The 144,179-nt window shown below is 38.6% G+C and overlaps 1 protein-coding gene and 1 pseudogene across 3 annotated transcripts; both read right to left on the minus strand.

The window, feature by feature from the left end:
- Positions 1-18,437: 18,437 nt before the first annotated feature.
- Positions 18,438-81,756, minus strand: ANO5 (anoctamin 5). Of its 2 annotated transcripts, XM_079787414.1 has the most exons (21): positions 81,589-81,756; positions 74,821-74,867; positions 68,332-68,379; positions 62,754-62,867; positions 59,293-59,361; positions 56,765-57,049; positions 52,339-52,452; positions 49,260-49,375; positions 46,919-47,053; positions 46,456-46,561; positions 46,308-46,368; positions 42,250-42,401; positions 39,412-39,486; positions 36,959-37,181; positions 34,580-34,749; positions 33,819-33,916; positions 30,785-30,915; positions 27,248-27,453; positions 24,931-25,109; positions 22,503-22,608; positions 18,438-20,599 (listed from the first exon to the last, which is right to left on the minus strand). In XM_079787414.1, the coding sequence occupies exons 1-21, from the start codon at positions 81,626-81,628 to the stop codon at positions 20,378-20,380; spliced, it is 2,697 nt and encodes an 898-aa protein (XP_079643540.1). In that variant the 5' UTR covers positions 81,629-81,756; the 3' UTR covers positions 18,438-20,377. The 2 variants fall into 2 exon arrangements, with proteins under 2 accessions (XP_079643540.1, XP_079643541.1); XM_079787415.1 differs by lacking the exon at positions 68,332-68,379.
- Positions 81,757-86,226: 4,470 nt separating this feature from the next.
- On the minus strand, positions 86,227-93,410 carry LOC307109386 (ferritin light chain-like; annotated as a pseudogene). The gene is made up of 2 exons: positions 93,174-93,410; positions 86,227-86,729 (listed from the first exon to the last, which is right to left on the minus strand). The product of its transcript is annotated as a ferritin light chain-like (transcript).
- Positions 93,411-144,179: the final 50,769 nt, after the last annotated feature.

Consider the following 144,179-nt stretch of genomic DNA (forward strand, 5'->3'; position numbering starts at 1 on the left):
ATATATTCCTTGGAATTTTATGATTCTTCACTTAATTCACAGCACACTACTGAGATATCAATATACTGATGAAATTTGTGGCCATACATTGTGCTTGTCAATAAATAATTACTGATATTATTTTCAAGATTTATTTAAAATTACATATATTCCTTTAAAATATGATTTTTGTCTCATTTTCTCCTAAAGCAGAATTATAGAAATTCATGTAAGACTTGATTTCACATATATAGGTAGAGCATCAATGAATCTATTTCATTAAGTATAACAAGAAAACTATGCTAACTTGATGTTAATTATTAATGCATTTGACATGAATCACAATCCTCTTAGATGCAATTCAGGCAAACGATTACAAAACAGTTTGTCCTTAAACCACATTCTCAAGGTTGAAATCTTTGGATTTTATTTAAATCAACAGGGGGAGTAAATTTTTCTTAGGAATCCTGAGACCAAATCTCAGAAGTATGAATCTAAACACAGAATCATGGAAGAATGTTCCCTGAATAGGCCAAATAATGCAATGGATATGAATATACAGAATGGATAGTGAAAAACATTGTCAAAATAGCTAATACTATCTACCATTAATAAATTTGATAGTTATCATATAAGTATGTATTAAATATATATCTTCTATAAAATAAGAAATCATATTTCTAAACCCCTAGAATGCCTGAATATAGTATCTATCCCCAAAGGTGATCAAGAATGAGGAGAGAAAAAAACCAAGCCAACCCAATATTAAACTACCTCCTTCCAAACAAAAGATTCAAACTAGTCAGGACATGACTCATCATCTAGGTGCTTTACAAATGATCTGTTTTCCAAATCATTAGTGACCAAATTCATTACATGTCCCTAATTGATTTTAGGGACACCCAGGATTTTGAAATTCTGGAAAGTTATGCAAAAAAATAGAGGTTAAATATATGTGAAGTTTAGATGGTGATAAAAAATGGTTCTCCTAACTGCACCCCAAATGTCTAGAGATCTAAACCACCCAATTGCTAAGTCTGCACTATATATAGCTCACAGGGCACCAAACAATACAAATCCAGCATGAAAGCATTGTTTCTAGAGTAAAATAATTACATTCACCTTTATTGAAGTAAATGTCATCTGGATCTTTCCTCCATTCTCTGAATAACTGGGTGGGTACTTGAATAAAAATAACTGCTGATATTGATGTATTCTTTCTGAAAATATTCATTTAGTGCCTAGAATTGCACTAGATTCTGAGAATGTCCCCTGAAAGATTTCATAAGATACATGGGAAACAGACAAATTACAAATAGTTAAGGATAAAATTGGACAAGAAACCCAGCCTTGGAGTGAAAGTACACAGAAAAGATTTTAGGAGGTGATATTTCCTTGTCTGTCTTAAGAGAAACCTAGCCCTAGGAAGATGGTGGCAGCCTTGTAGAACTGAGTGGGGATAGGTGGTGGTATTTGGAAAGCATCCCCACCAGAGGGGACATCTTGAGCAAAGTCACAAACAAATGGAAAATGCTGTATGTGGAAAATTACAAGAATTGCTACGAGGCCACCTGAGACCAAAGAATGCCATTTAGGCTATTCTTAAAGTAATAGCTACTCTCAATATGAGACATATATTCAGACATTGCTTACCAACCCAACACATTTTCTTCAACTGTGGTTCCAAAATCCAAACACTGAACACATACTTTTGTGATTTTAAGTTCATCAGATTTATCTTTATGAAAGGAAATATTAGTAGTTATACATATGGTGTTAATATAGTGATACTGAAAAAGCCTTTTCTTCTCTGGACACTCTCCCTTATCCGTAATATCTTCCATTCAATTTTATCAGTGCTTTCATTTGAATTAGTAGACACCTCTTCCTATAGGAGAATTATCCCCTCTTCCCAAACACTCTTTTTGTTGTTGTTGTTAATCTTCACTCGAGGATATTTTTCCATTGATTTTAGAAAGAGTGGAAGGGAGAGGGAGAGACAGAGAGAAACATAAATATGAGAGTGACACATCGATTGATTGCCTCTTGCAGATGCCTAGACCAGGGCCGGGGATCATGCTTGAAACCAAGATATGTGCCCTTGACCGGAATCGAACCCAGGACGCTTCAGTCTGCAGGCCGACACTCTATCCACTGAGCCAAGCCAGCTAAGGCTCTTGCCAAGCACTCTTAAAAATAAAAGGAGAGGTTTCACTGACTACAACTAATATGTATAGCATATTAACATTTGCAAGTGACTTTCACTTACATGATTTCATTTATTCCTTGCAATTATTCTTCAAAATAAACTAGTTTTATTCTAATTTTATAGAGGAGGAAAATGAATTTTAATGAATTGCCTGAAGTCATGAAACCAGCAATGAAGAAGCAAGTGTTAAGAGTAGTTTCTCACCATTTAAGATCTTGTTAAAATACAGATTCTGATTCATCAGATCCACAGTGGAGCCCAAGATTCAGCAATTCTAATAAGTTTCCAGGGCCGCTTGCCCATGGATCACGCTTTGAATATCAGCAGCAGAGAGTATGAAATGTGAAATCAGCTGACCTGGATTTGGGTCCTGACTTTGCTGATTATCATCCCTGTGACTTTGAATCAATCACTTAACTTTAATAAATGTCAGTTTCCTAATTTGTACAAATTAATGCTTGTAGTAAGTGATCTCTATCATCGCTTCCTCTTGTAAAATTCTATGACTTTTTCATTAATTTCTTCATTGATGTAATACCATGTTTTCTTTGTTCCTTTTACCCCAATATTTTCTTATTGTATATGGTAATAACCATTTTCTAAATGGTTAATAATGAACTGAGAAAATTGCCAATAATATAGAGAAATGTGCTCCTTTCTCAAAGTTCAATCTTCTTATATGTTAAAAGAAGAGTAAATTTATTGTTTGTTTTACTATGAGTAGATGTTAAATTTTATATGCAATTGTTTAAATAATTGCTTCATAGTATTCTTTGAAATTCACATATTACCTAATAGCACTGTAATGGGCCTTCATTTGTTTATGACCTTGTGTGAAGAAATACTTTGGCGAGACCATTTAAATATCTTGCAAATGTTGCCCTCTGGTGGAAGGCTACATTATTATTTTAGGAGCAATTGTAGTACTTCATTATGTAATTAAAACTACTATTTTCTTTCTTCTCATCCTCCCCCTCGTCCCCTTTTTTCTTTTTCTATAATCCCCTCCTCCTTCTTTCTGAGACTTGAATAATTAAAATATATAGCTAAAATATAAAATATATTTGTGAGCTATATATTTGCTATTGCCTGACCAAGTACTAAATGTCTTTTAGAAATAACTTCTTTTTATGAGAATTCCTCAGTTAACCAAAGAGTTATTATATGAAACTTCACTCCATTAAGAAGATTTACAAATGGCATAGTAATAATGTGGAAAAATGGGTTAAGGTTTCTAATTACAGTAGAATAAATTGTGATAATTGTATGATTATTTCAAAATTGTAATATGTTTGATAAGTTCCCTTTTCACTGAGTATGTGTATGTATATGCACGTATACATATATAAAGCATCATACTTAATGCTATTTATAAATATTTCTAAGGTATTTTTAAGGAAAATTTATTTCAAAAAATATTTCAAGGTTTCTAATTCTGAGGTTACATTTTCCATTTATGATTTCAACAAATATTCACTCAAGAGATATTTGCATCTATTATAGATTTGGTCCTTTGTGGTATAGAAAACCAATTAATTCAGCAGAGTTTTATAGCTTTTTATAATAATTGTAGAGAGTGCACATTCCTATACAGAAAAACTGCTTTGAAAAGTTTTACAATATGGTTTTATTTGACTTTGAATTTCTAAATAATGTGCATGCTACCAATCCTACACATCTTTCAGGCTGAGGCTATACAAATAAGTTCTAGGATTCATCTATTAATTTTTTCTTATCAGGTATTTTTAAGGAGACAGTTTTTAGGTCAGCTTTATTTCACTTTACTTTTAAGTGTTAGCCTCAGAGATATTTCCAAGAAATTATCATTATAAAATTTTTGAGGGCTAGAGATAAAACAATAATTGTTTGTCTTACACACGTCTGTGCACATAATGCCTAGTACTCTGCACTGCTATATTTAGTGACCTAGTATAAAATAACTTCTGATTTCTCTGTGATCTGTCTGGTTAAAAATCTTGAAGCAGAAAGTTTTAAATAAATGTACATTGTAATCTTAAACATATATTTAACTACCAAAAATGTATGTTTATAGTTACATATGCAATGTGTTGTGTCTGTGTGTATCTTACGCTGTATTTTACCATTAGAAAAATTTATACATTTAATTCCAGTTCTTTATTTCTGTATTCAAGGAAATAAAAACCCTATTCACAGCACGCCAATGAGCCTTGTGAAAACCCACCTTTCAAATGAACGGAGACCAAATACTGTTTTTTTATTGTCAGAAAAGTCTTTCGTTTTTATTTTTGTATCTCACACTATATACATAGAGTAATATAATAAAATCAGAGAAGGATTTTGAAAGCATTAGTGTCTTTAAGGTCTCAAAAATATTTTCCTAAAGTAAAAGGTTTGATTGTATAAGAGAATGTTGGGAAAATTACAAATAGAAAAGAGATACAACTTATAAAGAGAACAAAAGAAATACTATATACATCAATATGAAAAAGACCAAGGTAGAGATCACCATGACTAAAGGTATTTTACAGACAAAGAAATAGATTAAATAATAAATAAGAAATAATATTTGGGGGAGGGTCTGATGAAGTCATGTCTGATTAAAATGTCTCTCTCTTCCCAGGTTCTATAAAATCCTAGTTTACTTTCATCATCTTGGGTTACTGATTCCCTCCCTTGGGTACCATATGCTTGTCATGCCAGGTTGTGCAATACTGTCTTCCTTGAAGAAAAGCAACTAATATTATTGAAATCTCCCTCTTGGATGCAAGCACCTAGGGATTTTCTGTTTAACTTCTTCACACTATTTTCCAAGTTACTTAAACTGTCAGAGACAAAAGGTGGGGGGATTTTACTTCTAGAATATTTAGAGTGGCATTTTCCAAAGTAAAGATGTGAGTACATAGTTGGGTAATAGGACAGAATAATTAAAATACCCAACACTTTCCTGCTATACACATACTTTAATCATAATTTTGGAGAAGTAAAAACAATAACAACAAAAATATAATGAAATACAGTGACCATTAGAAATATTTTCTCACTGCTGCTCTCTAGTGGTCATAAAAAGGAAAGATTTATTTGCCTTGAAAAGGCTGACCTAAAGTAGGTTGATTTACATTATTGAAAAGTAAACAGTTAAGCATGTTTCAAATGATATTCATATTATATGTGTAGCTTCTTTACTAACATAAAAAATAAAATGGCAGATAAATTTGTGTTTAAAGCTTGTGCCACAACTTGCATACTTTTTTTTTGTGCTTGCCTGTGGGACTATTACACTGTGGTAAGAATCATAGTGGGTAGTTCTTATTCTGTAAAATTGAGAGGTTGTGGTCATGCACTGAGACTGGGTATTCAGTGCCAATCCCTTCAATGATTTATTGTAGAGAAACAAAGTCAGAGACTTATCAAATCATACCTGAAACCTGCTCAGTAACTAGCCTATCCAAACCTTTGAGTCAATTAACCCCTTTTAATTAATAGTTAAGCCAAATTTGAGCTGGGATTGATATGTCACCTTAAATGCACTTGGATAGATGAATGAATGAATGAAATGAAAATGGATAAAGAGAGTCAAGTTTTAGACTATAAATTTAGAAACACTTGAAGGAGGGTAGGGTCATATGGGAGTAATCATAGAACATAATATTAGAAAGATTGAAATCATGAGCCTCAAGCCTCCAAAATATTTTCCTATAATGCTTAATATTATAAAGAATTTTCCCAGATTTTCCTGATACCTGCTCATTGGTCAACAACTGTTCTGAAGCTATCATTCCAGGTTGATTGCCCACTTTTCCTGTTTAGTGTTCTACACACTCTGATGAATCAGAGCACTGTGTTACTCACCAAAACTCCATCCTCTGCTCTTCTGCCCTATGCTCACCTTCACTCTTCTGATAGTGCCATTCCCCTTTCCCTCCACTCATCAGTGTCCACATTACTCATCATTCAAGACCCAGGTCACATGCATTCTCTTTAAGGAAGTTCTTTCTTTTATTCACTCACTGGAAATTGAGATCCAGCCCTGTCATTGGAAGAAATGTACAACCTCAGATAATGTAATTGCAATTAATGATGCCATAGTTTCTATTTTTAAAAATATATCGTTATTGATTTCAGAGATGAAGGGAGAAGGAGAGAGAGATAGAAACATCAATGATGAGAGAGAATCATGGATGGATTGGCTGCCTCTTGTACGCTCCACATTGCGGACCAAGCCCTCAACCCAGGCATGTGCCCTGACCCGGAATGGAACCATGACCTTCTGATTCATAGGTCAACACTCAACCACTGAGCCATAACAGCAGGGCTGCCTTAGTTTTTTATCTGTTAGATGGAATAAGGTATACCTACCTTTAACAGAATCCATTAAATAATGCATGCAATCCATCTTTCACAGTGTCTGGCACATAATTATGTAATAGATGAGAGAAATTGTTATATTGGGGTTATTAGTTTTTATCTAAACCTCTTATATGACATTTGTCACTTCCTACTGTTTGGTCTTTGAAAATGGAGTCCATATGTGCATTATGTGCATTTTTCATAATTCTTGCCATAATATCTGACAACATTATAAACTCTGAACAGGGATGAATAAATCAATCCTCTAATCTTTATTACCAGGCCCCCCTTGTAGCAAAAGGAATTGTATTAGTTTCCTAGGGCTGCCATAACCAATTACCACGTTAAAATAATGGAAATTTATCCTTTTACAGTTTAAGAAGCTAGGTGTCCAAGCTCAAGAAGTCAGAAGAATTGGTGCCTTCTGGGAGGGAGACATCATCCCATACTTTTCTTAGGTTCTCGAGGTTGGGGACAATCCCTATAGCTCCTTAATTTACATATGTGTCACTCAGATCTCTGCCTTTGTCTTCACATTGCTTTCTTCTCTGTGTCTCTCTGTCCTCTCTTCTTATAAGACCAGCAGACCCAGGATTTGGGGTCCACTCTAAATCTGAATTGATTTTATCTCAAGGCCCAAATTTCACCTCATGACCCATATAAGGTCACATTCTGGGGAAGTAGGTTCACAGGAATATTGGGGAGACACTATTCAACCCACTACAAATATGTATAAGGCTCCTTCTCACTTATAAAAAATTTTAATGAAGAATATAAATTTTACAGCTAGACTGCATAGGTCCAGACCCTGCCCTACTCTTATTGGATGTGTGGCTTTTGTTACGTTACTAATTATACCCAGTTTCAGTTTCTGCATAAGTGAAATGGGGATTATAATATTTACCTTAAAGGGCTTCTGTGTGGGTTAAAAGAGACAATCTTGCTGAAACCAGTTTGGCTCAATGGATAGAGCATCAGCCTGTGGACTGAAAGGTCCCAGGTTCGATTCGGGTCAAGGGCATGTACCTTGGTTGCGGGCACAATCCCAGTGGGGGGTGTGCAGGAGGCAGCTGATCAATGTTTCTCTCTCATCGATGCTTCTAACTATCTCTCTCCCTTCCTCTCTGTAAAAAAATCAATAAAATATATTTTTTTAAAAAGAGACGATCTTTACAAAGGTCTTAGTGTAGCCTGATTGTTATTAATCAGTCAATCAATGTTGGCTTCTTCTTTTCTTTTTATAGGCAGGTCTCTGCCTGGAGAGCTCAGGATCCTCCCACTTTTTACCTAACTCCTCAACATTTGCATCTCAGGTTAGGTATCACTTCTTCAGGGAGGTATTCTCTGACATCCTCAAGAAAATCTAAAAGTCCTCAATCCTTCATTTCAGCCCTTGTCACAATTGTATACTGATTAATTATTGCCATCAAATAATAATTGAATGCATTTTAGGTAATTGTCATTTAGTATCTGGCTTCCCGTGGAGCTACACACTCCATAGGTACAGGAACTGTTAGTATGATAAGAACTCAGGTTGCCTGGGATTGAATCCTCCTTGGGTAAGTTTCTAAATCTGCTCAAGTCTCAGTTTTCTCATATGAGGTGGCTAAAATAACATTACTTACCTCAAGCAAATGTTGTGAGGATTAAATGAGATCCTTTATGTAAAACACACAGCGCACAGTGCCCAGCACATTCAAGTGTTTAACAATTGTTAATTAGTATTAATATATTTTTTTCAGTCTCTGGTTTGTAGTTGGGTAAGTGAATGAATGAACCAGGTTATCTGCCAAATCTAAGATTGCAATCTGGGCCCCAGAACAGTGTTGCAGTTCAGTAGGTACCCGTGGCCTTGTGCTCATCAGAGATTTTCTCTAACCAAAGGAGCTAGACAGCCCAACCAAAGCGCTGCCTAACACCACTGCCCCCAAATAATTTCCTCTATTACAACATTTTTATAAAATATTTTTCTTTCCTTTTCAGTTAGGGTTGGCATATGTTATTATATTAGTTTCAGGTGTACAACATAGTGATTATATTTATATACCTAACGAAGTGTTCACCCCAATAATTTTAGTACCCACCTGCCACCATTCACAGTAGTTACAATATTATTGACTGTATTCCCTATGCTATATTTTACATCCCCCTGACCATTTTAATTACAATTACCAAGGTGCCATTGCTTAATAGGATCACATAGGTTTCAAGTGTACATTTCTATGATAAAAAAATCAACCTTTACAATCCCATTTAGAACCAGAATTTTGTAAATAGAGGGTTCAGAGAATTCAGTCTGTTTCTAGCCCTAGGGGGCCTCTTGGAGATGGAGAAAGGCTTCTGGGAGGGCAGTGAAAATACCAGGCTATGTAAGTCTGGTTCCTATTGGTGAAGCGTGGCTTTGGGCAACAGTGCCTCAGTGTGAGGAGGGCTGGAGACTCCTCAGGACCTTGCAGCTTCTTAAGTGCTTCTCTACAGTCTAGGGGAAAAAATGTGTTGCATGAACATAACAAGTCATCTTTAAAATTATTCACCACGCTAAGAATAAATGGGTGTTCTGGACCAACTATGCCCATTGAAGAGCATGCGATCTTTATTTCTGCATGGCCTTTACAGCATAGTGACAATTCAGTGGCACAGGTTTGCCATCAGACTGACCCAGTTTAAAACTCTGGTGGAAATGTCACTTCCTTTTTAAAGTGAGTCATGAATCACACAAGTTTGGGGGTCACTGACAGATTCCCCTCAGGCCTCAACTCCCAGGGACTGTGACTTATATTTCCAGAGTGAGTCAAGGATTCTAAAGATGCTGGTAAAATAGCAGTGCTGTATGTGTGTGTGTGTGTGTGTGTGTGTGTGTGTGTGTGTGTGTGTGTGTTTAAATCTTAGTCAATTCTGTGCTGATGATCTGCAGACCTTATCTTGAACAGAAAAAAAAAAAATCCACACAAAAACGAATAAAAACCACCAAACAACAGCAAGAGAATGACTGCGGCAGACACAACTTGGCGTCAACATAGAAAAAGACATAGATACATGTGAGTCCTTGTGGCAGACATGGCCAGTGGACGCCTCCACTGACATTGGTGGCAAACTGCCACTGCCCCTCACCCTTTGAAGTAGGCATTTGAGTACTGTGTTCACGACTGCTCATTGCTTTTGAATTGCCTGATGCAGAAGCGAGGATCTTGTAACTGGGCATGCCATCCGAGCCCCACCTCCCCACCGCCCTCATGGAAACCACCTTAGAGGGAGCACGGATGGAAAACAGGGTCCGTGTGGTTTCCATCTGTTGTTGTAGATGGTTGATGGTTGAGGTACCTGGTTTTTGGCATCATCGGTGGCAACGGCGGCTCTTTCCTAGTGGTGGCTTGCCACTAAAGGTCTCGTGTCCTCAGGAACCTGCTCAGGACCAGGCAGACCTGGACTGCGTGCGGGTCATCCAATGGGCTGGGGACACATTGTCAATGCAGGTTTTGTAGGAAATTCAAGTTTCAATAAACCAAGTTTCTGGAATTTCGTGCTAAGCAGTGCCACTGGTAGAAGTTTTTGGTGTGTTTTGCAGTCAGATTTTGAAATTTTCTCCTAGAGGCTAAAGTGGGTGGGGGTCTTTCCCCCCCCATCCTTCCAATAGCTTCACAAGCTGTTGAATACACTGTAAATTACTTTTAAGCTTAAACTAGCGTGAGTGAATGTATTATCTTCAGTTAAGGTTCCTGACTAATACACCCTCTTCCTGCTTCAAATACCACCATGACAATTAGAGATATAGAAGCCATCTCATACACAAAATGATGAAAATGAGAATAAAAGCCAGCAGTGAAGCATGGCAGTGTGGAAGGAAAGAATGAGCTGGTGTTATTGCTGATATAATTAAAACAATGAGAAAGTCCTGGAACTACCTATCTGTAAGATATCTTGTATCTGAGATAATAAATGTCTAGTTTCAGGCCATTATACTCTGGTTAAGTAGCTATCTTAACTGATATGGGTTTAAGTTAATCATGCTATTTATGTAACCTGCTTTTTTTTTCACTAAATCATACTCGACTTCATATTTCTCTGCCAATAATGTAGAATGACAGTGTCTAAGGATGGTAAACCCTAACTTGCCTTGGATGTCCTGTCCTTTTTTCCCATTTACCCTCATTCACCTGTGTTTTGAACTGTTTTCTAATGTGATTTTTGTTCCTCTATGTCATACTATTTGTTTAACATTTGAATAAAATATGAGTAAGGACAATGTCATATTTGAATATAGTATTGATAAAACTATAGATATAAAATAGTTTTACATTGTTAAAAATTGCTATATAAAAGCTGGTGGATAATTTCTGCTACAGCACAGATTTCTGTACAACTAAGGAATTATGTCATGTCTATTTTTGTTCCTTCAAAACTTTATGTCCTGACTCTGCAGATTTTTTCTAGAAGAGATAGGTTAGAACATTTTATATCTCTTCCAAACAAGGAATGAGACAGTTATCAATGGTGAGAAGTTTCACTGGGTTGCTCTGATCAGATGATTAGAAGAGGAAAAAATAATAATGAAGGATTTAAGAAAGAAGAGATTGATGGAAATTGAAGGTCCAGTATGAAAAGCGAGTGATTAAGAACACACATTGACTGACTTGTTTTTAAGTGAAACTCCCTTTGTCCTCTTATTTAAAAACTCTTGCAGCTAACCCTTGTAATTTTCCCTCTTCAATATGTTGGTGATTCCATAAGAAGCAAAGCGACCTCTATAATTCTAGGAAGAACATTTTGCCAAGATAAGAAACTGTGAGCAGTCCACTTCTCCCTTCTCCCTGGAATCTTCCTGCTGCAAGGACACAGCTGATGCAGGCATTTCATTCCCACACCTCAAGCCCTGCTCTCTCAGGATCCATGATCCATCAGAGATGCACCAAAGCTACTTGCTGCTGACACACCGGAGTTGTCTCTCTTAGTATCTGGAACCTGAAGACACCCTCACCATAGCCCCTGTGAGGGTGTCTTGCTTCTCCTTTACTGGCTTTTTCTAGCATCTTGCCTCTTGTTTTCTCACTGGTTATGAGAATAACAATTAATTATATCTGTCCCAGTATGTCAACTTATATCACAAATATTCCAGGGCAGCCTTCACAAATCCTTTGTGTTGGAAATGAAATCTCCAACTACATAAACTACTTTTTAAAAGCAGATAGCTAATTCATCTCATTTTTGAGTAGGTTTAAAAACAAACAAACAAAAAAAAACATTGGCCCCATTGTTACAGACTTGAGAAACTATCCCTCTGAGCCTCAGTTTCTTTACATATGATATAAAGATAGCAATCTCTATTTTACAAAATTGTCTTGACAAATAAAAGAAATAGTACATAATATGTAAAATGCTTGATTTAGCATAGTGCCCAGCACATAATCAAATGCATATTTCTCCCTTCAGATCCCCAATATCCTAGCACTTTGAAGTTTCTAAGAACGGCTAGGTTTTGCCAGAGTACAGGGGTGGGGTTGGAAGTATTCTTAGAAAATTTTGTGACAAATAGAGTAACAATAAAAGACTCAAAAGGTCTCAGCCTGGGGACAAAGAAAGCTTCCAGGGATAGGAGATGCCATCCATTAAAATGACCTGCTCTGTCAGAAGATAATGTTGGACCATTATCACTACATTTTATTTTTCAGAAATTCCTCCTGTACAAATACATGAAAGTGGGCACATAGTGGAAAATATAGCATAGTAATTAAGAACCAGTCTACTTATCCCTGAACCTAAATCCTCTTTCTGATCCAGGAATACTAAGTACCAACTGCACATTTATTGAAACAAAATCCATGTATAAGCAGACCTACACAGTTCAAACCTGTGTTGGTCAAGAGTCAACTGTAGACTTATTTCCACGTATTTGTGTGATATGTTAAGTCAACAATGAAAATATGGTGAATCCATTGTTCATCATTAAAGATACTAAAATAATGCAGATATTGGAGTGAATGGCATGATGATAAGTGGCATGATATGTCACTATCATTGTTATTTTTAAAAATGCATTATAATATTTATAAAAATAATTAAAAAAAACACAATCCTCTTTCTGGCATTTATTAGCAATACCTAGATAGGTTAGTGTACTTCTGTGACTAAATTTTTTCATTAGTTCAATGGGATAATAATACATCAAAAAGAGGATAATATAAGGATGATGTGTGTAATGGTAAGCACACAATAAATAATTATGTTCCATTCATTCGACAAATGTAGATGCCTAAAGGTGTATTGAATACAGTCATGTAATTTTCTCCTGAACCAAGAGTCTTAGAGAAAGACATGTGAAAGAGAAAGCAGACTTTGTTTTTGCAGCATCAATTTTGTGGCATTGTCGTCACCAAATTGCTACTTTATGAGAACTACAGTTTCTACAATGGAGACCAAGACAGATTTAGGTACTGTCTGGCTCTGTAGAATTTTTCATTCATCTACATTATCCTTAATACTGGATATTGTTTGGGTTAGTTAGGAATACCAAGTTAAGAATCAGAAGCACAGATTTAAACCCCAGCTTGGAGAGGAGACCTATGGCTATATATTTAATGCCCCACGATATTGGTGGTATTATTATCTACTTCAGAATTTTAAAAATTTAGTTGATGCCATTGACATATATAGATGTTACCCATCTGAAGTTGAGATGGATGAGTTTTGACAAATGAATACCCATATATAAAAAGTTAAATAGGTACACCATAACCATGGATTTCCTTCATTCCTAAATCTCCTTGTCATGCCTTTTCCCTGTCAGTCCCACCTCTACACCTAGCTTTGTGTCCTTGATCCATTTTTCTGTAACTATTCTTTTGCCTCTTCTAGAATTTCATATTATTGGAATCATACAATATGTACTCTGGTATATGACTTTCACTCAGAATATTTTTAATATGTTTTTATTGATTTCAGAAGAGATAGGAAGAGAGAGGAAGAGATTGGAGAGGAAGAGATAGAAACAATGATGAGAGAATCATCGATAGGCTGCTTCCTGCAACTTGGACATGCACCCTGACTGGGAATCGAAACATGACCTGGTTCATAGGTTGATGCTCAAGTACTGAGCCACACCAGCCAGGCATTGTATGTATATGCCAGTTTGTTTATCTGTTAATTGTTGTTGGACCTTAAAGTTATTTATAGTTTTTGGCCATTATGCATAAGATTGCTATAAATATTTGAGTATGAGTCTTTGAAGAATATATGTTTTTATTTTCTTGGGATTACTAGGTCATATGGCAAGTACCTATTTAATTTTTTAAGCAAACTGCCAATCTGTTTTCCAAACAATGGTAATTGTACCATTTTATATTCCCACCAACCACATATGAGAGTTTCAGTAGCTCCATCCTTGCCACCTTGGTACTGACATTTTTATTTTTACTTTATTTTAGCCATTCTAGAGAGTGGGCAAATGTATCTCATTGTGGTTTTAATTTGTATTTCTCTGATTACTGATTATGAATACATTTTCAAATGTTTAGTGGCTTTTTTACACAGGCTACTCTCTCTGTTTTTCTTTCCTTTCCTAGATATTGGTCCTATCTGGCCACAAGTCTCCTTGTGCCTTATAATTTTCTGATACTTTCAATAATTTTGAAAAAATATTTTAGCTAATCTTTTAGTGGTTTTCAGGATTTCAATGATCTGAATAAAGCTCAAGTATTATTACTGGAAGCTTAATTTCTTGTTTCTGATTAAAAAGGGGATGAATCTAACATGTTCTATTAAAAATAATGTTTTCCATAAATTTCTTTTCCTAAAACTGATTTTTCTTTCATTTTCTATTTACATTGCTGTTCTCTAATTTCTTTTGATGCTTAGCTTGTGTTTTTTGTTCTCTTTAATAGCTTAATTTAAGGCTATACATTTTCCCTAAAAACAACCCACAAGTAATCAGTGCACCCACAAAATTTGAGCTATACAGTAATTAAAATTATTTTTGAAATTGTTTTCATTACTTAGATGTTATTTCAAAATATGTTATGTACTTCTTGTTGTTTTCTAGATTCATTTGATTGTGGTCAGAGAAAATAATCTGATAGATTTTAGTCTTTAGAATGTGCTTGAAAAGAAATCCTATTTTTCAGTTATTTAGTACAACATTCTATAAGGCAAATTAAGTCTTTTTTTAAATGCATTTTTTATTGATTTCAGAGAGGAAGGGAGAGGGAGGAAGAGATAGGAACATCAATGATGAGAGAGAATCATTGTCTGCCTCTGGCATGCCCGCTGACTAGGAATTGAACTTGTGACCTCCTGGTTCATGGGTTGATGCTCAACCACTGAGCCATGCTGGATGGGCAAATTAAGTCTATTTTTTAATCACATTGTTCAGATGACCACTAGTTAGAAGTTTTGTTGGCTTGTCTAGATGGCAGTTTGCATAGTGTCAACCTGGTTAACTGGAGCTGCACTTACCGGTAGTCTTTCTAATATGGTGTCAGGTTAGATTTGCAAGAGGAAGACAGAAGTGAAGCAGCAGCTATTTCTCTCTGAAGGTCTTTGGGACCAGATATGGTGAAGGACACACAGAAAAGGAAGCATCTAGTGGGCTCTAGCTCCTTCTCACTCTTTTCCAGTCCATGTCCAGGTCTTCTGGACCAGCAGTGGCCCCAAGCCGGTAAGTGTGGCTGCAAACTCACAGGAGTAGCTCTATGGAAGCAACAGTTTTCCATAGACTCTTCAATAGCTTCCTTCTCAGACTCACGTCAGCACTTGAGTATCCAGGTCTGCTGCAACTTGTCCACGTATGGCGGAGTTTCAGGAGAGCTGAGGGGTGTCTTTTCTCTGACCCTCCAAGTCTCCCTTCCAGCCATCACTTCCCAGTTCCTCCCACAATTTCAAAAGATCTCTTTCATATAACAAATTCTTTATTCTAAAATTTTCATAGTAGCTTTGCTGTCCTGATTAAATCCTGACTAGGAATCTATTTGTTCTTTCAAATACTTAGAATGTGATGTATTCACCTTAATTTCTGGTTGGTATTCACTTTTTCTTTTCTTGAATATATTAATGAAAGCAAATACATTTTATCTTATTTTCCCTCATTTTTTTTTTAAATATTAAGTAGAGACTACACATCTATGGCTTTTAGGATATAAGATTTCAATTACTTTTGCACAGGATTAAAGGACTTCTATAAGTTTGAAAATCCTGAGTCTACATGACTTGGCATACTTCCCTAATGGTTGGAGTGGTAAATGAATGTTTGATGTTATTAAAAAATGCTTGAGGCTAGAGAATTTGGTATTTTTATGAAATTCTCATCGGTTTTATACCCCTGAAAAGGTAACCCTGAACATGGGGTATATTTTTATGACAAATGGCTCACACACTTACCCTATGTATTAAAGAATATGGTTTCATGAACCAATGTCATCACAATAAATTCAGTTTTTAAAAAAGATACTAGCCCACCTGGCATGGCTCAGTGGTTAAGTGTCGACCTATGAACCAGGAAGTCATGGTTTGATTCCAAGTCAGGGCATGTGCCCAGGTTTCGGACTCCATCCCCATTATGGAGTATGCAGGAGGCAACCAATCAATGATTTTTTCTCATCACTGATGTTTCTATCTCTCCCTTCCGCTCTGAAATTTAAAAAAAATATATTTTAAATGAATGAATGAATGAATGAATGAATACTAGTTCCTCAGGTGGTGTAATTCAGTGGTGAGCATCAACCTGTGTACCAAGAGGTCACTGGTTCAATTCCCAGCCATGGTACATGCCTGGGTTGCAGGCTCAATCCCTGGTGTGGGGCGTGCAGAAGCCAGCCCATCAGTGATTTTCTGTCATTGATATTTCTATCTTTCTCTCACTCTTCCTTCTCTCTCTAAAAATTCAATAAAAACTTTTGTTTTTAAAGATACTAGCAAACTATAACACTATGTCAGCATAACATTCTTCAGATATTCTGTAACACTGAAGACTGTTTTAAGGTTCCTCTCCCAGAGGTTCTTTCTGCTTTTGAAGACCTAAGGTAGGACAAGGGATATGCATTTCTCACAAGTAGCCCAGAGAAGTCCAGTGAAGGTGGTTGTGGATTTCTTCTGGGGAAAGACAGAAATGGAAGGAAATTCAGAAAATATATTAACTTACTATTTATGTCGTTGGACCTTTCTATTCACGTCTGTATCACCTCACAAAACAGAAAAATAAAGAGGCAAAACAAAACTACTACCATCTCCAATTTTTTTGTGCCTTCCGATCTCTATTCCAAGAATTTGCAGTTCTAAATGTAACAAATGTAATTCTGTGAATTAAACAAGTTGCATTTTAATGTTTCTAACAAAAAATGACTTAAAAACCTTAAAACACTCAAGTTCAGGAAAAATTATCTCAACATTTTACTATCAGAACAAATTGAGTTCATGTCAAAATATAGTTTAAAAATAAGGATTACTTTATTCACTGAGTGAATGTGAATCTCTTAGGATTTGTTACTTAGTAGCAACTTTCCCTGCATATCTGCATACCCACTTCCTCCCACAGGTGCGCACACACATACAAATTGGAAGAAAAGAAAAAAACAGAACTTATTTTATTTGTTAACTGCTTGGCATACATTCACTCACAGAAAAGAAATATATTTCAGAGTGATGAAAGCAGGCATCTCACACACATTGAAAGATGCTATCTTTTTAAAAAATATGTTATCATGAATTTTTAATGCTGGAATAATAATGCTGGAATAACTGACATACTTAAATTGTTACACATAAAGGGAAAGAGTAATAATTTGTCTAGAAAAAAACAACAGAATAATTACAGTGAATCATGGTAGCAGACTTGTAAGCCTGGCCAATGGTACTTCTTGCAATGCAATTTTTCTTAAAACATTAATTGATAAAAACTATTACTAATTAAAAACAAGTAGTGGAGAGGTTCTTTCAAAACAATACATTCACCTTTTGAATGAGCAATACAAATTCCTCACCCTCAACTGGAGTCAATCAGTAGAGATCCAGGGCTACACATAACATATGACACCACAGAATCACTTGGAATCAGTTTTACTTTTGACACATAATAGTTTCCAACTTGAAATTTCTTTGGTTTTTCTCTCATCCTTTTTCGATGGCTAAGGAAAGAGACCTTCCTTTTACCCCTCCCCCCCAACAGCTGCACCATGACACCTTACACAAACAACTCTCTCCCATGGAAACATGCAGTTTCATAAGGAGAGAACTCTTTTATCTCCTTCTTCCTAGGTCCCTCTCCTCTTGATCATCTTCTTTCCTTCTTCTCCTTGGTAACTTGCTTAATGGCTTAGATAAAAGAAGAATATTAAATCCAGGAGGAGTCACGAGATACAGCAAAAATAAGAGTATCCATTTAATTAAGATACTCCATTCTTGATGGATTACTCTAAAATAAATGTTTTGAAGTGGATTCTGCTTCTTATGTTCAAAGAAAACCAATGAAGGCAAGGATTAGAGATTACATTTGAAAAGAGTTATGTATTTTTCAGCATTTGCATTTAAAATTATGTCAAATAAAATCTCAAATGTTTCCTGGAACATTTCTAAAAAAGTAACTGTGGGTTTGATTGGATGATAAATACATCTGCAATGCTGATAAAAATCAAATTACATTTGAAAGCCATGTGCTATTAATTCAGCCCTCCCATAATGATTAATAGGTTTAATTAGCTAAGACAAATCGATCTGAATGGAGTTGGCTTTGGACTTGGACTAGAGAGTTTTTATGAAAGTGATGGATATACTTATATTTCATTTTAAAATCTGTGAAACTAGGAGAAACTCTTTGTAGAAGATTGAAACATGAATACAAAGTATTTATCAATATTTTAAAAGAAAAATACCAACCAATCATAAAGACTCAAAATTACTATTTCCTCTCTTGTCTTCCATACATCCTAGAAATCTAAAATTGAGTTGGTTTAGGATGGCAATGTACAGATAACCTTGTGAGAGAAATATGTTTTTATTTTCTTACAATCCAGCTCTATAAATATTGTTAGGCCACAAAAATTAAAAGCCATAAAAAACAGTTTCCACATTCTAATTTTTATTAACACCTAAGAAGGAACAATATGAGCTGTGCACAATGTACAACACCATAGTTTTATTTAACAGGTCAAACATACTGCATCTGTGGCTTACTTCATATTAACACTGACTGGATTTCTCAAGCAAGAAATATATCTCCTCCACATGTGAAATCATGCTTCAACAATGAGATCATTTCAAATTACACAAAAATGTTCATAAAAATCTACCTAGTGGATGACAAATTATTACTGCCAATATTGGGATAACTATCTCATAGTTTTATAAAATTCATAATCCTCAGATATAAATGCTTAATATTGATCATTGGTTAATACTATCTGACATATACTTAATACTGACAATTCCACAAAATATATTAGCATCAAACAATGAAACACCACTTAAAATTTTTTTGCAATAATGTTTCTTCTTTTGTGTGCAATGAAAAAAATACTATTCCTTTGGAACTTAAGTGTAATTTAAAACTAGAGATTCAAGTTGACCTGTATCTCTCACTCTATAAGGTTAAAAAATATATATGCTATATATATATAGCATTTTTAAGGGAAATAAGAATAAGAACTAGTGTATATGTGCCACAGACCTAAGTATGAGAGTAATAATTCAACTTTTTTTTTTTAATTTAGCTATCAAATTCACCACCTCATTCTGATTTAGTTGATCCACTTTTGGTGTTAAACTCTGTGATTGATGTCAAATCACATCAAATCAATAGCCAACAATACCTCTGGGTGTCAAAGGCATAGGGATAAGGCACTGAACATTGTGTAAAGGGATGAATCAATACAAAGGATTGTAAATGCATTAAAAGATTTGAGATTAATTTAAACAAAAAAATCAAATTCCATAAACAACTTGTGCCTAACATACAAATTGCTAATGCTCAAACAAGCTTCATGATGAAAAAAGGCATTGTAGAAGACAAATAATTTTTTAAAATAATTCAACAATTTTTATATTAAGATCAATAAATTAATCAATATGCATTGTCTTGAATTTCTTAACTACAAAGACATTACTGCTTTAAAATATATTTCATTTACTCAAAGACCTGAAGCAATCTAATAACTTCATAATGCTCTTTTCCAGATAAAACAATCCAGTCCTCAAACTATTTTTACCAAAACGTTATCTTTAAACAACTGAATTGTAAGTCTTTTGTTGAAACCCAAATGTTCAGTCTCTTGAAAAAGCAATTTTGCATTTACTTGAAGGACTACCTGGGATTTTTATGGAAGTTTCACTTATTCAGGACAACTTCAGAAACATACCCTCGCCATGATATTTACCCAATATGCTTAATATGTGAGTCTTATGTCATCTGATTTTGGTTTTTCATTTGCATAGTCTGAAATGGCAGGATAAATATGGCTTTTTAAGCCCCTTCACTTCTTTTCTCTTTGTCCCAACATTTTTCTTGATGGGAAAGTGATATGAAACAACCCAGTAGAAGACCATGAAAATGTGCAGATGCACTGGAAGGTGACGGGACAGCCCTAGTCCAGTGTTGGATTATAAACTGCAACATTCCATGATTTTCCATATTCTGATTCCACATGCACTTTTAACAATCATTTATAGAATCCCAGAAAACAATATCTAGGGAGGGCCCAGCCAATGGAGCAGAGAAGGTATTCTTCTGACCTCACAAAGTTGGCCTCTATAAAAGTGTACAAAAACTTTGAGTTAAAAAAGAAGGAGAAGGGATAAAATTGACACATGGCTTCTGGCCCCTGGCCCTAATCTAGGGAAAATGTGAAGCCAGACAGGCTACCAGCTGCTTACTCATTTTGTTGACTAGACTGTTGATTTAGCCAGCTCTACTTTGTTTTCCTGAATCATGAATTCTTTGGCAAATTCACTAGAATCAATTGTCAAGTTCTCTTTTAATTTCTTAAGCTCAAAGTCATGGAGAATCTTGACTGTCATTAGCCTTTCTCGCTTAATTCTCTCCAGAACATCTTTTGGAACATCAGGGATCATCCAAGCCAACAAAAATTTAACTAAAAACACAACGTGCTAGAAAAAAAAAACATAAAATAACACTGTTAGAATTGTCAAATGTTCATCAGGAAGCTCTTACAAATAATTTCATTCATTCAATAAACTGTGCTCAATGCAGGAAGTACCAGGAAAATAAAAAAGATATGGCCCCTGTCCTGGAACTTTCCTACAAAGACCAATAGTAAACAGATAAATACATTCTAAAATATGTAATACAGAAATTGAGGTTGAACACATTATTGAATATACTCTTTTTTTCTATGCTCCTTCCTCAAAACCTAATAAAATACTTGAAAATGAATTTTAAAAGATAATATAACCAACAAAGACTAAAAGAAGGGAGGGAATAGTAATAGACTCCAGAGTAGAGAAAGCTGGCACTTAAACTTGCAATGGTTTCCTGGCCCTGGTAGGGGTGTGGGCAGGAGGCAACCAATCAATGTGTCTCTCCCACATCAATATTTCTCTCTGTCTCTCCCTCTCCCTTCCACTCTCTCTAAAAAAAAAAAAAAAAAAAAAAAAAAATCAATGGAAAAATATCCTCGATTTGATATTTACCAAATATTAACCAAAAAACCTTCACAAAAAACAAAAGAAGTCATAAAGACTAGGAAATCAGAATGGTATTGCATTTGCATTTTATAACAACATTGGCCCTAACCCAGGGAAAAGCTAACAGAAAATAGAGCAATGTCTTTAAAAAAATTCAGGATACCGAAATAAAGATGGTTAAACATTTTTCAGGAAAAAGGACTTTCAATCTTGAATTTCATACCAATTAATCATCGATAATGAAAGAACATACGTTTTTAATATGCAAGTTTTCAAAAAATGTAATTTTCCTCAGCAAATTACTGAAAGATGTACTTCATTAAAAATATGCTATCAATCCAAAAATGGGAGAAACATAGATTGCAGAAAATATAGTAATTAATATAAGAGAAGGTAAAGAGAAATCCCAAAAAGACAATGAGTCAGAGCCTGTGATAATTACAAAAATTAGTAAAAATAATGAATAAACAAAAACAAAAATATCAAAAGATTCCTAGTGCAATTTACCAGACTGAAAGGTGATAAAAAATGTAGGAATGAAAGAGTGATAAAGAGCAGATAGAGAAAGAGAGAAAGAGAGAGGGGGGATGTGGAGGAATACTACATAAGACTGCTCTCTTTTCTTTATGGGGCAAAATTATTTGATTTTTAAAAATCACTTACATATATAAAAAATAAAGAAAAACTGATTAGACTTTGTGTGTGTTTGCATTAGACTTTTCCATTATTGAGATTCACTGTAGAGTAAAAAAGTGCCTTACACTGACTTGTCTCTCCCTTATTGGCTTTCATGTCTTACGATTTGTAGCTCTCAACTTGTGTCTTAGTCAAATACCACCTCTGTATTTGTTCTTTTTTACTGCGTTTCTTATATCTAAACTTATACTGGAAATTCCACAAGGGAGAAACACAATATAGTGAACAGAGCAGAGTCTTGGGAGTGAGACATCTGGCATCAAAACCCAGGTTCAATATCAGCTGATTATCTGTAAACCAAATACCTTATTTTGATAAGTCTCAGATTCATTTTTCAAGAGCAAATAATAAAGTCAAACTTACAAGGTTATTATAGCCTCTGAAACCAATATGTAAAGGTATTCAGTAAAATCAGTGAGTCCCCTGCCTTTTTCCTGTCCCTCAAGGGATGTAGCCATATTTTTTTTCTTTTCTGTCACCTTGATAGTTAGTAAGTGAATAACAGGCACTCACTATACTGAAAATATCCCTAAGTTGCTTTTTATGACAACAAATATATCAAAACAATTTATTGAGATAATGCTACTTCTTTTCTGAACAGATATCTTTAGAAATATATGGCTAAAGGGAGCAGAGAGACTAACTAGAATGAATGCTAAGAAGGGCTTACCTCCATGACTATGATGAAGGTCATTTTGGCAGCAAGGACGTGCCAGAATTGCATATTATGAGAGTATTTATCTAGGTGATTAGGGGGATATCTGTGATCTCTATACCTGAAAAATATTTATAAAAAAAGTTAGCTACAGATTCAAATAGAGAGACCTCTTAAGAGACTCTTTTAGTTGACCTCAAAACTCAAGTCACAGTAAGATAACTGCTACTATGAAACATTTATCTTCCTTGCACAGATAAAAGTCATGGCCAAATATTGCTCACATATAGTATAGATGTCTTAGGTGACCCTGCTAGCGGTTCTCAACCTGTGGGTCACCCACAGGTTGAGAACTGCTGCTGTAGAGCCTAAGACCATCGGAAAACACAGATATTTACATTACGATTCATAACAGTAGCAAAATTACAGTTATGAAGTAGCAACGAAAATAATTTTATGGTTGGGGGTCCCCACAACATGAGGAACTGTATTAAAGGGTCACGGCATTAGAAAGGTTGAGAACCACTGCTCTAGATGCAAATATGAAACATATAATGCTTCTGTGGACCTGTGATGCAACATTTTGCTGTTTCTTTGCTGGAATCCAAAATGAATCAATTGGTTTAAGAATTAAGGAGCCTTAATGTTTATTCTATCAATATAGTATAGTATAATATAATAGAATCTATATATATAAAACACTAATATGCAAATAGACCGAACAGTGGAACAACTGAACAACCAAACAACCGGTCGCTATGATATGTGCTGACCACCAGGGGAGCACGTGTGGAACATGGCAGGCATCAACCGTGGTGGGATGGTGGAGCAGGTGAGTGTGGGAGCCTGATCAAGGCGGGAAGCCGGTTGCTGTCATCAGGGTGAGCCTCTGGTGGTTACTGAAAATTCTTTGCTCCCGAAAGCTGCAGTCCCACCAGACACTCACACCAGCTGCCAGCGTGGAGTTACTGCTTGCACCCACTGCTGGCGCCCAGCGCCAGCCCTGATCACTTGGTGCCGTCAGCAGGTGCGAACTGTGGCTGCTGGCCCCGATCGCCCCTGAGGGCTTCTCCACCTCCCCCTGCTCCTGAGAGGCAATTGGGGCAGCAGCCACTGATCCCACGCACTGATGGTGCTGGCCCTGCTAGCACCCGCTGCTGGTGCAGGCCCTAATTGCTCTGTGCCATCATCGGGTGTGAGCGGGGCTGGAGCTGTCAGGGGACCAGGGGCCGTGGTGGGAGGGGCCGGGCGGGGGTGCAAAGGATGGGCTGAGACCCGCCCCTGTGTCCACTGCAGCCTTGCAGCCCACAGTTCTTTTCAAGGTGCACAAATTTGTGCACTGGGCCGATAGTATGGTATGGTATGGTATGGTATGATATGGTATAGTATAATGTAGTATAATCCTATATAATAAAAGCCTAATATGCAAATCAACAGAACAGAGGAAGGACTGGTGGAATGACTTTGCTATGATGAGCACTGACCACCTGGGGGCAGACACTAAACGCAAGAGTTGCCCCCAGCCCGCAGGCCCCAGGCCAGCCAAGGTGGGTGCCAGTGGGCTCCCCCCACTCCATCGCCCCCGAGTCAACCTGCAGAGGGAGGTGACTAACGGCTGCAGCAGCAGGGGTGGGGCCAGCTGGCAAGTGGATGGCAAGGGGGCAGGGCCAGCCAACAAGTGGGCTGGACCTGGGAGGCAACTGGCAGGGCGATTGGGGGGTAGGGTCAGTAAGTGGGCGGCACCAGGCTGGCCAAGACAGGTGCCAGTGGGGACCCCTTGATCATCCCACCAATCGCCCCACAGATCGGCCCTGATTGCCAGCCAGGCCTAGGGACCCTACTCATGCATGAATTTCATGCCCCGGGCCTCTAGTATAATATAATATAATATAATATAATATTATAAACATATTACATATAAATCTTTAAATCCTGGAGTAAAAAGATCCTCACAGGATACAAGACACTAAGTGTAGAAAGAGTAGGTTTACAAATCCAATTTCACACTCACTGCATAAAAGAAACCCTTTACATAGAATGGATGGTGAAGCAATTATATTTTTGCTTCTTTTTCAGTTTATCTTATTTTGAGGACATATAATTAAGGTCAAGTAGATTAGATGCATGTATAACATAATTATACTATATATATTACACCTTGGAATCAAAGGGTATTTGTTGGTGAGAAATCTTTCCAATAAATTTAGAAAATAAACAATTCAAAATTGACATTATCTTTACCCATAATATTTTCTTACTTTGGGACATTCAACAATTCCAAATCAGAATCATAGAATGTGTGAATTTTAAAATTATGCACTTGATTTATCTAGGATTTTTATTGCCCCAAGGAAATCCTTTATGTTCTAAGGCATGAATGAAATATAGAACTTAGCAAGACATTTAGAGGGTAAAATGAAAGCCTAAGAAAACAAGAGGAAACCTGCAAGTGGTGAAGTCTCGTTTGTCCAAAGGCGCAGTGGTGTTTGGTAAATCGGCTATCAGGAATATTGACAGGCTGTTATTGACATATCCTCTCAAAGGTTCACTGGCATTATATGCGTAGGCATAGTAGTAAACTAAACGAGGAATGATGTCCGATGTAAATGCAACAATAAAAGCCTAAAGGATAAAGCAAGAGGGAGATCAGGAGCAAGCAATCTAGCTTTTAACATATCTGATTTGTTCCCTGGCTGGTGTAGTTCAATCCCATGTGCCAAGGGTTGCTGGTTGGATTCCTGGTCAGGACACTGCCCGGGTTACGAGCTTGATCCCTGGTGGGGGCATGCAGGAGGCAGCAGGTTGATGTTTCTCTCAGATTGATATTTCTCTCTCCCTCTTCCTTTCTCTCTCTCTCTCAATCAATAAAAATCTTTTAAAAAATGTCTGATTTGTACCTATCCCAGTTCCATGTGACATATGGATGCAAAATGATTAAAATGCTATTATAAATCATGATAATATGAGTCTTTGGCCTAAAATATGAAATACCACATTTACAGTATATGATTAGTAGTCCAAGATGTCATAGCTAGAAAGTGACTAAGTTAAAATCGAACCTAAGTGTACCTGTCTCCAAAAAAGCATGCTTTTTCCACACTGCCTTTCTATTTCCTACATTTCTCATTGTTGCACAGTGCAGTTCCAGTGTCCTTAAACAAATTCAGTTGCCAGGATCAACTCCCAACTCCAAAAGCTAGGACAGTGTTTGTGTACGTGTGTATGTGTGTGCGCGCGTGTGTGTGGAGGAGTTTGGTGGGGAGGGAATGGAGAGATACAAGACCATGAGTTAGTAAATTTCTCACAGTTAAATGCAATTAATTTCAGTATTTTATTTCATAGGAATGCTATTTTTCCATCTTTTCCTAAGCTCTAAATGGTATAAACAACATGTTTCTTTTAGGGTTGATAAGTCACTTTAAACCAGCTGGCTCTATATCTACATTTCTAGTGGTAGATTTTTAAAAACCTTTTAATATTACTTCTATAGCTACTGGTCCATTCAGGTTTCAATCACTAAATAAATTTTGGCAGTTATTATTTTCTAAAAAATTAATAATTTCAAATAAATTTGAGACTTATTGTAATAAATATATACACAGCAGTCTCTCAATGTTCTCACCTGTATCTTATAACTCTTTTACATGTTTGAGATTTTTGGAGTTTTGCTTATTTTATTTGTCTTTTCAATGAGCCAATTCTTGATTTACTTAGCAATTATATTGCTTTTTGTTTGTTTTCTAATTTGATTATTCCTGTATATATCTTTATTAACTCTCTTATTACTGGCCAGGGTAAAGCATTTACGGCTATAAATTTTCTGTACCTGTGATTTTAGCTGATTCCTTTATGTTTTTATTTTAATTACGTGCCCTTATAATTTAATTTCTTCTTTGCATAATTTTTTTATCCTCACCCAAGCATATATACATTGATTTTGAGAGAGAAAAACAACATGGATGTGAGAAACCTGACTGGGTCCTGACCAGGGACTGAACCCAGGTCAAGTATGTGTCCTGCTTGGGAAATGAACTGCAACTGAGCCACTTGACCAAGGCAGGTGAATTTATTTTTATTTCTATTTTTTAATAAGTGCTCCATAGATATAGCAGGCAAATGTTGTGTATTCTCTATTTGTAGTACACAACTTTACACATGATCAATATTTAATTGCACCCAGAGACATAGAAGCATGAACAGAAGGTTGAGCCTCAGAGGGAAGGCAGGGGAGGGTGGATGGGAAGAGATCAACCAATGAACTTGCATGCATACATGCATAACCACTAGACATAGACAATGGGGTGGTGGGCGTCTAGGGTGGGGGAGGAAGGGGAGTGGGCTGGAAGAGGTTAACAGGGGAAAAAGGAGGACCTATATAATTCTTTCAACAGTAAAGATTTAAAGATTTAGATAAATAAATAAATAAATAAATGGGATGATGCTTTATTAAAAAAAAGATTCAATTATATTATTCAAATCCTCTATACCTTTACTTATTTCCTGTTTATTTTGTTACATGTTATGAAACTGTATTATGTTATTTTAATGAGAGTGATTTTACAATTTTCCTTGTATTTCTAAGATTTTTCCATGTCACAGATTTCTCTATGCTATTTACTGTATAAAAGTTTAGGGATATCTTTGTGGATTGTCAGCAGATGAAATCAATACAAATAAAGATTGAGCTAAACATCATTCACATTTCCCCATCCCCAAGAAAACAAAATACAGTGTTACCCCACCAAAATAGGTCCACTTACATTACTTGCAACAGAAAGAACAGCCATTGCATGAAGAATATCTTGCCAAACACCTATGCTATGAGCTTTAGCTGCTACAGGTCTCCTGTACTGAGTAGTAAGTTTCCAGGCATCCACTCGAATCTCTATAATATTATTCAAGAGAGCAAGAAGAGGAGCCAAAGGAAAAGAGGCCACAAATAAGGTAACAAATCCAAATTGGATAACTGTAGGGAAAAAAGAAACATTTGCAAACTCATTATTGTGGAGGAGAAAAGAGGGAACACTCTGCCCAACTCCTGCCACTTGCTGCATTTTGGAAGGACCTATACCAGCAAAATACTCCAGGTCTCTTTCCATCTTCCCACTTCCTCCTCCCTACAAAAAGCATAGTGATGAATTTGTTTGCTAAAATAGGAAGGAGAAACAGGGCATGCACAGCTCAGTTCTGTCCTTGCTGTTTCTTTTGAGATCTGCTTATCTAAAGAAAGTATCTATTCTTCTTAGATAAGATATTCTTCTTAAAACACAGTCTTTTATTATCCTATATAATCCTATATAATAAAAGGGTAATATGCAAATTGACAGAACAGCAGAATGACCGGAACGCCCGTGGCCCCTTGCCCCGGCCGGCCCACCTCTCATGGCCCCCACCAGTGCACGAACTCGTGCACCAGGCCTCTAGTAGTCTATAGGTAGGCCTATGCTGGTCTAGACTTTACACTGGTACAGCCATAGTAGATTTACCAGAAAATCAAATTTTCTGTCTGCTAATATGAGTACTTTTTCAGATCAGGGATATGACTGATTCATTTGTATACTTCCAAAAGCCAGCATGTGCTGGGTATATAAGAGTACTCAACTATAAGCCTTATAAATTAACTAGAGACCCGGTGCATGAAATTCATGCATGGGTAGGGTTCCTAGGCCTGGCCAGTGATCAGGACTGATCTGTGGGGCAACTGGCAGGATGATTGGAGGCCCCCACTGACACCCGCCTAGGCTGGCCTGACACCATCCGCTCGCCGGCCCTGTCCCCCGCTGCCACTGGTTGCCTCCCTCTGTGGGGCGACCAGCAGGGCGATCGGGGCGAGGAGGGAAGCCCTGCTGGCACCCGCCTTGGCTGGCCTGGGGCCTGTGGGTTGGGGGCAGCTCCTGTGTTGAGGGTCTGCTCCCTGGTGGTCAGTGCACATCACAGTGACCGGCCATTCCACAAGTTGTTCTGCCATTTGGTCGATTTGCATATTAGGCTTTTATTATATAGGACTAGAGGCCCGGTGCATGAAAATTCATGCACTCATGGTGGTCCATCAGCCTGTCCTGCACCCTCTCACAATCTGGGACCCCTTGGGTAGGGTCCCTAGGCCTGGCCTGAGATCAGGGCCTATCGGGGCTTTCCTTCCCTGGTCTGCAGGAAGCTGGCCCCACCCCCACCACTGCCACTGCTTGCCATCTGTGCAGCGCTGCCCCCCCTCCCCTGCCACTGGTGGCCTCCCTCTGCAGGCGACAGGCTGAGGTGCGATGGCTTGGCTGGCCTGGGCCTCCCTCTTTCTTTGCTGGGGGATGGGGCCAGCCCTGCGAGGGGCCGTCTGCCTACCTGATCTCCCCTAACCGCTTGCCTGCCTACCTGGTCACCTCTAACCACTGGTCTGCCTACCTGGTCACCCCTAACCACTGTGCCTGCCTGCCTGATTGCCCTTATCTGCTTGCTTGGGGGTGGGGCCAGCCAGGCAAGGGGCCATCTACCTACCTGATCACCCCTAACTGCTGGTCTGCCTACCTGATCACCCCTAACCACTTGCCTGCCTACCTGTTCACCCCTAACCCCTCTGCCTGCCTGCCTGATTGCCCCTTACTGCTTGCTTGGGGTGGGGCCAACACTGACTTCCAGTTGGTCAGCCTCTGGTTGTTACTGGTCATTAAGACCCAAGGTTTTTATATATTAGGATGCTTTATTTAAGTTTTGAAGAAGCTAATAGATAAAAAAGTATAAAACAAGCTATTTGAGAATAAACCATAAAGCTAATTTTGAAAGCATTGGAAGTATATATGAATTATATGTGGGCAGAGGAAATATACATTTTTCTGGAAAAAAAGTATTAAAGTCCTGATTCTTTGTGATATCTTGACATCTTTTTAAATAAGTTTTACTCTCCTCACTTGGTAAGCTGGCTTCTCTCCACATTTTTGTTATTTTGTTTCCAACAATGCTTGGAATAAAAAAAATCATGCAGTTGGCAGTCTAGGCTTCCCACACGAATAAAAAAATAATAAGATATACAGGAGTGGCTCTGAATTGAAGGAGGAAATAATATTCCACTAGTCCTCTATTTTTAGATGAATCTTCAGTATTTCTGGTTTCAGCTTTTCTTTTAAAATTTTCTCACGAAAATCAGCCTTATCATCTACCAAGTGAACAAATTGCCTCATTTCCTGCCTCCTCTGATACAAGAAATACAAAATTAAGAAAAGTAGTATGTAGAAACAGCTTACATTTTCCATGTTCAAATTTTAGATCTTTACTTAAACTCTTTGTGACAGTGGAAAATTAAACTATCCACATGTCAGGATCCTCTAAAATAAAATGCAGTGAATAATGACTACTCTGTAAGATGTTTCAAGATTAGAGATAATGTATGTAAAATATCCAAGTAAATTAATTGTACCACAATAAATGGGAGTCATTCTTATGAAACCTTGATTTTATATTTTATTCAGTGGTAATCTCTGATGCATTTACATACAAATTTATTTGAAACTTACACAATTAAAAATTATAGCCTGATCACCCCATAAAGCAAACACTACCTAAATTTGGAGCCAGCTACATAGAGACTTCTATTTGTCTTCAAGTTACTTATTTCAATCCATGTGTCATGGATATGTACTATAGTGGGGAATCAGTAACAAATTCAGGCCATCTCATTCATTCCACTGTGATTTTATGGGTCTTCAGAATAAGTTAAAAATTGTCTAACCAGAGAAGCAGAGAAATGTTACTGAGAGGAAGCACTCTGAGTAGCTATACAGGCTGTCTCTCCATCACTCTCTCCTAAAATGTTACCTCAAGATCTCTGTTCAATCCTTAGAATATTTTATGAATTTATTGTGTTCAATTTGGGTTTCCCTTGAATAACTGCTTTTAACCTTCTTCTGTTCAGCATGAGTAAAGGAAAAACTAAATATATGTCATTCACTGGAAATGTTTTTCAACTTTTTCTCTCTCAGCTTCCACAGAGGCAAACAAAAGGAGAAACAGCTAATTTGAGACAGGCATTAAAAAGTAATCTTTATTTTATTTTGTTCAATATTAACATTCCATTGATAGAAAAATATATCTAAGATTGGTGTTTTAAAACTAAACTTCACTCTACATTCTGTTTGGTGGGTAAAGTTAATGTTGAACCAATCTTTTCTATACTCATCCGCCTATCTTCTCATCCACTGTCCAATGATTTATTGAACACCTACTATGTCCAAGGCAGGAAGAAATACTAAGAGATGAAAAACACTTTACTCAGCCACACTCTATGTTTCAAAAAAGTGGTTGAAAATTACCTGTTTCTAAGTATTCATAGAATAGTCCAAGACTTCCAAAAGTTTCAAGGTCATGATCCTGCTCCCATCGACTGTATAACTTTTCAGAGTTGGTGCGAGCTTTTCGGCGTCTCCACCAATTCAGAGCCAAGCTGTTGGAAGTGAGAGAAGTAAATACACGAAATAGTGTTTTAAAAGGGTTACAGAATCAGATCTAGAAATTTAAAGAAAGGTTAAGTAATTTAAGATCACAGAGCAAGTAGAGCTAAAGTCCAAATCAAAATCCAGAGTTCTTTTCACAACATGTGCCAGAGTCAAAAGTTCTTTATTGGAGTGATTAAGAAAAAGTAATAACCCTGAATCTTTCCATGGAAATACATTTACCCAGAGACAGTTCTGTTAAAGAGCGCATAAAGAAGATGATCACCATAGGACTGTTTTTTTCTATTTAATTTACTAACCTTTTTCTTTGTTTGCATATATCTTTTTATTTTTTAAATTTATCTTTATTGTTGAAAGTACTTCAGATATCCTCCTTTTTTTCCCCATTTACTCCCTCCACCCTGAACCCACCCCTCCCACACTATTGACTTAAACATTTGCTAACAAAGGCACCACGATAATAGAAGAATTTCATCTTCCAGAGAAAATGTCTCATGATTACTTAAATCAAGCAAAAACTTCTAAGTCATACATATGGATAAATGGCTTCTTGAATGTTTCTTTTTTCTTTTTTTTTAAAATATATTTTATTGATTTTTTACAGAGAGGAAGAGAGAGGGATAGAGAGCTAGAAACATCGATGAGAGAGAAACACCGATCAGCCGCCTCCTGCACACCCCCCACTGGGGATGTGCCCGCAATCAAGGCACATGCCCCTGACCGGAATCGAACGTGGGACCCCTGAGTCCGCAGGCCGACGCTCTATCCACTGAGCCAAACCAGTCTCGGCTGCTTCTTGAATGTTTCTGAAGATCTGTTTTCCCATTCTTTATGATGGTCAACTGGGTTGTCAATTCTATAAGGCAATGGTTCTCAACCTTCCTAATGCCGCGACCCTTTAATACAGTTCCTCATGTTGTGGTGACCCTCAACCATAAAATTATTTTCGTAGCTACTTCAAAACTGTAATTTTGCTACTGTTATGAATCATAATGTAAATATCTGTGTTTTCCGATGGTCTTAGGCGACCCCTGACAGCAGTTCTCAACCTGTGGGTCTCGACCCCTTTCACAGGGGTCGCCTAAGACCATTGGAAAACACAGATATTAATGACATCACGTAGCAACGCCTGGCTTCCTCTCCCTAGCGACTAGCCTCCTTACAGTTTCTTCAGTGAACACAACTTGCTTTATATCCAGGTGGAAATATTTACACTTTAACCAAATATCTGTGAAGTGTGCCTCATCTCATTTGATCCTCACAGAAGTGCTGAAGTAAGTAGATAGGAGACTTGGTGGAATCCTATTTTCTTTTTATTAGCCAGAAAACAGAGATTTAGAAAGCTTAGAAACTTGACCTGACTGAAAAGAAGTAAGAAATGGTGGACCTTGAAAATGACTTCAGGTTTTCTCACTACACAGAATATAGACAAATACTGCTGCAGTTAAATATTTCACCCTTTGTTCTCCCTGCACGATCTACAATAATATTCTGCTTCGTGTTGATATTTACTGCTGTGTTGCTGATAATTACTTGAAAGAGAAGTTGGGGTGCTTCATTAGGCTGGAAAAAGTTTAGCTAAATCAGAAAGCAGGTCTAATTAAGCAAATTTATTCTATATCTATAAAAGGCTAAGTTGACTCGTGTATGCGCAATCCATATAAAACTCTTGCTGGAGTCAATCACACATGTGTGTTTCGATCTGTCATTGTCAATCATGAATTTGGTTGACACTTCTATTATTATAGAGAAAGGGCGAATAGTGATATTAAAGTATTTCTTCTAATTAATTTCCTTCCAATATGCAAGAATTTGTGCACCGGGCCCCTAGTATAATGATAATGTTGGGTTACTTTAAGAAACAAGAAGATTTATTTTATTTTATTAATCAGTCACTTATCAATCAATGTAATAAACCATACCAACAGATTTAAGAATATAAAATCATGTCAACTGCTGCAGAAAAATACATTTGATATATTTCAAGCACCTATTTATAACAAAAAGGTAGAAAAGAAGGAAATTACCTCTATCTGATCACAAGCATCTACCAAAATTTTGGGCAAACATCATTCTTCATAGGGAAAAGTTAGAAACATTCCCTTTAAAACCAAGAACAAAATAAAGAATGTGCATGATCACATTTAAGACTCTACTAGAGCCCTAGCCGGTTTGGCTCAGTGGATAGAGCATACGCCTGTGGACCAAAGGGTCCCGGGTTTGATTCCTGTCAAGGGCGCGTACCTCAGTTGCAGGCTCCTTCCCATCACAGAAAAAAAGTATCTGTAATACTTTCAACAATAAAGATAAATAAATAGAGCACTTTTAGCCCACTTTATATTACAGGTGCTAAACAAACCTGCCTCTGTAATTTCCTAACTAGGAGCCTTGCAAGAGCACAGGCTTATGATTCTTTCTCTTTTTATCCATGGGAATTTTCCTCTTATATTTGGTGTAAACTGTCATTTTGGTTTTCACTTTTTAAAAAGTATTCATTATTGCTATGCTTTTGGAACAGAAAGCAAACCTTTCATGTATCAGTATTTCATTCATGACCAATTTTTGCCTAAATGTGTCCATGAAAAATAGATACTATTACAGAGTTCAATTTGCGAATGCATAACATGCAGAATAATCTACAGAGGATATAACACAAATCTTCCTGAAAGGGCCATAACTACCTTTCCCTCAACTTCAACTTAGGCAACAGTGATGCATATTTAAAGGCCTGTAATGCCTTAATGCATTCAACTGTTGATTAAATGTGAAGTTTCTTTTTCATTGACTTAAACATTTGCTAACAAAGGCACCATGATAATAGAATTTCATCTTCTTCCAGAGGAAATCTCTCATGATTACTTAAATCAAGCAAAAACTTCTAAGTCATACATACGGATAAATGGCTTCTTGAATGTTTCCGAAGACCTGTTTCCCAGTCATTATGATGGTCAACTGGGTTGTCAGTTCTATTAGACAGCCTCCAGGGTCACACTAGTTAGAAGGGGAGAGTGAAAAGAGAAGTGAATGATGAAAGACAAAACTTTTGCAATGAAATAAATCCAGAGGATCAGAATCTGAAGATTTGGGTTGAAATGGATACTAATGGGATATAAAGGGATATTTAGCTCAATAGTCCAAGCATGATCATAGACCAGTGCTGGGATAGCTGCATTAGATTCAGCTACGTTAATAAAACATTTGTGGATTTCATTCTCAGAAAATTCTGCATCTTTATGTCTGGGTTAGGGCAGAAGTTGTTATTTTTCTCCATGTGATTTGGATGCACAGCCATATTTGCAGACCACTGATCTGACCTAACTCATACCCATGGAGGAGTCCTCTCTGCTATACTTGGAGAAAGTTCTCATTCTTCCTTTGCAGGAAGCCTTTGGGAACATAGAACTCACTTATTCCATTTTGCAGCTCATTTTTTGATACCAACAAGAAGCACAAAGTAACTTCTAGCCCTAAAGGAACATGGATGTCTATTAGATGACAGAATTCTAAAACCAATATTCTCTTCAGACAGAGTCAGTATCTTATACTTCTCTTCCAATTTGAATTAAATTTGAGTTTGTGCTGGGCACAAAAAAGGTATTTGGTTAACACTGAGTTATTGAAACCACAAACCTCACTTCTCAAGAGAGTTCTTACCTCTTCACTTCTCCACACATTAAACAAATATGTGTACTTTCCAGGATAGCCCACAAACTTCCCTTTAAAGAAAGCTAAGTAGAAGCATGATGAGTAAAAATTTACAAACTGAAACAGGAACATTTTCAAGGTCAGGCTGCTTTCATATTCCTGGTAAGTTCGAGGGATTTCTGGTAAGGAAAAAACATCAATGTTTAACAATGCACTTTCACTGGGATGAGTAGATATCTAGTCACATTTTTCTGAGAGCCTGCTGAAATGTTTCCCACTCTGGTCATAATACACCAATATTTAGTTAACTATACACTGAGTGGCCAGATTATTACGATCTCTGAACACATAATAATCTGGCCACTCAGTATATATATTAGAGGCCCGGTACATGAATTCGTGCATGGGTGGGGTCCGGCCAGCCTGGCCAGGAGGAGGGGACATGGGCGGTTGGCTGGCCTGCCTGCTGGTGGAACTCCTGGTCAAGGGGACAATTTGCATATTAGCCTTTTATTACATAGGATATACACTGAGTGGCCAGATTATTATGCATTCAGAGATCATAATAATCTGGCCACTCAGTATAGATTTGTGCTAGGCTGCTTACTAGAGACTTTGTGTTGATCTAATATGATAAGTATCCCTCCCTCCATCAACCAGCTGCTATGATGCGCAATGACCACCAGGGGGCAGATGCTCAACACAGAAGCTGCGGAGCTGCAGTGACTTGGCAGCAATGGTTCTTGGGTGACACACCCTGAAACCAGAGAGGAGGGAGCCCGATTCCTCCCGGGGCTGGAGCCACTTGATTTCACCTTCGGCCATGGGTTATGTTGTTGCTGGGGCACTGTCGGCCCCGAATCTGGTTTACTGCACACTTGCGTTTGTGTTCCACACCCTGTATGACAGCAACTTTGCAGAGTGCCCTCTCGTACTCTGGGACCCTTGGGGGATGTTTGAGAGCTGCTTTCGGCCAGATCCCCACAGGCCAGGCCAAGGGACCCCACCTGCCGAAGAGACCCCACTCACTCCACAGACACCTTTCGAGCCACGGTGCCACCCCAGATGCGGCTGGCCAGGGAGGGACTGTGGGAGGTTGGCTCCAGGGGATGTCTGGCCCATCTCACCCAGTCCTGCCCTGCCAGCCACCTTCTCATTAATTTCCTTTCAATGTGCCTGAATCTGTGCACCGGGTAACTAGTAGCTATAGGGAATTTTAAAGTCATGTCACACAAATGGTGGCAGTAACAGCATTTATTTTCCTTCTCCTTATCATGATCTACCATTTAATGAATTCCAAAATAAGAAAATATTAGATTCTCTTCATGCCACAGTAAAGCATCACTAGGCATAAAAAAGCATGTTTTTCTGAGCTGATGATCTCCCAATCCAACCAAATCCATGACTTTTTCAGTGATGCTGAAATACACATATTATTCTAAAGACACAGATAACACCTCCATTTTCGTAAAATTTAGTTGCATTCTTACAAAATCTCATCAGTGAACACAAGTGCTTTTTCTCATAGAAGAAAGCTGCTACTTTTAAGTATTTCACTTTTGGGTGTTATCTGCTATGATATTTTTGTTGTTGCTAGCAGAAAAATACAAATAAAATTGAGGGAAGAACTCCAAATTGGAGGTCATATTTAATGTGGCTTCCCAGTGCTCACTCCAGTGCTGGGTGGAAGAAGTGGTCCATTGGGTCACATTGGGCCTCTCAGTGGACAGGTGTAGAGGATGTGCTCCTGGACAAAGAGCACTCAGAGAAGAAGCTGAGGCCTTGAGCTGAGTCTCCGATCTATTTCCAACGTGCTGGGGCAAGATCAGGAGCAATTACGCTCGGTGCTATTCTCCTGGCTCAGTCTCCCACTTCACCTGAGACTCTTTCACCTGTGATGCCTTCACCTTTCCTCATGGCTTTAGGAGAACTTTCAATACATTAAACAGAAAAAAATCTAGATTCTAAGACACTGCAACTGAAAAGAGAGGCACTAAATTTCAGATTTATTAAGGAGAAGCTGATTGTTCTCATGATGTTTTTAAAAACCAAATACCTTCTAAAAATCATACACATGAAATAAAAACTCTCTTTGCCTTGAGAAAAGTGAGAATTTTACTTAGGATTCAACTAGCCCCATGAAAGGGCAATTAAGATAAGAATACACAAAGAGATGTACAAAATCCTAATTCTTTTCAGTTCATCCTCTTGCTTCCATTATGATGGCCTGGATATAGCGGTTAGGGCATTGTGAAGTACCAGGCTATAGGTCTACCTATGGAACCAAACTTCCTTAAAATTAGCAATTGGGGGATGATCCATAATGGATGTGCAGTGTTGCTAGGGACCCTTTTTTTCAGAGCCATAGTAAAGAGTCAGTCATCTTACCCATCTTTGTAATCCAGGCAGATATCTTTTCATAAAAGAAATTCAAGATCAAGATGACAATAAAGTTCAAGCATGACCCAGAGAGTGCTGTAGCTATCTGAGGAGTGAGAAAACTTTTGACATGCTTTAAGGATGCTTCACTTTCCATGAATCTGGAAAATGTAGCAAAGACTGACAGGCGGTACACAATCACAGCCACCAAACAGGCAATGACAAGAGACATCTGCGGAAGGAAAACAGAATTGGTCACTCTGGTCCTTGTATCTCTGTGCTGCATATACTATATCTGTAACATACTGTTCTCTTCATCTCATTCTGTTATGCTTAGCAGCTCTGACATGGAAAGAAAACCAAGTCTCTCTTAACACCAATGGCAGGAAATGAACACTGGTAAGATAAAAGGGTTAGAGGTAAGGCATATGGTACCAAGGTAAGTCTAAACTAGAAAAGTATTCATGGTCCATACGCTAGCAAGAGTTAGGAAAACTAGCCAGAAGGCCAAATTCTGTCTGTGGTCTTATCAGTTCTGACATGGCCCTCGAGTTAAGAATGTGTTTTGCCTGACTGGTGTAGCTCAGTGGTTGAGTATAGACCCATGAACGAGGAGGTCATGGTTTGATTACCAATCAGGGCATGCCCAGGTTTCAGGCTCAATCTCCAGTAGGGGGCGTGCAGGAGGCAACCAATGGTTGATTCTCTCTAATCATTGATGTTTCTATCTCTCTCTCCCTCTCCCTTCCTCTCTCTGAATCAATAAAAACATTTTATAAAAAGAATGTGTTTTGCATTTTTTTTAGGTTGTAAAGAAAAATAAAGATAATTATGTGCCAGTGACTGGCCCACAAAGCCTAAAATACATCTGGCCTCTTTAGTAAAAATGTTTGCCAACTTCTGCTCTAGATTGTAGTTAAACATGTAGCATGAAGATGACTTACTTTCCCAAGAAAAGTACATTTAAGGATTGTATTTCATTTCCCCTCAGAATGTTGCCATTAGTAACCTGCTAAACCAGACAGTTTAGATATTTGCATCTGTTTGGTATAAATTTTGTATACTTCCGATATTGCAAAAACACAAAGATCTAGGGATGGTTTTATATCAATGATTGGAGAATTTTACTCTGAAAGTTGAGGAACTGAACCAAATTGAATAAATAGAAATAAGACAGAATAATCTTTCTGGAACACCACTTCAGAATATTTCTCTAGTAGTGTCCCAAATTGATTGTCACCTCCTTTATTCTATGGTCTTTCTTTAATAAGTTTTATATTATCTAAGAAAATGCAAATTTAAAATAGAAAAGTCAATACTTTCAATAAGAAATGTTAAAGGTAAGACATTATGGACTGGTGAAGTTAAGCTGTAGTCTACAATTGCTAATTTTTTATACTTCAACATGCTAAACTCTCAGAGGGTAACATACTTCTTCTAAAATTAAAGTCTAACTGTAAGAGGGAACACATTTGGAAAAGGGAGGGCAGGGAATAGATTATGGTGATCGAGGAATCCATCAGCTAAAAGGCATGGAGAAAACTTGATTCCCTCAAAATGGGATATGATGATTAAATTCTTCAAGTAGATGAAATAACATTTTTCTTTTGTGTTTTCTTCTCTTTGTGCAAATATTTTAAGTGGAGATAAAGATAAACTAATGATTAAAAAAACACACAAAAAAACTAGCCAAATAATCTGCAACCAAATTGGGAAAGAAGGAGGGACAGGCTCTAAGATAAAGCACCTCTCTCTCACCCCAACTATTTTTCCAAGGTTCAACTATGGTGCATCCATGTAAATTACAGTTTATTTTATATAAGAGCTCTATTCAAGATAAAGACTGGGGAGGGAAAAGGAAGGAAGGGACTTGAGAGCTATTTCAGATTAAACTGTTGAGATAATCCTAATGTGACTTGCCAGAAGCTAATTCCAGCATGTCATAAATGCAAGAGTTTCATCAAAAGGTGGATGGAACTTGGGGACTCAGCAAGGGCTGAATCACAAATGTTGTTGCCTGTTGGAAGTGGCTGAGAGCATTTCCCCAAACCTGAAACGGATGCATAAATGATTGCTTGCTGCGAGACAGCTGAGGGCATTTCAATCTACATGTTATTGCCTCCTACTGGCCAAACACCTGAGCAGAATTAGGCAGTTCCTCCAACCTGACAATGGATTCTGTATATTAAACCTTACCCTTTGATATGTATATCTACCTTGCCTTAGGACATTTTGTGTTAATAAAAAGCAAGGGGTCCAAAGAGGCAGGAAAACTTGGTTTCTTTAGCTAAGCTCCTCTGGCCTCCCAAATGCCTTCCAAATTTATGTTTCATCTCTGGACTCTTGATTAATTTACACATAGCACCTTCTCCAGATTCCTGAACCCCTTCTAGATGCCGAGAAACACACACCAGCAGTGACTGCATGTCAAACTGATAAGAGCTTTTTTTTAAAATGCTTACCCATAATGTCACTGTGGCTCCTGATAAGAAGTACCATGGAACCCGATTCTTCAGAGGCATGTGAGGCTCCATCTCCTATAATTTTGAAGAAATCACAGCAAAATTCAGAATCTACCCACAATTTTGGGATTCCAAGTAGTAGTCAAAATCACAAAGCTCAGTTAAATAAGAAACTTCCCAAAAGGGTGCATTCCAGCTCACTGGAAGCTACATTTTAGTACTGGTCCCTTCCCTTTAGGTAGAATACTTCAGGGCTCTTAGCTGAGACATTTTACATGTGATATGAGACATAATGGTACACACTATTTCCTGGATGTTGAATTAGAGTGGTATTCAAGTAGATAGGAAATAAAGTCAAAATCTGAGGGCAATTGCTTAAGTAGACACTTTAATGATGGCTTAATTCCATTAGAGGCCTGGTGCACAACATTCATACACTTGGTTGTCGGGGGGGGGGGGTCCCTCAGCCTGGCCTGTACCCTCTTGCAGTCCGGGACCCCTCAGTGGGATGTCTGCTTGCAGGCTTAGGCCTGATCCCCTGGAGGGGAGGGGCGTCCCTCTTGCACTGTGCTAAGGAGCGGCGCCCCCACTGTGGGAGCACACTTACCACCAGGGGGCAACTCCTGCATTGAGCATCTTCCCCCTGGTGATTGCATCATAGCGCAGGTCATTCTGCCATTTGGTCGATTTGCATATTATATATAGGTTTTATTATATAGGATTCTAACTCAAATGAATTAAGTTGAATTGCATTGCTCTGTAATTGCTCTGCATGATATTAAATAGGATGCCTTCTTTATATTTATAGGATTTCACAAAATTCAGGGGCCCAGACTTTTCCATTTTTATGCTTGTTAAGTCATTAATGGAAGATATTAATTATATCAGCTAACATTCATAGCTACATAAAGAGTTAGATTTTACCCCAAATAATACTGCCATATAGTAAAAAAAGCAGAAACCTAAATCATATAATTTTATCTGAAGTAGAAGATTTTGCATTTTTTGGTATATTTTTCAGGGCAGACTGAGTAGAAACAGAAATCAACAGTAGAGTACGTGGTCTGAGAGCTCTACTGAACCTCAGGATGTGTGCATGTATGTGAATGTCAACATGTGAATGAGTGTTCCCAATATGGACTCAAATGTGCAAGTTCTGGTTGTACTTAACCACTAATAAAGCACAGCAAATAAACTCTGATTACAGCTAAGTGGATAATTACAGCTAAGTAATAAACCATTTCATGGAAATCATTACAGCTAAGTGGATAATTCACAGTAAACCAATACATACTGTTTTATTCAATTGGTTTGAAAGGTAATCATTCAGTACTTGTGGCTTTCATGTCAAAAATCTTTGGCAAAGCCTATAAGCCTGCCTTTATTTTCTTATTATCCCATGGAATATGAATAGATATATGCTGGGGAGGACCAGCAGCCTGTGAATGATGGATGAACAGATTACTCTGACACAGTTTCACTGTGAAAGAGAGGGCTAAGGGATGGCCTGGCCAAAGGGACCAGGCAGCCTTGATTGCCTGCCTTGTTAGCCTTTTATAACAGCAGTTTGAGATAAAGTTTACCTTTAAGATACAATCAGTAGGGTGAGTACTCTTGAGAGGACACATGTGCTGGGCAAGGGCATCCAGGGATTAAGCATAAGAATTCCAGTAAACACCTGTGCTCCTGCACAGACTTGTTTGGAAAGATCAAAGAATAATTAGGGGCACCACCTTTGGCACTGCCCTAAGTCAGAATTCAGATAAACAGGGCAGGCGGCCTTCTACACACTTACCTTTGCTCAGAATGTCCTCCTTACAAACTTTCCAACCAAGTCTCATGTGCTCCCCTACAGATATACATAATATCCTTAGTCTGACAATATCACTTATGATATAATTTTATAATTTCAAACTGTTAATTTCACTCAAGTTGTTAATGTATTTTCTCAGGTGTTCTTCCCCCTTTATTCATTTATTGAATTTTGTAATGTTTCAATGCAATTTAATAAATGTTAAATGAATGCCTAAATTATGTAAAGAATTTTGAGTATTATGCTGCAAGAATAGTGTCCTGAACAGAGTAGAGAATGCTACTAAGGAGACTGTGTTAAACATATTATTTTCTGCCTTTAATAGCATCTGGTAACAAAGTGGTTACAGATTATGGAAATCTAAGAATATGCAGCCAAGAGTCTGGTGTTTGATGGCAAAGTACCTTCTATTTTCACATGAAAAAAGGTACCAACAAGTCACATTACTCAGTCAACACATAGCTAGTTTGCCAGTTAAGGATCCCAAAATACAGACTTTCACCCCAAATAGCAGTGTAATGATCTTCCCATTATAATCAATTAAGAGAGACTAGTTGAATAAAACAATCACTCATAAGCCCACTATCTTAATACAATATTAATTTATTTTTTGCATATTAACTTTAGTTCCATGTATACATATTTATACACATATTTAAAGCATACACACTGTTTTCCATTTTCTTAAATTGCACTTGGTATTAAAATAATGTCTTTCATGATTTGATGCCTTGGATTTACTTCAAAATAATCCAATGGCCACAAGGAGTAGGTGTATAAATAAAATAAGATTGTCCATGAATTAATATTAATTAAAGCTGTGTGATGGGTCCATCCTGGAGTTCATTTTACTTGTCTATCTACTTTTGTATGTGTTTGAAATATAGGAGTAAGTAAATGAGTTTATATGATTTATATGTTGGAGAATACTTAAAGGCAAATTAAAATAGACATTATTATTTGAGAGACAACCTACAGCAATGTGCCCATTGAGATAGAATGCCCATTTCAGTTTCCTAATCTACCTGAGTCACGGGATTAATTTTCCTCTGTTTACACATGGCTTCAAATTCAGGCCTCAGCTGAAGCTGCTGCTGCTCCTCCTCAAAGTCCACCAGGTCCCACTCATACTCTAGTCTGGCTTGACGCTGTTTCCAAAACTCCAAAAACAATGTGACTATAGGAAAACAAAGTATAAAAACAATTATAATTAAGAGATGGAGAGCCCTCGCTGGTTTGGCTCAGGGGATAGAGCCTAGGCTTGTTGACTGAAGGGTCCCAGGTTCGATTCCAGTCAAGGGTACATGCCTGGGTTACAGGCTCGATCCCCAGTAGGGGATGTGCAGGAGGCAGCAGATCAATGATTCTCTCTCATCATTGATGTTTCTGTCTCTCTCTCCCTCTCCCTTCTTCTATAAAAATCAATAAAATATATTTAAAAAAAGAGATGGAGAAATACAGTGAATAAGAAAATAACTGAGTTTTCCTCTATTTTGATTTATTGTATTTTTAACTGAATTTATTGATATAACATTTGTTAATAATAATAAAACTACATAGATTTCAGGTGTATAAATACATGATACATCATCTGTACATATATGTGTGTTCACCACCCTAAATCAATCAAGTACATAATTTTGATATGTTTTTATTTATATGTTTTAATTTTTTGATATGTTTTAATTTTACAAAGAGGAAGGAAAGGAGAAAAAGGGAGAGACAGACAGAAAGACAGACATAGATGTGAGAGAGAAATATTAATCTGTTGCCACTGGAACTCTGTCTGTGGATCGAACTGAAAGCTAGGTAAGTGCCCTGACTGGGAATCGAATCCACAACCTTTTTTTTTTTTAAAATATATTTTATTGATTTTTTACAGAGAGGAAGAGAGAGGGATAGAGAGTTAGAAACATCGATGAGAGAGAAACATCAATCAGCTGCCTCCTGCACACCCCCCACTGGGGATGTGCCGGCAACCAAGGTACATGCCCTTGACCGGAATCGAACCTGGGACCCTTGAGTACGCAGGCCGACGCTCTATCCACTGAGCCAAACCGGTTTCGGCTGAATCCACAACCTTTTGATGTATAGGATGATGCTCCAACTAACTGAGCCACCTGGCCAGAGTCTCTATTCTTAAATATCAATTTGGTTGTATGATAGCAATTCTGTCACTATTATTTGATGATAAATTTATAAAATTCTTAATATTAGCATAATTATGTAATAACATTAAAATGACTCATATATAAAATTTCAAGTTAATTCCTTAGACAACAGTCCATGCAAGAAAAACAATTCAGGTTAATTACTCTCTCTCCCTCTCTTCATTAAGATAATTTAAAGGAATAAACTTAACTTTTTATTAACACCTAGATTTTGTTTGTAAAATCAGTCTTTTACTGAAATCCGTCTTTTAGTGAAATCATTCAAGCATTATATCTTAGTGAAATTTAAGAAAAATGTAAAAGCCATTTTATAACATATTCTCTCCCCTCTAATATATATATGTATTTCATGTTCATTGCAGCATTATTTGCAATAGTGAAGTAATAAAACAACTTAAGTGTCCATGCATGGATGAATGGATAAAGAAAAAGTGGTTTATATAAAGAATGGAATAATATTTGGTCATTAAAAAAGAAAATCCTGCCATTCTGCCACATCATGAATAGGCCTTGAGGATATTATGCTAAGTAAGATAAGTCACACAGAGAAAGAGAAATACTTATGGTCTCACATGTGGAATTTAAAAAAAAAGGGCAAACTCATAGAAACAGAACAGTTCGGTGGTTGGTGATGGTGAGGGAAATGGGTGAAAATGGTCAAGAGAGATAAATGTCCACTTATAAGATTGGCAATGTGGGGGGATATATAGTTAAAACTATATAGCATGGCTACTATAGTTAAAAATAATGTGTTATATATTTGAAAGTTACTAAGAGTTAATCTTATATGTTCTCATCACAAAAATATTTGTAACTATATGAGGTGATGTTAACTAAACTTACTGTATTAATAATTTCATATATATCAACTCATTATGTTGTAAACTTTAAACTAATAAAATATATGTCAATTATATCTCAATAAAAGTGGAGGGAAAAGTGAAAAAGACCTAAATATCCAACAATAAACTACTAGTTAAAGTGTAATAAGTTCATAAAAGGCAACTCTATTCAGTCATTAAATACACACACACAACACATGCACATATTCATTCTACAAAAGGAGTCCCATAATTCAAGTTTGTTCTATAAAAAAGTAGGCTTAAATTATGTATAATGTTATACCATTTATGTAAAGTTATATGAACACACATGCCCGCACAGATAGGATAAAAGATTCTAAAAAATCAAGGCCAAAATAATAATTCTATTTCTGGTGATGTTAACATAATTGTCTTTCTGTTTCAATATACTACTTGAATTTCCTAAGATGGGTATTTATCTTCATTATAAACATGCCAATTAAAAAAAAAAAAGCACTCCTACTCTTCAGTACAGAGCTTACGTATGCATTATTTTCAGGTCTCAAGCCGTAGGACAAGGGTTGTTTTCTCACATCTACTCTGCCAACTCATCCTTTGATTCAGCTTAACTGTTAATTAGTATTTGTACTAAAACAAACATCCTGAAAGTTCTGTTTTCATGAAATTTGGACTAGATCCTCAAAAATCAAAGCGAAATCAACTTGGCTACAATAAGCTTTTCTGAAAGAACTAACTGAAGACAGCCCCGCCTCAGAATACAGTGTTGCTGGGAGCTCCACACATGGTTGCTCTTCTGTTTGTGATGAAATACAGAGCTGGTGTGGTGCACAATCTCCCTTAATGGAAACAACTGAAAATTACTAAATATTTTTAAATTTGTGCACCTATCTTTCACTTCTGACTCCAATTAACAACAGAGGCAGGATTTGGCAGCCACATAATGAAATACATCTCACAATTTACCAAACTTGAGGTTGCTGGAGAACTGCAAGATTTCTCTATCCTCTCTGCTCGGTGAACCTGGGTGTTCTCTCTAGACCACAGCAGCCAGGCAGTAGTGACAGAAACCCTTCAATCCCTCTACTTCTCACACACACCAACAAGTTTTGTTGTCTTTTTGCTTGGATCAAGCTACCCTTGTCCTTTGCCCAGTTTTTAAGTGCACATATTTGTGTTTGCTAAATATTTTTTTTTTATTCAGGAAAAAAAGTATATATTTTTCCCAGAGTCCTCTGAATTTTGGGGCATGTTTTAGAAGTCTGCAGGACTCCTCTTACAGAAAATACTTTCCTATCTTATAATACGAACAACTTCTTAACACTTCTACTTCCCATGTAATATCCTGGAATTAAGGGCTGTTCCACTTTAGAACTACTTCCAGATCTATTTGAAAGTTTTTATCAAATAGATCTGAAAGCTGGCACTACAATTAGCCACAGGGAACTTAGATTCAAACACCAACGTATTAGCCCTCTATACCTTTTTAAAATTCTTATTCCAGTTTTTTTCCATGATTCAATATCCTCTAGCCACCAAATATTTGTTTATTCTCTCCTGAATTAACTACTTATTGACCCTGCTTTTTACCATAGTTTTGGGAAACAGTGTGAGCTGAATACATAAGAAGCTTAAAAAATTATGTTGTCTCTGCCTGACCAGCAAGGCTCAGTGGTTGAGCATCAACCTATGGACCAGGAGGTCATGGTTGGATTCCCTGTCAGGGCACATGCCTGGGTTGCAGGCTCAATCCCCAGTGTGGGGCGGGCAGGAGGCAGCCGATCAATGATTCTCTTTCATTATTGATGTTTCTATCTCTCTCTCACTTTCCCTTCCTCTCTGAAATGAATAAAAACATATGTTAAAAAATAGTGCTGTCTCCCAGAGAAAGGAGCAGATGATTAATAGAGGCTTTTTTCTTCTTTTTTGACCAAGGATCAAGGATCAAAGACCACTGATTTGGAAGCCGTCAGTGTATTGATGCTAGATACAAATACCTGTATCTAAAATCACCTTTGGTATGTTACACAGAAGGGCCATATACCACATAACATGGAGAAAGCTATTTTTTATGTGACTATATATACTCACCCCAAATTCCCATGAATATTGCAAAGAACACTGTTGACTCATTATCAAATAAATGAGAGACCTGTAAAAACAAAAATAATATCACAAAGACAATTTAGTTTCCAATGCAAAAGGAGGGAAATTACATTTTACCAAAATACATACATACCTTTGAAGACAAACACGTAGAATTTAGTCTCCAAAAATCACACAATAAATCACAGAGTGGGCACATGATAATCTGACCTCCAATCTTAGGGTCACAGACTTCAATGCTGCAGAGGGAACAGCAAAGTTATTTTAAAAGTAATGTGTGTTTGGGTGAGAGTCCAAGCTGTTCTGATCAGAACAACTTTTCATACAGCTTCTCATATGGCAGAAGTGGGAGTGAAGCAGCAATTTCTTCAAGTTATGCTTTGAAGAGCAGAATCTTTAGAACTAGTCCTTAAAAACAGATTTTTGATAAAGCACCTAGTGAGGGGGGTTGCTTGGGTCTTTTTTCAGAAACATCACTCATCTGCTGCCATAAAGAAACATTCTGAAACAAATGCCCCAGGAAAAATAATAACACCAGTTTCAATTAGCGTAAGATCAAGACATTTTCTCTATTTTGGCAACTCAGCTACACTTACCTGGTTGTGCTAGAATGCATGGATAATAAGCCATAAATAAAACAAGCTAAACCAACTATAGCTGCAAGGACCAGCATTTCTGTGTAAAATCCGAGAAAGACAAAATACATGCCAATTTTTTCTCCATAATAATTCCTGTAAAAGAGGATAAAAGTAGAATCAGAGGTTGGAAGAATAACATAGACCAGACAGCCTTTGTTTTGCATTCAGACAAACCTCTATTCTAATTTTGGCTCCACAATTTTCTGGATGTATAATTTTCGTAAAGTTACTAAACTCTCTGAACTTTAGCTTCCATGCCATAAAATGCAGGATGATGTTTATCCAAAGAATTGGTGTAAGGATTAAAAGAGATAGCATATCTAAGTAGAAAGCCAACTGAAAGTTAAGTTTTAATTTTGATATAATATAGGAATTTGAAAAGTTTCTAAATTTAAAGAGTTTTGCATGTTTGAAATGAAATGGAGAACATTATGCAATGTAACTTCTAGCACCTAATTTAACAAATCAAAATGACATGCACAATCTGCACAGACTTGTGCTTTATCTCTCTTTCTGAAATTGAAGAAGTTACTCTGATCATCTATTAAGCAAGAGTGGTTGTCTTTACAAAGCTCCATTTCCCCCAAGTTTGGATCTCTGATGGATACAGTACTGTAGAATTGTGAGGCAGGCAGCACACCACAGGATTAAAAGTGACTGCTCAGTAAAAGTTCCATAAAATATACAGTTCAGCTCTTGCTTACAAAGAGGTGAGGAGTGACAGCATTACTTGACATAAATGTTAAAGTCTGACACCAAGCTTTTTGTTGTGGCTGTTTTTTTATGTTTTTTTTTTAAAATATATTTTATTGATTTTTCACAGAGAGGAAGGGGGAGGGATAGAGAGCTAGAAACATAGATCAGCTGCCTCCCGCACACCCCCTCCTGGGGATGTGCCCGCAACCAAGTTACATGCCCTTGACCGGAATTAAACCTGGGACCCTTCAGTCTGTAGGCCGATGCTCTATCCACCGAGCCAAACCGGTCAGGGCTGTGGCTGTTTTTTTAAACTCAGTAACCCTTAAAGAATCCTTCAAGAAACTTAAGAACATAGATCAGCTCACCAAATCCATAAATTCTTTCCAGTTTTATACTAGCATGCTATTTATAAATCTATTACAGCACACAATATGAAACTATAGTAATTTTAAAACGAAGGCAGATCTGAACATAAAAGCATAACCTTAATTTCCCAAAGAGAAGATTTTAAAAATTTTTCTCACAGTCAATATTAGTTTTATTTAACTTCCTTATTTTTAAAGAATTACATTTTCCTCCCTTTCAAATAGCAAGAATCTTATTTCGTGAAAATAAAAAAGTCTCAAGAAATAAAATTCATATAATGATTTACAGAAACATTAGTTTATATACTCTAGCTATCTTTTATTCTTAAAAGTTTCCCCTTATTTGCTTAGAGAAAACTATTGTGATAACATTTCAATTGATGTGGATGCTTGCATCAAAATCAGTCTCCTAAAAAGGATGCTGTACTAACATGGCAGTAGAAACATTAATCACCAAGTGAATTGTTCTAATCTGCTTATTCCTTTACTGAAATCATAGCAGGAGGCCCCTAACATCCTGTATGTATGTAGCATCGTAATGGTTTGAAGCAGAAGCCTGCAGCCATAGTCTTCTTACTTAGCTAATAAAACTAAGAAATTGTCTGAGAGCATGGAACTCAGACAGGCTCAGACACTAACCTTGTCAATTGCCTGAGCCCAAAAATGAAAGAGGGGGAAAAAAAAGAGGTTATAGAGCAATTGTCTTCACACACACACACACACACACACACACACACACACACACACACACAGCTATACCCAACCTTTCTGCTATCTTCTAAATTCCTGGACTGAGAGGAAAACAAAACAAAAATATTATATATTAAGCAGTAAGTGCTAGCTCCTGTGCTAAAAAACATATCTCATTTAAGAATCAAATAACTCCAAAAGGAAAGTACTAGTCATTCCCATTTACAAATGAGCATCATAGAGGTTAAATAACTTGAACAAGTTTAGATAGCTTCTAGGAGGGAGAACTTAGATTTGAACCCAGCCTACCTAAATACCAAGGCCCAACCTCTGAGCCACTGAGCTATCTCTGCAGGGTGGTTAATAGCATCTGGTAACAGCACTGTGTTCACAAAGGAATGACTAAATGATAGTAGATACAAAATTGGGAAGGTGTAAAATATAGTGGGTAATAGTAGTAAAAAGAATGGAATATGATGCCACTGTAAATAAAAATCACATTGTCAAGTTTTAATCATCAGTGTGATCTTATGTAAGAAACTTACCTAATCAAGTCTAAAGGCTGCTCCTTGTAAAAATAGGAAAACCGAGCCCAATTCTGGAAAAGGATGTACCTTTGATTGGTAGGATTAGGAGGTTCTGATGGCTTCCAATATTGACCCTACAAATATTCAAGAAGAAAGTACATTAATGAGCAAGCAAAAAAATGAGGGTGAAAAGTAAACCAACACAGCTTTTATGAGGTTAGTGAAATATAAAAGTATTTTAGACCCTGTTTTTAGGCTGGGATTTTCATGTGAAAATGAATGAATGTGAAATTATTTACTCAAATCTATAATCCTATATAATAAAAGGGTAATATGCAAATTGACCAAACAGCAGAACGACTGGTCACTATGATGCACACTGACCACCAGGGGCAGATGCTCAATGCGGGAGCTGCCCCCTGGTGGTCAATGTGCTCCCACAGGGGGAGGGCTGCTCAGCCACAAGCCGGGTTGACGGCAAGCACAGTGGAGGTGGCGGGAGCCTCTCATGCCTTCGCAGCAATTCTAAGGATGTTCAACTGGGGCTTAGCCCCCTTTCCCTCAGGGAGCCGGCCTGAGCAGTCAGTCGCATATCCCCTAAGGGCTCCCAGATTGCTAAAGGGTGCAGTTCAGGCTGAAGGATGCCTACTCCCCACCCCTGAAAGCACGAATGTTGTGCACCGGGCCTCTAGTAATCTATAATAATAGTGATTTATTTATTAAATTCTCACACCCAATTATTTAAAAATGCAAGTTTAAAGTTTGAGGGTCTGGCTTTACTCAAGCTGTTCTTTTCACCAGGAGTACCCTTTCTTCTTTACTAAAATCCAGCATAATATGCACAGCTCAGGATGCATATGAATTATATACCTGGCTGGGACTTATAAATAAGCTAATATTTTTATTGTAGAGATTGAAAGATAAACCTCAAAAGCAGTTAAATGGGTGATCCAGTCATACTGCTATGACAGGAATGCCCTATAGGGAACCTGATTGTCTGCACTGATAATCCATTTCCCAAAGAACTTAAAATCTATACAACAAACTTTAGCACTTAGCCTCAGTACTGATTCATGCTTAAGTTCTCTCTCCACTGTTAGGTATTGTACAGGGTTATTAACACCCCTCAGCAGAACATGGCCTACACAGCTGTTCAATACATTCTTTGTAACTGCTCGCCTAGACAAGTGAACTGCTCAAGACAGCAATAAATAAATACCCAATTTATAATTAAGCATATGTGAATATCTCTATGTGATAATGTGTAACATTTTATATTATCCAGATCCCAACAGTTTTCTTCTTCTGTAGCTAATCCTACTGAATCTTAAGGACTGAAATAGAAAAAGAAGCAGCCTAACTGTGTATCTGGAAAAATGATTCTTTAAATACATAAAAGGAAAATCCAGCATATAAACTTGAATTCAGGGGAAAGGGAAGAAATAAAAAGTAAAATTAACAGTAAATTAAAGCTCTCGCTAACAATGGTGCAGTAACACTAATAAGCATACTGGAAGGCTAGATGTATAGATTAATATTTCTGGTGACTGAGGATATTTGGTCTTTTTAGTTTGGCTTTATGATTTGGGATTAGGAAGAGGATTAATGCCCTAAAAACAAACAAACAATCCTCAAAATCTTCAAAGAACTGAATGAGCCCTTATGTGAAAAAAGACTGACAAAATAAATGCATTGCCAATGTTTATTAACCTACTATAGATCTCTCTATTTATGCCCATGGCATTTTTTAGAATCCATAATCTGCTAGAATTTATTTTGCCTCAGGGAAAAAATATGGGGGAAGGAAAGGGGCAAGGCTTGGAAGGGCAGAGAGGATGGTGTCACCTGAATTGATACTCCTGTTGAAAACTGTATTCATTTTGGAAAATTCTGCTGTACCCTTATAGGAACCATACCACAGATAATCAACTAACCAGTACTGAACTGACTAGAGTCAATTAGCATGCTGCTGAATGAATACTGACAGAGAACAGCTGGCATAACAGTGTAAGTCCCAGAACAGAGAGAGCTTGGCTTTGGGTTTTTCAAAACTACTACAACAACACTGCCTTCAAAAACATAAGCAATGACTTAGATGCCACCTGTTTAAATGGAAATACTTGGTTCTTCTATATTCCTAAGGAATGTGTTTCTCCAACAGAGAGCATGTCATTAAAAAGTCTTCTGTAAGTATCAAGGAGTAAAACAGTAATAAAAGAAATGAAAGTTCCAAGAGATGATGCCAAAATAGTTCATATATGTTTAGCCATATAATGTCTACTTCCAATGGGTGGTGATATTTAGACATGTAATATCTAAAAGGAAAGTTTTCCCTCAGAAGCCCCCAGAAACTAGGCTGTCAAGATTTCAGGTTTGGTTGAACAGGGCATCATAAAAAATGTCACTTCCTTGTTGATCTTATGAAGCTCAATAATTTTGCACAATGATCTGATGGCCTCAAAGAATAATTCTTCTGAATTTCAGTTATTTGTCTGAATCTTTCTTATGGGCTGAAGTCTTTAGCTTGTTTTGAAGTTGTGTACATGCTTTATTTCTCAGAAATTCCTAGTCTATGAGTGATTCATTGATGTCTTCCAATGATACCTAACACAATGCTTTATATATAATTAAAACAAATTATTCCTTTGATGAATGAATATATGCATGCATTAAGGGCAGTCATATAATTCAACTCTTTACTGCTTTAAAACTTTATGATAAAAGATCTGATGAATTCAGATAGAAATTCCAAATATCATGCTCTAAAATGTTTTACTGTAACTGCATTTTCAATATGGGTCCTAAAAAAATCATGTGCAAATGTAATAATTTTCCCCAAATGAATTTATTTCTATTAAAACTTCAGTGTGAAGAGGCGCTAACTTTGTTTCAGAGTACTTATAATTATAAATTCTTTCTCTGCCTCCTCTCAGCTTGGAACTAGGGTATCTTTGGGGATTTTCCCAACACGTGAGAGATTTAAGCAATCTGTTAAAAAAGAGAAAGCAAAGGGAAGATTCTTTCTCCCAATAAGGCAACCTCTGAATATGTAAGAAGGAAAATGGGCTCAGTATTTCAAAACCAAACTAAGACTTACATCATGGAGTGGATAGGCAGCTGAATAAGTGTGAGAAGTCAGCAGTCTTTCAATCCCAAACTTTTTCTTCCCATCTTCTATGCCAAAAGGACATCGTGTAAGAATATAATAAACCTGTAAGATAAGCATAAAGTGGCATACATTTCATGACTATGCTTTCCACATTTTTGTCAACCACAATTTAAAAATGTCTACTTTGTCTGAATGTAGATAGGGGCTCTGATTACAGAAAGAACATTCTCTTTGTTGTTTGGGGGAAGAGGTGAAGGGTGGGACTATATGGAGTTTGCAGGTATTTCAGCTCCTGGATATGAGAGCCTCCTACTCCCTTAGGGAGAGTAAAGAGTGAATCATAACTTATTTTGCTTCTCTTCTCCCACAATCCTCTGGAAGTCTATTGTGTCAGAATTCCTGCCACAATTAGGGCTTCAAGTTGGAGTCTAATGTCACCACCAACAATTCAATTAGGGGAATATAGAGTAGAACTGATATTTGGACAAGCTGTCTCAAATACTTCTTCATTTAATTACTCTGATGATTATTGTCTCTGTTATCTGAATTTATTAACTCAGATGATCATCTCTATAATTATTGTGCAATCACTCATCTTTATATCAGTTTTCTGTATATACTGTAGACTTCGGTCTCTTCTGCTCTTGTATGTCTGTCAATTCAATCTTACCTGCTTTTTGTGTTCCAGCAACTTTTCAGAATTTCTGCCTTTCTGATTGTTATTTACATCATCATTATTTATATTAGTTTCTTAAACTGAGTATTTAGTAGGGGTGAGTTCAATTAAAATAGATTGTACTTAGGACAAATAGGAAAAAAGCCAGCCAAATATAAAATTTAAAAATTGTATGGGACTTCAGATATTTAAAGTTAATCTAGTACACCAAAAACTAATACAATGAAACAACCTGGCATGGCTCAGTTGTTGAGCATCAACCTATGAACCAGGAGCTGGTGGTTTGATTCCTAGTCAGGGCACATGCCCAAGTTGTGGGCTCGATTCCTAGTGTGGGGTATGCAGGAGGCAGCCGACCAATGATTCTCTCTCATCCTTGATGTTTCTATCTCTCTCTCCCTCTCCCTTCTTCTGTGAAATCAATAAAAATATTAAAAAATAAAAGAAATTTTATATTTTTGGATGAAGACAACTAACCCAGATGAACACTTCAATTACCAGTTGAATTTGGGATGAACAACATGGCAAATGGTTCTGTCAAATCAGACTAGGAGGTGGGGGTTATGAATATTCTTTAAGTCATATGAGGGAGGGTGGTTCTCTATGCAAGCAGTTTCCCAGAATGAGAAGAGTGGGGGTTTTCTTTAAGTGTCCCTATTTTCCAGGGCTACAGAATGCAGATAAAATTCAACATTGTCCGCACTGATATAAAAATAGACAAAGAGGTCAAAGGCATAGAATCAAGCCCCTCAGAAGACCCATGCCTACATAGATATGTGAGTTATAACAAAAGTAGAATTGTAAGATAGTATTAAAAAAGAATGAGTGTTTTCAGTAATTGGAGCAAGTTAAATGACTATACATATAAGGGAAATGGACTCCATCTCACACCACACAACAACAATTAATTCCATGTGGATAGCAGTTCTCATTGTGAAAATCAAAATAATATAACTCCTAGAAGATAATGTAGGAAATTAACTGCATGATCTTGGTGGTAAAATTTAAGAGCATTATTCATAAAGTAAAGGCTTGAGACAGTGGACTACATTGAAATTAAAAACATCTGTTATCCCTAGCTGATTTGGCTCAATGGATAGAACATCAGCCTGTGGACTGCAGGGTCCCTGGTTCGATTTCAGTCAAGGGCACATGCCCAGGGTTGCAGGCTCGATCCTCAGTAGGGGTCAAACAGGAGGCAACCAATCAATGATTCTCTCATAATCGATGTTTCTATCTCTCCCTCTCCCTTCCTCTTTGAAATCAATAAAAATATATTTAAAAAACAAAAGAAACCATTAAAAAAAAGAGAGAAGCACAAAGTAGGAAAAGATCAATAAAATATGTAATGAATGGAAATATATAAACAGTTGTTACAGATCAACAAGGGAAGATTTAATTTAAAAGCAGACAAGAGACTTTAGCAGGGATTTCATAGAAATGCTTTATCTAAATGACCAATAAACATATACATGGAGATCAATCGCCTTCCTATCAGAGGAATGCAAATTAAAACCATAATAACGCATACACAAATAATTTCCATATGAAACAACACAAATAAATGGAAAAAAGCTCATACAAAGCTAAGTTAACCATCCAAGTAAATGCTGAGACAAATGCTGTATGATTCTTTTTTTGCTTGTTTCTTTTAATTTAAACTGATCTCTGCTGTGAGAAGTTAGAGTTGATCTCTGCTCCGGAGAATGGGAATAGTGATTGGGAGAAGGCACTAGGACTTCTGGGGTTTTAGATTTACTCTTCTGATGTGGGTGGTGGCTACATGGCTGTGCATTTTGTGATAACTCAGTGAGATGTACATTTATGACTTGTAGGTTCATGTCTATTTATGTTATTAGGATTCTAAATTAGTACATCTTTTTATAAAGCAGGACAGTGCAGTATGTATAAAATTTTAAATGTGTGTGCATTTAGATCCAGAAATTTTATGTGGTATCCATTTTGCAGAAAAATTTACATATATGTTGAAATATGTAAATACTATGCTGTAAAGGGCAGAATTATTTGTAATATCAAAAAGTTGGAAATAAACTCAATGGCTGTCAGAAGTAGAAATGTTTAATAGAATTATGTTACATTTAAATAAGATGTTACAAAATGAAGACTGTGAGGGGCATATGTCACATGGTTGTGAATATATTTTTAAAAGTATGAAATTCTATACCAATGTAAATGCTCTTGCAATACTGTTCAATCTGTACATACATAAACTATAGTGTTTGGAATGAAGTTAGTAAGGAAAGGACTTTTCTGCATTAACCTCCCAAATAACTTCCTCAACAGAGCAAGAAGAGCATTGCTCTATGAGGGGAAATTGTTGAGTTTTAAAACTAAATTAACCTAAGGTACTGACACTCTTTACTAACAACAACTAAAGATGAATGAATACTGACATTTCTGTTCCTGATCAAGTTCCTAATTTGTCCCTATAGATTCACTGGTCTTTTGTTAGCAACTTTTCAATGTAACAAGGATATCTGAAGTACTTCACAGTTTACAGAGTGTCTCACCTACATTCTTTTATTTCATTTTCCAAATATTTCCAGTATTATCATTATTTCTATTTTAAGAGAGGTTATATATTTAGAAAGAAGCAGACTCATGACCTGAAACCAGATTTTCTGATTCCATGCCATGTGCTCTTTATTTATTTACCTATAGGCTGCCTCCTAGGTTTGTTGTTGTTATTTAATCCTGGTAGAAAAGGGGACACAATTTTTAATTTGTAGATTCATACCATTATATGTACATTAATTCTAGGCATTACATTTTGTTTAATATTTCTGTCAGTGAATTATTAAAAAATAGAGGTAGGAACTAGAGAATTATTATTTTTAAATCCTTCTAAGACACTTAAAAGTACTGAACCTAAAGGGAATGAAGTCTCCAATTGCTCAGGGAAACAGAGTAAGTAAAATCAAGGGAAGGATCTTGTGATTGTTAGAACTCTGTTGACTACATTAATATGCAATAGAGAGAAGGGGTAAGAGCAACAAAGAACCTGCATTTTTTCCCCTCTAAAACCACACCAATAATAATAATGTCTAACACTTACTGAGCACTTCCTATGTTCCAGAAACTGTTAAAGCCTCTCATACCTAAACTCAATTCTCAAGGTAATGAGAGGTAGATATTATTCCTATCTTAACACAAAGAAACTATGGCACAGAAATGTGATTCTTTAGAAGAGAGGTTTTAATGGTGAACTTAAAGAACCTAGGACTACAAATGGAGAGGAAATATTATTGTTGAAAAGACTAAAAATGGTCTTAATGAAAAGAAAAAGTTCTGTGGTTTCTCAAATGCTAGCTATATATAAAGCATTCCATTCCTATTTGGAACAACCAGTGTTCCTCCAACTATGCACTACATTTACAAAACCGAACTCTAAGATCATAAAGCCACTTTGCAAAGGTCTTTAAAATCTAAGTCCTGTTTTCAATTAAATGCCTTTCCCAGCATTGCATGATGTCTCTTTCTTTACTATATCCATAATGCCCACCATTCGATTTTAAAGAACAGTATGAGAAGTAGGGAGGTTAACATACTTAAGTGGACCAAGTGAAATTTCAAACATGCCCAATACCACTAAATAAATTATCAAAATTTTCACAGAAGCACCTGCTGACACAGTATTGCCCATGCACACATATAAAGGAAAACACAGGCACACATCCCTTACTGGGAGGGATATGCCCAGATGGCTTTTCTACCTACAATTCTGTTTCTGGATGAGGATGGAAAGAAGCTTGACTTGTCCTCAATGAGGAAGAGTTCCTGGCGATGTCTGCTAAATTGGACAGTGAAATATTCCGGATCAGGATGCTTCACATTCCTTGGGAGCTTCAGAGGCCCAAGAATGAAGTGAAAGGGGGCTTTCTCCGGTCGGGGAATATCACTCTCCTTAATAGGCCTTTTGATTCCCAACACTTCAGCATAAGTAACTAATACCTCCCAAGGGGCATGGATCTTGACAAAGTAAGTTTTTCCATCTTCAGAGTTCTATATAAAAAGAGGCAAAATAAGAGAAAGTTTACTAATATGTTTATTACTGAGCTAATTAAGGAAAAGAAACAGAATTATATAAAAACACAAATTAAAGATATCACAGCATTTTTCAATCTACTGAAATTCAGCAAAACTTTTAGAAGAGCAAATGCTCAAGACAGTTGCATACTGTGTGTGTGTGTGTGTGTGTGTGTGTGTGTGTGTGTGTGTGTGTGTGTGTGTATATATATGTTTTACATAGAGGGTGTCCCAAAAAATGTATACACATTTTGAATAATTATTAATTCCAATGGGTTAAATCTGAAAAGAAACATCAATTGAATTATCAGCTGTAAAATATGTATACATTTTTTGGGGACAGTATGTGTGTGTTTGTGTGTGAGAGAGAGAGACAGAGAGAGGTAAAGAGATAATATTTTAAAATATATATTTCAGTGTCAATGTATACTAGCCTGAAATCCACAGATATATATGTATCTGGGCAATCTCTTAAGTACTGATTTAGCAACTAGCCATTTGCTCAGACTTGTGCTTAGGGTATATGTGGAACACTTAGGAAGTATAAGATGTAGTCACTCTTTTTTCCTAACTTCTATGTATAGCCTGAACTTAGAGCATGTATAGCCTACACTCTTGTTTCTGCTAAGGGCCATTTGGATATTTATAACATCACTCAAGGGCCATCCTATCTAATAAAGAGGTAATATGCAAATTGACTGTCACTCCAACTCACAAAATGGCTGCCCCATGTGGTCAAAATGGCCACCCCATGTGTACACAAGATGGCCACCACAAGATGGCCAGCAGGGGAGGGCAGTTAGGGGTGACTGGGGCTGCAGGGGAGGGCAGTTGGGGGAGACCAGGCCTGCAGGGAAGGGTAGTTAGGGGTGACCAGGCCTACAGGGGAGGGTAGTTAGGGGCAACCAGGCCTGCAGGGGAGGGTAGTTAGGGGCAACCAGGCCTGCAAGGGAGGGAAGTTGGGTGGGACCAGGCCTGCAGGGGAGGGCAGTTGGGATAAGCTCTGCAGGGGAGGGCAGTTGAGGGTGACCAGGCCGGAAGGGGAGGGCAGTTAGGGGTGACCAGGCTGGCAAGGGAGGGAAGTTAGGGGTGACTGGGCTTGAAGAGGAGGGCAGATGTGGGGGGACCAGGCCTGCAGAGGGGGGCAGTTGAGGGTGACCAGGTCGGCAGGGGAGGGCAGTTATGGGTGACCAGGCCATCAGGGGAAGGCAGATAGGGGTGATCGGGCCAGCAGGGGAGCAGTTAGGTGCCAATCAAGCTGGCAGGGGAGTGGTTAGGGGCAATCAGGCAGGCAGGCAGGCGGGCGGTTGGGAGACAGCAGTCTTGGATTGTGAGAGGGATGTCCAACTGCCCTTTTAGGCCTGATCCCACTGGGCATAAATGGGCAGTTGGACATCCCTCGAGGGGTCCCAGATTGGAGAGTGTGCAGGCTGGGCTGAGGGATACCCACCCACTCTGTGTACAAATTTCGTGCACCGGGCCTCTAGTACAAAATAATCAACTTACAAATTAACCTGCTATATTTGATCAAACATTTAATTAACTCACTCCTAATGGCTTAGCAGGGCCACACCAAATCCCAAACCCTGACCTAGAGGAAGTACTTTAGATAATAAGGGTTCATTAAACAGAAGAATAATTATGTTATAGTTATAGAGTGTGTGGTATAATACATATTTATTACTTCAGTAAAAACAGGGATAGATAAGAACTAATGAGTGTTAATTTAGAACTAGAGAGTATTAGAGTTTCATAGACAGAATAGAAACTTAAATATGGCTTTAAAAATAATTTTGAAGGAAATTCTAGAAAAATAGTAAATGGTAGTGGGTTAGAAAAAAAATTTGTCATATTCATGAACAGAAACGTTCCTTGGCTTAAATATCAGTTGTACTACAAATTAGCCAGGCTAACTAGATCGGATGCCAGATTATAAGCAGCTTTCAAAATGACAAAGATATGAAACAAAAACCACTTCACTTTCTTCATATCCTGAACAGATTTATTTACGTCTATTTGTGAAGTGTTCTACTCATCATCTCACAGAGCAAAAACCAACTTACCTGAACAACCATAGGTATTACCATTTCCAGTGTACACATTTGTTGCCAAAAAAACTAATGTATTGCTCCCAAGACAAGATTTATCTAGTCAAAGGCCAGAGTAGAAGGAAAGAACATTTTAACACCAAGGTTCTGGTATAAATTAACTACTTTTACCCTTTTGTCTTCAATTTCCAACTCAAGACCTGTTTTTCTGAGGTTTTCTTCAAACTTTTTTCTTCTTTCCTATGGAAAAACGAATCAATAGAATTATGCAGAACACTTCTATTTACACTGTGATAAATAGACTTGTTACATAATGAAGATGCCTCCGACGGTCCACTGCCCCTCCTATGGTTTCATGTAAAAGTACTCTATGTAGTATCCCCATTTCAATGTTATATGCTGCTTTTCACTGGGACTTTAACCCATAATATAACTAGAAAATTCCAATATATCTAAGGATAATCTCCAGGAAGTGTGCAAGATCTCTATCTGAAAAAAAAAAAAGCACAAATAACAACAACAACAACAAAAAACTAAATAACAACAAAAAATAGAGAAACAGATAATGCTTCTAGTTGGGATGACGCAGTATTACAAAGCTATCAATAACCTTCAAATAAATGAGATAGATAATACAATTTTAAACCAAAATATGACTTTTAATCTTAAAGAACAGAACAGGTCACTTAGAATAAGTAAAATTAAATTAAATGCAAATAATCATTACTTGTGGGCTTCAAAAGTATGCACTGATTGCTGAAAAAACTTTTGGTTTTAATTATGATTTCATTGTGAAAAATTTCATAATAATGGAAATTTTAAAAGGCTTTGCTAGGAAGTTAGAGGACACTCATCTTCAAATGGATACCTTGAGATGTAATGAAACTTTACAAGGAATAAAATATTCTTTTATATCCTTATTTTAAAAATATATTTTTATTGATTTTAGAGAGAGGAAGGAAGAAGAAGAGAGAGATAAAAACATCAAATATGAGAGAGAACAACTGATTGGCTGCCTCCTGCAGGCCCCACAATGGGCATCAAGCCCACAACCCGGGCATGAGCCCTGACCAGGAATCAATCCATGACCTTCTGGTTCCTAGGTCAACACTCAATCACTGAGCCATACTGGACCAGGAAATATTATTTTAATATGTCCTTTCCCTCCTCTTCTAATGTTTACTATATGTTCACTACATCTCAGAACAGGCCTGTGATAATGGTGCAAGGTCTCCTTTCTCAGCTACTTTTTCATAGTTGCCCTTCTCCTATGTTACCAAAGAAAGACAAACAGAAAACATAAAAGTAGAGGGACATTAAATGTATTGAATGTATTGTATCAGGCCTTGGACAGTGTGGCTCAATTGGCTGAGCAATGTCCTGCACTGAAATGGTGCCAGTTAGATTCCTGGTCAAGGCACATGCCTGGGTTGTGGGCTCGAGTCCTGGTTGGGGTGATTTCAGGAGGCAGCTGATCCATGTTTCTCTTTCTCTCTCTCTCTCTCTCTCTCTCTCTCTCTCTCTCTCTCTCTCTCTCTCTCTCCTCTCCTCTCCTCTCCTCTCCTCTCCTCTCCTTTCCTAAATAAATAAAACCATATTTTTAAAATGTCTTAAAATATTGTATCAGTATTAAAAAAGTGAATAATCCTTCTCATTGTAATAACAAATGCTTTTGCAAGTGATATAGTCACCTCTGAGTTTGAGGAAATAGGATTGTTACTTCATAGACCATTAAACTCTACTTTTATGATGAATCACTTTGTAATTTGTATAATTAGGATTTCAAAAAAAGATTAAAATTGCTAGAGCAATAATCTTTTTATTAAAATCTATTCATTTATCTAGACAAGCTTAATTCACACTAACATATATAAAAACAAAACAGGACTATATTCAAAGCTGAAACATCTCATTCTAGGAATAATTCTATTTCACCCATGAACAAGAAAATATTTTTAAGCCCCTCTGCCCATCTCATTAACTGATGCATTTATCATGAGTTTACTTTTTTAAAATAACATTTTATTTAGACCAAGTGGTGATATTTTATTTATTTATTTTTATTGAGATCAAGTGGTAGTATTTGTTCTTGCTTTTTTTTTATATGGAAGAATTAACAGCACATTTGTTTGTTCAAAAAAATAAACACACAAAAACAGCCAAGTAAAGAAGAACAAAAAAATATAATTTAAAAGAGAGAAGAAAGACTTGCAAGAGCAATATCCCTAAGCAGGCATATGAAGAAGTTAGTATCACAGGCTTGAAAGTGCTATCCTTAGAAAGACCTGCCTGCAAGAGTGGCACTCAGGTCTGGGAACTTGGCTTTCGGGTGGGTTCCCACAACTCCCAGAAGTGATAAAAGTTGCTCACTTTACCTTAGCTGTTATATAAACAATGCAGTTTATGCTAATCATTTGCTTTCCATCTGGGACTATGACATGTTAGTATGTGCTAGGCAGAAGCAGAAGGTGACCAGCCCTCAATAATATCCTAGGGCACTTAGTCTTTAATGGCAATCCTAGTAGACAACACTTCACATGTTACCCAAGGAATTAAGTGCATTCTATACCACTCCACTGAAAGAAAATTCTTGTGAGCTTGCACCTGGTTTCCTCTGGAGTTTGCCCTATGCATTATTTATATTATTTCACTGCGAATAAAACACGCCATTGCATATGACTATATACAGTGCATGTGTATCCTTCTAATGAATGACCAAACTTCGGGGTGGTATTGGTGACTCCTGAATAGTAGGCAAGAAGAAATGGGAACCAGGGTACAAGTGGAAGTGTTGGCTGTAGGCAGAATAATAGTTTTCTATGATAACAGGAAGAACAGTAGATTATGCAGGTGAAGATGCTGGTGAATGGACAGATGTGATGGGAATTTAGAACTTCTCTTCTACTTACTTCAGCTTTCCCAGTGAAGTAGAAAAGTGTGGTCAGCTAAGCTTGAAAATGGGGAGGAGGAATTGGAGGTGAAAGGAGAGAGAAAAAGTTGTAAACAGTCATCCAGGAAAGTAGAGAGCAAAATAGAATAAACAAGTAAAGTACGACAGCCAGACAGTATTAAGGACCTAATATTTATTGAGCATCCATTATGCTTCAACCACTGTCCTAGGCATTTGGGTATACAGCAACGAACAAGACAAAGTCCTTGGTCTCATGAACTTAATTTATAGTGTTTGACACAGCAAACGAGTAAAAAAAAAAAGTAAATTCAGAAAGGGACATGTTATAACGAAAAGAAAATAAGATAAGGAACAGAGCATAATCTAAAGGAGATTTCAGATAGAGTGGATTAATGAAAACAAATGAAAATTGCAAAAAAAAATACATTATGTTTAGACATACAACTCAAATTTTAGAGGTAACATTTAACATTTAAGATAAACTATATAAAAATAGAAGAAGTAACTTTGAAGAGGAAAAAGAAGTTAGTCCAAAAAATAAAACTGATTTTACACATTCATTCTTAGGCTGCCTGTTTTGTAGTCTTCTTAACCAGGTTCAACTTTCAGTAACACTTCAGAGGCCTCTGACTTTTGCAATATAATTCATTGGGAACATACCTGTCCAATTATAGAACGTGTTTCTTTCTATTATTATCATTTCTTTCACATAAGTACTTACTATCTTTATGTCCCCTTCTTTCTTTACGTCATCAACATAGGAAAGCACAAAATCGATTTGCCTAATCCCATCTCGGAAGAAGATTGAGTCTTTGCTTTGTTTATCTTTATCAAACTGGAGGAGACATGAATGACAGAACAGTTTTATTTTAAAATGGCAAAAACATGATATCCTTAATCAGCTAAAATTGGGTCATCATCTAATTTTTTTTAGTCCTAAAATGACAGTTGAAGACAAGTATCTAGAGTTTTCATCAACATAAAATTATGCTTATTTTAGAAAATGAAGTTCCATAAAGGAAATGTTTATTAAACAACAAGGATTCAAGATGAAACTGACTATATTAACAACAAGCATACACAACAACAATGATGCAATATACCCAAATATAGAATGAATATTTGTATACACTGATCCCAAAATGCATGTTCAGAGAGAGACTTGCTATTTTCATTAAACAACATGCCAATTAGTTCAACAAACAATTAATGGTCACACACTACTTTAGAATTAGTTAATGAATCTCACTATATTATGATTTCATAAAATTGCCTATTCTATGATTTAATAAAATTGCCACTTTCTAATTCAACTTTTGAAGGGTTCAAATAAAATCAAAGTGCAGTAAAAAATTAGGAAGCAGGTAGCTTGCGGCTGGCTTCACTACAAGTAAAGTCTCATGCAAATCTCCTTTCAACATCAATTTCTTAGGTGAGCCAAAACCAATCCTTTGTTTAAATTTGTGTTATTGTTTCTCTCAGTATAATAATCAAACTTTCAAATATAACTTTCACATGCTGTATAGTTCATTAGTGCCTTCCCTTTCAAAACCGCAAGGACACTAGAGAGCTTTAGAGAGAAGGAACTTCATATTTGACTAATTCTCTTTAGAGTCTATATGTAATACTTGGAATAGCCCCATATAATACTTAGAATGATGCAACCAGATAAGGCAGTGGATGTCAGTGATCTGTCTAACTCTGTGATGCAAAATTATAACATAGACAACTTTCTTGTATCTAACCTGTGAATGAAGAACTAGATTTTTAAAATTTTCATAACTGGTGTTTGTATCAGTTTGTGAGTTTATTTTAGGGTGTTCTATGCTGTTTTTCAGTCAAGTCAGGCCACACAATCCTCTCATATAAAGAAATGAGTGTAGATCAGTCATGTACAAATAAGATAAAAATTTCAGGTATGATCTGTGTTTCATGAACAGAGTAACTGCATTTTATCTATATGAATACATAGTTGATGTGTCTGCAAAATAAGTAGTTTCCAATGCATAGAAGGAAATGAGTGGAAAAATGGGTTAACAGAAATATTTAGGGAGTCTAAACATTAAATATCAAAATATAGTAACTCAAATGTTATGTCTAAGTTCTCTATGCCCCAAAAGAATTACATAATCATCTCCCTTTTCTGAAAAGAAAGTAAAAAAAAAACCTGAGAAAACTCAAACTGTTATACACTGACTATAAATCACTGAAAAAGTAAAAGTAAACAAAATAAACCATTTGAACTCTTTTGTAAATCATAGTATTAACATGAAATTCACTGAAACTCGTGGAAGCTAACTGGGCCAAAAGAATTAATTAGAATAAATATAATCAAAACAAAAAAAAGAAGGGAAAAACAATAATCATTTTGCTCTAAATCTGTGACAGCTATTTTGCATGGTATTTTATAAAAGTAAACAACATATATTTAAAGGTGCTCTTACTATTTGAAAAGCTAAATCTAGGTCCATGGAGAGTTCTGGTAACAGAAAATGTGCACATAGAAATCAGTAAAAATCACAGAGTATTTAGCTATTAAAAAATAAACAAGTAGCTACAAAAATAATGACTCCAATTATTTTCCTGAGGGTTCAGTCAAAATGGGTATATACACTGAGTGGCCAGATTATTCTGATATCTGAACGCATAATAATCTGGCCACTCAGAGTGTGTGTGTGTGTGTGTGTGTGTGTGTGTGTGTATGTGTGTGTGTGTGTGTATTAGTGTATTAGAGGCCTGGTGCATGAATTTGTGCATGGGGGGGGAGGTCCGGCCAGCCTGGCCAGGGGGAGGGGACATAGGCGGTTGGCCGGCCTACCTGCTGGTCAAACTCCTGGTCAAGGGGACAATTTGCATATTAGCCTTTTATTATATAGGATATACACTGAGTGGACAGATTATTATGCATTCAGAGATCATAATAATCTGGCCACTCTGTGTATACTTCCCTTCTATTGAAAGCCAAAGGCTACATGGGAAAATCCAAACTTCTGTCATTATGTTGTGCCCTGACTATAAACTGTAAACATTTTTAAATTAAGGAAAAATCACTTGTAGCCTTGTAAATCACCATGAGGTATTTGTCAGCACTGTTAACAAAAACTAGTTGAAGCCACTGGGGCAGAAAAACCTAATAATTTTTTTATATATAACCAGATACTATTAAAACCCATCATTGTTTTGTTTTGCCCAAGACATGACATTAAGATATTTTGCAGTGTGTGTACGAGTTTGTGTTTATATTTGATTTGCTCTTAGAAATGCCTATATATAACGAGCCTTTTATAAATCTGGGACATTTTCTTTAAATTAGGTAATTATTCTGAAGTTCAGAGACTTGGATTCCTGAATGGGGTTCTGAAATAGTATGTAAATTATATGTATGCACCGTGTGTATAGGCATATATATATGATACACATACACATTTTTAGGAAGAGGTTCCATAGCTTTAATCAGATAAAAAAATTTAATAGTCACCATTCTAAAACTTCAATTGTCCGGGGAAGAGTCATCAGTAACAAAGACCCCCACCCCAAAATCAATCCAATTCTTTGGGATAAAAATGACTTAGACTATCACTGCAGCTATCCAAGCATAAGCAGCAGCATTCAGCACTGCTTTTACCATAAGACGTCGCCTCAGGAACAAATTGTATCTCTTTGCAGGCTGTGAAGCAATCAACAGAGGGTTAACAAATCCTGCCCAGGATTAAAGAAAATATTTCAAACATCATAAACATCATAGAGGGACCTGGAGAGTATTAGGTTAAGTGAAATAAGCTAGTCAGAGTAAGACAAGTACCACATGATTTCACTTATATATGGAATCTAATGAACAAATTAAAGAAACAAAATTGAAATAGACTAATAGATACAGAGACCAGACTGACAGCTAGCTGTCAGAGGGGAAGAGGCTAGGTCCTAGCCGCTAGGAGGGCGCTCTCTCTCTCTCTCTCTTTTTCCCTTCCTTCCTCTCTTTCTCCCTCCCTCCCTTCCTCTCTCCAAAACCAATTAAAAAATTATTATATAGGATATCTTTATTTTTAAAAAAGAAATTGATATTTGAAACCTATATAATCTTTTTATTAAATAAATCTTTATTGTTCAGATTATTACAATTATTCCTCTTTTTCCCCCCATAGCTCCCTTCCACCTGGTTCCCACCCCACCCTCTGCTCTTACCCCCCGCCACTGTCCTCATCCATAGGTGTACGATTTTTGTCCAGTCTCTTCCTGCACCCCCACACCCCTTTCCCCACGAGAATTGTCAGTCCACTCCCTTTCTATGCCCCTGATACTATTATATTCACCAGTTTATTCTGTTGATCAGATTTTTTTATTCATTTGATTTTTAGATTCACTTGTTGATAGATATGTATTTGTTGTTCATAATTTTTATCTTTACCTTTTTCTTCTTCTTCCTCTTCTTAAAGAATACCTTTCAGCATTTCATATAATACTGGTTTAGCGGTGATGAACTCCTTTAGCTTTTTCTTATCTGTGAAGCTCTTTATCTGACCTTCAATTCTGAATGATAGCTTTTCTGGGTAAAGTAGTCTTGGTTGTAGGTTCTTGCTACTCATCACTTTGAATATTTCTTGCCACTCCCGTCTGGCCTGCATTGTTTCTGTTGAGAAATCAGCTGACAGTCATATGGGTGCTCCCTTGTAGGTAATTAACTGTTTTTCTCTTGCTGCTTTTAATATTCTCTCTTTGTCTTTTGCTCTTGGCATTTTAATTATGATGTGTCTTGGTGTGGTCCTCTTTGGATTCCTTTTGTTTGGGGTTCTCTGCGCTTCCTAGACTTGTAAGACTATTTCTTTCACCAGGTGGGGGAATTTTTCTGTCATTATATCTTCAAATAGGTTTTCAGTATCTTGCTCTCTCTCTTCTGGCACTCCCATAATTCTGATGTTGGTACGCTTGAAGTTGTCCCCAAGGCTCCTTACACTATATTCATATTTTTGGATTCTTTTTTCTTTTTTCTTTTCTGGTTGAGTGTTTTTTCCTTCTTTGTATTTCAAATCTTTGACTTGATTCTTGCGATCCTCTAGTCTGCTGTTAGATCTCTGTATATTATTTTTTATTTCAGTCAGTGTATGTTTAATTTCTAGTTGGTCCTTTTTCATATCCTTGAGGGTCTCGCTAAATTTATCGGCCTTTTCTAGAAAATTATTGAAAAAAATTATAAGCGTGGTTTTGAACTCTATATCCAGTCATTTACTTTCCTCCATTTCTTTCACTTGTGATCTGTTTCTTTGTCTCCGCATTTTGGCTGCTTCCCTGAGTTGATAGAGTGGCCTTGTGTGGTTGGTGTCCTATAGGGCCCAGTGGCTCAGCCTCCCCAGTTACCTGAGGTGGACACTCTTGGTGCACCCCTTTGTGGGCTGTGTGCACAGTCTTGTTTTAGTTAAGCCTTGATTGTTGTTGGTATCACTGGGAGGAATTGACCTCCAGGCCAATGGGCTGTGAGGATCAGCTGTATCTACGCTGGGAGAACTTCTGTGCTGGAGACACCCTTATGAGACAAGACTTGCAAAAAGCCTCTGCGCTCAGCTTGGATGGGGCGGTGTCTCAGGGCAAAGCGGACAGCATTGGTTTCCTATCAGCTCTGCCCTAATAGGCCCCTGTGTCTCCGTGTCTCGTGGTAATCACTGCAAGCATCTCTGAGAGAAAGCCACCCTCGAGTTCTGCCCGCTGCCAGACAGTCCAGTTTCTCCCAGAATGAGTCTCGCCCAGAACTGGAGTTCAGCGCAGTCAGGAGCTTTTGTCTCCCACCCGCTTGAGAAAGCCAGCTGCACACTCAGTTGCCAGTCCTGTCCACGTGTGTGTCTCAGTACCTCTGCCTCCTGCAGCTCCTCTGAGTCTCAGTGTGCTTTCCTCTTTCCTTCTAGTTGGAGAATTTCCACTCAGCCAGCCTTCCTGTGGTTCTGGATGATGTCCATTTTGTCTTTTAGTTGTAGTTTTGTAGTTGTTGTGCGAGGCAGCAGTTTAGGTGTTTACCTATGCCGCCATCTTGATTTCTCCCCTGAAACCTATATAATCTTATAACCAATGTCACCACAATAAATTTAGAGAGGAAGGAAGAGGGATAGAGTTAGAAACATCAATCAGCTGCCTCCTGCACACCCCCCTACTGGGGATGTACCTGCAACCAAGGTACATGCTCTTGTCTGAAATCAAACCTGGGACCCTTCAGTCCACAGGCTGATGCTCTATCCCCTGAGCCAAACTAGTCAGGGCTTACCCCAATAAATTTAATAAAAAAAAGAGAAAGTATAGTACTGATCATTGCTTACCAATCCTGCTTCACTGAGGAGAAAGCTGGTCTCTCTGCTGCTCCCGCTCTGCAATTAGCACCATAAGGAAGATACAATGCTGTTAATAATGATGCAAGTGGGAGCATATAATGTTCAGCAACAAAAGCTCTAGCTTCTTTCTGTAGAAATACTAAACCTGCAATTCAGGGGAGCTCTGAAACTAAATGCAAAACTGTGTCTATATATGTGTATACATGTGCATGTGTATTCATGCAAGTGTGGGTGTATATATGTGTGTGTGTGAAGAGAGAGAGAGCTTGAGAGGGAATGAGAATTTTGGAGGTACCTTTATCAAATCATAGAAAAAAACAACACCTGAGACACAAGAAATGGTTAAGAACCACTATATTATAGAGAATTAGGATCTCCATTCTTTTAATGATGCTGAATTCTCAACAGGACCAAAACAAAGGGCAGAATCAATGGATTATTTTAGGCCTTTGAAACATTTGATGACATTACTGAAACAGTGGGAAGACTGAACCTAAGTAAATAAATACTCAAAATCCTATTTCACTGATATGTGATTCTATCTGCCTGTGGACCTTGGATGAATTCCATTAACTCAGCAGCATTGTTTTGGCTACAACCCTCAAATGTTACTCTGTTGCATTTTCACTTTTATTCAGTTCAATGTTTTGTTTTGTGTTTTCCTTGAGACTTTCTTTGACCCATGAATTGTTTAGAAGTATGCTGTTTAGCTTCTAATTATTGGAGATGTTCCTGTTATCATTCTGATTAATTTGATTCTATTGTGGTCAAAAAACACTCTATGATAATTATTTTAAATTTGTTGAGGTTTATCTTGGTATATGCTCCATAAGTACTTGAAATGAATGTGTATTCTCTTGCTGTCAAATGCAGTAGTCCATAAATGACAATTATATCCTGTTGCTTGATATATTAAGTCAGTGGTCGGCAAACTGCGGTTTGCCGCTCTGTTGACTAATGACTTTGCCGATCACTGTATTAAGTTAATCTATATCTTTGCTGGTTTTCTCTTTAGTTGTGTCATCTATTGTTGAGAAAGGAGTGAAGTGTCCAGTTGTAATTATAGACTTGTGTATTACTGCTTTCCATCCTATTATTTTGCTTCATATATTATGATGCTACTAGAAGCCCGGTGCACGAAATTCGTGCACGGCAGGGGGTTGTCCCTCAGCCCAGCCTGTACCCTCTCCAATCTGGGACTCCTGGAGGGATGTCCGACTGCCCGTTTAGGCCCGATCCTGGTGGGATCGGGCAGTCGGACATCCCTCTCACAATCCAGGACTGCTGGCTCCCAACTGCTTGCCTGCCTGCCTTCCTGATTGCCCCTAACCGCTTCTGCCTGCCAGCCTGATCACCCCCTAACCACTCTGCTGCCAGCCTGGTTGATGCTTTACTGCTCCCCTGCCAGCCTGTTTGCCCCCAACTTCCCTCCTCTGCCAGCCTGGTCACCCCTAACTGCCCTCTCCTGCAGGGTTGATCACCTCCAACTGCCCTCCCTTGCAAGCCTGGTCCCTCTCAACTGCCCTCCCTTGCAGGCCTGGTCCCTCACAACTGCCATCCCTTGCAGGCCGGGTGCCTCCCAACTGCCCTCCCCTGCTGGCCATCTTGTAGTGGCCATCTTGTGTCCACATGGGGGCAGGATCTTTGACCACATGGGGGCAGCTATATTGTGTGTTGCAGTGATGATCAATCTGTATATTACTCTTTTATTAAATAGGATAGAGTCCTGGTGCACCGGTGGGGGCCAGCTGGTTTGCCCGGAAGGGTGTCACAGATAAGGGTGAGGGTTCCCTTGGGGTGTGGGGCGGCCTGAGCGAGGGGCCTGTGGTGGTTTGCAGGCCGGCCACGCCCCCTGGCAACGCAAGGGGAGGCCCTGGTATCTGGAATTTATTTTCCTTCTACAATTGAAACTTTGTAGCCTGGAGCGGAGCCAAGCCTGGGGCTCTGGCAGCCATTTCTGTGGCAGTTAATTCACCTTCTACAATTGAAACTTTGTAGCCTTAAGCGGGTGAGCCCGGCCAGGGTGTGCGGAAAGCTTTGCTTCCCCTGTTGCCGCCAGCAACCCTGGCCTGCTCTCTCAAGCTCCATTCTGCCACCATTTGTTTGAATTTGTTTACCTTCTATAATTGAAACTTTGTAGCTTGAGTGGAGGCTTAGGCCTGCAACGGCTATGGAAAGCTTGGCTTCCTCTGTTACCTAGGAAACCTTGTTCTCTGTGGCTGTAGCCATCTTGGATTGGGGTTAATTTGCATACTCGCCCTGATTGGCTGGTGGGCGTGGCTTGCCTGGTGGGCATGGCTTATGTAGCGGAGTGATGGTTAATTTGCATATTACCATTTTATTAGAGAGGATTACTTGGTACATATAATTTTCCTGTATCTTAATGTTGGATAGACACTTCTAATGATTCTATAATGTCCTGCTATTTCCATGGTACTTTTCTTTGCTACAAAGTATACTTTATATATTAATTTAGCACTCTTGCTTTCTATTAATGTTTGTATATATTTTCAACCATAATGTTTTTAATCCTTTAACTTTCATGTTTTTAATGCCCTTTGCAAATCTGTCTTTCAATTATTGTGTTTAGACTATTTACATTTAATATAATTGATTACGAATTAATTCTGCCATCTTATTTTTTGTTTTGTTTTCTGTTTGTTCTTTGTTATATTTCTCTTTTATTTTGCATGACTTCCGATCGGTTATTGGAACTTTCTTAGTAATTCCATTTTGATTTATCTAAGCAGTTTTTGAGTGTATCACTTTATGTGTAGTTTTTTAAGTGGTGGGTTTTGACATTACATTATATATACATTGCTTATCACAACCCACAATATGTATATTTTATCTATCAATGAAGTATATAACCCTCATGTCCATTTATATTCCTGAACCCCTTTAGTATTATCTTAACTATTTCTCTGTATACATTGATAACACCAGAAATTGTTAAATATTTTTACTTCAATTGTCAAGCATATTTTTGAAAACTCAGAGGAGAAAGTCTATTGCATTTAGTCATATTTATACTCTTCCTGCTTTTTTTCTCTCCTTTCCCATGTCATAATATTCATGTTATCATTTATTTCTGTTAAAGAACTTACTTTGGCCAATCTTTTAGGGTAGATGTGTTGGTAAAAGTTTTCATTAGTATTCCTTCTTTTGAGAATGTCTTGATTTACTGTTGATACCAAAGGGTACTTTCATTGGTTATATAATTCTGGATTTGGCACTTTTTTGACCACTTAAAACAATTGTAGCACTTCCTTGGGTTTCTGATGAGAAAGCTACTGTAATTTTAATTACTTTCCCCCTATAGTTAAGGTGTTTTTTCTCACTGCTTTCAATAATTTTTTTTTTTATATTTAGTTTTCTGAACCAGTTTTAGTTCAATTGATGTGACTTTCTTTGAGTTTATCCTGTTTGTAGTTCCTTCAGCTTCTTGAATCGGTAGGTTTATGTATTTTGACAAATTGAGCTATTTCCAGCTATCCTGGCGTTTCAGTAACACAAATACAAGATCTTTTGGTATAGTCCCATAGGTGCCCGAGGCTCTGTTCATTTTATTCAATTTTTTCCTCTCTTCTGTTTAGCTTGGGTAATTTCTATTCTATCTCTAAATTCAGTGATTCTTTCTTCTATCCATTCCACCTTCTGTTGAGTTTTTTCTAATTTCAGTTATCTATTTTTCAATTCCAAAATTTCCCATAGGTTCTTCTTTAAACTTCTGTTATATTTTTGCTGAGACTTTCTACTTTTTTATGTTTGAAGTATGTTCACAATTGCTCACTGAAGCACTTGGATGATAGTTGCTTTAAAATCCATCCTAATCAGATAAGTTCTAATATCTGTGTCACCGCAACATTGGTATCTATTGCTTGTCTCTTCTCATTTAAGTTGATGTTCTTCTGGTTCTTGGTATTCTATGTGGTTTTTCTACAGAAATCTAAACTTGTAGGGTGTTGTGGTATAAGATTATATATTTTATTTAAATCTCCTGCTTTACTAAAACTGAAGACTTACTACCAAGTCTTCTCTGACACCACATTGATGGGGTAAGTGGAGTGATGCCTTACAACCTGGTGGGGGTAAAATTCTAGGTTTCCTTCTCAGCCTCTGTGGATATGAGGGGTTGGTGGAATGGTGGAAGGGTTTCTCATTACTACTGGGTAGGGGTGGAAGTTCAAGCTTACCCTTAGGCCTTCACTGATCCCAACCTGTCTGGAAAGATGCCTCCTTACTGCTCCCTAGATGGCTTCCACTGTCACCATGGCAGGGGGTGGTGTGGGGATGGCTTCTCTCCTAGACAGTAATGGTGAAACTCATGGCTTTCCACCAGGCTATCTCTGACAACAACCCAGCACAAATGAATTGAGCACCTTGTTACTAGTGTTGAGAGTGAAAGTCCAGGCTGCCCATCGTCTCCACTGATTCCATGCAGATGAGTATGTGGGAGACACATTTTCATAGTACCTGCCTTTTCCATTGATAAACCCTAAAACTGTCTTTTCTGATGCTGAATATATTGTAAATCAGCTAAAGTATGAATATTTCAAATCAGACTATCCTGACTATGCCAACAAGTCAATAGTTCAATTTCAGCAACACTAAAAACAAAAACCCCATAAACTATGGCATATGATATTACTAAAAAGCTATAGTTGAATTTTTCTGAGTTTGACAAACTAATTGTAAAGGTTCAGTCTTATAAAATAAATCTTTCATCAGAATGCTCTAAAGAAATGGAAACTTGAATTTTTCATGTTATTTTCTAGATAATTGTCTTCACTTACTCAATAAAATGTTCTCAATGTCACATTTTATCACTTTAGTTGTGGAGACTATTTTATGACAGTAGTTTACATGATAATAAATATATTGTCATTTTGTTCATATTGGCATAATAATAATATACTCCTCACAGATTTGTACGTATTTCTCAAGTTAACTTCAGTTACAGTTTACATTCTTTGCTTCTGTGTTTATCTTTCATATTCATATATACTCTAGACTTAAATTTCTATAACAGAAAAATAATTTTTGTCATATTTATGCTGTTCCTTATCCCTTTGCAAATTTCAAGAGCAATGGATATTGCTTACTTGCCTTTAACCTCAGATAGGACTTTAGTTCAAAAAATTTTGCTAACATTTTTAAGGCGGTTTTCAAGCTTTAATGGCAATAAGAATCACCTGGGTGCTTTTTAAAACTCATGACTTCTTAACCTTACCCTGAAGCAGGGTTCCTCAAACTACGGCCCACAGGCCACATGCGGCCCGCCGAGGACATTTATCTGGTCCGCCGGGTGTTTTTGCCGCAGCTGCCTGTCCTGCTTAGCAGCCGACATAGCAGTGTGCATAGGAATTTGTTCATAGTTTTTTTTTTTTAAACTATAGTCCGGCCCTCCAACGGTCTGAGGGACAGTGAACTGGCCCCTGTTTAAAAAGTTTGAGGACCCCTGCCCTGAAGAGTCCTGATTAGTAATCTGAGGTTGGGCCCAAAGGTTTGCATTTTGAGGGCGTTTTTCATATAATTCTTACTTAGGTGGTCTACAAGTTATATTGTAAAAATTAATGAACTATATGATTTCCATAGTCTCTTCAGTTTTCATATCCTGTTTATGTCAGCATTTTGGTCATTGAACTTTTAAAGGAATTGCAGAACTTCTGGGAATCTTTAGTCAACCAGTTTATCCTGTTAACTAGCACACAACCAACCTACTCTGATAGACTTTCTTTCCCAGGGTGGGAATTTCAGTCATTCCTAAAAAGCTATTTTTAAAAAAATACTTTTGTTGTTGTCTTGTTGGTCATCCTTAACCCAATTCAAGGACACGTACCAGAAAGACTATTTTGTCTGAAGTACCTTCAGAATGTTTACATTCTGTATACGAGAAATCCTAATTGTTAGTATCTTATATTCTGTATACAAGAAATCCTACTTATTAGTTTATATAAATAAAATAAGGCTTTTGGTTGGGAAAATTCTGTATTTTTACAAGTAGTATTTAATTTTATTATTTATTATTTTATTTAATATGTTTACTTAACTCAGGTTGAATTACTGGAACCTTGGCATAGTCATCAATAAACACTATTCACATACTAATAATTGTAACATAAAAAGCTTTCACATATTATACCTGCATTATACTCTATCAAAATGTTAAGCCAAGTTCTATTATCTAGCATATCAAGTCTTAGCATTCTGGGTTTATTTCACAGGGATCCTGAAAACAAATCCAAGCTTGTGTTTGTTCCTTTATAACATCTAGAAAGACCCAATATTAAATCTGCATGAAACATAGTATTTGCTTTACTTAATAAAAAATGACCAGGTTAGAGGACAAAATAGAAAGAATGTAGTATGAGTAAATATCTGAAGGACAAAGACCTAAGGTATTCATATAAAGTACATTTCTAACCTAGTCTTGATTTTTCATTCTTATAGGCTGCTAGTATATATTTAACTTACCTCACTCATTTCTAAAACAAAGCTTGTGTCCCTATTGAGTCTTCTTTCTAAATTAAATAAGAAAGGAAAAAAAAACATGTTAAATGGCCAATTGATCAGAATATGTTAAGAGTTTGCATATAGAGAAAACAAGAATTCAAAAATCAAACAAAAAGTTCAAAGAAAAAAATACTGAAATAAAATGCCCCTAATATTCCTGGAGCTAAATTGTTCAAAACAGCCTCCAAAACAAATCAGTGCCCAAAACTGTATATAATCTAGGAGAAAAACACCAAATGCCGATATGTAGGATATAATGGCACCTACCAAGAAATAAACTTAACTCTGATAAATGCAGTTATTAAATACGTAGGCACAAAACTGCTGAGAGGAAAATATCCTATAGGGGTGTCCATTGCTATCTCTTAGTTCTCACCATGTGAGATTTAATATTCTATCAGCATGTTTTCCTGGAGTGGACCCAAGTTGGTTGCAAATAAGCAACTTGAGAATACAACATAAGCCCGGCCACCATGGCTCACTGGTTGAGAGTCGACCTATGAAAGATGTCATGTTTCAATTCATGGTCAGGGCACATGCCTGGGTTGCAGGCTTGAACCCCAGTGTGGGGCGTGCAGTAGACAGCAGGTCAAGGATTCTCTGTCATCACTAATGTATCACAATGAAACTGTTTACACTGAATAAAGTTTCCTTCTTCACTGGGGATTCCTGTTGATGGTACCAAGGACCATCAGTTGACACCAGGTATTTTAAAATTCTGTTTTTTTAGAAGAGAAAGTTTTTCAAGCACCTCCTTCCTCTGGTTATTTTTGCTGTATTTAACATAAATAAAAAATATTTTCAAACTGTTATTGGAACTTGATGCAATATGTTTATTTGAGAATGTAGAAAAGAGACGATATTTTTCCTCCAGGTTATCTCCTATCCCTACTAGTTCTCTCTTATGCTTTGCTTTCACCTTTTAGCTTGCTGCTTTCTTTCCCTAGAACTAACAACTACTTTCAACTAGGCTAACTCTTGCTAATTTTTCACATGATATCAGTTTTGATATCTTCCTTTCAGGCCTTGCCAGAAACCTCCTCATCTGTCCCCTGGATTAGCCTCCTACCTGCTCCCATACCACCTGAATGTAGCCCTCTCTGGCACCTAGCCCAATTACTCTTTCCTCCACACCACTGAAAGCTACCTGAGAGCCAGATGGAACACAAAGATTAAAGAGGAAAGGTGTGTTACCTCAGATTATAGGCTCCCTCTTACACATAGTACTCACACACACACAAAATCAGATATTCACACATGCCACACACTAACCCACAGATTTCACACTAACCCACAGATTATAGAATGTAAATACTATGCATAATCACCAAACCCCTGTCAAAACAGAAGCCTATCTGAAGTCAGGATTTGAACCCAACAACTCTCAATCAGCTTTTTTTTAAATCAGCTTTTTGTTATTCTTCCAACTGCCTCTAAAATGAATGGAAATGACTATGTTCTTTCTAATGTGCTAGAAACCAGAGACCTAAAGGGCTTATATCATTGTGAAGAATCATAAAATATGAGCTAAAAGTAGTCAGCCCAAAGACTGAGCTCTAAGTTGTTGCTGAAAGCACATTACTAAGAATACACACTCCAGCAAACCCAGAGCCCAAAAATAGCCCCTGCATTTACCAAATGATCTTCTCAGTTTACACTCCTTCCAGCTGCATTAAATAAAAATACACTTGATCCACGCAGGGATTAAAGGCACTGACACCCACCACCCATAGTCAAAAGACTTTTTATAACTTTTAACTCTTCAAAAATTTAACTACTAATAACTACTAATAGCCTACTGCTGATAGGAAGCCTGTCACAGTTGATTAACACATATTTTGTACTAGAGGCTTGTTGCACGAGGAGAGGGGGGTGCCCCCTCAGCTCAGCCTGCACCCTCTTGCAGTCTGGGAGCCCTGGGGGGATGTCCAACTGACGGCTTAGGCCCGCTCCCTGTGGGCAGCGGGCCTAAGCTGGCAGTTTGACATCCTTAGTGCTGCCGTGGAGGCATGAGAGGCTCCCACCACCGCCACTGCACTTGCCAGCCATCAGCCTGGTTTCTGGCTGAGCTGTGCTCCCCCTGTGGGAGCACACTGACCACCAGGAAACAGCTCCTGCATTGAACATCTGCCCCCTAGTGGTCAGTGAATGTCATAGTGACTAGTCATTCTGCTGTCGATAGATTTGCATATTAGCCTTTTATTATATAGGGTTAAGATAACAAAAAGAAAACATTAGGAAAATCATAAGAAAAATACATTGGCAATATTTATTGAAATATATCCACTCATAAGTGAACCCACACAGTTTAAACCCATGTTGTTCAAGGATCAACTGTATATGCAATTAAATATTCATATTAACAAATGATAGATGGTTTGGTTAAATACAATGTTTAACATGGTTGTAAAGATGCAAGCAATTCTACATTCAACTTTAAAACTGTCTTTTCCACCACACCCACATGGCTCAGTGGTTGAGCATCCACCTATGAACCAGGAAGTCATGGCTCCATTCCAGGTCAGGGCACATGCCCAGGTTACAGGCTTGATCCCCAGCGTGGGGCGTGCAGGAGACAGCCAATCTATGATTCACTCTCATCATCGATCTCTCTCTCTCTCTCTCTCTCTCTCTCTCTCTCTCTCTCTTTCTCTCCCCCCACTCCCACTTCCCTCCTCTCTGAAATCAATAAAAATATATTTAAAAAAATAAACCAACAAACAAGTGTTAGCAAGGATGTGAAAAAAAGTGAACCCTCATGAATTGTTGGAAGAAATGTAGATTGGTGTAGCCACTATGGAAAACAATATGGAGGTTCCTCAAACATTTAAAAATGGAACACCTTATGACCCAGGATTCTACTTCTGGGTATATATCAAAAACAAAAACACTTATTTGAAAGAATGTATGCACCATTATGTTTATTGCAGCACTATCTATGATAGCCACAATACAGAAGCAACCAAAGTGCCTATCAAGAGACGAGTGGGTAAAAAAGTTGGTACATATATACAATGGAATATTACTCAGCCACAATAAAGAATGAAATCTTGCCATTTGCGAAAACATGAATGGACTTAGAGGGTATTTTGCTAAGTGAATAAATCAGACAAAGACAACTATCATATGACTCACTTACGTGTGGAATCTAAAGAACAAACTAAATGAACATTGCCTAAACCGGTTTGGCTCAATGGATAGAGCGTCGGCCTTCAGACTCAAGGGTCCCAGGTTCGATTCCGGTCAAGGGCATGTACCTTGGTTGCGGGCACATCCCCAGTAGGGGGTGTGCAAGAGGCAGCTGATCGATGTTTCTCTCTCATCGATGTTTCTAACTCTCTATCCCTCTCTCTTCCTCTCTGTAAAAAATCAATAAAATATATTAAAAAAAAAAAAAACAAAGAACAAACTAAATGAACAAACAAAACAGAAGACTCACAGATACAGAGAACAAACTTATGGTTGCCAGAAGCAAGGGAGGTTAGGGGACTGAGTGAAAAAGGCGAAGGGATTGAGAAGTATAGATTGGTGGTTACAAAATGGTCATGGGGATATAAAGAAAATATAGTCAATAATCTTGTAATAACTATGTATGGTGCCAAGTGGATATTGAAACTATCAAGGGGGAACACTTTGTAAAATATATGATTGTCTAACCACTAATCTATAAACCTAAAACTAATACAAAATAATATTGAATGTAAACTGTAATTAAATTTTTTAAAAATACATCCTCACTGCAATGCACTTTTCATACAACCCTAGTAATAACAGAGGTCTTAATAATGGGAAGTAAAGCCAACCCAGCAAGATAATTAACATATTGAAAAACATTTAGAAAATAAGTGTCATCTGAGTGGCCTGGACCTCACCAATCCACATTACCCTCCTGTACTTGGATTCTGGATCTATAAATAAAACAGGCAACAGGAATTTGGGCAGGTGCAGTCATCAGAATCAACCATCAAGTGTATATGGTATTCCATATCAATATCCTCTTCTATCTCCACCCAAATTGGAGGCAAAGCTTCAATTACAATGAGAGGAAATATAAATTACAAAGGCCTTTGCCAAAAAAAAAAAAAAAAAAAAAAAAAAAAAAAAAAAAAAAGAAAGAAAAAAGAAAAGAAAAGAAAAGAAAAGAAAAGAAAAGAAAGAAAAGAAAAGAAAAGAAAAGAAAAAAGGAAAACTGAAATTCTTTTTGGAAAAGTTCTAAAACCTTCCTGGGACAGACTCAAGCTGCACCATGACATTCCAGTAAGCAAAGCTATCCTGAGGCTAAAGTAGATCACACTTCTAATATCTGAAAGAGAATAATGGCCAATCTCTGCAATGCCATATTGATTTTTAAATATAGGTAGTTATATACTCACATTTTTTCCTCCATTCCTTCAATGAAGGACACATTGTTGTACTTTCTCATAGATTACTTCAGAAGGACTGATTATAAGGAATTACTGAATGCTTCAAGTTAAAAAATATCTATTAAGACCTTTGAATTACTGGAATTACAACAAAAAGTAATTCTCAGCAAAGGAGAAAACCATTCAATAAATATAGGGACCTCTAATTTATTGATTATTTTATACATTTAAAAAACAAATATACTGGTAGGTAGGGACCCCCAATTTTATACATTCAAAATCATTTGATATCTTTTGCATTACTGAACACCAATCATTTTTACTAACAAATAAATATTGCATCATTTAGCAAAGCCATTAGTCAAAGCTAAAAGTTTTCCATTGTTTTATTTCCCTCTATCCTTAAATTATTTTTGACTTAAAAAGGGGGTAGTTGCTTCACACAGAATTAGAGAAAATATTTGCAAATCATATATACAGAATATGTAAAGAACTTTTACAATGCAATAATAAAATGACAAATAACTAAATTTTAAAATGGCAAACAATTTGAACAGACATTTCTCCAAAGAAGATATCTGAGTGGCTAGTAAGCACTGGAAAAGATATTTGACACATTAATCACTGAAAAAAAAATTCAAATCAAAACCACATTGAGATACCACTCGACACACACTAGAATGGTGATAGCTAAGATAGATAATAAAAATGTTAATGAGTACCAGTATGTGGAACAATTAGAACTCTTATACATTGCTAGTGGGATTATGAAATGATGCAGACACTTGGAATAGTTTTGCAGTTTCTCAAAATTTTCACTATAGAGCTACTACATGATCCACAGCAATCCCACTCCTAGGTATATAACCGAAAAAATAAAAACAATGTCATACAAAAATTTGTACATAAACATTCATAATAGCATTATTCATGATAGCAAAAAATAAAAATAAAAGTGAAAACTACCTAAATGTTCACCAACTGATGAATGAATAAAATGTGGAATATTATTTGGCAAAAAAAAGGAATAATGCACTGATATAGGTTACAACATGGGTGAACTTCAAAATCATTAAGATAAGAAAAAGAAACCCGTTACAAGCAGCCACATATCATATGAGTCTGTTTACATGATCACACTTCATGTGATTCGTGCAAGAGTAGGCCTTCCTTCCCCTGGCTGCCGGCACCGGCTTCCCTCTGGCACCCGGACCCGGGCTTTCCTTGCAGTCCCGGCTTCATCCAGAATCGTGGGAAAGGACATACAGTCTAATTAGCATATCATACTTTTATTGTTATTGTTTGCTATATACATTTATAGTAAATAAATGAGTGGCTGCCCATAGGCTGGGAGTACAGAATGAGAGGAAGGGGGTTGATGGGGAGTGACTACTAAGAGGATTCCACTTGAGGTGATGAAAATGTTCTAAAATTAGATTATGGTGATGCTTGCACCACTCTGTAAATATACCAAAAACCATGGAACTGTACGCTTTCAATGGATGACGCTTAGAGTGTATAAATTGTATCAATAAAACTGTTAAGAAAGCGGAGGAGGAAGAAGCAATAATACATTGCATTTCGTGGTGCCTGTGAAGACTAACTAGTAAGACTGCATAGTTCTCCTATTACTTCAAAGGATTGTGTCCCTGTTTAGATCTAACACTAAACAAGACCAGAAAACAGACTGTTATCCAGGGAACTTAGCGTCATTGGAGATAGTCCCAAGAAAACAGGTGACTTTTTAGAAAAAGGTGTGTACCAAGGTAAAACAGACCCACAGAGTATGGTTCTGTGCAAAGGCCTTAGCAAACAATGGGCAAATATTTCTCCACTGCAGGTTCAATGAAAGCTGGTGGTACAGCGGTGTTCTAAGTGCCTGCCGAAGCATCTCCACCCTTTAGGGCCTGCCTATCCCATAATTAACCAGAACCTCAAAGCTCCAGCAGCAATCGGCGAATAGAGGCGAAAGCACCCACCCAAGGGTCCGGGGTCACACACCCTACGCAATGGCTCCCTGGAGGAGACTCTGTTCTTCTGGTGGCCGGGGCACCTAAGCTCACACGCCCAGCGCGTTCACCTCGCCTCCCAGCATTTTCCCCGGGCTCCTTGGGCGCACACAGAGGTGCAAAAGGGAAGGTGCTCTTGGAAGCACAGGGGGCCGCGGGAACTAGGTCGGGGCTTGCAGGAGCAGCGGAGAAAGCCGTGGGGCGCCGCCCACCCACCCAGGGCAGGGTCTCGCAGCCCCCGTCTGGCACAGGGCACACGCCCCTGGGTGAACGTCCCTGGGCTCCAGGCAGCAGGGCCGCCCACGTCCCCCGGGGGAGCCCGACCCTCCTCCCGCGGCCCCTCGGCCCGTTCCTACCTTCCTCCTTCACCATTTCCAGGACCTCCGGGTCGCCCATCTTCGCCAGCTCGTTAATGATACTGAAGGAGGTGTCGGAGGGAGGACGGCCCGCCTTCGAGGAGTGGATACTGAACTTGAGCTTGGGCCGCCGGAACAGCTGCTCCGCAGAGTCGCCCGTCAGGTCCTTCCTCCGGGGGGTCGGGCTATCCCAGAGCGTCAGCGACCCCCCCGGGGACTCCACCGGCCCCGCGATCTCCTGGCGCTTGGCCTTCTTCTCCAGGGGGTGCCTCCACTCGTCCTCCGGGAGGCTGTCGTGCTTGTGCTTCTCCACCCGCTCCCGGTAGCGCCCCTCGGCGCCCTCCCAGTACTTCTCCCGGAACGTGAGGTCTTCCTGGTCTCCCAGCTCCGCCGCCTCGCTCTCGAGCCTCCCCCGGTCCTCTCCGCTCCGGCTCTGGCGCAGCCGGCCGGGACCCTCCCGGCCCCCCGCGACCTCCAGCCCCGCCGCCGCCCCTCCCTCCGGCGCCGCCATCTCCCCGCCCCCCGGCCGCGCCGGCCGGGCGCCCGCCCCCTCCTCTCCGCCGGGACCGTCCGAGTCTCTCGGCCCCGGCTCCGCCGCCTCCCCGGGGCCAGTCGCTTCCCCTCCCTCACGGGGGCCCGCCGCCCCCCTCCCGCCATCGGGGCCCGCCGCCCCCCTCCCGCCATCGGGGCCCACCGCCCCTCGGCCCCCCAGCTCCGCTCTCAACAGGCTTTGCTCGTCCCATCCCACCGGGCGGGTCCACGTCCAGGACTCCCGGCTCCCCGGCGCGGCCGCCTCCCCACCCTCCTCCTCCTCCTCCTCGGTTCCCCGCCGACCCGCCGGCTGCTCCCTCCGCCTTTGGCCCCGCTCCTCTGCCATCGGCCCAGCCCTCCCCGCCTTCAGCCGCGGCACTCGCGGGGGAGCCCCCTCCCAGTTGGGGAATTATTTTTTGTCGGGTGAGAAAAAGACCCCCTTTCTTAAGGGGACCCTTCCCCTTAAGGCCAGCGCGCCAAGATTCTTGCAGCCCCCTCCAGCCTGCCCCGCGCTCAGGCATGAACTTGGCTTCTTAGCAGGGCAAGTTTCCCGGACCTGCAACCAGATCTCTGGTCTAATAAGGTTGGGGGGAATGTCATACCTTTTTTTTTTTTTTTTTCCCCTGAGTTCGAATTCAGCCTCTGCTCCTAAAAATTGGGTGGCATTGGCCAAGTTTCTATAAGCTGCCCTATCCTAAAATGAGAAGGAAAACAGTACCCACCTCCTAGGGATGTTGTGAGGAGTGGTGTGGAGTGCACTGGTATAACCGGTGAAAAATGTAGCCGCTATCAAAACTAGGCCTTGTTACTTTGAGCCCTGCCCCACCTCAAAGGGTCTCAGTGCCTTGAGCACTTCAGCTTCCCAACAGGGTGAATGGTCCTCTGAATTCCTTCTATGTTGTTGAAACCATAAAGCTGCCAGCTCCCCAATAATTAGGAGATATGAAGAATTACTGTCTAACAGGTGAAAAAGACATGAGCGATGATGAACTAGGGTGAAGTGGAGATATGAGATGGAGGGCTTTGAGAGTATGGAGGATTGCTTGACTTTGAGTTTGGGGCAGGGGTGGAATGATTTAAGAATAAGGAGATGACCAAAGAAGACTTGGCCTCCCTTCCTTCCTTCCTTCCTTCCTTCCTTCCTTCCTTCCTTCCTTCCTTCCTTAACGCTATTCTATTCCTCTCTCCCCTTTCTATGGACTTTTTAGAACTAAGAATTACCATTGGAAAAAGGCCTACAGAAAAGTGTTTTGGTGAAGGTCATGGTTAACTGTAGAACTGGAAATCATATTTTTGTTTTTCTCTCTATCTTTCTATCTATGCTCTTAAACCTCTAAGAATATATCAGTTCTGGTCACGTAATTTGAGACAAGCAATCCCTTACTTGATACATTCTGGAATTGTGTTTGAAAGGTGAGTCAGTCAATGGTCTTACATGTAATTACAATAAATCCCTAGTTATGATGCAAAGTGTTTGGTTTTACCTCTTGATTACTAATCATTGTTTGATTCTAATAACATGTTTACAACATGATTTGTTTCACGGTATTCCTGTATCTGTTTTATGTTCTTCCTGCATGTTTCATGTTCTTCCACTAGGCCAGTGATGGGCAACCTTTTGAGCTTGGTGTGTCAAACTTCGCCAAAAAACTGAGCATAACTCGGGTAGTGTGTCACATTGAGGAAATAACATTATTTCACAAATGTTTCATCCTCAGCGGCCGCGTGTCATCAGAAATGGCTACGCGTGTCAGTGCTGACACGCGTGTCATAGGTTCGCACAACTGCACTAGGCACTGTGCATATTGTGATTCAACAAATGAGTGCAATCTTTGCTTTATATAGATTAAATAAAAGTATTTATTTAATTGTTTTTCTATTATTTTTCTATCCTATATAATAAAGAGGTAATGTTGCAGAAGACCAAAGAAAAACCAAGCAACGCCTTAAAAAAGAGGAAGGACACTGTTTAATACACCGGCGGACTCAGGGAACAGCCTTCCAAATCTGAGTGAAGGAACATGCATTGGGCTTTCCTTTACATCTCCCCGTGGTCTTTGTCCCGCAAATATGGATTATGCTTCCGGTCCTTTTCACGGGCCTTGCAAGAAGGCCCCCAGGTGTTGGGGGTCTCCAGGCCATATCTGATGGTCTGGCCTGGCGCCAGCGTTAATAACCCTCCCTCCGGGGCAGTGCACTGTTCTCAGAGACAGGTTCTGCAAGACCAGTATCTGGGAAGGAGGTAGTGACTTAATTATAGGTTATCAGGAACATACACTGAGCTTGCTGGCATGGATTCAGATCACTAGCCCCAAATATAAGGGTTACATTGGAATTAGCCCATTTTAGCCTTCTCAGTAATATGCTAATTTGTCCGTTATGGTGTCCGAGTCACAACCAGTCAATGGGTTGTGCACATACAGGAGCTGGGGGACGGGGGCAGGGACTTCTGCCCCCAGCGGAGGCCTGCCCAGGCCTGCCCAGCGCTAATGTCCCACCCAGCGCTGAGGTGAAGCTGCCTGCCTGCATCCCTGGCCAGGGACATGACGCTGTCTGCCTGTGTCCTTGACCTGGGATGTGACTCTGCTTGCCTGTGTCCCTGACCTGGGATGTGACCCTGCCTGCCTGTGTCCCTGACCTGGGACATGGCGCTGCCTGCCTGTGTCCCTGACCTGGGACGTGACCCTGCCTGCCTGTGTCCCTGACCTGGGACATGGCGCTGCCTGCCTGTGTCCCTGACCTGGGATGTGACCCTGCCTGCCTGTGTCCCTGACCTGGGACATGGCGCTGCCTGCCTGTGTCCCTGACCTGGGATGTGACCCTGCCTGCCTGTGTCCCTGACCTGGGACATGGCGCTGCCTGCCTGTGTCCCTGACCTGGGACGTGACCCTGCCTGCCTGTGTCCCTGACCTGGGACGTGACCCTGCCTGCCTGTGTCCCTGACCTGGGACGTGACCCTGCCTGCCTGTGTCCCTGACCTGGGACATGACCCTGCCTGTTTGTGTCCCTGACCTGGGACATGGCGCTGCCTGCAAGCATCCCCCCACCCAGTGCAGAGCTGCTTTTGGTGTCTCGGTGAACTTTGTAACCGACCCAAGGAGGAAGCCGAGAGGGGAGAGGCCAGGAGATGTGGATTCCCAGCGCTTTAGTTACTTGAAAACAGCCCCGCTTGGAATGCGAGGCAGCTGTATGTTCAGCTGAGAAGTGAGGGGGCTGAACACCACCATCACTGGGCTCCGGTGGGTCCAAGGCCCAAGCATCCACCATGAGAAGGAAAAAATGGAGGGAGGGGCCCGGAGGAAGGGAGGACAATGGAAGGAAATGTGTCTAGACTTTCTCCAGCCCTCTCCCTCTTTCCGCTGCCTACAAAAGCCCCAGGCCCAGCCATAGTTCTGTCTCCACCTTTCAGTCCCCTGTTCTCCAACCACAGAGGAAAGAAATAAGGAATCTGTGCTGCCTCCAGAAAGTATCTATATACTGCAGAGGGAGGCCAGATTGCGGTTTAGGCCCACTTGGGAGCCTCCAGTAGGACATCCCGTGAGGGCTCCAGGACTGTGAGGCGGGGCAGGCCGGGCTGAGGGACCCCCTCCCCCATGCATGACTTTTCGTGCACCAGGCCTCTAGTTGTTATATAAGTTTTATATTTCTTGATTCTGCACCATGTTTGAAGTGACATATATGAGAAGACATTTAATGCTCTTGGTTTTGCACAAAATTAAATGGAATATTTATTTTGATGCTGAATTGGCTGATATTTTATCAACTTTCTGTAAACTTTATTAACAAAATATTGAAGGCTTCCTGTGTTCTTTAGATAAAGCTCTGTATCTTAGGTGATAAATTTTCTCTGTAGCCTTATCACTGTAATATTTTATATTACTGATCCATTTATAATTTTAGCATATTTTTATGTTCCCCATCGCTACATCCTGCCTCTTTTTTTTTTCTTTTGCAAAAAGCTTTATTGTTTAATTTGGTCCAATGCATGGGAGAGGGCTTCAGGGTGGTTAAAAGAATGGCTGGTAGTTTCAGGGAGAGGCTCAGTTAAAAGCCAGACACCAGGGGAATGCAGAGGGGCCTTCAAAGGCCTCTGGGCTCCAAAGGCTCCTAGTTGTGCTTGAGGGTGAGCCTTTTGAAGAGGTACTCGCCCAGCCCAACCTGGGGGCTGGCAGCCTGCAGAGGTGAGTCAGGTGTCACCCATCTTCTTGATGAGTTTCACCTCCTCACCCAGGAAGTGGTTCTCCCGGAAGTCACAGAGCTGAGGGTCTGCAGGAGTAGAACCCAGGGCACGCAGCTCCAAAAGGGCCTGGTTCAGGTTCCTCTCCAAGGCCAGGGTGGCTTCCATGGTGTCCTGGCTTTTGCCCACTCATCTTGGGAAGGCTCAGCAAGTCCTGGAAGAGAATGAGGCCACCTCACGTGTTTTGCAACTTTAAGAGATGATTAGTGCCCTCAAGCTTCTTCTCTGCCAACTCGAGGAAGAAGTGGCCCACACCCTCGAGAGCCACATCATCCTGGTCAAAATAGAAGCCCCGAGAGAGGTAGGTGTGAGAAGCCCGCAGATGCAGGTTGGCCAGGCGGTTGACTGCAGCCTCCACTTCGGTGGAATAATTCTAACGAGTTTGGGAGCTCATGGTTGTTCAGCAATAAGGATTTAAGGTAGAAAAAACCCCGGTGTGTTGGCTGGTCCCAGAGGTGTTTCTGAAGGTGGTGACTGGATAAGACACAGGAGGGTGGTCGGAGGCTGGAAGAAGGGGCGTCCCTGGGTCTTTTCCGTCCAAACACTGTTGAAGCAAGAGACAGATCCGGGAAGGCCACCGAGGGCACTCTACACCCTGCCTTCTTAGACCCAATCTTCAACTGTACATTTTGAGAATATGCTCTAAATAATGAATACATGATCTCTTAATGTAATTGAACACAGGGTTAAGTACAACAGTCCCCCATTTATCTGCAGTTTTGCTTCCCCCAGTTTCAATTATCCTCTGTCAACCAAGGTCCAAAAATATGAAATGGAAATTGCCAGAAATAAACAGTTACTAAGCTTTAAATTGCAGGCTGTTCTGAGTAGCATGATGAAATCTTGCACCCTCCGCACCCTCTCTCACTCAGCGTGAATTGCAGCCAGGTGAATTGCAGCCAGGTGAATTGCAGCCACGTGAATTGCCCCACTGGAGCCTGCCTGTCACTCAGCAGCTATCTTAGTTATCAGGTGGATTCTCATGGTATGTCAGTGCTTATGTTAGTCACCCTTACTTTACTTAATAATGTCCCCAAAGCTCAAGATTAGTGATGCTGGCAATTGATTATACTAAAGAGAAGCCTGGAAGTGGTTCCTTTAAGTGAAAAGGTTTAAGTTCTGGACATAACAATGAAAGAAAGGAAAAATGTATGCTGAGGTTACTATGGGTGGTAAGAAAAAAAATCTATCCATGAAATTGTGGAGAAGGAAAAAGAAATTAATGCTCACTTTACTGTCACACCTCAATCTGCAAAAGCTATGGCCACAGTGCGTGATAAGTGCCTTAGTTCAAATGGAAAAGGCATCACCTGTGTGAGTGGAAGGCATGAACATAAAACGTGTTCTGATTGATGGCAATGTGTTGTGGTAGAAAGCATTGAGCCTATAAGGCAGGGGTGGGGAACCTTTTTTCTGCCAAGGGCCATTTGGATATTTATAGCAACCTTCGCGGGCCATACAAAATTATCAACTAAAAAAATAGCCTGCTATATTTGGTTGAACATTTCATTAACTCACTCCTAATGCCTTGACCAAATGATTTCTTGGGCCTTCTACAACCTGTGGGCCAGTAGTTCCCCACACCCTGCTATAAAGACTTCAGCAAGTGACATCAAACCATATAAAGGATGGTTAAAGTAAGATATTTTGAAACAGGAGACCACACAACTTTATTACAGTATATTATTAAAATTATTCAATTTTATTATTAGTTGTTCAACTCTTTATCCTATATAATAAAAGCCTAATATGCTAAGTGTTCGGTCATCAGGTCGTCCATTCAACCAATCAAAACGTAATATGCTAATGATATGCTAAGGCTGCTCAACTGCTTGCTATGATGTGTACTAACCACCAGGGGGCAGACGCTCTGACGGGTAGGTTAGCTTGCTGCCGGGGTCTGGCCGATCAGGACTTAGCAAGATGGGCCAGACATGCCCTGGAGCCCTCCTACAGTCCCTCCCCAACTGGCCAACCTCCCGAGTCCCTCCCCAGCCCCAATCGTGCACCGGTGGGGTCCCTCTGCCTGGCTTGCACCCTCTCACAATCTGGGACCCTTTGGGGGATGTCAGAGAGCTGATTTTGGCCCGATCCTACAGTCCAGGCCGAGGGACCCCACTGGTGCACAAATTCGTGCACCGGGCCTCTAGTGTGTGTGTGTGTGTGTGTGTGTTTGTGTGTGTGTGTGTATATATATATATATTATATATATATATATATATATATATATATATATATATATATATATTGATTTCAGAAAGGAAGGGAGAGGGAGAGAGAGATGGAAACATCAATAATTAGAGAGAATCATTCATTGGCTGCCTCCTACACACCCCCTACTGGGAATTGAGCCTGCAACCTGGGCATGTGCCCTTGACTGGAATTGAACCCTTCAGTCCGCAGGCCGAGGCTCTATCCACTGAGCCAAACCAGCTAGGGCTATTAATCTCTTACTGTAACTAATTAATACATTAAACTTTATCATAGTTGTGTATGTTAAATCATTTAGGAAACGGAGGCTAAACTGGTTAACTGCCCAGAATTGCATAGCTATTAAAAGACGGAGCAAGAGCTTGGAGCCAGAAGAGCCTAACTCCCTGGTTCATTCATGTTCTTAATCACCATAGAGCTCTGCAAAGAAAACTAAAATCAGCTTTGATTCTGTTCAATATTTTTAGTAATTGCTCTAAATTTCCAGTTTTCCATCATTTCTTCTTTGGAAATGTCTCACTCAGTTATTAAAAATGATTTCATAGCTCTGGCTGGTGTGGCTCAGTAGACTGAAGGGTCCTGGGTTCAATTCCAGTCAAGGGCACATGCCCAGGGTTGCTGGCTCGATCCCCAGTGTGGGGTGTGCAGGAGGCAGCCGATCCATAATTCTCTCTCATCATTGATGTTTCTCTCTCTCTCTCCCTCTCCTTTCCTCTCTAAAGTCAATAAAAATATATTTAAAAAAAAGAAAATGATTTCATATAGCTGGAAGCCACAATGCATAATTTCCTACAATTAGGAAATTTGACAATTTCCTTACAGTTGTCACTTTATCACCTCCCTCTTTGATTCCTATGATAGCCTGGTAATTTATTTTTTTTCCTTCCCATCAGGCAATATTGTTTATGGTTAAGTATGTTGGTTTGGGATTTGATGGAACTGATGTCAAGTTTAAGCTCTCTTATTTCTTAATCTGTGTGGTATTTGGTAAGACTCTTACCCCTTTCTGAGCCCCAGTTTTCTTACTTATAAAACAAAGAAATTAATTCTTACCTCACAGGGTTATTTAGTACAATAAATGTAAGAACGCCTATATTTTCACTTGTTTAAATATTAAACCATGAGGTGCCAGTTTAATTTTATCGCATTTGTTATTACTGTTGAGTTGATATTAAGTGATGGAGTTTTGGAGAAGCTGGAGCCTTTAATCATAAAATATATATTCATTCCTTTCATTTTCATGACAGAATTTATTTTTATTAGTCTCTAATCCTTCTAGTAATCTAAGAAGCAATCCCACTGATTTCTGGGCTTTGAAATCAAGTGCATGATGCATAAAAATGTCAATACAAATATTGCTTAAAACAATGGAAAGAACTCTTAGGCCCAAGGGGCTCACATATGATTAAAGTGCTCCATTATGTAGCATTCAGATGATCTTTAGGGCTGTGGTGATGCCATAAAAGCTTCTGAGAAATAGCAGGTTCCTGTTAAAAGATGATTTAATGTTTGTATTCAAATATGCTGCCAGCCAATTTGTGTCCTCTAAAATATACCCACTACTGGAATTCTAATGGAGACCTTCAGAATTGAGTTTAATACAAAACCAAGCGATTGAATTATAGAAGCTTCAAGTTAGTGAAAGCATACAATTATGTGCACTAAAATTGGTCCGGCCTTTTATAAAATATGTTTATGAAAATGTAGCCTATTTTCAAAGTATTCAATTTGGTTATAATTTCAACCACGAGTACAAAATGCAGTTAAAGAGTTCCAGTGCCCTAGTAGTTACATCCAGGGTTTTATACTCTTAATTAAATCCTCTTTCCTGTGCTCCACCCAGTGGCTCCATGGTTTTCACCAGTAGCATAAGAAGCACCAAGAATATATTTGACTCCCCCCAAATCATGGGCATACTTGTATCTGAGCCTGCTGTGGTTTGTAATTGCATGTTTTAAGGAGAAAAATGTTGATCACATTCTTTATTTAGTTCCCCCAAACCAGAAACTTATTTGTAGTTGCAAGCAGTCACTCACAGAGAAAAAGAACCCACCCTGTTTAATTACATAGTTATTTGATATTAAGGGGTGGATCCAGTCTTGAATTGCCAGAAAAAAATTGTCTTCAAAGACAAAGACGTGGGAGTCTGTAAAATAAAGAGGCTGCTTCAAAAGGAACTGATCTACATCCACTCCACTGAGGTCAGAGAAGGCCCTGCAGGTAGAGCCAGGGCAGGGTCTGTAAACCAGGACTTAATCTAAGTACGGGTGTTTAGTCAGAAGAGAAAATAACTGATGGCCCCTTTGAGACTATTTTACAGCTATGATAATTTAATTATTTATTCAGTATTCTGCCCTCTGTTGCTCCATGAGGACATAAACCATGTCTTGATCATGTTTCTTTTACTCATCACTTATCAGCAAGCATAGTGCCTGACATATGAATATTCATTCATTGATGGCCAGTTGAATCTCTCCTTTATTGTTTTGCTCTCTGATAGCTTCTATTGAGATTGTTTTATCTTGCCAACTAGATTGTAGTCATTTGATAGCAGAGACCATGTCTAATATTCCTCCAAAATCCTTCCCAGCGATGTTCCATTGGAATCAGTATCAATAGCTATGGGATAGTAAGGTATGAATTTGAGAAAATGAGGAAAATGCAGGAAAGCAAGAGTGTTAGTAAGGAGTTGTGATGATTTCGCACAGCGCATCTCTAAGTATACATTGAATTATATGACATTTCCAAATTTGACCATATTTGACTGATAAATTTCATATTAACTTTATACAATTCCATATAACTATTGGAGAGTAATAAAGGTTGAGAAATCAAGAAAAATCCATGGCATTCTGGGTGGGGAAACAAATTTAAATCATAGCTCTGCTACTTACTAATGTAGTAATCTTGCACAAGCTTCCAATTCCTGTTGGATCTCTGTTTCCTCAGTTATGAAATGGGCATCATGCCCTTTGTGGAGGGCTGTTGTGGAATAATTAAGTGAGCCAGAGAACTTAAGTTTCTAGCCCATTACAGATGCTCAATAAAAGCAGCTCCTAATCATCTTGTGCAAGAACTAGTATATTATCATCTCCTTGTCTCAATATGCTTATCTGCAAAACAGAGAAATTAAATGTGGCTCGGAGCTCATGCTCATTACTACTATACTATAGTTTTGTGTGTTTTTTAAAATTTAGGCTTCAAATTCAAATTGTATAAAAAAAATAGTCCTTTGTACACCAAGATATGGAGTTAGTGTAGGAAATAGGAAAAAAGAATGTCTGTGTGCATGTGTGTGCACACATGCATTGTGTGTGTGTGTGTGTGTGTGTGTGTGTGTGTGTGTGTGTATGTGTAATGGGGTGGTTAATGTCTGTGTCTGGCTTGGCTTATCTATTTTTCCTCTTAATGCATGAATGAGTGACTAGTAAGTGTCACAGTTCATAAATCTTTGTGTGCCTAACCTTCATTTGGTAGAAGCATGAGGTATTTATCTCTGAGTCACAGTTTGCCAGTCTGCTGTTTGAATAAAAGAACATTTATGGTACAAGAATATGCATCATTTTCTTTATATTTAGGATCGTCCTTTTAATCATTTTAATAAACTGATTTTACTTTCAACGTTGGCACTGTTCTAAGGACTTTACATGTATTAATTCACTTAATCTTTATAACAACCTCATATAATATACACTATTCTCCCCCCTTTTTTTTCAGATGAGAAAACTGAGGTACAGAGTGCAGCCGGGTTTTAGTAACTTTCCCAAGGCCACACAGCAGGTAAGTGGCAGAGCCAGGATGTTTAAGGAGACAAATTCCAAAGATCATGCTTTTTCTCTCTGTACTACTCTAAATCCTAATGGTTTATTAATTTTATACATTAGAGCTGAAAACCTACTGCTAGCAGATGTATTGTAGGCAAAAGTGAAGAACAATTATTGTTAGGGAATGTCCCTGAGGGATGCCCTGACATCTATAACTCTTGAACTGCCTCCAATTGCACCATTAAAGTTTCATTTACTTGCATCACAATTTACCTTCTTTAAAATGCTTATGGCGGGTGAGAACATGAAGCTGGGCATGGAGATGGGGGAAGGGAAGTAATGAATCGCGGAGCCTTGGAGAACTGCTGGGAGGCCAGGCCAGGATTTGGTGCCTCAGTAAGAGGAAGGTGGAGGGGAAAGAAAGGAGCTTCCCTGTTAGGTTAAAAGGTCATAACAGTGAGATTGTTACCATGAGTCCCATGAGGAAACTGAGCCTCAGAGGTTAAGGACTTGCCCATGGTCACATAGCTGGTAAGCAGCAGAGCATGGATTCGAAATTGTGTCTAAATGACCCAAAATTTAAATGTTATTTCCTCTATTAACCTGGGTACCTTTGAGGGAAGGGAAGAAAAAGGGGAAAATGTGTATCCAGGGTCCTGAAAGGGAAAATAGGAGAGGATGGAGAAAAATAATCCTCTTTCTTATAAAAATAACCTAATTTTATAAGGTTGCCCTGCTCCTTGACTTTTTATTTCTATTATTTTATTATGAATTCATGCCAACTTGTTTTCCCCTATATTGTGCTTTGCTGGAAAAAAACTTGATTGAGATGTACAAAGTACCTTGACCACTGCTGTAGATGTCTGTGGTTGGCATCTTGCTCTGCTGTTTCGTCTAAGTCCATTATTCTGCAGCTGCTTGAAGGAACTTCTGCATGGCTGTGGCAATACACATAGCCGGTGGAGATGAAGCAGCTGTTGTTTCAGGAGGTCAAAGACAGGTATTTTTAGGAAGAGACTTATACTGGCACTGCCAGTTCCTAGACGTTCACTAGGTCCCTCATGACTGGACTTGCTCATGCTCAGGTCCTAACTTATCTCTTGCCTAGAAGCTCTCATATGACCCAAGGGGTCTGTTGGGAAGCAAACCTCATTCCATTGCCTCTACTCTTCCACCTCTAACATTGCCTTGATGCCTCTTTCTGAAAAAAAAAAAAAAAAAAAGGAAAAAGATATCTGTTTCTCTAGCTAAGCAGGGGTAGGGAATGCCCAGCCCTCAGACTGTATCAGATCCTCAAAATCATTTGGTCTGGCCCTGCCCAGGCGTTAGGGGTGAGTTAATTAAAAGTTTGACCAAATAAATATAGCAGGCTATTTTTTAAGTTGATAATTTTGCATGGCCCTAAAATGATGTTATAAATATCCAAATGGCCCTTGGCAGAAAAAAGGTTTCCCACCCCTGAGCTAAAGCAAAGCCCCATGTATAACAATTTAGGTAAAGACAAACCTTACCCAGAGAGGGTGTGCCACCTAACCACATACAGCTTTGCTCCAAGTAACACACTCATTGCATAAGAGAAAAAACGTCTAAGGAGATATTTTTGTTACAGAGCTAGTGTGAGGTTGTCAAAGACAAACAGCCCTTCTCCCCAGGCTGATCAAAGGCTTGGAACTTGTACTCCAGCTTTCCTGTGACTTGTTACTATTCCCAATGCCATGGGGAAGGAAGTTTACTTCTTCCTATATTGGTGGGTATTAGTTAGTAAGAACTTTATAAGGTGTAGCTGCTGGACTTCGGCTCAACTCAACCACAGGATTTTGGTTGAGAATGGAAAGGATGGGATTTAGTCGTTGCATCAGCCCTGTAACAGAGGTCTCAGGGAAATAACCAGGATCCTTTGACATCTGTTTGTTTTGTACATGGAGAGGCTAAACGCAGGCCTAATGCAAGAGAAGGCAGGCCAATTGCAGATAAGGAAAGAAGCCGAGAAAAATCACAGAGGAAAAGGAGAGTGAATTAGGTTGAGAGATGAGTTCAAGGTTAGAAACAGAGAACAGGATGGTGTTGGAAATTAAGTGTGATATATCACATATATAGGGGACAGTGTATTAGTTTGCTAGGGCTTCTATAACAAAATGTCACTGACTGGGTGGCTTAAAAGACATTTATTTTTCCCAGTTCTGCAGGCTAGAAGTCTAAGATCAAGGTGTCAACATTTTCAGTTCAGTTCAGTTCAATTCAGTTTCTCCTGAGGCCTTTCTCCTTGGCTTGCAGATGGCTATTTTTTTTTCCCCTTTCTGTCCTCATATGATCCTTCCTCTGTATGTGCATGCCCCTAGTGTTTCTTTGTGTATTTGCATTTCCTCTTCTTACAAGAACACTGGTCATATTGTATTAGGAACTACTTAACAGTGTCCTTTAGACAATTTCTTTAAAGGCCCTATTACCAAATACAGTCCCATCATAAGATACTGGGGTTTATGGCTTTAACATTTGAATTTGGGGGCAGAAACAATTCAGCCAATATCAGATATACAGTGTGGGGCAAAATTAGGTCTACAATTGTTCATATAGAAAATGCAATAATTAATACATAATGCGAGAATAAACTGTTTCCCATACTTATAACTGTATACCTACTTTTTCCCTACCCTGTATATTCAGCATAATGAACAAACACGGAAACACTATCTCATATTAGTCTTTCATTATTCTTTAAATAGTTATTTAGTGGAGGTAAACATTTCTCAAGCCTGGATGGTATTTAGAAATAGTCTAAGACTTTTTTTTCAAAGAGTTAAAAGATACTTAAATTTACAAAACATTGTTTCAGTTCAATAATTAGGAAGTGATCATTTCCAGATATTAAGTGATTCAACCTTTATTGAAAGGTAAGACTTATTACCTCCCTCCTTTCCAAGGCCTGTAGATGGCAGCTGCCCGATTACAAGAAAGGCCTATGTGATTGGACTTTTTATCTCATTGCCCGCCTCCTACCCACTTATGATTTTCTTAAGCCAAATGAAAATAGGTGAATTTTTTCAGGTTAAAAACCTACAAACATGCATTTCCACATTGCTTTCTGGAAGATTTTTTAAAAACCAATTATTACTCCCGCAATGGTGTATGAGAATGTCTATTTTGCTGCATGCTCACTAGCATTAACATTATAATTTTTTAAAATATATTTTTATTGATTTCAGAGAGGAAGGGAGAGGGAGAGATAGAAACATCAATGAGGAGAGAGAACCATCATTTGACTGCCTCCTGCATGCCCCACACTGGGGATGAAGCCCTGCCAGCCAGCACATGCCCCTATCAGGAATCCAACCAGACTTCTGGCTCCTAGATCTATGCTCAACCACCAAGCCACACTGGCTGGGCTGTTTTTGTTTTATTTTGCATTGCTGAATTATTATTATAGATGAACATTTTTCCTTATAAATTTTGCCATGCTACTTCTGTGAGTTCTATTTTTACACTTTGCTGACTTTTCTATTTAAATGTTAAAGATTTTTTTTTTTGCTTTGTGTAATATATATCTATATTTAGATTGATATATGTGTAAAGCTAGAGTTAAAGGTATAAAGCCGGAGATGGAGATAAAAATAGAGGGATAAGTATAAAGGGAGGAAAGAAGGAAGTGAGGATAGAGACGGAGAGGGAGAGAGGATAGCAATGATATATGTGATAAAATATAGGTTTTCTATCACTTTAAGATTCCCGAGGAAGAGATGATCTTTTCTGGTTGCTTTTTATCATAATCAATCCTGATAGTAATATGCTTCTTTAGGTTAAAATAATATGTTCCCCTCTCTTAAAGAAGCATATTTATTCTATTTAAAAAGACTCTTTTAAGAATGTATATAGTATATTATTTGAATTTGACTTTTTCTTTGCTCCCCCTAGTGAGAAAATCTATTTATGTCCATGTTGTAAATTTGACTTCTTTTTCAGTAGATAGTGCCCTCTGGTGTTGCAAAGAAGGAATAACAATATATTTTGCCTTTAATTTGTTTTCTGTTTATAAGAATTCCTTGGCACTGATGTGTTATATCTATACATATTGAGATAATATTTGAATATATTCAAATTTACTTCAGAAATAAAATAAATGACAGTAAATAGTTATTTTGGGAGAGTCCTGACATTAAAAAATATCTGGTATTTTCATTTGGCAAATTAGAATAAAAATTTCAGTGGCTCAGTGGTTGAGTTTGACCTATGAACCAGGAGGTCATGGTTTGATTCCCTGTCAGGGTGCATGCCCAGGTTGTGGGCTCTATCCCCAGCATTCGGTGTGCAGGAGGCAGCCAGGTGATCAATGATTTTCTCTCATCACTGATGTTTTTATCTCTCTCTCCCTCTCCCTTCTTCTCTGAAATCAATAAAAAAAATTTTTTAAAATTGTCTAAGAAACTTAGTTACCAGTGGCTCTCCTTTACAAAGTCACAAAAAGAAATATACACATTCAAACTATGAAGTTCATTTCTTGATGATATAGCAAATATTATGAGAAGAACACCAGCAGCTGGAGGGAAAGGGAATGATTCTCCAAGGAGGAGAAAAGAGGAGAAAGAAAGGAGCAATTCTTCTTTGTTATTAAAGGACTACTATATTTTTTCCAGGGGATTTTCCTCCTCTTGGGCAATCTTACAAATTTTATTCTAATATAGAGATTTTATATTAGTCATTTCTGCAGCTTGAAGTTATTTCAGTCATTTAATGTGGGCTTCAATTTTCTTAACTGTACATTGATATTTGCCTAGTTCAATAATTTTAAAATCATTTTGCGGGAAGAGGAAGAATAGGCACTTATTCAAAGAAAATATTCCATGGAAGTCTAATGTAAACACAGCAAAAAGCAAAGTTAATCTGGCTCAAATGGAGCACAGAGCTGAGGAGGGGTAGGTACCCTGCTAGTTAACCTTCCCTTTTGTTGACCTCCCAGTTCACATCTGGGTCACCTCTGAGGCTTCCCCAGTTCTTGAAGAACACATTTTAATGAAGAAGGGCAGCAAAAACAAAATTTACAAATTGCTTCCTCCTCATAACTGGTTAAATGTTACCCTGAAATGCAGAAAGTCTGATCTCTGTGTTTTTGTATTTCAAAAACTAGTAAAATCTCTTTCATTTATTAATGTTCTTAACAAATATATAATGTTAACCAGATAGTATGCTAGGTTCTGGGGGTACAAAAAATTGATACATGCCCTGTCCTTCATCCTATATAATAAAAGGCTAATATGCAAATTGTGTCCTCGGGCAGTCGTTTGACCAGGAAACAGGGAGTTTGACCTCTTGCTATGACATGCACTGACCACCAGGGGCTGGTGCAGAACATGGTGGGTATGGGCGATGCTGTGCTGGCAGCGGGCAGCAGGGGCAGTGCTGCTGGCCTGATGGTCCCCAATGAGAGCGGGACCAGGGCGGGATGGTGGAGCAGGTGAGTGGGCACCGCCAGGCCAAGGCGGGTGCAAGCTGGGGCCCAATCACCCTGCTGATTGTACTGCAGACAGGGACCAGTGGCAGCAGTGGGGGTTGGAGCTGCCGCCTGGCTCCCAGGCGCTGAGGGAACTGGGCAGGGGGCCCAGCCCCTATTGATCGCCCCACAGGCAGGATGGTGGAGCAGGTGAGGCAGTGGCACCAGGCCATAGCAGGGTGCCAGGCGGGGCTGTGGGACTGCAAGCCTGGGGGCACGAGCTGGGGCCCGATCTCCGCAGGCCACCCCGAGGGACCCCACCTGTGCACCAATTTGTGCACCGGGCCTCTAGGAAATCCTATAAGGGAGAAAAAGGAAAAGATTATATATGTAAATATAACATTGTGGTGGTGATACATTTAATGAGGGAGATGCAGATGTTAGCATGAGAACATATGATAGGAAGATCTGATCCAGATAGGATTATCAGGAATGCTTTCTAGGGAAAGTGATGAGAGAAGCCAGATCTAAAGATAAGTTAGGAGTTACCTGGGTAAAGCAAAGAAGCATTTCATGCAGAACACAGGGTGAAAAGCAGCATGGCACTTCAATTAATTGAAATGGTCAATATTGCTAAAACAAAGGAAGCAAGGGGCAGGGGAGGAATGGAATTAGTAGGGGTCAGGACAAAGAACCTGTGAACTACTCCAAAATGTTGATCTATATCTTAAGAGAAATAGAAAGTATTAAAATGTTTTAAGGAGAGTGATATCATCAGCTCACCCTGTGTATAGCATGGTGAATGTATGGGGGTAGGTGGGGAGAAGTCCGAACTTGGACAGGAATACATGTGAGATTTGTTAATGTCTGGTAGAGAGATTATGATGCCATAGACTTGGATGTGTCAATGGAGATTTAAAAGGGGGGGGGAATATATTTAAGAAATTCTTAGGGGATAAAATTGACTCAACTTGGTGCTCGATTGGATATAAGGTATAATGGGAGAGGATGGTATCAGGGATAACCCCCAGATGTCTGTCTTATTTAATTGAGTAGATGAGACACGCTCCATCACAGGATAAAATTTGGGTGAAAGAAGGGGAATCATGAGTGTGATTTGGATGTGTTATATCTGAAGCATTTCTGAAACAATTTGTCTCTGAGACAATTTGTCCAGTTGCCTATTGCAAATTCTTACTTGAAGTACAAAGGCACTATCTAAGCATGGGGTATAGATTTGGGAGTCATCTACATTTAGGGGCAATGGAGACATGAGCATAAATAATGGTTCTAAGAAAGAGAGTGAAAAGTGACACTATAATAGGGCCTTTGGTAGAATATTTAGGAGCTTCAACATTAAATGGCTAAGTAAAGAAGGCAAAAGAGTTTAAAGTGAGCAACCATAGTTGTGACCAAACCAAGAGAGTATTATGATTATGTCCTAGGATGATGGGGAAGAAAGTATTTCAAAAATGAAGCAGTCAGCAGACTCAGTGCTGAGAGGTTAAGTCAGATAAGGCCTATAAATATCCACTGGCTTTAGCAACTGGAGGTTTTGAGTGCCCTGTTTTAGTAAAATGATAGAGGACACACTCAAATTAATGTAGTTAGAGGAGTGAATTCAAGGTGAGTTGACTCATTTTTTAGTATAAGTTTGACCTTAAAGTTGAGGAGAGAGACAGGCTGCTAATTGGTATAGGATATAGCATTGAGGGAAAGATTTTTAATTTTGGAAGGTACTTTCCTTAATAGGAAAATGGGCTTTATGTCCATTTTAACCAAGGAGAAGCATTGTTAGTTTAGTTTGCTATAGGAAGCAAATTTGAATATTTGGTGGCAAGTGGAGAAGGCATTTGTGTGTGTGTGTGCGTGTATATACATCATTCTTATACTTTACCTGTAAAATAATTGTTGTTATTTTCTGCTTAATTTTTTAAATGAGAAGGGGTGAGTTAAGTTTTGAGGTTAGATTAGTAGGTCAAAATAACAGAAAAATGAGTTGACCAGACAAATCTAGAAGGTTGGCCTGGGAGTGTTGAGTCTATGTCAAGATTGGTTACCATGAATTTATGGGTAGCCATTCTGCTTTCCTTGACTGACTCACCTTTACAATTATATTTTGTTTTGCCTTTTGCCATGTTCAGTTTAGCTGGAAGAAATGTAATAAGAAGGCAACCATGGAAATAAAATTTTATGTCTATTTCAAACAGTCTGCATGGTGCTCTTCCCATTCACTGTAATAATAACCTTTTTGAAATTCCCTAGAGCCACCCCTGATGTAATTGAATAAGTACAAATTTAAAACAGTGATCTAAATCATTTAGAATATAAAATCACTTCGCACAGAAAAAGAGGACGGAAGAGACCACAGGACCACAGAACCTAATGGGGCAGGGACATTTTGATATGCATGCTAACCTTTCCTGGCATTAGGGAGGGATGAAAGAGGCGTAGAATGGTTTCTTCATGCTTTAAGAAGCAAACCTATGAGATGAGGCATGCTAGTGTATATAAATGAAAATGTTGTTATATAGAAGGAAGGAAATTGGGATTTAATATGACTAATTTCACTTCTCAATCAATTTTTTATGCCATTGTATGAAACCTTGGGTCCTAAAGCTAAAAGAACAGGTAAAAAATGATGAGGTAACAAATCTTATAGCATTTCGCTGCTGCCTCTTCTTTTTTTTAAAATATGTTTCTATTGATTTCCAAGAGAGGAAGGGGATGGAGCCCGCAACCAAGGCCTGGTGCATGTGGCTCAACCAACTGAGCCACACCAGCTCTCTTCTTTTTTATATGCAAGCTATTATCCTTTTTATGAGACTGACCTTATGTAAGCAATAAAATATGGTTTTAGTATAATAATTACTACAACTTTTTTTTATTTCAACTCTCCAGTGTATTTGGTGCATGTGTAGTAAGGAATTCAACCTGCCCCAAGAGAGGTCTGGTCTTTGTTTCAGATTCCCTGGAGGTAACCTCTAAAACCTTGTCATTTCCTGAGTGACCGGAGTATCTTTGTTATTCATGATGGCCTCCTTGGCCTTCACCTGGTAGTTTTATGCTACCTGCTATGCAGGTGGCTCAGGGTGGGCCCCTCTGTCCCCTGTGATGTTAGCTCAATCTCCAAGGAGGAAGTGGATATTGGAATTGAGTTCAACCACATGAGCAATGGTTCCATCAATCAGGCTTATGTAATGAATCCTAATAAAATCTCTGGATGCCAAAGCTGATGTAAGCTGCCCTGGTTGGCAGTACTTGTGTGTATCATCATACATCATGACCAGGAGGAGGTAACACTGGCTGTCCATAAGTTGATTGGGAAAGAATGGCTGGAAACTATGTTTGATGCTCCTAGACTTTACCCTATGCTTTCATTCCTTTGACTGGTTCTCCTTTCTATCTTTTCTCTGTAATAAATATGACCTTAAGAATAATAGTGAGTTCTGTGAGTATTTCTAGCAAATTATCAAATCCCAGGATGGTTTGGGGAACCCCCAAACTTGCAGTTGGTGTCAGAAGTCTTGGTCAGACTTGGCAATCTGGAGGACTGTGCCCTTAACCTCTCAGTTTGACTAACTCCTGGCTGTGCAGATTCAAATCAAAGCTTTTGAATGTCCCCTCTTGGTTATTCAGATGATTTTGGACTCTAAAAGGCACATTTCCTTTGCATCCTAAATGAAGGCTTATCTGCCCTTCAAATATAGTTCTCCTCTTATTAAAAACCATGTTTCTCTCTACTGACATCTCACTTCAGAAACAATGCCCCACCTGGGAGGCTTAGCAGTGGGACTAGAAGATCCCATTCCAAATAATATCACCTCTGAGATCAGTAATTCCGGGTCTCAGAATCTTAGCGCTGTGTATCAGTCAATGCCCAAACAGAAGATAAAAACTACATGGTATTAAATAGGAAACACTTAATTTAAAGGATGATCAGCTATAACCATGTTTGGTGAGTAAGAGGTAAAGAGAGTTCTAAGAGGACAGGAAAAGCAGATTAAAGGAGTAGCCAACACCCCTAGTGCTAAAATAGAGCACCAACGGTGACCGTCCCCTCAAGCCTAGGGCTGAGATCCAGATCTTGTTGAAGGCCCTGCTATGGATGGTGGAGAAGTGGCTGTGGTGTCTACCAGTGGAACTTGCTGGAAATTCACCCTTTAGTGGCTGGGTAATGTTATTCACATAAAGTTATTTTATCTGAGGCACTCAAGTGCAAAACTGCCTGGGGGAGAGGATTCTGGCGGAAGCTCTGTCCACGGGGTGCTACAGCTCACTGGTCACTGCAGGAGCCAGGATCTGGGGAAGCCACACTTCCTGCAGGAGCTGGGTGCCGGTGAAGGCCCCTGTGCTGCAGAAGCCTGCTAAGCAAGAAGAGCGTGACCAGGAGGGGAAATCTCTCTCAGCAGTATTTCTCTAGCACCCTCTACTGATAAATCTTAATATTGTGCCAGCTGGCAAAGAAGAGATGTTTCAAGAGCCCAGTTCCATTTTCACATAGCAAGCAATAAATTATGCATTTAGATTTGAGAAGAAATAGATTAATAACTGGCAAAAGCTTAAAACTATATGATAGGTTATTTTACTCTCTGGAAGGTTAAGGGAGTTGCCCAAGGTTGCACAATGAGAGGGGACCAGGTCCCAGGTGTTCCATACTCGATCCAGTGTGTGTGTGTGTGTATTTGCAATTGGATGAACTCATGTTTTTTACCATGGGTTTATCCAACTGAAAATTGTTGGGTATTTTTCGCCTCCAAATTATTTTCTTTTGGGAGAATTTTCTCTCTTTGAAGTTCTAGCAAGAAAAACAGTGGTCATATTTACAGGGTAGAAACTACATCCTTACAACAACCCAGGAAAAAATGAAATATTTTTCTCATTTTATAGATGAAGAAAGTATATTATTCTCATTTTATAGATGAAGAAAGACTTGTGGAGGTTAAGAGATTTACTTAATGTCAGGCATTAAGTGGCAGAATAGTTTCTCTGATTCCAAAACCTGGCTCTTAAACCTTTATGCTAGTTTAATCAAATGCCTTATTAATTAGAGCCAAGAAATTCTTACCTACGTAGAATGGGGAAGGAGATAATGATAGAGGAATTATGGAAGCAAGAGACATCTATAGAGTGAAAAGTACACCAGTCTGGGTGGGTGCTTGCCTATAGGAGTGAGTGGCGGGGGGTTGTAGACCAGTGTCAGTTGAGAGAACACTGCTTGGCAGCTGGGCAGAAGCTGAAGGGCACTGGACAGCTGGGGTCAGGGTAGCACTGCAGGAGGCAGGTGGCCTTTGCAGATGACTAATGCCTCTTTCACAGCTGGTTAAAAATACAGCTTCCTGCTTGCTCCCTTCACATGGGTCTTTTCCCATGAGCTGTGGTAAGGTGTGGGAATACATGAGTGTGTGTCTATGTGTGTTGATCTCACCCTTCCCAGCTGGTTTTGGAACCACTGAGCTAGAACAACCCCCTAGTTTTACATACAAGGAACTGAGGTCCCAGAGAGCAGTTGTGATTTGCCCCATACCATGGAGGGACTGTGTTAAATGCATTCTGCTCCTCTGCTTCTGGGTCTCACACATAAAGATCCTAAATCACAGGGCATAAATTCAGCTGAGTTGTAAAGTGTCTTCTCTCCTTTTTGCCTTGCTTCTTTAGCTGTGTATTATGGATTTTATATTAGGATGAATTTTATATTAGGAAGTGATTCACATCATTCAAGTAAAGGTAGGGTATGTATTTTGAGCAATTACTCTGGGGTTATAATGCCACCACAAATCGCATTATCAGTGGTGAAGGGTCTGGAAATGTTGCCAAGTTCCTCAGGGTACATACAGTATAGGTACAACCCTCATCATAGAGCATAACAACTAAATGTGGTTTTATTTGTGTCCTTGGTTAGAAAATTTTCAGTGAGATGAATGAAATGTCACTTGAGGTTGGGAAAACAGCACTTTAATATTCTTGAATCATATATTTAAATCAGCCTGTCCAGTAAAGGTAGACCTGCAGTTCGCTGTCAGTTGATGGACTCAGATTAGCTGTTTCTGAGCCTCTGAACTGATGTGTGCATGGGTACTCAGGGGATGCAAATAGATTTTCTTGTGAATTTACAGAAGAAAAGCACAAATATTATTAGTAAGCATACTTACAGTAGAAAGAGATGAAACAAAAACACTATACAATAACAACTTCAAAAACTTTTTGTTCATCAGGTTATAATGTCCTTTATTTTCCATCAAGGAGTGAGATCATGTGGTATTTTTCTTTCATTGCCTGGCTTATTTCACTTAACATAATGCTCTCCAGATCATTATAACCTGATGAACAAAAAGATAGATACAGAGGCAGTAAAGCATTGAACAGACTGTCAAATTACAGCAGGAAGGCTGCAGAGTGTTGGGGAGGGGAGGAAAGAGATCAACCAAAGGACTTGTATGTATGCATATAAGCACAACCAATGGACACAAGACACTGGGGGGGTGGGATGAGGGCATGCGACAGAGGGTAGGGGAGGCTGGGGAAGGTCAATGGGGAAAAAAAGGAGATATATGTACTACTATATGTAATACTTTAAACAATAAGAAATAATAATAAATTAAAAAAATAAAATAAAATCAATAAACATAAATTTAAAAAAAATACAAAAACTACAGTTCTACAAAACACTTTGTAGAATAATATAATTGGAAAATATCTTAGATATATTCTCATTCAGCCTCTAATTTCACAAAAGGGGAATGTGAGAATTGAGTTTTTCCTCTGATAGACAACTTTGCCTTTAGAAGGCCTTTTAATCATGCAAATATACCACAACATAATGTATAGTATGGACACAGAGTTGAATTTGTACTTACAAAAACACTAAAGCAAAACTACAAATTTAGACCTAAGACTCACTTCACTCCTCATTTCTAAATTGGGAAAGAGGGTACTATTCAGATGGAGGCCTCTCCAAGCCAAGACCTGAAATGATTTCTCCTGTTCTTCTATTTGTAGCTCTGCCAGTTGTTAGGTATAAGACTTCAGGCACTATTTTCAGTGACTTTTTTTTTTATCTCCTTTGTAAAATTGGGGTAATAATTCTTTATAGGATTTTTGTAAGAATGAAATAAATTAATAGCTAGAAAAGTAGTTTCAAAATATGGAGTACTACATATTTATATAAATAAAATGAGTATAGTGTATACTAATCTATAAAATAAATATAAATATTGTTGTTTATATTATTTCAAAGGGAAACCCAGGTAATTCTAAGCACTGAGTAGAGCTTCTATTTTCATGCAGAGAAACTCAGTTGTTGTTGTTTTTTAAATAAAGACCTGACTTCTAAATAAAACAGGCAACATTTAAGGCAAATCCACAAAGCATATGATAAAAATTGATAGGAATCAGCATTGCAGGTATGAAAAGGCACTGCCTTTGTTTTGAAATTTACCTAAGGCTTTGCTACTTTTAGTGCTAAATGGCAGATTATTGATCACTTTAAATTATCTTCTCAATTAATCTGTTAGACTTAGTATAATGTCTATTATTATGGCAAAATTTCATTGTCAGAGGGAGCAAACACAATATGGGACATGTTTATTGTGATGAAGGGGGCATGGAAAGTCCAGCTTGGGGGAACTGTGGAAAAGGGCCTAGTGGAGTTCTACCCCCTCCCCATCATTTCTACTTCTGTCCTCCACCACAACCTTCCTTAGTTTAGCACTTATAACCATTTCATATATATTCATATACATGTGTTTTTTGTTTTTGTTTGTACCCACCCAATAACTATACTCACTTTGAGACAATGAAATTAGATAAGCAAGAAGAGCGTCTGGACATTCTAGCTGCCCAGTAATCACTTGTTGGATGGATGCTACAAGTCGGACTGTGGGAGAAACAGAGGAGTCAGATATAAGCACTAATTACATAAAATGTTATTTTTGGAATCCCAAACATAGTCTTTACTTTCTGTGTTTTTGCTTATTCCACTTGATGGAACTTCAGCAATCCTGCTTCCCTATGATTTGTTGCCACTTCAGGTGTGGCCACATAATTCACCTGCAGTTCTGAGTAGGTTTCACTTTATACCTCCATTTACCTAGTGAGGATTTAGTTATTTTAGGAGGCAAGTGTAACTCCTTGTTCCTATTGCAACCTGTCAAAAGCGTTTCCATTATCCATCTTTCTGCAGTGGACATGTGCTATTTCTGCCTGGGATTTAGCCTTTTTGACACTATTCTCAGTTTTCTCACATGTGCTTGCCTAAGTGCAAAAGAATGGTCCCTGACCAAGAGAACCTTAATTCCACAGTTTGACAAGGGCTTCTTCCTGACTCTACGTCCTTGACCCCCATTTTCTTGGAGTATTTACTTTAGAAAACTTGTAATCCCAACTCCTGGTACCTTTGAGATGTAAATTTTTAAAAGCTTATTGCCAGTTTTACAACCCAACGATGATTTTTCTCAAGGACTTGAGAATCCTCTCTTCCAGAGGAAGACATGACTGTGTCTCTGATTCTGTAAGAGGATAGGAGCCTAAGTTCAGCTGGACCCTTGCTCCAAATTGTAAAACTATCTTCTGCCGTGAAGGCACATGAAAGTTTACTTTTCCTTTGAGTAAGGCCAGTTAACAAAGACAGATGGCCTATTAACCCACCCCAGGTCTTAAAAACTCTCCAGCTCTTTTTAAATTTTTTTCAGACATTGACATCCAGATTTGGTCTGTGGTGTCTCCGCTATTGCTGGTAGTGGTATTGGAGTAATATCAACTTCTGTCTGCTCATCTTGTCCAGTGTGATTTTTTCCTTTAAGATTCCCTTTTTCTATATCTGTTTTCAACATCAGAACTCATTAGAATGCTCTGTGTAGACAGACCCCAATTGGGTTTTCTGGACACCTCCCTTGTTTCTTCCTCATAATACGGAATTATATATATTTAGGATTTTCTTTCTAGAAACTTCTCCTTGATTTTAATTTTTCTTTTCTTTTGAAGTTTCCTGCCAGATCACTATAGATATAGCTGAGTGTTTAAAGATATATTCCATCATCATTATTTACAAATAATAATTTACATTACTATTTATATTATTTCAATATTACACAGCTCTTTTACATGGTACTTTATATAATGCTTTTATATATAACTAGAGTCCTGGTGCACAAATTTTCTGCATGGGGGGTTTCCCTCAGCTTGGCCTGCGCCCTCTCGTAACCTGGGACCCCTCAGGGGATGTAGCAGTGTACCAAGTGGCAGGAGGCCAGGGAGGAGCCTGACCCGCTGCGCCTGCTCAGTCTGGCCTGCTGCACCTGCTGCCACCGTTCAGTAGTGCTGCCACAGAGTCAGGAGAGGCTCCCGCTGCCGCAGCTGCACTCGCCAGCTGTGAGCCCGGCTTCTGGATGAGTGGCACTCCCCCTGTGGGAGCGCACTGAACAGGGGGCAGCCCCTACATTGAGTATCTGCCTCCTGGTGGTCAGTGTGCTTCATAGTGACTGGTCGACCGGTTGTTCCATCATAACAGTTGCTTAGGCTTTTATATATGTAGATTCTCCTGAAAAGCACGCATGTGCTCAATGAAATTCAGAAGGTTTTGTTTGAATGGCCTTCTTAGTATATTTATTGATATTGGGGGGAGGGGGACAGTTGCCTGATTCAAGTTTTAGTAAAATCACTTTTTTTTTTTTGGAAGTGTGTAATGGCTCAGGAACCTTTAAGGTAATTCCATTCAGATAAGAGCATTTGAGAAACTATTTGGTGATTACTTCCTGAATCAGTGAAATGACAGGAAGCCACATTCTTGGCAAAAGTCACTAAGAAAATAAAGCTTATAAATAATATTTTTCCTGGAATTTTACTGATTGCAAATATAAATAAAAGGGAAAAGTAAACTTCCATTAACTCCCTCCCCCCCCAAAAAAAAAAAACCCCAAAAAACACCCAGATTAAGTGTTATTAATTTTCTAGTGACATTATAAATTCTTGATCTCAAGAATTTTGCTTACCTTTTCCTTTTGTGTCTCCACCATAGAGCAAAGCTTGGTTAACAGTAGGCTCTTATTAAGTGAATGGAAGAGAGTCTCTGTTTTGTTTTAATTTCATTTTAAATTCATAGTTGGTGGGATTCATTGATACATTTTTCTTCTAATGGTGCCAAATACATAGTGTCACCAGGAGGGGAGGGTACTATGGAGGTTCACTTTTTTCACTGGGAGGAATCATTCAGTTACTTTCTGGGGAAAATTCTATTATAAAAATATAGTAAACATTTATTGGACACTTTTATGTGCCAAGGGCTGTGCTAAATACTTCATATGAAATATCTCCTTTTAATCTTCATTAACTGAACTATATATTTAACCTATTATTACAGAAGAGAATTCTCTGGTTATTATCTTGTCCCTGATTATATCAGGAATCATTCTCCATTTCCCCATTTTTTCCCATTGTAATTTCCAAAGAGTTGGAATTGATAAGTGTAAGAAGGAATACAAGAAAGAAGAGACTAAATATTATACAGCATGAAAGGTTTTACCTGTTAGAGACTCTATCGAAGATATCAGAAATTGAGACCAGAGAACTAGTTAGCTTTGGTAGGGTGAGAAATTTGAATTAGAATTTTGTGTCACCCTTCCCCCCTCTCCTAACACAAGAACAGAATATAAATATTCAGATAATCTTAAAATAGAAATTTAATTGGTTTGCTTTTCTTGCCTTTCTTTGCTAACCTCCAAGAATTGAATGTAAATTTCTCTTTTTTACCCCCTGGATAGTTTGAAGATTAAATCATCTTTTCTTTCAAAGAAAAGGGGAATAAATTAGGATCTGACTTTAATGAGCCACTAAAGTCAACTCAGGAAAATAAATAGAAAGCCTAGGGTTTGATGAAAGAGGCTAAGAGAATAGGAGAAATGGAAGGCAGAGATGGGAGTCCTTCAGTCCAGGGCTAAAAGAAAGAGTGCTGTGTGTTGGAATAATATGATTTTAAAAATTCATTTGTTTATGACTTAAGTGATGTTGTTTCAGTCCACTTTATATAACAAAGAAAAAAGTTGCTTTTAGAAGCAAAGTTGTTTTGATGTAAGAATGCAGTAAGTTGTGTCAGGATGTCACCATTTCATCTGTCCTCATTGGTAAACAGTAGATTAGCTGCTGAGAGGCCATGCTGTGGGCTTTTCTATAAGAACTTGGGGAGAAGCAATCATGGCCAGAGGCCATTTAGACTATAAATACCAAGAGTTTGTGAGAACTACTGAAGAGTTTTGCTCCGGGCAAGGAACACTTTGCTGATCTAAACAGCTCTCCCAAGATCTTGAGATATTTGCTCTCACTGTGGCCAAGGTGATTCTTTGGTTGGTAGTGATGGCTGAACCTTGCAACAGTCTCTGGAATAATGACCCTCAGAGCAGCCTTGGTCTGTCTGTCAGCACTGTTCCTTCATTCCCTAGCAACCTGCTGCTCTAGCAACAAGGTGTGTGTGTGTGTGTGTGTGTGTGTGTGTGTGTGTGTGTGTGTGTTTTGCACTGGCAGCTGGAAGTTCACTCGCAGTAGGTCAAGTCTTCTCTCCCCTGAGAAATCAAATTCATATGTTAAATTTAGACTTTATTTCTTTCATTTCCCCTTACCTAGGATAATAGTGTGATTAATCTATCATTTGTTTGGAGTATGCTTTTTCTTTAATTGGCTTATTAAGATATATCATTCTATATGCTATTGGCTTATAAAATTATTATAATTCTCTTAGCAAACCTGTGTTAATGAATAAGTGGCTGGAAAAGACAAAAACAGTCTCTGTGCTTAATTTTTGCCACCTAAAGCAAAAAAAAACAAAACAGGGAGGTGTGTGGGTCCTGGGGCTGTGGTGATCTGGCCAGGAAGTTTCCAGGAGGCCACAAATCACTAGGGAGAAGGGCTGGGTGACCAGTCAGTGAGAGGAGATTCACTGTTCTTTTCCTCCCTCTATGTAGGCAAGGACTGTAAAAATCCCTCCCCATGTCTCCCTTGTGTTATCAGTAAGTAGAGCAAGAGATAGTTTTTGCCTTTTTCAAGCCAAAGTGTTCAACAGAAGGTGATGTAGGAGGCAGAGTCTGAGGGCAGGATCCCTGTGAGGACCTGATTAAGAAACATTCTCCCCCTCCTACCTCAAGGGGAAGATGAAGCTCAGGACCTCTTGAGCAAATTATTCATGCAGATGTTCCTTCTGATGACCGCTATTGGTGGGTCTAAATTTTGTTCTGTGGTGGTAATGTTATTTAGTGCAGTCCTCTGAGGATCCCTGACGTGACACACCTACATTCATAATTTAAGCTAAATACATTGTTGTTTATTCAGAGCCCTACAACTGAAGTGTTCTCCTTTGGTTTATGGCTTGTGAAGCACTGAGCTAGAATGGCATTCTCTGCATTCAGAAGGAACCGAGAGAACCAGCTTCCAGTTGGTGTTCTTCAGTGCAACCCCTGTGAGGCCTGGGTACAAGCGCTGCCCCCTCCTGGCCTCGGATTTCCCTTTGTGAAAATGTGGAGGGTGATCCTGTGCCAGTCAATTCTGATGATTGTGGATCCCTTTGCTCTCCCATAGAGAGTCACGTTATGCAAATATTAACCACAAGCTGCCAAATGAAGAAGTTAATAAAGATTTAAAAATAAAGTGACATTTAGAGATTGCCTTGGGGGTCAGTTCAGATTGAAAAGGGTGTAGTAAATCCCACAGAACTGAATATTGAAGCTGTTAATTTGGTGGCTTTTGCTTCTGTGCCTTCCTGGGTGAATTTTTAAATGAAGGGAAGGGAATGAGAAAAGGAAGCCTGGAGAGGTGAGTGAGGAATCATCCTGCAGTCTGCCTACACCAGGATGGTCCGAGCTCTATGAAGCTACCTTCTAAGCTCTACCTGGACAAAGCAGGGTTCTCATGGGCAGTCCAGTACCAGTATCTGTGGACCAAGAGTTCGGAGACCTGCTTTATTATTATGAATAATGAAAGTAACAATTTTACCATCTATTGAACACTTAACTAAATGCCCGGGCCAAGAACTTTTGCTAGATGAGCTCAGTTCATTTGTACAGCAATCCTGTGAAGTAGGTACTTTTAGTCACTCTATTTTAGAAACAGGGAAATCGAGACTCCAAAAGCATTAATGATTTGCCCAAGATGATTCGAGCTAAGTGTTTGTGTAATGGGAGAAGAAGTTCATGGCCATTATTTTGGAAGAGAGTATGAAGAAAATGGCTGTCATATCTCTAGTTTATCCCTACTTTTACTCTCCTGAAAATCCTTTCAATTTTTAAAGAGGAAATTAAATGAAGAACTGTATCCAAGCAGCAATTAAGGTGGGGGCAAAGTCTCAAAAGGGTACAAATTTGAGAAGGTTTGTGTGATAAGATTTCTTGTTGTAGGGCTTATTGGGGATAGGGAAATGCCACAGCTGATTGTTTAGGAGCATATAAGACCCATTTTTTTTGTTGTTTGTTTGGTTTGTTTTTTTGAGCATATAAGACTCGTTTTTGTTTGTTTTATTTTTTCTCTCAATATATTTTAATCCTGTATCTTCTCTTCCTTGGTCAAAGTCCTGACGTTAGTCCCAGTAAGTAGATGAAGGTTTTCTTCCACTTCAGCAATCTATCCTACAGTGTGGAAAGGCTTTGATTATGAATCATGCTAATAGTTGAAGAAAGATGAATGGGCCATAAATACTCTAAAGAGTATTGGCTTTCTGACTCAGTAGATTCAAGGTAGGATTTCTACCCACAAATATCTGTCTCCCATCCACTGCCTCCATTTCCCCTTGCGTAAAGGGGTTGAAATAATTTTATGGTTCACCAAGTCCCAGTTAGAAAGAGAAATTCAGTATTGTATATTTGAAAGTTGCTAAGAGAATAATTCTTAAAAGTTCTCATTACAAGAAAAAATATTATAACTGTGTATGATGACAGATGTTAATTAGACTTATTGTGGTGATGACTTGGTAATATATACAAATATCCTATCATTATGTTGTATACCTGAAATTAATGTAATGTTAGAAGTTAATTATATTTCAATTCATAGATGGAGTGAGGGAGTGGGAGGTCTGGTTAATGCTATAATCTAAATCTAAGTATACACCTTAGGCTAACTTTCCCAAAATAGATCCCAGAAAATACTAGTCTCACAAGTTGCTCTCTAAATTAAAGGCTCTGTGGTCAAATTCCTTTGGGGGTTTCTCTGCCAATGTCAATGAGAGGTTACTAGCTTTTAGGCCTATACAATTCTTAATTGTGTGTGGGTTATCCCAAATATTGCAGGATGTTTAGAATTCATGATACCTGGCCTTTAAATGGAAGTAGAGGTCCTCAGCTATCATCATAATCAAAATTACTTTAAGGCCTTTTTACTTTAAGGCATTTATAAATGACCCTTGATGGGAGGTACCAAATCTCATGCAGAACAAATGTAGCTATCACCTTATGCACAGTGTCAGAGCATATTATGTTTGTATATTAAAGACTGAGAAGAATTCTTTTTTAAACATATTTTTATTCTACTCAGCATATCCTAAATAGATATAGAACCTCCCCATTCTCCCTCCCCCACCACCTTGTTTTCCTTAGAACACCAAGTGAAATCCCCAAGGGATACCTTTTGAAAAATACCGCTTTAGCAAGAAGGACCAGGAAGGGAATTATTAGCATATGATGAGATACTAATGATCATCCTATACCTGGAACCCACTATTCACCCCCAGAGCCAGATGTTGCCTCCTTGGCCCTAGGGATTTTTAGAATTTTTGTTTTAAATGTGGTTACCACTCATGATCTTTGGAGCCACTGGAACTAATCATCTGTTTCTCTGCGCGCCTGACCGCCGGGTATCAGGCTAAGTAGCTTGGATAAGGGCATCATTTTATTTGATGCTGATAGTAATTCATTATACAGTTTGAGCTGTTCAGTTTTCATTTTACTAGCATCTCATCATAAAGCAACAGGGGATCCTTATGAAGGATTCCTGCCAAAAGGAAAGTAGATGTGAGTAAGGCTTTCATGTGCACTTTACTCATGTTTGCAAAGGTCATGTATAGTTCTTGTACACTAACTGTGGACCCTTTGACCCACCTCTCTTTTCAATTAAAAATCTTAAACTAGGTAAGCACATGTGCATAACTGTCTATTTGTATAGTAGTCACCAAGAAAAACAAAAGGCATTTTCTTCTTTTCTAACTTCTGTCCTTTGCCAATGGGAGAAGCCAGCCCAGAAGCTGGTCAGTGACAGAGATGTAATTTGGGCCCAGATTTCCTGAAGCCCAGGCAGGACTCCTTATATTACTATACTTTGTTATTTCTTAACAAAAGAACTACTGAGATGTGGGAAATGAGGTCTTTGCAGTGAGAAGTAGATTAAAGAAAGAAACGGACTTGATGGAAGGGCCTTATAACAGAATTCCCGGAAAACCATTATTAACTGTTCCAGGGGCCCACCCTCCCCCCAACAAACACCCATTTCATACCAAATATATAAGCCGAGTAAACTTAGCAACTGCTTTGGTGAACCAGAACCAAGGAGCAGCGAGCCCAGATGGCAGGTTCAAGTTTCTTGGGGGCACATAATAACAGGCCAAATAAGGCTTTGCTTTTTATCCAAATGCAGTATACTAGTAAAATGTTTGGGTTTACTAAATTCCAGGCTTTCTTAGGCAGGTCTTGATACAATCATATGGTCTTTTCTTAAAAGTCCTGATACTCATTCCTTTCTTGGTCACAGTGCAGTTTTTCTTCTGCTATTTAACTGATAAAGTTTTCTGGATATTGCTCACTCTTATTTCCCTTGCTATATATGTAGAAATAGATTCAGAAATGAAGCAGTAACTCTAAACTATATTATTTTTTTAAAATATATTTTTATTGATTTTTAGAGAGAGAGAGAGGAAAGGAGAGGAAAAGAGAGATGGAAACATGGATGAGAAAGAAACATCTGAGAAAGAAACATCAATATTGATCGGCTACCTCCTATACTCTCTTTCCCCCACCCCCACTAGGGATCTAGCTGGCAACCCAGGCATGTGCCCTGACTGGGAATCAAACCAGCAACTTCCCAGTACATAGGTTGATGCTTAACCACCAAGCAACACCGGCTGGGCTAAATTATATTATTTTGGTAGTTTTTCTTCATTAAGAGCATTCTCTATATGTACTTTTCTCATGTTTAAACTCCAAGTGATAAGAGCTGTCTCATTAGCACTTAAGTCCTGAATTACAGTTTTCATAGAATACTTTCCCCCAGGTATACTAGCCCTTTTCATGTCAAACTAACAACAAAATCTGAGCCTGAAAGGGATTGAGGTATGAGGATGTGGAGGACTAAATAGAAGATTTTAGAGAAAGTGGTTCTTGAATTATATGTCAAAGCAGAATTCTAAGACTCAAATACCTGATGGAATTAGGGCACAAAATAATAATGGGTGACATGTGCCAAGTACACACAAAAAATAAAATAACTGCTCATGCCTGATGATAATGGGCAACTGATATTAGGTCAGTGTGGATGAGATCAGAGGGAATACCAGTAACTATGGCAGACCCTAGTGGGTATGCTCCATCTAAGAATATCAAACACTGTTTACCACACACATGAGGCAATATGTCATCCTTTCAAGGGAAACTATAAATCTAGATTTAAAATATAGGCAACCAATTCATAAAAATGTTAAGGAAATGAACATATCAAACAGAATGGGCCAAGCCTCTCTGGCTCTTGGCTTAAACAGACTGAGTCCTATCTTTATATCTCTCTGCTCTTCTGAAGGACCATCTTCCAGCATTAGGCATAATTCTGATACGTTTCCTCTATCTGAAGGTGGATTCCAGTGTACAGGTATCGTAAGTTTGTTTTTTTGTTCTGATTCTTACAGTTAAATAGCCAGCAGGGGGAACCCACAGACTGTGTGACTTAAAACTAAAGGACTAGATTTTTAATCTATCCAAGGAAAATAATTCAAAGCAGTTTTGAGGAACAGAAACCAGCTTCCAGGTATCTAGCCAGCAATTTGAGTTTACCTTAAATGCCAACCCTTGCTTTTACTCGTCTAATAAAATATTATGCCAATCATCACTTATACAATTGAAAACCTTGATTGCAAAGTCTTTTCTGGAATTTAGGTCAGCATATAGAATATGGCTTAAATGCTGAATGTCAGCATATAGAATGCTGAACTTAGGTCAGCATATAGAATATGGCTTAAATGCTGAATGTCATCTGGATTTGTCTGAGTGTGAGTGGGTGATGTGGCCTGCTATTTACACAAAATGGACTTATATCCATCAGAATTTTACTATTTAAACCTTACTATGAGTGGAGCAATGTACTATGTACCATGAAGTTGCAAAATTTTATAATATTGATTTGCTTTCTTGAGAAATATTAGGAATATTTAGACTAATTCTGAAAGCTAAAAAAGAGAGAGAGAGAGAGAGAGAGAGAGAGAGAGAGAGAGAGAGAGAGAGAGAGGAGAGAGCGCTAGATTAGTATGGTCTGTCCTGTGGAGATTCCCATAGGCAAGTACTTTAAAAATATTTTTATTTTGCAATGGCATATGTAAGAAATGATGTTTGTAGACACATGGGGGAAAATCAATGAATCTGATGGTATAAAAGATGAATAGCTCTCTGACTGGCTCTGGTATTGTATGGCCATGAAGAAGGCTGTGGGGATCAGTATCTGGGCAGACCTTCAGCCCACTGTGGCTTTGCAGAATGTTATGGGACACTGGTTTGGGAGGCTCTGCTTTTGGAATGTAAATAAAGGGGAGATGAAAATAGAGGCAACTTTAGCCCAGCTGGTGTGGCTCAGTGGTTGAGCATCAACCTAAGAACCAGGAGGTCATGGTTCCATTCCCAGTGTGGGGCCCGATCCCCAGTCTGGGTCATGCAGGAGGTGGCCCATCACTGATTCTCTCTCATCATTGATGGTTCTATCTCTTTCACTCTCCCTTCCTCTCTAAAATCAATAAAAATATTTTTTTTAAAAAATAGAGGCAACTTTAGGTCTGAATACCCTTTCCCTTTTCAGTTTTTCCTAATGTTCGTTTGGTTATAGGTTATCAGCATTTGCCAAAAATAAATGAACTCATTTGTCATTTTTTTCTTCACTTTGAAAATACAGGATAAAATTAAAGATTTAGTTTTTTTCAGAAATTTTCTATCCTTTCCAAAGTTCTAATGATGCATCTTGTATCTAGAAAAGATGACATTTTCTCCAAGTATGTACTTATCCTATTGCAAAAGCTGGTTAGCTTTGTTTGGCTCATTCACTTTTTGTTGTACTGTTTTGGAGGAAGAGAGGGGTCAGCAAGCAGGGGGGAAAAAGAGAGAGACAATACAGCCATTGTTGATGTTATTATTATTTCTAAATGAAAGTCTAATGAATACCCATCAACCTCTATTTTCATAGAGAAATGGGTTGCTACTATTTTGGAATAGAATAATGTTGAGTTATATTCAAGCATATTGAAGTCTAATGATAGTTATTAGTGATCTGAAACTTGTATCTTTATGCAGCGCAATACTGCGTGACCACATTGTTGCAGAGTGGCTTTCCTTTGTTCCTCTCTGTCAATCTAATCAAGATAGATTAGGCCTATTAAATACATATGCTTTCATGCTTTGAAACAACCCTCTATAAACAAAATGAGAGGTAGAAAGGTGAAAACTCTCTCCTACAAGTTGGAAAACAAAAATGTAGAATTTTGGATTTTTGATGTTTAGCACAAGCTACCAAGAGTTCTGATAATAGCTTAGTTGGAATTTAAAAGGATGAGAAAAAGCCTCTTAAGACAAGGGCAAGGTTATAGTAACTAGTTTTTCTTCATTATCTTCTTGCTCTCACACCTCCTCCCCAACTACATCTGGGGTTATGCTGTTCTGTGGAGAAGGGGATTGTATGAACCAGAAAGACTTGAAAATGTGTTGTAATTTTAAAAATGATCAAATGTTTTTAACAATGTGTTCAGTCTGAGTTAGGCTGGATCCAAGAAGATACTGCTTCACTCCTAAAGTGTGGGGAATGCTATAAGACTCATATAAATTTCCAATATTCTTTCAAGCTAGTGGTGGCTGCCAGTCTTTAGAATACCTCCAAGACTCTAGAGCTCATAGCTACCAGGGTAATACATCTTCATTGTTGTAAAAAAGAAACTCCTGAGGACTTTTCTTCAGTCTATTTTAAATTTTATTTGAGTAAAATCTCTCCCAGTGGCCCCTAAACCACCATCAGAACAACATTTTCATTCCATAAGAAAGCTCTTATCCTATTTAATTATCTCCCTTGGACTATTCATGCCAGTGGCCTTCAAACTTTTCACTTGAAGAGTATCCCTCATATTTCTTGAGTTATCAGTAAGAACAGATCCACAGCAAGATTTTATAACTCCTGAGTCAAAGGAGAAAGCGGCCATCGTAGGATTGATTGAAAACAAAGATAAGTATTAATTGGAGATAAATTAGAACGCAGTCAATAAAACCTTTCTTGGGTAAGTTGAAGGCCATTGTATCTTCTAGTCTATGGGGAGGATGGCTGGGAGGTAAGTGCATCTCAACTCAGCCTCTCTACCAAACTACATAATGATTCCCAACTTGGGATCCATAAGACAATAATGTGGGTTTTGTCTACTCTCCTTAAATTTTTTAAAGCCTACTAGAAATTGCACATTTTTCATAATGATATCCTATAACTTAAAAATAAAAACCAAACAAACTTAAGTTTTATTATTATTATTATTATTATTATTATTATTATTATTATTGGACTGGGATTCTATCTGCTAAGTTATTTGCAATATCTGTTATTTGTGGCAGGTTCAAAACCCTGATCAACTATTGTTGGATTGATTACCATGGTTCATGAAGAAATGAACAATGCAAGAATTTATTAGGGATGGAAAGACTGAGAAGTCTTACAGCATAACAATATTAGTAAAACAACAAGAATTTATATAGTGTACTTAACATTGTATGAATTATTTCACTTGTATATCCCAGTAGATCCAATGAAATGGGTAGGGTAAGAAAATTGAACACCAGAGAATTCGTTATTTTCCAAAAATGGAAACAAATACAACTTCTCTAACCACTATCATCACCACTTGGTACCAACCCTCTGTGATAGGTACTATATTATTCTCATATCATTGCAGTTATGGGAGTATAAACTCTGGACAAAAATTACCTGGATTCAAATTCTGACTCTAATCCATAGCAGTGTGATCTTGGAAAGTTACTTAATCTTATTTATCATTCCTCAGTTTTCTGTTGGGAATAAGAATATCCAGCTTGAGTTTATGATTGGTGATGATTATTGAGTTAATAGATGCAAAGTATTTAGAAGAGTGCTTGGAATATAACTATTCAGTAAATGTTAGCTATCATTATTGTTTCAGATACGAAGATTGATTCTAGGAAACTAAGATCCATAACTTCTACATGATAGATGCCAGATCATCTTTCATTTGATTCTCAGTCTTCTTCGATAACGTCCTTTCAAAATTTAAAAAGTTCAAAACTATAGAAAGCAGTGTTTGGGAGTATTAGGATCATCTGATCTATAGTCAGCCACATGGCTAATTAGTGGCAGAACTGAGAATAGAATCCACGGCTCCTGATTTACAAGCCATGGCTTATTCAGTAAAATTCACATTTCTTATCAATTTAAATAACAAATCCTAAATTCCCTGCCATGCTTTAAAAACATTTTACCAAATGAAAGGAAATGATGGTAAACTAAAGTCTCTATTATACACCATCTAGAAAATGCAATTTTAATAACAGTGGTCCTCTAAGACTGGGAATTTTTTACCATCTGAAATGCAAGTGCAGACTGGAATACTAATCTGAGCACTTGCTTTTGTGTCAGTGCTGAGGATGGCTAATCAATGCCACTGTTTGTAGAACATATTTTGGGAAAATAAAATTGAGAAGGACCACAGCCTTTAGTGCTCTGTTTTCACAACTGAAATGAACAAAGGTGGAAATTTCCAAGAAAGCTTTCCTCCATATTTTTTCATAGTAGGAAAATTTTGAAGACTTGTTTTGGTAATAATCATAGACAATCTGAGTTTGCCAAGGGAAGGGGAAGAAAAACTATTCTTTGATAAGACTATTTATTGAACATGGCAAAGGATTAGAATTTCTATGCATGCTTTTAGAGGGCAGAACTAGACCAAGTGAATTAATGTTACAGAGAGGCAGATTTTGCCTTACTATAAGTAAGAATTATTTTGTGAACTCTGTAGCTTTAAGTACAGCACATAGGACACACTAGTTGCGCAGTAAGATTTGCTGATTTCTTCTCTCAGTGTACCTGAGTTTATCTCTGTCTTGGCACTTTTATACTGTATTATCCTCTTACTTTACTGTATTTCAGGATAAGCTACTTGAAGTTAAGGACTATATCTTTTTCATTATTATATCCATAGACCTAACATAGAACTTGTCATATATTAGCATTTAATAAGCATTATGGGAAGAAAGAAAGAAAAAAAATAACAAAAGGGGAGGCAAAGGGAGGGACAAATTACATCAGCATTTTCAGAAAATAGAATGAAATACTTTGCAACAAATTTTTGAACCCTGGTTTCATAACCACTTACTGGAACTGTTGTAGAGTTGAACTGAAATTTCTTTGGGTGATAAAATCTTTCACGTGGTATAACATACACAGTATATGAAATGCTACATATGTCTTTTAAGTTTTTAGTTATTAAGAAATTTCATTCAAAATGTGGTAGTTACTTGCCTCCTAAATTGCAGAGCTGTTATTTAATTGTCATAACATAGCTAATGAAAGCCTTGGCATTGAATTTTCATATATCATTGATAAACATGGCATTTAAATTCAGAAATGCTCCATTAGTCTTATAATTTTGTAACTATAGGAGGAAGATATTAAGTTATTATTGCTACAAAAAGAACTCTGAATTTTGTAGAAATACTTTTAATTATGTTAAATTGAGGCGAAGCTTGATCCCGACAATCTCTAATTATATCTGCGCTATATCTACCATAGAAGGCTTCTTGGGAAAGTTACTTCTCTAATTGTAACACAGTCATTTTAGTACACATCTTAAACTCATTTAAAGCTAACACATTTCAAGGTAAAGCTCAATTTCATCATAATTTCATGTATTCTTTTTCACAAACATACAGAAAAATAAAGGTCATTGTCTACATTATGAAAGGACTGTGACTTCATGATATCAGTTGGGAGTAAGGAAGAGTAAAATCACTCATAGGTGATTCCCTGAGCAATGCCATTTGTCTGTGATTTCTTCTTCCAATATGTTGCCTCTACTCTGGCTTTGCTTGGAGTGACCCAGTCATTTTCTGAGAAGAATATTTTATTATGTCTCACCAGGAGTTTCAAAATGAGCATACATGATTCATTCTTGGCAATACTTCTGAGGAAGATGAGCAGGTGCAGTAATTCATTTATTGTTATTCTATTCAACAGTCAGTTGATAAGTAGCCTTGTCACTCCAACTTCTGTGATTTAATATATGAATTGTAATGATCTCAACTTTACCAAAGCTAATTCTTATAATTATTTTATTCAGACTCATGATTTTCCTAATTCAAATAAAAGAAAGGAAGAAGGAAAGAAAAAAGAAAGAAGGAAGGAAGGAAGGAAGGAAGGAAGGAAGGAAGGAAGGAAGGAAGGAAGGAAGAAAGGAAGGAAGGAAGGAAGAAAAGAAGGAAGGGAATAAAGAGATAAGAGAAAAGGGGAAGATAAAGAAAAGAAGTGGGAAGAGGACAGGCTAAAGGAAGAGAAGAAAGCAAGAAAAGAAAAAAAAAAGGAAGAGGAAAGATAAGATTTAAAACATTATTTTACGCTGAGGCCAGTTTGGCTCAGTGGATGGAGCGTCGGCCTGCGGACTGAAGGGTCCCAGGTTTGATTCCGGTCAGGGGCATGTACCTTGGTTGCGAGCACATCCCCAGTAGGGGTTGTGCAAGAGGCAGCTGATCGATGTTTCTCTATCATCGATGTTTCTGACTCTCTATCCCTCTCTCTTCCTCTCTGAAAAATCAATAAAATATATATAAAAAACAAAAACAAAAGCATTATTTTACGAATGTGTCAGAACAAAAAGTAAGAAATTAAAATGGATAAAATAGAATAATTGATGGCACGAGGTTCCGGATTTGGATGCTTCTGACTGCATATCCAATGGAAATGCCTAAAACAATAGGAAAAATATATTATCTCATATACCAATAAACCTAGAGCAGCGGTTCTCAACCAGGGTCAGTTTTGGGAGCTGTTTTGGCAACCAGAGTACCATTAGCCATGTCTGGGGACCTTGTTGCTTGATACCACTAGGGGAAGGATGCTATAAGTGAGTAGAGGTCAGGGATGTCCCTACATATCCATAATCCTACAATGCACAGGTTAACACCCCCAACACACACACGACCCCCCCAAAATTATCCATAGTTATGAAATCAAGTAACCCTGACCTAAAGGTATGGTGATTTGAGATAGTAAATTCAGTGGCATTTTTGAGGATCTGGTTTCTTTCTTTCTGTCATCCTCTCATGATGTCAAGATAGCTGCCATGGCTCCAGATATCACTTCTAGATGACAATATCTCAGTGGGAGAATAAGGTAGTGTTTTGTTTAACTGTACTTTCCAAAACTGTCTACCAATATTAGTTTAATATTTACCCCTTGAGCTTGGAACAGATTTAGATTTCTCTAAAGCATCTGGCTGCCTGATACATGAATAAAATTAGTGTTTTTTTTAAAACCAGGAAGAAAGGAAGCATTAGTTGTTGGATAGAAAAACAACATCTTTTCCTTGAGTTTTAAAACTCTGGTGCTCTTATATATACCCCAGTGATAGATAAGCCTGAAAGTGTCAACCTAAAGGAAGAAGTAAATGGAGGCAAGCGTGAGTTACCAGAATTTAATTTATCAGGGAAGAGCAAAGGAATTGCAATACATGAAATGCATACTGTGGTAAACTATTGAGGGTTTAGGGAGGGCTGTATTTATGGGTGAGGAATATAAAAAGTGGGAAGTCCAGCCAGAGTGTAAGCAGTAAGTTTATTGACTTGAGGATAAGGAGAGGTTTTTGGTGGATATTCGTTGGTCAGGGGATAAGTCTCAGTCTTCTGTAGATCAGGCATTTATAGGAAATCTGTCTCTCAATTGTTAAGTTCCATTCTCCTGAGGGTGCCTGCATGAGAGTATCCATTTTATATCTTTTGCTTCTGTTTTAGATTGAAATCCTTTCACAGTGGGAGGATACTTCAGTCATCTTGACAGGGTACTCTCTCACCTGGTTAACACTTGAAGGACATAGGGAAAGTATACCTTCCCGACTTTTATTTTCTAAATTTTCATCACTACTTGATGCCCTTATTATATTATTCTTTTTAGGTATTCTAATATTTAAATTGAGTTACACTCCCATCTTGCTATCATGGAAGTTTTTCCTATATTTTTATCTCTATACTATACTGATGGTGTAGACCATATATTTTATAGATGTAACTCTCAGAAAGCAATATTATATTTAATTTATTTAAAGAGGACATTTCATGATTGTCTTTCCTTTCCCAAGCATGAACACTTTAGTTCTTATGAATCCTGAAAAGCAAGATATTAACTTCTGCTAGATAACCTTATGTTAGTGTTTCTCAATCTTATAGCCATAACACTTCTTTTTTAAAAAATAAATCTTTATTGTTCAGATTATCACAGGTGTTCCTCTTCCCCCCCCATAGTTTCCCTCCACCTGATTCTCCACCTCACCCCATGCCCTTACCCCCCACACTATCTTCATCCATAGGTGTAAGACTTTTGTCCAATCTCTTCCCACACCTCTCAGACCCTCTTCCCCCTGAGAATTGTCAGTCTACTCCCTTTCTATGTCCCTGATTACCTTATATTCACCAGTCCATTCTGTTCTTCAGACTTTTTATTCACTTGATTTTTAGATTCACTTGTTGGTAGGTATGTATTTGATGTCTTTTTGTTGTTCATAATTTTTATCTTTACCTTTTCCTTCTTTTTTCTCTTCTTAAAGAATATCCTTCAGCATTTCATGTAATCCTGGTTTGGTGGTGATGAACTCCTTTAGCTTTTTCTTGTTTGTGAAGCTCTTTATCTGACCTTCAATTCTGAATGATAGCTTTGCTGGGTAGAGTAATCTTGGTTGTAGGTTCTTGCTGTTCATCACTTTGAATATTTCTTGCCACTCCCTTCTGGCCTGCAGAGTTTCTGTTGAGAAATCAGCTGACAGTCATATGGGTACTCCCTTGTAGGTAACTAACTGTTTTTCTCTTGCTGCTTGTAAGATTCTCTCTTTGTCTTTTTCCCTTGGCATTTTAATTATAATGTGTCTTGGTGTGGTCCTCTTTGCATTCCTCTTGTTTGGGGTTCTGTGCGCTTCCTGAACTTTTAAGTCTATTTCTTTCACCAGGTGGGGAAAGTTTTCTGTCATTATTTCTTCTAATAGGTTTTCAATATTTTGCTTTCTCTCTTCTTCTGGCACCCCAAAAATTCGGAAGTTGGTATGCTTAAAGTTTACCCAGAGGCTCCTTACATTATCTTCATATTTTTGGATCCTTTTTTCTTTTTGTTTTTCTGGTTGGGTGTTTTTTGTTTCCTCATATTTCAGATCTTTGGTTTGATTCTTGGGGTACATTGGTCTACAGTTGAGTTTCTGTATATTCTTTATTTCAGACAGTGTATACTTAAGTTCTGACTGGTCCTTTTACATTTTTTTTTTTTTGGCATTCTCATTAAGGTCCTTTAAGGTTTCATCAAGTTTCTCAGCGGTTTTTAGAAGATTCTTGAGTAACCTTATAAATGTGGTTTTGAACTCTATGTCGTCCCGTAGTTTGCTTTCCTCCATTTCTTTCATTCATGACATGTTTCTGTGTCTCCGCATTTTGGCTGCTTCCCTGTGTTGATGGAATGGCTTTGTGTGGTAGGTGACCTATAGGGGCCAGTAGCTCAGCCTCCCCAATCACCTGAGGTGGACGATCTTGGTACACCCCTTTGTGGGCTGAGTGCAAAGTCTTGGTGTAGTTAAGCCTTGATTGCTGTTGGTACACTGGGAGGAATTGTCCTCCAGGCCAATTGGCTCTGGGGACCTGCTGTGTTTATAATGGAAGAACTGCTGTGCTGGAGACATGCTTATGGTGCAGGACTTGTTTCAGTGGGGCTTTGGTGCTCACTGAGTCTGCCTCTTGAATGTGTCACTTATGGATGTGAGGAGTTGAAATCTGTGTCTCACACTGACCACTAGGTACACTGGCTTCTGGATCTCCAATGGGGTGCAGGTCAGCTACTGTCTGAGGTCATCCTGCAGGAGCTACACCAAGAACTACAGTCCTCTCCTCCCTGCTTGGGATTTGTAGATTATGGAGCTGTCTGAACTGCTTTGCAAGTGTGCTAGGTTAAGAGGCGATAGTGAAGGCCATTCATATACAAAAGCCGCTGCTTGGAGCTTGGGTGAGTTTGTAGGTTGTGCGGGGCAGGGTCTCAGGGCATCACTAGGCTAGGGTGTGGCAAATAGCAATGGCTGGCAGCCAGCTGTCCTGCGCCCCTGACCGCATCCCCGTGTCTCACACCCCAGCGCAGCAAACAATTATTCCTCCATGCAGGTCTGCAAGCAAGCCACCCTCACTTTCCGACCCAATTGCAGACAGTCCAGCTTCTCCCCGTAGGAGTTTGGGTCCCGCGTGTCTCCCCTTCAGGTTGAAGAAAGCAATGCCCGCCGCCAGCTGGGATCTGCCACCAGCCCGTATCGCGTGCGTGCCCCCGTACCTCAGCTTTTCAGTGTTTGTGCACTGAATGCTCCCCTCTCTTTTCGTCTAGTTGTAGAACTTCCACTCAGCCAGCCCTCCCATGCCTCTGGGTGATAGATGTTTTGTCTTTTAGTTGTAATTTTGAAATTGTTGTGCACAGCTGCAGTTTAGGTGTTTACCTACGCCGCTATCTTGGGTTCTCTAACACTTTTTTTTTTTGAGTGGGCTATTGTTTTAAGTATAAAGAATAAAGTTCGTTTTTAAAAATGTGGTCCATTACCTTATTTCTGGGTAAGATTATTCTTTAAAAATTATAACATTTAAATCACCAGTAAGATAGCACCAATTATATTTCAATAACATTATGAAAATCATGAATTAAGAAAGATCCATTGCAAAATCTATATATATAATAGAGGAATATGCAAATTGTCCATTACAGCATCCCATCACAACCTGATCAGCAGGCTGCGACCCCACCCTCTGCTCAGGCAGCTGCAAGGCCTGGGGTAGGATAGGATACAATTGGAGGGGATAAGAAAGGAGAGGGAGAGGAAGGCAGGCCTGCATGCAGACAGGCCAAGAGGAGAAACAGAAATACAGAAAGGGAACAAGAAAAAGCTGCAGGAATGGAAAAGGGAAGGAAACGCGGGGCTGCACTTGGGAGGGGGTGACAACCACAGGGGTGGGCATAGCAGGTGCACCTGACAAGGGGTGGGGCACAGGCGGTGTGGAGCGTGGAGCCCCGCCCAGACACGTGAGGAGGGCAGTAGTGGCCGTTGGCGGCCCATGGGTCCAGGATGGAGTGGAGGACAGTCCAAGGCCTTCTGGGTAGAGGTGCTCCTGCTTTGAGGCAGCAGTGCCCAGGCCGCGCGGGCCTTGACCACCCTCGCTGGGCCGGGCATCCCAGGCAGGGAATGGGAGCAGGACACTGGCGGGGAGGCTGGGGAAAGGGGGATGGCAAACACCTGGCTGGTGCTGAGCTCTGGTCTGGGGATTAATTCCCGCCCCCCAACAGAAGCTTTAAAAAGGGAAGGAGGGTGGGAAGAACTATATAAAGGAGTCAGTAGAGAGCAGAGTTAAAGAAGGAAAGAGGATGTATAAGTGAACTGTAAGAGCAATAATGAAAATCAAGTATAGTTGTGTACTGGGGACAGATTTTAAAAGTAGGAGTCAGAAAAGAAAAAAGATAAATGATAGTGAATAATTAGGCAGGTAGATAGATATTAAAACAGTAAAAGTAAGTAGAGAAGAATGTATGGGAAAGGTATTATGAAAGAGAAAGAGGGAGGGAAGAAAAGTTTTAAAGGGGAGCCAGTAGAGCTTAAAAGGAGAATGGGAATAAGGAAGAAATGGGGGAGGGAGCAAAGCAGGTCCTAGGGAGGAAGTAAAGAAAAAAATTAAGGTGGGAAGGAAGGAACAGGGGAGGGAGGGCAGGAGTAAAGATAAAGGAAAGAAGGAATGTGGAGAAAGAGGGAGGGTAGGAGAAAGATGGGAAGAAGGATGATGAAACAGAAGTAGGAAATAAGAAGGAAAGAAAAGTTTATAAATGATGAGTCAGTAGGAAAAAGTGTTACATAAAGGAGAGAGGAAAATTGTGTGAGAGGGAGAAGCCAATAAGGAAGTCAAATACAATTGTGTGCCCCCAGGCAACCACTTATCTGCTTTATAGCTCCATAGATTAATTTATTTTAAAGAATTTTATTTAAACTAAACCAAAGAGCATGCACTAATTTACACTCAGCATAGTTATTGCTATGTAAAAAATTATGTTGTCTACATCAGGGATGTCTAAAATAGATATGGTTTAAATTCTTTCTTTCTAAATTGTCTTTTATTTCCTTAGTTTCTTTTTGTTGCTGTATTGTACTGGCAAGATCTTCTAATAACATGTAGAGTAAAAACTTTAAGAGTAGATATTCTTTATTTCTGATCTTAGTGGGAAAGCTTTTGTACTTCACTATTAATAATGAAGTTAGCTATAGGTTTTTCACAGATGCCCTTTATCAAATTGAGGAAGACCCTTTCTATTCTTATTTTGATGAGTTTATCAGGACTAGATTTTGAGTTTCAACAAATACTTTTCTGTACTTATTTATATAATTGTACCTTTTATTGAATTCATTTGCTAATATGGTGAATTAAATAGATTGATTTTTTAAAAGTATTAAACCAACCTTACATTCCTGGGATAAATCCCACTTGATTATCATGTAGTATCCACTTTATAGACTGTTAGATTCAATTTGCTAAAAATTTGTCATAAATTTTTGCATCTATGCTAATGAGGTGTATTGGTTGGTGTTTTGCTTTATTATAATACTTTTGTCTGGTTTTAGTATCAGGGCAATGCTGATTTCATAAAATGAGTTGGAAGTATTCCCTCCTTTATAATTTTTTGGAAGATTTTGTATTGTTTCTTTTTTAAGTTTTTGATAGCAGAGCAGCCACCTGAGCTTGGAGTTTTCTTTGTGGGAGGGTTTTTAACTATAAATTCAATTTCATATATATATGAGCGAGCGAGAGAGCGCTACTCTGGTTATATATTTCTTTTTGAGTCAGCTTTGATAGGTTGGATATTTCAATTGTCCATTTTATTTAAGTTGTCAAATTTAGTGGTACAAACTTGTTCATTCAATTTAGTGTAAAATAATTAAACTTTAATACAATTAAAATTTAGTTTATCAATCATACCAGTGAATATTAAGGACAAATCCTTAATAAGTACATATGGCTAACTGATGCTGTATGGGACAGCACAAACATAGAACATTTTTATCACTGTAGAAAGTTCTATTGGAAACACCAGAGACCAGCTATTAACAACATAAGTTGCACTTATGATGAAACCCATTCCTGTATGTTACTCATTAATTATGGATCAAGATTGGTAATGTGTCTTCTCTAGGTGGGGAGTGAGATGTGTCCCCAAAACCATTTCAGTCTTAATAATGTTTCTATTTTTAATAATATTTTAATTCTGGAGGAAAACCACATACTCCTTTGCTTAGATTTTATTCATTTTTAGTGTAGTGTTTACCAAAGAACACAGTCTTTTTACATTCAGAGGAGCAAGTTCTGGAGTGAAGCTGGTCTCACCCACTTGACTTGATAAACTCTAGAAGAGGGAAGTGCAGGAGCCCCCCTTATCAGTGGTTTCAGGTCAAGAATATTAAATGAAAAATTCCCTCTGTGCAGCCAATCCATGCTATATATGCTACCTGCCCCTTAATCACTTAGTAGTCATCTTGGACTGTCTGAGGTATTACAGTGCTTGCGTTCAAGTAATCCTATTTGACTTAATCATGGCACATATCACAAGACTAGTGATACTGACAATTCAGATATACCCATGAGAAGGAGTAAAGTACTTTCTTTAAGTGAAAAGGTAAAAATGTATAGCAAAAGGCAGTACATATAGAGTTCAGTACTATCTGTGGTTTCAGGCATCCACAGGGCATCTTGGAGTGTTTCCCCATGGATGAGGGGAACTCTTGTAAATTTTTTAAAAAAAGAAATAAAGAAAAATACTTTTAACCTGTAAATTCTATGCTTTGACAAAACCTCTAACTCTGTGAGTATTTTAGATCTTTGAAAAGTCCTTTTGACAGGATATTTTTCTGACTGGAAAGAGAGAGTTTAGCAAATATTTACACTGAGTTGTCCGAAAGTCTGTAAATCAGAATTTTCATGGTGGAGCCATCACTTGTTATAGGGATTAATGTTTCTGAGCAGAACTTCCTTCATGTTTTGTCGGCATTTCCAAATGATTTGTTTCAAGTGGCTTGCTCTGTTGATGAGTGTATATTCTAATTATTCACACCAAAACAGAGATAATCAATTATATTTAACATCTTGACCTACAGATTAGGTGTTTTCTCATAACTGGTCTTTTTGAATGCAGAAATTTTTTTTTTTACAATTTAAAATTTGTGAGGACCTTTGCTTTTCTTACCTGGAGCAGTAATCAGAGGCTCCTTTTCTATTCAGTTAATTAACGTTGCTTAATAGCTTTTTTTAGCCATCCATATTTTCAGACCCAACAGATTTGTTCTTAACAACTGAATGTTTATTTCCCTTGATATAGGGTAATTTAGAACTTTGGCACAAAACAGATCTGGATTTGAATGTTGTTCTTTATGTTACTTAATGACTTGGACCCTCAGTTTCTGAGCTCTATAACTGGTAATTAAACATACTTCACAAAGAGATAGTGAAGCATAGTAATTAAGAATATGTATCTTAGGGTTGGATATATTTATGATTATCATCTAGGTCTACCATTTCTTAGCAATTTGATCTTGGACACTTATAAATCTAAGTTTTCTCATTTCTAAGTGGATATTAAAACATGATAGCATTTTAAAAATACTGAGCACAATGCTGGTTTAAAAAATAAAAGTTATCCTATTTTCCTTACTAGCTTATTGTCAAATAGATAATATACAGTGCCTAGCACTTAGTAGGTACTTGACAAATTTTACTTCTCTTCCGTTCTCCCTGTCAAACTTATTACTTTTATTCATGTTTTACTTTATAAAAAACTAAGTAAAGTAAGCTCTTTATATATATATACTAGAGGCCCATTGCACAAAGAGATTTGTGCAATAGGCCTTCCATTCCTTGGCTTCCAGCACCAGTTTTCCTCCAGCACCCGGGACCCAGGCCTTCACTCCGGCCAGAGTCTGCCTTCTTTGTCTTCACTGCAGACTCCAGCAGGAGTCTGCCATTTTCGCTGCGGATTGCCATCTTTGTCTTTGCTGCAGATTCTGGCTGGAGTCTGCCATCTTCTTTGCTGCAGACACCAGAGTCTGCAGTCTTGTCTTTGCTGTAGCCGGAGTGCCACTCCTATAGACCCCTTCGCCCTCCACCCCCACCTTCCCTCTCATAGCAGGCGTCCTGCCCTGCCAGGCCACTCTGCTCCTGGAGCAGCTGGGCTGCCGCCATCTTTGGCTTTCTAATTTGCATACTTACTCTGATTGGCTGTGGGCGTAGCGGAGTTACGGTCAATTTACATGTTTGTCTATTATTAGGTAAGATTTATATTTAAATCTTTTGCTTCCTTTCTTTTTCTCTTTTTCCAGTCAAATTTGAATAGTCAGTTTTAGGAATATCCATATGTACAGGATAAATCAAAAGTATGTTTACAGCTGTGAGTACATGAAATGCAGAGTTTACTCTTGTATTAATATTTATTAGTTATTGTATTATTTTCCATACAAACAACTGTAAACCTACTTGTGCCACACACTGTATTATCTTAGTGGTATTCAAATTTGCAACTTTGGGCCTTGTCTATGTAAAATATTTTCATCTACACATTTTATATATGTTTCACAGAACCTAGGTAGCCAGCCACACAAGGCATAGAGGCAAGAAGGAGGAATACTCTTGAGCGATTACTTTCAGAATGTGATAATGAAAGTATCCTGATGCGTGTAATGATCAAAACGAGAGGCATTTTCATTTAGGATTCCAGTATGGTCAAGAAGTGGCATTTAGGAGCTTAAAACTGCCCTCCCATAATCAAATACTATAGAACTTTTATAAGATTCAGGAGTACAGATCAGAAAGCTTTGTCAGGTTAGAGAGAGCATGGATGTTCATTAAAACTACCAGAAACAGCAAAGGACCAAAGTTGGAAGAGTAACACTCTACAGAAACCAATTTTTAACATCATAATTAGGTGAAAAAATTAAGTAATACATAATAAAAGACTGAGAACATCAGATAAGTAGTGGAGCAAGGAAGGGATGAACAGACATGTGGGGCCCAAACTTCCTATTGGATGTAAGTATTTCAGTTCCTCAAACATGCCAAACTTCTTCCTAATATAATTTTATAGTCACACCCATTTCATAGATTTCAGACTTTCTTTTTAGTAGTTTTCATTAGTTCTTATACAATAATGTGAATATGATTCATATCACATAGCTTGGATTAATTTGTTCTTGACAAGTTATTTTTATTTTCATAAAGTTCCAAATGAAAACAATCTTCCACATATTGTCATAGAGATATGTGTGGCTGGATGGAACTTAAAATAATTAAGAAATTCTGGTGCTTATCTCTATTAAGTCTATTTTTTTAAAATTCAACTTTATTAGTAATCAAAAAATTAAATTTGAAATAAAACAATATGCCTTATTCATTTATCAAATTTGAAAAAAAAATTTAAAGATGACACTCATTGCTAGTTTGGAGGTAATGTAGCTCCTCTCATATATTGCTAGTGGAAAGATATAATAAAATACTGCTAGAGAGCAATTCAGTGGTACATGTCTATGTGATTAAAATAACATACTTATGATGTAAACTTTATTTATAGGACTCTAAATGGAAGAAGTCATCAGAAATAAGAGCAATAGTTTATATACAAGGACATTTTAATGTTATTTTTAATGTCAAAAGTTGAGAAAAATATAAATGTACAATATTCAGAGATTGGCTGGACAAAGCATGACATATGTAGATAATGTAATGTCATATAAACCTTTAAAATTGTTATGTTTAATATTTAATGTGGAGAAATTAGTAGAAAAATCTATAGTGTTATCTTAATTTTATGTATATATTCATGTATATATATTATGTATATATATATATACACACACACATATATATATATCCCCATGGTATCATATGCTTTTATTTATATTAAATATATGCCAAATATGTTTATGCCAAAATAACAAGAGCAGTTTTCTTGGGTTGTAGACTTTATGGAAAACTTATTTTTTTCTTTATAGTTGTTTATGTTTTCTGTAAGGAAAATGTGCTCATTTAAAATATAAGGAAGCAAACATTCTGAGGGACCAGATGGTCATAACAGCTAGTCAGTGTACTTTTCAGAATACAGTGTTATCCAGGTTATTTCCTGTTTGAGGCTTCTATACCTTGTACAAGGTTACCTTTGATTTCAGATAAGCAGAAATTAAGATCTCTTTAAACAAATGGCTTGCCTAGCCTTCTATAATCAATGACCAAAGAAAGATGGGACTAAACAGCAAAATTCTGGCCAGGCCCTGGGAACTTCGACTGGTTTAGCAGGTGGACAGGACAATATCCTGGGTAAGTCCATCACTCCTGCTGAACTCAATGTGCCATGATAGATATTTGAGGCTTTCAGCATTCTAGGTCACCTTTACAAACTTCCTAAAATGGTAACATGTGGTGGGAAATTCTGGCTTGAACTTCCATCCGTTACTGTACTAGACATATTGTGGCTGCTCCCCTTAATGGTTCCTAGGCTGTACTATTAAAGGCAAGGTATTACTCTGCAAAGTTTATGATAGTAGTCTTGCTGAAACAAGCACATACCTTCTATTACGTTAATGTTCTATTTAAATAACAAATAGCTAGCCTCTGGTTCTGCTTCATCCTCTTATGTGTGTCTGGGCAGTAGTGCTTCCGTGCTGGTGAATATTTTTAGGCTCCTTCAAACAGCCAGAACACCAGTTAATGCAAGATCATCCCGACATCCCTTTGAAAATCTCACCACCTGATGCTGTCTTTCTCTGAATGCTTTGTAAATGCAACTTACATAATTCCAATCTCTAATATAGTCATAAAAGTGTGATGTGTCTTTTCAGAAGAGAACTCTGCTATAAAAAGGGAAAATTGAGTAAATTAAGTCAGGGAGCTTTTTTAAGCAATCAAATAAGATGTTGTATACCATCATGACATTTCAACCCACAACTTGGTGCTGATGCTTATCAATTGAGCTGATGAGCTGTGTCTGCACAAAAATATTCAAAGCTAGTCAAATACCTTTCTAAGCAGCTTGCCTTATCACAATCTATTTTACCAAGTACCTAATCAAGGGCATTTATTTCCCATGGTTGCAGTAAAAATGGAAATATCAATGGAGAGCATTTGGTTATTAGAATTTGCTCAGTGGTTGAGCAAGGAACCTTGCAGGAATCTTTAGCTTTACCCATTTGCACTATCATAAAAGCTTTGTGCTTTAGCAGACTCCTTCCTAATTGGAAATGTTTTGCAATAAGCCACCAATAGGGTCTATTTTCATATGGTTGTGGAAAGAAAAATTAAGTTACATGGATACATGAAATAGGTGATAATTCATAGACTAATTGTTAATGTAATTGCTATGCTATAATAGTAACTAGCAACTTGTTTTTTGTCTCAATGTCCTTTCCAACTGTACTCTCCAGGGGAAATATTCCCATGACCTTGGATTGAAACTTGCACATTTCTCATTACTTTACATCTTACAGGCAGATAATAAATTAGATTTATGACTCCTTAAAGTTGCAAATGCAGCTTTAATTTAGAAATTAGATGGATCAGTCCAAGATATTGAGCATTTCAATCTTGTTTCAAAGGTGAGATTCCTCCTTTACCTTTTTATGCCCCTAAAACAAACACTGTGGTAGACCAGGAATGGGTATCACCGACCAGTAGGCAAAGCTGTCTGCTAGATACCATTGCATCCTACTTACGCATGAACCTTCTGGACTGTGTCTCACAAACCGTCTAAAAAAAGCAAATCCTTCTACCTTACAGAACAATCATGCTTCACCTTCTCCCACCCCCTTTATCTATAGCCAATATAAAAATCTTTCAAAACAACGTACATCTTTCTTCCTTCTACATAAGGTATTAAAAAAAGCCACCGATTCCAGAATGGTGGACAATGTTGCCTTATCCACTTAGCCCTTCATTTTTTCTCCCTTAAGATTTCTCATTTTTTGAAGGGAGAAATAAAATTTAAATTCCTCATAGAGAAATTATAGTGATTCAATGAGATATGGATATAAATCACCTAGTATAAGGTCTGGCACATACAAAGACCTTGATTAATGTTGGTTTCACATTTGTCCTCCCACTCATAGCAGAGGCTAAGTTTCATACGTTTTTGCAAGCCTTAGCAACTAAGACGAGGCAAGGCACATAGAAGATGCTGAGTAAATGTCTGTAGAATGACAAATAAGTCAAGTGTTATAAACACACAAAAGAGAAAGCAATTAATTACAAACTCATTAAAATAATCATATTTATTTTCCTTTATCTCTGTACTTAGCAAGCAACTTTTTAAAAATATTAATTCAGTTCCCAAGCAAATATGCCTACTAAAAAAAAGAATATACTATTCATTTGACTTCAAGTTTTTGGTCCATGAAGCAGTAATGTCTCTCATTATAAAATTAAAAAAATAGCTTTAAAGTTACTAATCAAGCTCTAGTGAGTTTGATTAACATCAGTTAATCCCCTACAATCTGTTCAACCTTGAATAAATCAATAGGAGAGAACTTTTGACATTGAGAAGATGAGGATCAGGTCTTAGGCTCATGGAGACTTTGCAAAGAATCATGTAAGATACCAACCTTTTTAATGGGAAATTGGTAACTATGAGTTTAGCAATGTGTGTACAGAAACAGGGGTTGGGCTTACTCTTTCCTTTTCCCTTTATTTAAATACTGCCTATATTTGGTTAAGACTTACTGTGTCACTCCTTATAGTTTTAAGCAACCAGGTATACTGAACAGTGATTTGAGGGAAATGAAAGTGTAAGGATATCTGGGTCAAGACTGTTCCAGGCATTTGAATTGCAAGGGCACAGACCCTGAACCCTTTTCAAGAAGCCATGGTGGGGACATAGTGAGATGGGGAGAGGAGAGGGAGGAGCACTCAGAGACCAAACTGGGTAAGGACTTGGTATTTGACTATGAATAAAGGAGGAAGACTTTGAGGTGTTTGAGTAGAGAAATGTAATAATGGACTTACATTTTAAAAGGATCATTCTGGCTACTCTGATATCTGGGTAGAGACACAAGAATAGAAGTCATGCACCTAAGGGCACATGGTGGGGAGCTGGTTCTTCTTATAGGAGATGGATGCAGATGAAAAAGATAATCTCAGGAAGTGATAAACACAGAGAACAACAACACTGATGTCTGGTTCCTGACTGTCATCTGTCCATGCAGATGTCTTCTGTGATATCTGTGATAGAAGCCGGGGGCTGGGAGTTACTTGTCCACTTTGGATAAGGTCATTAGGGTCAGTCTTTCTTAGGAAGTAACATTTTAGCTTAGAGTTTAAGATGAGAAAACCCAGCTAAATGACTATGCAGTGGCAGAAGATTGTTGCAAGAATGAACACTGGTCAAATAGATCATACCTATAGCGCTTAATGACTTTGTAGCCAACATTAAGCCATCAAGCAAAATTTAAACCTTTAATGTGGTTCAAGTTTGGGGAGGTGTGTGGTATAGTTGCAGTGCATACACTTCAGAGCTGAGCTAACTTGACATCATTTTACAGTGTTCCCCTTATCAGTTTTATGACCTAAGATCAGTCACTAAACATCTCTGAGCATCACTTTCCTCATTTGAAAATGGTTATCCTGACAGTGCTGTTGTGAGGATTAAAGGACATAACACACATAAAGTGGCTAGCATGTCTCCTGATGTATATTTTGTATTCAATAAATATTATTCCCTTCTGAAAAAGAAGGAAAGGAACATGTGTTGTAGCTGAATAAGATAAAGATGTCTTGCTAACCTGAACAACAGGGAACTCTCCCCCTATCCCCAGCCCCACTTCTTAGTGTCTTGCTTTGTATACAGATGGGTTCTTTTAAACTTCTATTGAGGAGGTGGATAAGTTTGTACCTCACAGTCATACAGCAGGAATGCTGAGCAAGCCACCTTCTTTGACTCAGCCTTCCTTATGCTCAACAGTTCACCTGTAATTAGGAGGCTGGCCTAGGATAGAGAATTGTTAAGTTGAAGATGAGATTTTCCTAGGCACAAGTCCAAGAGATGCTGAGGGTGTGGCGGCCACCACTGTGTGGAGTTAAGAACTAAATGTCTGCAACAAAACTTAATTTTTTCATTTAGCACAAAACCTTGAGTTTGCAGATCCAAAGCTAAATATTAAATAAATGATTAAAAGTTTTGGTTGGTTATTTTACTCTGAAAAAAAATTTAACCCTTCAATAATGATGATGATTCCTATCTACCCACAGACTCCAGTGCTTAAGAAATGTACTCTCTGTTTTTCTATAGCTCAGTAAAATTCTGTTTCAAGATCTCATTACCCTGATGACAGGAACTAAAATCTCAATCAATTTAAGGTCCTGTCCCTTTATCTCCAGGATGGCAGCAAAATTCCATAGCTCATGTTGCAGGGCACAGTGATGTCTGGTTCCTATCATCTGTTCATACCCATGTCTTCTGTGATATCAATCACCGAGTATGGTCCTGGGTCATTGATTGCTGCAGATGGCTATTGTGCTATCCTTTGAATCCTCTCTGCTGCTTCAGAGCCCCTCTTGGGAGCATGAAAGACCATTGACTGCTCTCCCTGCCTACCCCGAAGCTATGGGAAACTGAGGGATGGAATTAGGCATGTACCACACAGATACTTCCATTTTAGTATTGCTGGGGCCCCTTTCCAGGAATCTCACCCACTTCTTAGCTCTCTTCAATTCCTTCTTCTTTCTTCTTCTTTTTAAAAATATTTTTTTATTGATTTCAGAGAGGAAGGGAGAGGAGAGAGAGATAGAAACATCAATGATGAGAGAAAAATCATTGATTGGCTGCCTCCTGCATGCCCCGCACTGGGCATAGAGCCTGCAACCCGAGGCATATGCCCTGACCAGGAATTGAACTGTGACCTCCTGGTCCATAGGTCATTGCACAACCCCTGAGCCATGCTGGCTGGACTCCCTCTATTTTCTTCTATCTAGACTTTTACTGCTCAAAAGCTACAAACTGAATTAGGCCTTTTGTTGTTACCCCATTATAATCCTATCTAATAAAAGAGTAATATGCAAATTGACCATCACTCCAACACACAAGATGGCCGCCCCCATGTGGTTAAAGATGGCTGCCCCCATGTGGACACAAGATGGCCACCACAAGATGGCTGGCAGGAGAGGGCAGTTGTGGGCAATCAGGCCAGCAGGGGAAGGCAGTTGGGAGGGACCAGGCCTGCAGGGGAGGGCAGTTGGGAGCAACCAGGCCTTCAGGGGAGGGCAGTTGGGGGTGACCAGGCCTGTAGGGGAGGACAGTTGGGGGGGCCAGGCCTGTAGGGGAGGAGAGTTGGGGGAGGGCAGGCCTACAGGGGAGGGCAGTTGGGGGCGACCAGGCCAGCAGGGTAGGGCAGGTAGGGGTGACCAGGCCTGCAGGGGAGGACAGGTAGGGGCGACCAGGCCAGCAGGGGAGGGCAGGTAGGGGCGACCAGGCCTGCAGGGGAGGGCAGTTGGGGTGACCAGGCCAGCAGGGGAGGGCAGTTAGGGGCAATCAGGCTGGCAGGGGAGCAGTTAGGCATCGATCAGGCTGGCAGAGGAGTGGTTAGGGGGTAATCAGGCTGGCAGGCAGAAGCGGTTAGGGGCAATCAGGCAGGCAGGCAGGAAAGCAGTTGGGAGCCAGCAGTCCTGAATTGTGAGAGAGATGTCCGACTTTCCATCCCTCGAGGAGTCCCAGATGGAGAGGGTGCAGGCTGGGCTGAGGGACTCCCCCCCCACCCCCGTGCACGAATTTCGTGCACCAGGCCTCTAGTAGTAAAGAAAAGACACTCAGTTGCTTTCATTAGGAGAAGAGGCTGGGTAATAAACATCTTGGGGAGAAAAACACTGATTGATGTTTCAAAAATATTACTCGGTCTTACTTCTATAGCAAAATAACTTTGGCAATTAATTAAATAACCTTTTATCAACTTTAATTAAAGCTGATCATACATATATAGAGAGGAGGACACATAAGAGGTGAGAGGGCCAATATTTTTTATTGGACTATCTCTGGTGTGTCTCCTAAGTTTGGGTCCTTAGTGTGCTTTTGAAGACAAACTTTTTTGAGTGTTTCAGATTACCATGATTGAAAGATTACCTCCATCTCATATTCTTCTATGATTTTAGTCTAAATTATGTATCCTAGTCAAAAAAAGTTTCACAAGCAAATTGGTTTATATTTATTTTGCACTGGTAAAACAAGGTTCTAGAGATTATGACTTAGAAAGATTCCAATATACTCTATATCAGCACTCTTTTAGCCAAAAGCCCAGAAACCTAATTTAAAATTCTGAATCAAAAAGGAAAATTTATTGACTTACATATCTGGAAGTGGCTTGGTTGTACATATCAATATTTAGTGACAGAAATGATATCACTGTAGTTTTCTTTGTTGTTCATCTGTATCTTCTGTCTCCACCTTTTAGCTCTTCCTTCTGCCTGCAGGTTCAATTCTCTGACTTTCTGTGGTGGGAGAGATGACCAAGCTTATATCACTATAGCTTGTGAGTCAAAAAAAAAAGAGAAGGAAAAACATCCCCCCCCCATTTCCAAATATCAGTTATCTGTAAAGCTTGTATTATCTTGAGCCACCTGTTCATGATTAACCCAATCACTATATTCATAGAGATGAAGTACTCAGATTGGCTGGCCTTAATCACATGCTTACAGGTACCATTGATAGCTCATCATACCACAAGAAATGTGGGAACATTTATCGCTGATAGAAAAATCACTTCTCTGTTACCAGAAGAATGAAGAAGGGCTACAACAACAATACAGATCTTACTACCTGGGAGGAGGAGGGTAGACTGAGGCTCTCTTTTGTGTGTTTCTTTCCAAACCTGGTTTGAATGGTCCTTTATGATGGTACATGCACTATGATTGGAGAGCCATAATACCCAAAGTATCATGTAAGAAAAGCAAATGCTTATTTCCATATTGCTGAAGTAGATTTTCACCTTGTTTTTGAAGATGCTACATGGATTTTTCATTAAGACATATTCTGTTATTTTTCTCCTCCTACTTCCTCCTTCCTTCCATGTCACCACATACAAAGGGGCTATGTGACTACGTTTGCAGAGGGTTGACCAGGCTATTTACTTAGCCAGATAAGGTGGTAATAAATATCTATTTGGGTCTGATTTGATCCATATGTTTAAAAAATTATTTCCAAGTTTCCTTGGTGGTAACCTTATTCTAGGTGAAAAAATAAAAGAAAGCTGAACAGCAGAATTCTTCATGGTATATCACACTCATATCTCAGAATCAAGTTCTTCTTCTTCACTTTGTTTCTCTGGCATGACACATGCTCCTGCCAAAGTCAGAATTATCAGTGGTATGGAGAATGAGACCAAGTCAGATTTACTGTAGCTTGTGGATAAAGCACCTCCAAATCAGGCAGAAAATGTCAATATCATTGACCTCCAGGGAGATATGTGGTTTTTGCACAGTGTAGCTTTGGGCTCTTCAGCCAGCAGCAAAGTATCAAAACAGTAGTAGAGAGTGGTTGTCTCATGACCAGAATGTAAAGTGCCATCATTGATCCAGACCTAGGAAGGACTGTAACAGTTCTGAGCCTGTGCAGAGAGCATTGGACATGAAGCCAAAAACCTGAAATTCTAGCCCTGGCTCTTTCTTCTGCATCTCTCGGGGTTCTTGCCTAAACACTGAACTATTTCTGCATCTCTTTTATTTCAAGTAAATATCATGACAACAGTTGTCATGGAGTTTTGACTAGACATTTTTATAATAATATAATATGATTAATAATCTACTAAGAACATTGTGATGGTTAGTTTTAAAAGGATGCCCAGATAGCTATAAAACATTATTTTTGAGCTTATCTGTGAGAGTGTCTCCAGAATACTAGTATATTAGCATTTGAGTCAATAGAGTAAAATCTTCCTCACCAATGTCTATGGACATCAACATATCTGATGAGCCCTGAATAGAATAAAAAAAGGTAGAGGGGGGATGAATTCTATCTCTTTGTTTGATCTGAGACACCCATCTTTTCCTGCCTTCTATCATTGCTACTCTTGGTTCTCAGACCTTGAAATTCATTCCGGGACTTACACCAGAATCAGTTCCCTGATTCTCAGGCCTTTAGATTTGAATTTAATTATATCACTGGCTTTACTGGTTGTCTAGCTTACAGAAAGCATATCATAGGACTTCTACATCTCTATATCCTATTGGTTTTGTTTCTCTGGAGAAGCCTGAATAACAGAAATATCATCATTTAATATTTCCTACATGATATATGTACTTTTCCAAATACTTTTCACATCTTTTATGCCATTTTACCTTTTCAACATCCCAGTCAAGAGAGTATTTTTATTCTGATTTTTTAGAATAAGAAAAAGTAGTACAGAAGTGAGGTTGTTACCAGTGAAAATGAGTTCTTTTTGTGGTGTTGAGAGAAAAGAATTTCAAATGGCACAATGTGGAGAAGTTTAAATGGGATGGCAAGATTTTATTTGGGGTTAAGAGAATCAATACACCCTCGGGTACATGGAGGGCAGGGAGGCTCTAGAATCAACTGCCACGAAGCTCTTGTTATCCTCCATATATTTTCTTGGTTCACGGTAAAGAACAAGGTGCCATTTAAACCATCAAACCCAACTTTCTGATTCTTCCCAGGCTTGAGTTGGGTCCTCCTCTGATTACCGCCATAGTAACTAGCTAGTTATTATTGGTCCTTTACAGCAATCCTGAAGGTTCTTTAACATATTGTTTCAGACTGCAGTTTTCTCTCATTTGTTTTTTTTTTATTCTTTCTAGCTCTGACTCAGGCCAGCTCAATCTGGCCTGGCATTACAGGAAGGATTTATTTTTGACCAGTCTCACCTGATTTTCTGCTTACTCAGAGTGAAAGCAGGGGAAAAGAACACAAGCATGTCATGATCCATCTTTATCCCTTACCTCTCAGCTCTGACAACCAGACTGCATTTGCTGACTTAGCTCCAGGAGAGGCAATTATCTTCCCAAGTGCAGATTTCATTGCTGGCTCTGTTGGTTTCAAAGATCCAGCTGGCCTCCTGCTGCTACCAGACACTTATCCAAGGCAGTCACAGGTCCTGATTCTTATGATGGAAATGTTCCCGGCTCCAGTCATAATTAGAAAGGACATTGCTCTAGACCCTGAGGTTTCTAAGCAACAGATAGTCAATTGAATATTATTGGCTGCATATCTTGTTCTGCTGCTGCGTCCATGTTGCTTGATATAGGGACTCTTGGCCACTCTTCTGCATGCCCATCTGCTAAGATGGCAACATGCCCTCTTGTTCTGTGTTTGGATTCTGGCCATGGCTGCCAGGCCATGACAGACATCTGCAGATAAACAGGAGTGTTAGAGCTTTTCTACCTATGTCTCCTCTGGCAGCCACAGGCCTTGTAAGACATGATGCACACCTGTTGAGTACCATCTGCCAAACAGCATGACTATTTAGGAATAAGATTAGGGGAAGGCAGCTGCCATGAAGACAAGCTTCACCGCATGTGAAAGTTGGAGTGTCAAAATACCCATATCCTTAATGAGAGAGCAGGCCTATGCTAGAGGGCATGAGGAATAGTCAGGACAGCAAGGGTGCTGAGTGATCATGACACCTCAGACAAGCACAGACCATAGCAGGTTTTACTATGACCCCTATGCAACATGGGTAACTTGCTGGAAGCAGAATCCAACAAGGTCAAGAGAAGTCTGTGTAATGAACTCACTGGTCTTTATAATAGAAAAAAAAGTAAAGAATCTAAAATATCAACCTTGTGTCTGAAACCTATTAAAAATGATTTCCCTTAGCCTTAGTTCTTAATCATTTGAAACTCATGTGTGTATATATACTTATGTATATTACTGGGTTTTCTTATTTTATTAATAGAGGCCCTGTGCACAGGATTCATGCACTGGTGGAGGGTGTGGCCTGTGGGGATTGGCCACTGTGGGAGTGCTGCTCATCCCAGTCATCCTGGTCAGCTGAGTGGCACTCCCACAGTGGGAGCACACTGACCACCAGGGAGCAGCTCCTGCTTTGAGCGTCTGCCCCCTGGTGGTTAGTGCACATCATAGTGACTGGTCAACCGGTTCTGGTGGTTCTGCCGTTTGGTTGCTGGGCTTTTATTATATAGGATTAGCTGTAGAGGTGAACTGAATGAGATGCAGAAGGTACAGCATCCTTGGATATTGTTTATTCATATTGATGAAGATTAGAATAAGGTGAAACAGTTATTTTGTTTTTTAATCAAAACTTTGATAATTCTGGAATAATTTCAGTGATCTCAAAATCTTAAAATATTTATCAAGAACACTATAGGTAGACATATTTAGAGAGTGTAATTGATGAAACACTATAGCATTAAATTGATTTGGGATGTTTAATGCTTTTATTGATGAGTCCTAACAAGAAGAAAAAATGTATCAACATTTTTCATGTCAACATTTTTGAGCATCTATGATATGCTGGATATTTTATATGCATCCATACATTTACTCTTCACACCAAAAGATCTATGAGATAGATATCTTCACCGCATTAGTAATATATTAATCAATTATTATTATTATACAGTAACATAAAATCATTTTGTGAGGTTATTTAACATTTTTGAATCCTAGGTACTTATAAATACTTAGGAATAATTAAGGAACTTACTAGGTATAGGTGGAATGTCAGGCAGATTTAGGGCAAATTTGTTTTACAGTTTAGTTCTAGCAAGGGAAATGTATTTTGTAGGTTTCTGAGTGAAGGAGAGTTTTATTTTTTTACTTTATTTTATGTTAGTTTTTTTCCCCACACAAATGTTCATAGCACTTTTATTGTTATTGCCCCCAAACAGGAAACAGCTGAAATGCCCCCAGGAGTGAATGGTCAAACAACCGGGGGCACCACAGAACACTACTTAGCAATAAAAACAAATGAACTATTGACACAAGCAATACCTGGATAGGCCACAGGGAACTATGCAGAGTGAAAAATCAATCTCAAAAAGGCCACATATGGTATGGTTTTGTTTACATAATATTCTAGAAAAACAGATTAGTAGCTGTCAAGGGTTGGAAATGTTGGGGGTATAGGGAATATAGGGTGGGAATAACTATAAAGTGCTAGCAAAAGGGATATCTTGTGTTGATGGAATAGTTCTGAATCCTGATGTAAAATGTAACCATTGGCACAAAATTGGGTGAAAGGTACATTGGGACCTCTCTGTACTCTCTTTGCAACTTCCTGTGAATCTATAATATTTTTTAAAATGACTTGCTCTCTATATAGTGGATTACATTAACCTCCAGAATATATAATCCAGGAAGAAGCCCACTTCTGCATCCTACTACTCTTCCTATTTTATTCCTAACTCACACCATCACCTGTCACTTGTCACACTTATTTGTACACTAGAGGCCCGGTGCACAAAATTCGTGCATGTGGGGGGGTGTCCCTCAGCCCAGCCTGCACTCTCTCCAATCTGGGACCCCTCAAGGGATGTCCGACTGCCCGTTTAGGCCCGATCCCGGTAGGATCGGGCCTAAACGGGCAGTCGGACATCCCGCTCACAATCCAGGACTGCTGGCTCCCAATTGCTCCCCTGCCTACCTTCCTGATTGCCCCTAACCGCTTCTGCCTGCCAGCCTGATCACCCTTAACCACTCCCCTGCCAGCCTGATTGATGCCTAACTGCTCCCCTGCCGGCCTGTTTGCCCCTAACTGCCCTCCCCTGAAGGCCTGGTTCCCCCAACTTCCCTCCTCTGCTGGCCTGGTCACCCCTAACTGCACTCCCCTGCTGGCCTGATCGCCTACAACTGCCCTCCCTTGCAGACCTGGTCCCTCCCAATTGCCCTCCCCTGCTGGTCATCTTGTGGTGGCCATCTTGTGTCCACATGGGGGCAGCCATCTTTGACCACATGGAGGCAGCCATCTTGTGTGTTGGAGTGATAGTCAATTTGCATATTACTCTTTTATTAGATAGGATAGAGACCTAGTGCACGGGTGAGGGCCAGCTGGTTTGCCCTGAAGGGTGTCCCAGATCAGGGTGGGCGTTCCCTTGGGGAATGCGGCAGCCTGGGCGAGGGGCCTGTGGTGGTTTGCAGGCCAGCTATGCCCCCCCAGCAACCCAAGAGGAGGCCCTGGGATCTGGGATTTATTTATCTTCTATAATTGAAACTTTGTAGCCTTGAGCGGAGCCAAGCCTCCTGCTTTCTCCGTGGCCAAAGCCATTTTTGTTGGGATTTATTTATCTTCTATAATTGAAACTTTGTAGCCTGGAGTTGAGACCAAGGCAGGCCAGGGCTGCGGGAGCTAGGCTTCCTTTCTTGCCGGGGGCAACTCAAGCCTCCTGCTCTCTCCAGCTCTGTGGCTGCTGCCATTTTTGTTGGGATTTATTTATCTTCTATAATTGAAACTTTGTAGCCTTGAGTTGAGTCCATGGCCAGCCAGGGTGTGCGGGAAGCTTGGCTTCCTCCATTGCCGGGGAAACCCAAGCCTCCTGCTTGCTCCGTGGCTGCAGCCATCTTGGTAGGGTTAATTTGCATACTCGCTCCTGATTGGCTGGTGGGCGTGGCTTCTGGGTGTAGTGGAGGTATGGTCAATTTGCATATTACTCTTTTATTAGATAGGATATTTCATCATCCCTGCTATGGATTGAACATTTGTTTCCCCTCAAAATTCATATGTTGAAACCTAATCCCCAATGTGATGATAATCGGAGGTGGGAACTTTGGGAGTTGGTGAAGTGATGAAGGTGGAGCCCTGGTGAATGTCATTAGTGTCCTTATTTTAAATTGGATTTACTGGGGTGACATTGGTCAACAGAACCATAGAGATATCAACTGTACAACTCAAGAACACATCATCTGCCACATTATGCAGTCAGCGCCCAAAGTGAATCTCTATCCATCTCCATTTATCCCCTCT

This window comes from Cnephaeus nilssonii, assembly GCF_951640355.1.
Source record: "Cnephaeus nilssonii genome assembly, chromosome: 13".
In the NCBI taxonomy this organism is placed as follows: domain Eukaryota; kingdom Metazoa; phylum Chordata; class Mammalia; order Chiroptera; family Vespertilionidae; genus Cnephaeus; species Cnephaeus nilssonii.

Excerpts from the sequence above, each read along its gene's own strand:
- ANO5 (XM_079787414.1), bottom strand. The coding sequence starts at position 81,628 with ATGGGCGACCCGGAGGTCCTGGAAATGGTGAAGGAGGAAG. Across the intron at positions 59,362-62,753 it reads AAGAAGGGGACATAAAGATA|GAAAGAAGAAAAAAGTTTGA; the intron begins GTAAGTACTTAT and ends GTTTTTCCATAG. Across the intron at positions 39,487-42,249 it reads AAATTAATCCCGTGACTCAG|GAGATGGAGCCTCACATGCC; the intron begins GTAGATTAGGAA and ends TCAAAATTATAG.